The sequence below is a fragment of the Carex rostrata genome, chromosome 16 (assembly GCF_964058835.1).
Source record: "Carex rostrata chromosome 16, lpCarRost1.2, whole genome shotgun sequence".
NCBI classification, from domain to species: domain Eukaryota; kingdom Viridiplantae; phylum Streptophyta; class Magnoliopsida; order Poales; family Cyperaceae; genus Carex; species Carex rostrata.
This window is the reverse complement of record NC_135933.1, coordinates 8,708,269-8,841,202: the sequence shown is the minus strand read 5'-3', so window position 1 is coordinate 8,841,202 and position 132,934 is coordinate 8,708,269. Positions and strand designations below refer to the sequence as shown.

The window sequence follows — 132,934 nt, the reverse complement described above, 5'->3', positions numbered from 1 at the left end:
CACTTCGTGCAATTCCTTGACAGATCAAAATTAGCTTTAAGTTTCAGTGCAGTAACTTGTATCAAAACAATAATCAAATTTTGTGCATCAAAAGCTTTTTATTCAAGTAGCTAATCACCAACATTGCTTTTTGCCCAGTATAATTGCATTTGTAACTGTAATATACCTTGTCTTGATGACGCCTATAGAAGACATCCCAGTACTTCTTGGCATCTCTTTCGTATTTCTCTGTTACAAGTCAAAAATTATAATTTTTAGGTAGTCTGCTATCGACTAAAATTTTCAGCGAAAAATTTATCGAAATCAACTACAGAATTTTCCTTTCCTTTTTTATCTTTTAAACCAAGAATTGCAATTATACAAAAAAGTTCTCTTATACAATATCACAATAACCTTTCCAGAAGGCAGTAACGAGCCGACCAGAGGAGGAGGTGTTGGAAGAATAGATTTGAATCTTCTTCCCTTCCTTCTCCTCCAACGCCATTAGCATCCAAAATCAATTTTAAGGAAAGATAATACGATACAACAAAATAGAGATTGCGAACCAATTCAAAGTTCAGTTTAATAAAATTTGGAGGGGCTCGACCGCTCGAAGGAGCGGGTGGGAGGGGCGGCGGCGGGTATCTGGGAGCAATGTTGCATGTAACCGCGCTCGCGATCGAAGCAACACTACTCTTAACTAAGCCGGATCGAGTTTCTCAATCTTCACCCAAACCCGATCCGATCGGCCTGTAACGGACTCAATTGGGCTGTCATAAGCCCAAATTTAAAAGTAAATCCAATAAAGAAACGGATTGTTATGTTATGTTATGTTATTCTGACGTGGACGAAGGTTTAATAATTAGAGTAAAGATGTTGTTCCCCTTGAATCTGTCCCCTATCTGTCCCTCTAACAACTTTCTTTTTTTGTTCTCTCACGTGGTCAAAACCCACCCTCTTCAATCTTCAATCTTCTCACGTGACGAGGAGAGCGCGGTGCACCGTCGAGATCCGGCGAGGAGAGCGTGGTGCACCGTCGAGATCTGACGATGAGAGCATGGTGCACCGTCAAGATTCGGCGGAGAGAGCGTGGTGCACCATTGGAGGGGGTCCATGCTAGCCCAACGAAGGTTGTCACAATGCAACATATGAATACTTCATTAGTTAGATATGAATACTTCAGTTGTTAGATATGCGTACTTCATGTTACATATGAATACTTCTTGGAAGAGGTGGGATGAGAGAGATGAATCTGACTTTGAATTTTGAATTGTATAAATTATTTCGAACATGTATGAATACTTCGTAATCGTCAGTATGAATAATTCTTTAGTTAGACATGAATACTTCATTGTTTTAGATATGCATACTAGTCTGTTGAGAATATTTCTTGGTCCCAATCTGGGCAGGTGTGAATATTATTAGTGTCAGATGTGAATATTGTTAGTGTCATGTGTGAATACTTTATTAGTTAGATATGAATAGTTATATATATGAATATTTCATTTGTTATATATTGAGTACTTCATTAGTTAGATATGAATACTTCATTTGTTAGATATGCATACTTCATGTTAGATATGAATACTTCTTGGAAGAGGTGGGTGAGAGAGATGAATTTGACAATGAATTTTGAATTGTATAAATTATTTTGAACATGTATGAATACTTCGTAATCATCAGTATGAATACTTCTTGGAAGAGGTGGGGTGAGAGATGAATCTGACTTTGAATTTGAATTGTATAAATTATTTCAAACATGTATGAATACTTCATAATCGTCAGTATGAATACTTCATTTGTTTAGATATGAATACTTCTTTATTTAGATATGAATAATATATAGTTTCGCTGTAGTGGTCCCCAATCTTGGCAAATGTCGCTTTCAGACGATTGCGGTCCCCAATCCAGGTTGTCACAAGACGTCAGCGGCCCCCCTGGTTGTTACTGGTCCCCTCCAGCTTGTGTTTACATATGACAAATGTTTATGATAATAAGTATGAATACTATAAATTCGTAGGTATGAATACTATATGTTTTGACTATTAATAAAATAGCATTAATCTTGCTCTTTGGTGGTAGTTAGCACGTTTTAACTATTTTTTTTGTCTTTTAGTGCGGGGGACAGATAGGGGACTGAAATAGGGGGATTGTTAGTCGATCCCTAATAATTAATACCAAGTTGCATATGCTCCAGGTCCAGCCCTTTTATTCTTTCTTGATACAACACATAGGGCTTGTTAGTTTCCTTAACAAAGCCGTGACAGTGAAATGAGTTGCGAAATATCTGGCAAAATGCTTTCCGAAAACAAATCTCCAAGCAAATAGAGACGACTGACACCTTGTTTCGATGAAGAGTAGAGGAAGGGAGAGAATGGAAAGAAAATAAAATTTTTCATCGAATCGTGTTTGGTTGACAAAATTATATCAGAGATGAAAAGTACAGGAGATGAAAGGTTTAACCTTATATCATTGTAATTAATAGAATCGGTTTTCCTTCCAATTTAGAGTGTAATGGATGAAAATAAATTTTGTTACAAATATTTTTAGAAAAAATAACACAAATGTCCAACTCTATATCTTATCAATATAATTCTCATACAAGTTTTTTTATCACAAACCTACAACAGTAATCAAATTTCTCATTAATCTTCTAAATTTTAATCAATCAAACAAGAAAATAAAACAGAAAGGAAAGTTAAATTTATTTTCTCTCATTAATCATCAGATAAAAGTTGCAGCTATATATCTTATTCCTCATTAATCTTCATTAATCACTCTCGAATTATACCTGAATCATGAATTTTTATGTGTATATGTACTAATGGTTATATTTACTGAAAGAAATTTACAAACGAGGGCAAAGCTGTAATTAAGCTATTAGGTCTAACTTTACATAAGAACAGATGAAAGCACAGTGTAAATAACCAGTGAACAGAAGACAAAAATAACCTGTCAATATCACAATCCTTTAGTTAATGCTAAAATTAATTAAGGTTAATTCAGTAAATCTAATTAAGCAAGAAGCCAAAAGTTCTTATGAGTCTTGGTGTTGAGAACATAGCCAGCACTGTGTTTCTTCTGAACTGCGATGCAGAGGCACTTGCTTTGCTCGATCAAGAACTCTGCGAGGTCGGGACCTTTCATCGACATGCTTCCACTTAGCTTGGACCTACCAAGGATATGATATAATCATATATATCTCACATATATAATTGAAGATATTCATGTTTCAATTGTGTGCGCGCGCGCGGGTACGTATATATGTGCCATATGTTTTGGTACCTACTCATAGTTCTATGATTTCAATGGAAATCGATGGATATATATATATTCCAATACTTTCAAAAAGATTTAAAATTTTCATATAGAAAAAGAAGTAATTTTGACCCCCGTTGCTATCCGCTTATTTTTATTTGAAATGTACAATACTTTTGTGAAATTACAGTAAAAAGTTTCCAATATACTTTTGTAAATTTTCTAATTCGCTGATTTGTACATATGAGCGTGTGATGTTAATTTATATATATTTTCATTTTAAAGTTCAAATTGTCAATTTAAATTTTAGCATTTTTTTAGAATGTACTTAAAAATCAAATTTTATTTATCTTGAAATGTAATCGACGACCAAATTTTATATTTTTATTTTTTAGATAGATATAAAATTACTTAATCTAAATATTATCGATCATTTGAAATACGGATTTTATATCTATCTAAAAACTAGTTAACTTGTTTATGGAATATAAAAAAAGTTGATCAGCAGGTACATTTTATTTGAATATCGTGTTGAGAGATTCAGAATTTGTTTAGACTTTAAAAACAAAGATAAAAATTCATAACACAAAATAATATGTAATGTATATCAGCTAACCTCATCCTGTCATCCATGCTGCAACTTTTTGAAAAAATTAGATATTTAAGAGTGTATATAATTAGTATTAGAATATTAAAGTAGTTTGAAGAATTTTGTAAAAATAAAATAGTAAATTCAGAAATTAAAATCATTTGACTTGTTATAAATATATTTTTAATAATAAAATTATTAATAGGAATTTAAATCTACTAACTTTATAAAAAAAAAAACAAAATTTGAAACGGATGTTTTCAATTTTTGTAAAAAGGAGAATCGATCATACATACCCAATGAAAGAGCTTCTGCGTTGGCCAATAACAATCATATCGACATTGCGGCGATTCGCCTCGGTGAGTATCGTGGTGGCTTTGTCCCTCTCTTCCATGTCAATTGTCTCTATGTTCACCTGCACTGTCGGCTGCCTCGCCTGACACATGGCCTTCATTGTCGCAAGAAATTCATACTCTCCACCAATTCCTCTTCCCTCGACCTCGGTGGCCCCCGTCGATGGCCGTCGTAAGAATGATGAGAACGAAGAGGATGAGCTTCCCCGGCGAAATCCGACAGCAGTTGTTGCCTCGACATGGAGGAGAATAACCTCATCTTTTTCTAGAATTGCGTGGGATAAAGCCCATTCGAGTGCACTGGTTGTCTCACGCCCTGGATCGGCCACCACCATGACACACCGCTTTCCAGGTGGTGCATTGCTGGATCCAGGCCCAGCCGTGAACTTAAGAGTTGCAATGGTTGCCACAGAAATTATTGATTAAACAAAAAATAATTTAGGAGGAAAGGAAAACATGGATGGGAGAATGTGTGTCAAGGGGGGAAAAAGGAAAAACAGGCGAAGAACAATGACAACAAAAAGTGTCTGGTAGAGACTTGTTTTTGGTTTGTAGATAATTTTGGATAGTTCTTGTTCGTTTGTCGCAATGGCATGTGTTAAGCTACAAAGATATTACCAAATATTTGAATCCATTATTTGCCAAAAATAAATAATGGAATCCACCATTATCAACATCAGTATGCTAATTTTAGCGTGCTAGTTAGATTGTTTTGTCATTAAACACATAAAAGAATCATATTTCCAAGAAATATTGATCTATATGTATTTTCTGGTGAATCAAATGGCTTTGTGACTATTATTTTTATTTTTATTAGTATTATTTTATATTATTTTTACTACTATTTTATGTGAATTTGGTTGTGTTTTATTTCTAGTCTGCTCTAATATGTTTGAGAATAAAAACTTAATTATTGTTATTATGTAATTTAGTCGATATGCTTAATTAAAAAAATTATAGTGAAAAATCTAGCAATGAAATTAACAATTTTTTTGAAGAAAAATAGACAGTCATCGATTTTATATATATAAACCACAAGCTAAAAAGAGGTACCAGAAAATGATATCGACTTCTACAGTCACGGGCGGACCTAGTGTTGATTTCGGTTTTGCCTCCCCCTCTCCCCCCCCCCCCCCCCCCCCCGAAAATTAGGTTGCCCCTCTCTGCAAAAAAAAGAGGTCAAGTTCTTTATCTTAATTGCTGGTGAGAATAAATCACTCTTTCTCTTCGAATTTTGTAGTTCTAAAAATTCTTTTTTTTAGGCTAATTTTCAGATAACAAAGGAGGGAGAAGAATCTTATAAATGGGTCTCACATGTCATTGACCCAATAGAATTATTCTTGTTATATTTTAATTTTTGCATAGGCTTGGTTTATGGTAAGCCCATGGTTTTTTCATACTTTGGTTTATGTGGTGTGGGTGTATCCAAAATGAAGGGGTCACATTAAATGAGGAATTCAAATTAATTCAAATGGTGGCTCTATGACAGTGGGCCCCACTGGTCAGATTGTCATCTAACACATCCAAATTGCACCCAAATGTGCGTTAAATCTTGTAAAATCCATATAAAATCAACCGTTTGGAGGTTTTTCGCGTTTTTCTTATTGAAATTCTGCGTTTAACACGTAGAACATTATTATGAATTCTATTTTCAATAAATTAAAATCTCATTTTTGTAAATTTTAAAAAATTAGATTTTAAGGCATTGAATCGACTCGATAAGCTAATGGGTTTGATTCCCATAAGATATTTTAATCTGATTTTTGCCCCTTCCTAGCAAAAATCATGCGTCTGCCCCTGTCCACAGCTAAGTTTTACAGTAATTCTTACAACATACCACAACTACATCTACTTGTAAAATTCTAGAGAAATCAGAAATATCAGAATGCAAACCAAAACATGTTCAATAAGGGCATGTTCGGATTTTACTGTTCGCGTGGGAAAAAAAAAATTCACTCGGACTGAATTTTTTTTCCCACGTGAACAGTAAAATTTAGTTCAAAAATTTTGCAATCCCGTTCCTATTCCTATTCCCGTCCGTCTGCCGAACACGCCCTAAAATAACAAGCACTGAAGTATTGATACTACTAAAATCTAATAGCAGAAACTTGTCAGTCTGAGTCATCTTCAACTCTTGAGATCTATTTGCCATACATTAGACACGATCACTGAAGTATTGTTTTCAGCCTCCAAACTCATGATAATGTGATAATGTCCAACATGTCCTATGGTCCTCTGATTCTGCCATAGCGCTATGAAAATAATAATAGAATGATTCTAATGTACACTCTTAAGTTTTTGTGTGTATTTTATATTAGTGTAAATCTAGAATAATAGAATGTAAGTAATTTTCAATAATATATTAAATTGTGTATTTTTATATACAAAATTGTGTCGAAAATTCAATCTAAATATGTATACATTTAATACAAATTAAAATAAAGTGTGTATATCCAAGGTTTAAATAGTGTTTATGGCGTCATAGCGGAACGGTTGAAAAAACGATGTTATTTCCATATTACGCTGCTATAGCGCCATAGTTTTCAAGATTCAAAAACGCTATAGTGCTACTGTAGCACGTTATTTAGAACTCTAATATATGAGGAGGGTTCAAATGCCTCTATTTTTTGTGCCTCCACCATGTCTCTATTTTTTAAAACTTTAATAACTCAAAATTTAAAACTTAAAAGCCAAAATAAAACCGTTGGATATGATCTAGATCATTTTCTCTATGTGCTCATAAAATATTATGGCATTTTAATTTTATTTTAGTTGTCATCAAGAGCTTGTAAAAAACATACTAATGTGAATAATTTCTAGACGTTGATTTTTTAACTTATTGATTCACATAAAAAAAATTGAAATGTAATAACTTTTATGAGCGTATAGAGAAAATAACATAGATCACATCTAACGGTTTTATTTTGACTTTTAAGTTTTAAATTTTGAGTTATTAAAGTTTTAAAAAATAGAGACATAGTGGAGGCACAAAAAATTAAGGCATTTAAACCCTCCTCCTAATATATATAAATCGACTAAATACACTTTTATGAGTATAAAAATAATATTATATTTCTCGACTTTAAATTTTAGTGATAAAATATACGTTGGAGTTGCAGTAAATTTACCTTTTACAATACTATGGAGTGGTCAAATGAAAGTTGCTCTGTTCATTAGCACCATGTTATTCGGCAACAGAATATCGAATCTGTAGAAATCTGCGGCACAGCAATTTCTTAGGATGGGTAATGAATTATTATTTAGCTGTTGAGTATCTACATCCCAGCAACTCAAATGAGTTTTTAAATAACTATTAATCACTTTTTAAAAATTATAATATCTAAAGTTTCTAACTCTCACATCTCTGAAACTAAGTTTAGAGTTTCTATTAAATCACATCAGCAATAAATTAAGAAGGAGAAGAAATTTGAGCCAATCATTTGGCCATCAAAAGTATCTGCATCCTTTAAACTCTTGGAGTTTCTAATCTGACGTGACAATTTCTAACCCAATTTTAGAGATGTGAGAGAGTTTCTTATTTAAAAACTATGCAGTAAAGTTTATTATTAAGAAACTGTTTATAAACTCCATGATGATCAAATGATTTGCTCAAATTACTTCTCATTTTTAATTTATTGCTGACGTGGTTTAATAGAAACTCTAAACTTAGTTTCAGGGATGTGAGAGTTAGAAACTTTAGAGATCATAATTTCTAAAAACTGGTTAACAGTTATTTAGAAATTTATTTGAGTTGCTGAGATATAGATGCTCAGTAGGTAAATAATAATTTTCTTAATCAAACCACATCTTGGTTCTCTGTGATTATTCTTTTTAGAATTATGTCGCCGTTTTAACTTAATTTGGTCAATTAATATTTTCTTTTTTCTGTTTATCTATTGAAAATATTTGGTCAGTTGGTACCTATAAACCACTTAAAAGTAGTAGAAGTATGATGTTTTTTAACTCACCAAGAGACGAGTTTAACTTTAAAATCTATCAGATTGACATCAAATAATGAATAAAATCATTAAAACTGATCTACTTATGAGCAATATATCTACAATTACATTCTAAATTTATAAAATTTTAAATTAATTTAATATAAAGTTAGGTAGTTAAGAAATAATGAAATTATAGTAATAAAATTAATTTATAAATTTTCATTATACTAAATTAATTTGAAATTTTATAAATTTTGTATGTGAAAATATCACTTGTAAAGTATATCAGTTTCAACAATTTAAAATTATTGTTTGAAGTCATGAATTCGATAGATCTTGAAATTAAACTCACCAAGAGACTCGGTGAGCTTAAGAACGTCCAAATTCTACTCCAGTTAAAATGTCAAAATTGTATAATGTTTAATAAGAGTGTTTTATGGACCGGAATTTGAGGAAAATCATGGATTTTGTAGTCTAGTTAAGCGCCCAAATAATATATTCTTATAATTGCGTAACAATTAAATAAACATTAGTTTATAATAAAATCAGCGGATATTCACTATTTCTGATTTAAAAAAAAAAAGGTTGGTGACTGGTGAGCTCGTGTTTGATCTACATCCTTATCATATGGCCCATTGCAAAAAGTTAATTTGACCCCTAAAAGTTAAGGGCGTGTTCGGCCAGATCACTATTCACGTGGGAAAAAAAAAATTCAGTTCAACTGAATTTTTTTTTTTTCCCACGGGAACAGTGTTTTTCAGTTCAAATCCCGCGCCCGCGCCCATTCCCATTTGTCGGCCGAACACGCCCTTAAAAAAGAAATCGAAAAGAAAAATAAAAAAGATAGTAAAACTATATATTTTGCAATGGGAAACAAATTTCCTCTTTAAAATAATTGAGATTCACTTCTTCCGCTGTTAATTTTTTTTTTTAATAAACTGTACATTGCAAGGAATTCACATCAAAATGTTATTCCATATTTTATAACATACTGAATTACAGAAACTAGGCACAGCTCATCTAATTTAAAGCAAATGTAATAGATAGATCTGTTAACAGTATTGTTAGGTGGATTATTTATGACTTGGTAAGTGATCTGATGCGCATAATTCTCTCACTCTGATTTGGCTATAGATGTATCTCTATTTTCTCATAGACTGAATTTGAAAATTTAAATTAGAATGACGGAAACTTAAAAATACATAATGTGTGGAGATTTGAAATCAAGTTTCAGTAACAACAAAGTGAAATGTTAACCACTAACATATATAAGCACTCATTGAATATTTTAGGGTTTAGGGTTTTAGAACTTGGGATGAAGGAATATATAAAAACTTAAATATCAAGAAATGATTAGTAAAGTCAGCAGTGTTAAGCGAGCCGAAATATAAAGATAGGAAGAGTGTAAAAACTTAATAAAGTCATTTTCATCAAGTCAGCTAGCCAAAATATATGAAAACTTATAAAAAAAAAAAATTCAATTAAATTTTTCTGAACTCTCAAAATTACAATTGATGTGCTCAATATAGCACCCTCTAATATTTTTAATGTAATGAAAATGACTTAACTCGATGACTTGATTGTAAATCCACCTTGCTTCCTCTTCCTTACCAACCTCGAAATCAAATCGTCTGCTCCCTGAGGGGCAGAAAATTCTTGTCCCCAGAGTCTCTGCTGGGTGGGACCGGTTAGGTTATTGTTTAAGGATTTAACTATTGTTACTGTTTTTAAATGGGCCCCACCCGCAGAGACTCTGGGGACAGGAATTTCCTGCCCCCGGAGGACCGACGATTCGATCTCACCAACCTCTTGCTTGATGAGCGGTATCCATCTTTCTTGAAACATTCATTTGTCTTTTTTGACCCAGCGAGCGTAAAGAGCGAGCCGTTATTTAGAAGACATCAATTTCTAAAAATATATTATATAGTCTCAATTAATTATTATTCTAAAATCCCAGCAGTACTCTTTCTCTATGGTCCCCACTAATTATATAGTTCCCCTTTCAAAGTCCCGGCACTAATTCCGCATCAATCTTTCTCTAACAAAAATAGTTGATATCATAAAAATAAATACTTCAATGCATAGATATAAATACTTTATGTGTCTAAATATTAATACTTTCTGTGTCATATAAAAAAAATACTTATATATTTATACCTTCGTAGATGTAAATACTTAGAAGATAAGATATTAGCACTTAAAAAAGTAAGATGTTAATACTTTGATGTGTAACTTGTTATGATAATCTCTTTTCGAGTTCCCCAATCATTCCCGCATCAACTTTCCTTTAATAAACATAGTTGATCTCATAGGTATAAATACTTCAGTGTATAAGTATAAATACTTTCAATATTTAGATATTAATACTTTCAGTGTCATATGTAAAAAAATACTTGCAAAGGTATAAATACTTGTATGGCGAGGTATAAACACTTGCGTGACGACGAGCCTAAAAGTACGTCATCATGGATCTCATTTGGAAGAGAAAATTGCATAAATATTAATACTTTAAAAAAAATTCAAATTGTGGAGTTTTTGTAGTTCTCATAGGAAGTTATATTTATACATTTAATTTTTGGTGATCCCCGGGTACTGTAGCGCGGGTACTGTAGCGCGGGTATTGTTATCTTGGTGCTACATAATCCACACAATAAAAAATTGTTCACATCATAAATATAAATACTTCTGTATATAGGTATAAATACTTTCGTTCATAGGTATTAATACTTAGGAAAAAAAATTCGAAATGTGCAGTTAAATTTTAATATTTAATTTTCGGTGGTCCCCCTACGGGTACAGTGTGGGTACTGTAGCGCGGGTACTATTATCAGCTCCCAAATAAGAAATGGTGGGAAAAAAAAAATCATAGCCGGAGAAGGTAGGTGTGAGGGGTCCCCTCCCCCGGATTATAATTTCCAAGACAATTATTATGTATCTTCTTCAACAACACGGAATTATTGCGTTAGAGAGATAGTGTCAGCACATGAGTGCTATTTTACGCTTCAGAAAAGCCAAACAGTATTTGTTATGTTCGAATCATAATCATCAATTGATCATCTAATCTTAATTACAGGTAACAAATCAAATTGGAACAAAGAATAAGCAAAATCCGGTTCGTCTGCATTAAATCGAACGGACAGACGAACCAGCAGCAAAACCATGTTCGTCAATGCGCGAACAGCAGACGAAACGAAACACATCTGGCAGTGCCACTCCCACAAATGTATCCAATGTTAAATTGTTAATGCCTGAGTGAAAATAAGTAAATAACAGATCGTCCAAATCTTATTTCATATGTCATATATTAAATAATATATTATTGTGTCTCATACAACAATAACACTGAACTATATTAAATAAAATCTGAACAAATTACTATTATAATTTTTTTATATTATTTAATATTATGAATAAATAAAAATGGGGAAACCTACCCATTAGGGCATTAGGCCATTACCTATTTACCTGAGTCCCAGACTTTAAAACTAGAATACCTGACAAGCGCTGACACTCAAATTTTGACCGCTCCCTCTCCCGGTCTCTCGAGCTCTGAAGTCGGAATTAATGGATCCGTACAAGAAACTTGGTCTCACCGTCAACCAAGACGGCACCTTTTCTCGCAGCACCCTCGCACCGCTCTCCCCCGCCTCCCCAGACGGCGAATCCCTCCCCGATTCAACCACCACCGTGCTTTCAAAGGACGTCCCTCTCAACCCCACCCACAACACCACTGTGCGCCTCTTCCTCCCTTCCCTCCCTCCCTCCAAATCCCTTCCTCTCATCATCTATTTCCATGGCGGAGGTTTTGTGCTCTTTCACGCCGCCTCTGCCCCCTTTCACGCCTCTTGTGCCAACCTCGCTATCTCCCTCCCTGCCATTGTTGCCTCTGTCGACTACCGCCTTGCTCCTGAGCACCGGCTTCCTGCCGCATTTGATGATGCCAGAGATGCTCTCATCTGGGCCCAGTCGGCCGTCTCTTCTGACCCATGGGTTCGGGACTTTGCTGATCCAACTAAACTCTTCCTCATGGGCAGCAGTTCCGGTGCCAATATTTGCTACCATGCTGCTTTAGATCTCGTCCGTTCTAAGCTTGTTCTCAGCCCGCTTCGTCTCTCTGGGCTAATTCTGAACCAACCTTACCTTGGGGGAATTGACAGGACAGCATCTGAGTTAACATTGGTTGATGATAAGATCATACCTCTACCCGCGAACGATCTCCTATGGGAACTCGCGCTGCCTCTGGGAGCCGATCGGGACCATGAGTACTGCAATGTGGTTGCAAAGGAGGCAAAGGAGGTTAAGCTTCTCCATCCGTGTCTTGTCAGAGGACACCTTGGTGACCCACTCTTTGACAGGCAGAAGCTGTTTGTGGAAATGCTGAGGAGAGCAGGAGTGACTGTGACGGAGAAGATGGGGAGTCCGGGGCACCATGGTGTTGAGCTGTTCAAATCTGAGAAGGCTGCCGAGATGGCAGCTGATGTGAAGAACTTTGTGTATGGCATCGGTGCACCGGTCCACCGTCTTGAACAGAAATTGTAAGGATGCTGTGCTTTTGCTAGAATAAACCTAATTTAATTAGTATATGTATTGGTATGAAAGGACATAATTTGATTATCTTTTGAGATGTATTGGTATGAAGCGGTTCTCCCGAACTGTATACTATATTTTTTTCTTCAATGTTTCCACTGTGTTAAGTTTTACTAGCTTAAATTGACATGTCAAGTGGACTGACTTTTTTATGATTTACGACAAAGATCGTCTGAGCTGTAATTGAAAATTGATTAGTTTAGTATATTATTCTTCTGCTGCTACTTATGTCAGTATTTTTTTTATTCTTCGATCTTCTTAAAGTGGTGCGTTTGGATGCTCAGAGAATAGAGCTATTCTCAGAATAGCGGAGCTATTCTCAGAAGAGGGTCATCCAAACGTGAAACGAAGATTAAGAATAGCTCCGGATTAACTCTATTCCGCTATTCCGTGAAAACGTTGGGTTAGCGATTTAGCACCCGCAAGAATAGCGATTTAGCACCCGCTGGCCTTTGCTATTTCTAACATACAATCCAAACAACATTTCTACTAATCCGGAATAGCCAAAGTTAGTGCTATTCTTGAATCTCTTGGGTTAGCACTATTCTCAATCACTAACCCAAAAATCGCTATTCTTGCACTAATCCTTGCACGATCCAAACGCACCAAAAGAATTAGATCGACAATTCTGCCCCTTAAAGAAAATACTGCTGAAATTTTTATTAACATTAAAAAAAAATTCAAAATTTACACATCGTGCATAGAAATTTTGAAATATGTCCAAACCGGAGATTAAATTCCCAGTTTCATACAAATTTTCCAAAAAAAAAAAAACAATCGTCTCTAGATAGTCCGAAACTGAAGATAAATACCCGATTCTTAGAATTGAGAATTTAATCTCCGGTTCTAAGCTTTTTTATATATTAATTAAATAAGTGTCAAATTTTGTTGCTTTGCCGCCTTGCATTTGCTTTGCGTGTCAAATTTTTTGTAAATAAGAACTGGGAAGATCTTATGTGTCAAATTCACAAAAATAATTCTTCACCCAGCTTTATTCTCCTTTCACTTTCCAATGTTTATAATTTAAAAAAAAAAAAAAACTTAGAACCGGAAATCTCTGGTTTTGGACTGTCTGGAACCGGGAAATAAATTTCGATAATATGGCCTAAGACCAGAAATTTAATCTCTAGTTTGTACATATTTCGAAATTTCTATGCATGAGAATATAAATTTTGGAATTTAATATATATTTTTTTAATATTAATAAAAATTTCGGGAAATACTTTGTTGCCAACTGTTTGAGATGACAAACTTGTGTACATTTAGCCTAATCAAATTTGATGCTTCTGCTTCTCTCTCCATATTATTTATTTTCTTTTCTTCTTCCGTTCATTACCGGTAATAGCTGACAGAAAGGATTTTTTGTGCACCATTTTGAAGCAGTGTTGTAAAAAACATATGTTTAAATTGATTAATCGGTCAATTAATCGTTGGCATTTATCAAACTGTCACGGGTTTTCTCAATATATTGGACAATTATTTTCAATTAATTGCTTGACAGTACTATGTCCGTCTGATAACCGCATACCGTTATTTACCACACTGTTTTGAAGTTAGCTCTTGATAATGCGTTCCATTGATTTCACGGGAAATGCGAGAAGTTGTTATCAGTGTTTTTTTTTCTCTCTTTCCAATTCTTGCTCTAAAAATATCACTTATTTCGACACATTCATTCGCATCCTTCCCTCATTTTTTGATTTGGCCATAGATCTATCCCTATTCTCTCATAGACGGAATTTGGAAATCTGAATTATACGGACTGAAACGTAATTAAAGTACAAAATGTTCCGATTTTTTTATTTATATCCATAACAATAATTAAAATTTTAAAAATAACAAAAGTTGGGCATGATTTTGAAATCTACTCAAATCGGAAAAAAAATTTATGGTAATTCAGTTTAAAACCGGAAAAAAAAATTCCAGTTTTAAAATTCCAAAACCATCGCAAAAAAAAAAAAGAAACCGTAAATTTTTTTCCCAGTTTCACTATTTTTTTCTTTTTTCAGATTTTTTTTATTTAAATAGAAATATTTATAATTTATTTATATTTTGTATTGAAATATTATAAATATTTAATATATTTCTTTAAAAATAGATGGAATACTATATAATTTGATTTATTAGAAAGACTGCTACAAATAACCAGGATCAACATTTTTCATGCCAGATTTTTTGCGGTTGTAAGAAAAATTAATATATTTCTTTATGAGTTATTGGAAAAAAATAAAAATGCTTGGATTCTGAGTTATTGATCCCGGTTTAAAAGTCACTTCTAGGTAATACATAAAATATTGTGATCTTTCTAGTACATTTAATTTATAAAAAGTTGTAATGATAATTCTTTTTAATAACAATCATTAAATAACTTAATTTTTTACTTAATTTTTTTGTTTTTTTTCAAAAATAGATACCACTTTTTAGAAATTAAATGTACTGGAAAGATGACAATATTTTCTGTATTTACTTAGAAGTTAGAAGTGACTTTTGAACCGGTATCAATAACTGAGAATTCAAACATTTTTTTTTCCAATAACACATAAATAAATATATTAATTTTTCTTACAACCCCAAAAAATCCGGCATGAAAATGTTGATTTGAGTTATTTGTAGCAGTCTTTCTAATAAATTAAATTATATGGTATTCCATCTATTTTTAAAGAAATATATTAAATATTTCAATAAAAAATAAACAAATTATAAATATTTCTATTTAAATAAAATAAAAATCTGAAAAAAGAAAAAAATAGTGAAACCGGAAAAAAAAATTACAGTCTCTCTCTCTTTTTTTTTCTTTTTTTTGGCGATGGTTTTGGAATTCTAAAATCGGAATTTTTTTTTCCGGTTTTAGACTGAATTACCAGAAAAAAATTTCCCGGTTTGGATAGATTTCGAAATCATGCCCAACTTTGATTATTTTTTGAAATTTAATTATTGTTTTGAATATAAATAAAAAAAATCAGAAAATGTTTGAAGATTTGAGTTAAAACGTAAAGTACAAAATTTGTAAAGATTTGAAAAATCTTCACAGTAACATGATGAAATTGTCACCACTAAATTATAAACTCGTGTAATATTTTACTAGAAAACAAAATTATGTAAAAAAATAAAAATAAATTAATATTTCAATAATACATCGTTATTTTTTTTTTAAAATAATAGATATGGCTAAACACTTGCTGACTTGACCATAGATCCCGTGCTTCCTCTCCCCCGTCCCTCCTTAAATTGTCACTCCTTTCTTCAAATTATAGATTGCATGTAATATCTCAAGCTAACTCATCTCCTTTTTAACATTGTATTACTCATCTCAAGGTGGAGTAACTCATCTCAAGCTAAATTCATAAAAAGAGAGAAAATTATAACATTGTATCTGTGTTACTTTAATTGCGGGACTCACAGGTGGAGTAACTTACTTCATCTAAAGAGGTGAAGTAACTTAATCCGGATTAACTCAAATATTACTCCATCTTACTCCTTTAAATTTATTCCTCGTTTGATTCTTTAAAAGTGGAGTAGAGGGTTTACTCTACCACTTATTTCACAACCAACCAAGCATGACCTAAGAGCTTGCTTCAACTTCTGCTTCAGTTGGCGGTACGCGGAGAAATGTTCAATTCATTGTGTGAAGTGGAGATTTCACCAAACTGGATTTGATCGGGCAATACATGAGTTTACCTGCTCCAAAAGAGATGAAAATGGAGAGAAAGCGAAGGGGAGTGACACTGTGAGGAAGGGAACACTATGTTGAGTTTTGGTGAAATTCTTCACCCCAAATTAGAGTGGAGACCAGGTGAAATGACGTCGTTCACCTCCTTTCTCTTTCCATTAAGTAGATTTCGCCTTCATTTTGTGGAGCATAGCCTAAGATTAAGCTTGGAATTGTTCGACAACATATGAGAGATTAAATATTAATTTGTGCTAAGGAATGATTGTTTAGTAAGCTAAAGGAAGAGGCAAGGAATTAAGATAGCTAAAGAAAACTAAAGAAATGAAGGAAGATGCTTTAAAGAAAGGACAAGGGATTAAGATTCAGGCAATAGAAGACTAAAGGAGATAGTCTTAATTCACGCTAAGGAACCAATATTCGGTAGAATTAAGCAGCTAAAAAAAGCTAAAAGTGACTCCTTTAGTCTTAAAGAGATTTAAGGAGACTCTCGCCGAACAACACCGGTTTATTATACCATTCACATGATTTGTTTCTTTCTTATTATTTATAGTTGTTAGATGACTATGTATTATGCAATTTTTTAAATTATTATACACATCTTTAGATCGAAAACAAACTAATTTAATCCTAACTTTATGAATTATAAAAATTAATTTTCAAATTATTTTCTAATTTATTTTCTAATAGGTATTATTTTTGGCAAAGTCCGGAGAACCAACATTGACGATGGAGATGGAACTGTCGGCTGGATCACCAGTTTGATTAGAGCTAATTGCTTCACAAATCCCACATTCTGTGCTCCGACCGAATCTCGCAATTAACAAAGGTTCTCGACTTTAATTAAAAAAAAAAATTATTCCTTTTCGAGCTCCTCGTGCTCGTCTCGGAGCCACTATCCCAAGTCTAAAAAAGTTAACTTTCCATCCATACTCTGCCTCGCTGCCTCACTGTCAACCTCACTCGCTTCAATACTTCTCCCGTTCTTCTTTCTTAAACCCTCCCGCTAGGGTTTATCTCTAGCGCTAGATAGCCCCGTCCCTCGACAATGGGCTCGGTGCTTCTAGCGGTGGCGATTTTGTCGGCAGTTGCGTCGTGGCTTCCGGCGAAGGTGGTGGCGCCGGCGTCTCCTGGGCCCCACATAACGGATTTGAACATCCTCTTGCCCCCTCGCATGACAAACCCGGTAGAATATCGACTTCAAGGGAGCGATGGCTGCTTCAGATGGTATTTCTTCTTTATTTAGTTTCAAGATTGCTATGTTTTTCCCTCATTTTCTTTTCATTCTGTTTACCAGTACTTATTTTTTGAGTGAGAAGGCGAGGGGTTGGTTTGATCACTAATGAGCAAGGAGCCATTTTGCACGAATAGGAAATTTCCTTTTAAATAGTAACAGTACACTGCTAGTTCTGAGTTGAGAGTAAGATATGATCTCTCCACAAAGAGAAAAGAAAAGAAAACTAGTGCATAATCCCAAATGCTAAATACATGAGGGCTTGCTATTTTCTCTGTTACAGGTCATGGGACCATCATGATATTCTTTCAGTTGAACCGGAGTATAATGCTACCAGCCGGTGCTCAACTAGTGCTCGATTGGTGTCAAAATCCCCTTATGTGGGCAGGAAAGAGACCTCTGTTTATGCTACTGATCTCATCAGTGGCACAGCCATTCGATGTAAAGTTATCATTGACAACATTTCAAGGGTCCAGATATTTCACCATGCTGTCAAAATCGATCTGGATGAACTTGCTGTGTTGCAAATTCGTGGTTTTGACGATGAAGGTACTATCACATGCTTGTTAATATTTCTTTTTGCCAGGATTAGTTTTCTCATTTTATGTTTTTTTTTCTTATGTTGAGTATCACTGGCAGATTAAGTACAGTACTGATGAATGCTGGTACCTTCTTGTACATTTACTAGAGAGTGAGTGGTACATTGGTTTTTAGTTACAGGCATCACACCAATTACACAGGTACCAATCAGATATTGTGACACTATGTGCTGCTAGTTAGTGGAAACCATGTTTGTTTTCACTGTTACCAGTTTTGGTGCTTCTACCACTTTAATCTATTATTCAACTTTGAATAAGCTTTGGCACGTGAGAGTTTCAGATGGAAATGTGAGCATTCTAACAAGTTGTGTCTCTCTGCAGATAATATATTCTCATCTTTGGCCGGCCTCCGTTTTTTATGGCAACTTCTCCCAAAATCTGGCAAAGCTGATGACAAACATCACCTCATTCATGTTCCACTGAAGGAGACACCTTTGAGTGATTGTGGTGGCTTCTGTGGTGATCTAGAGATGCAAATAAAGATAGAAGATCAAGTATGCAAAATAAGACTGATTTTTCACATTCTGTTATTAGTGATTGTGGTGTCTAACAGTTGGTTGGTATTTTGTACTTCAGGGTTTGGGATCAGATTTGCATGTGGTGAAGGGAATTGAAATTGGTCAAGAGGTTGTTAGTGTGCAATTAATGGAGCCAAAGCTAGAGCATGTTGTGGACACAATTGTTTTAACAGTAGCAGAAGCTATGTCTTTGGATCCTCCATCACCAGTTTTTGTCACTGTAGGTTCTGTGATAAGTTACAGGCTTCGAATCATTCGCCTCAATGCTGCAAAAGGTAAATAATTTCTCCAATATTAGGGCAAAATTGTCAATACTTAATCTTGATTCCAATGCAGTAACCTAGTCTTTTTTTTTTTTTTTTTTTGCAAATTTGGTGCTTGTTCGAAATATGAAAAGCTTGAGGGGTTATTTGCTAACGAGGAGGGTTCAAATGCCTCCATTTTTTGTGCCTCCATCATGCCTCCATTTTTAAGAATTTAAATAACTCAAAGTTTAAAACTTAAATGTCAAAATAAAACCGTTAGATATGATCTATGTTATTTTCTCTATGTATCCATAAAAAATTATCACATTTTGATTTTGCTTTTATATGAATCAATAAGTTAAAAAATCAACGTCTAAAAATTACCCACATTAGTATACATTTTTTACAAGCTCAAGATGACAACCAATACAAAGTTGAAATGCCATAATTTTTTACACGTGCATAGATAAAATGATGTAGTTCATATCCAACGGTTTTATTTTTGAATTTTAAGATTTAATTTTTGAGTTATCAAAGTTTTAAAAAATGGAGGCACGATGGAGGCATTTGAACCCTCCTCTTTGCTAATAAGATAAACAAATTGGGTTTTAATTTGCAAGAGAACTGTAAATCCTATAGTTGTATCTAATTGACTTTGTTTTTTCTTTCCAGTGGTTGAATTACCATCGCCGCATCATAAGTGGTATGCGACTAACCACTCGGTAGCATTGGTTGATAGCATGCTTGGAACTGTTCAGGCCTTGGATCTCGGGTTTTCTGAAATTGTTGTAGAGGACGTTAGGATTTCTGGTCACATTCAGACTTCAGCTCTGCATGTTGTAGTTCCAGGAGAAATCATTCTCTATTTACAACCTATGATAAATGATTCAACTCCCTTTGAAGTTGTAGCACCAATTGATTCAGCTCTTTCCTGGTATGTTTTTCCCGGGCAAGAGTATGTAGTTCTTCTGAAAGCTTTTACGGCAAGATCAGAAGCAAATGAGATATATTTAACAGAGGTATTCTTTGGTTTTGTTATTGTACAATTTCAACTTCTAAAATTTTCCTTTTTGGACCCGTTTGGCAAATCAAGGAAGGGAGTTATAGTACTCTTTGAATAGCAAAAGTAGAATAGTGAGAGATTAGTGTTATTTGAATAGTGCTATTCTTCACTATTCAAAGAGTGAAAATATTGTTTGGTAAAATGCTAATTGGAAAGGTAAAATACTGTGTGATAATAATAATAATAATAATAATATGGTAGTAATAATGATATTGATAATGAAAATAATAATGTAAATGATATAATATAAGAATTATAATATTAGTAGTTACATACAATAATAATATAATAAATAAATATGAGTGTTATAAATAATTATAATAGTTATGATATAATATAATAAATATTAATAATAACAAAAAAATATAATATTCTATAAAATAATAAAAATCACAATACCGTGCACCGCTAGTCCTCTATTCGAGCTATTTGCTGAAATAGCAGAATAGCCTATTCTAGCGCTATTCAGAACCTTCTAATATGTGGTAATAATTTTTTAGTTGGAATAGTGCGCTCTGCTATCCCGCTATTCCGATGGTTGCTAAACAAGCCCAATTGGTGTTGAAACTAGTGTGTTCATTTCTTTCATAATTTCATTCAATTTTCTTTCCTAGCAGAAAAATGAACCCAAGCTGGAGAGCAGTACATTCAACTATTGGGAATTGTCTCTATTGCCTGATGATTATGTTGTTGCAACTGATTGGCATAATTATTCTAGGCTGTTATCGCCAATTTCAGAAGGAAAAGGCTCTTTAACTGCTTCAATTATGTACCAAAGGGACATCTCAGCACCAGCAGAGGTTATCTTATTTCATGTGTGCTTTGAAGTTTTTCAGTTTATATGTTTTTATTTTTTAGTATTAGCCAGCTTATATGTACATTGTTATGTTGCTAAATAGACCTAGTAGTAGGCTGTTTGTAAGACTCAGTGTATATTGCAGGAGTAGATGTTATTTACCACTCATATAAGCTAGTTGTTATCCTATAATTGAATCTGAATGATGTAGTTTGTCTTTTTTCTTATGTCTCCAACCTATTGAAGTTTATTAAACTTATTGTAGTTGTTGTTATGTTTTAGGTTATCAAGCTTGTCCATGAAGTGAATGTCTGCAATAAAGTTCAACTATTCTTTGACGAGCAAACAGAATATTCCAAAATTGTTCACCTCCCTTGGGTTCCTGGAACTTTTCAGGAACTTAAGTTGAAGCCTGTAGGAGGTTGATGATTTCGTTCCTATCTTTGTTTAAGAGAACGTTTTTGCAGTAGGCAATAGCTGCTAGGCCTGGTACATTTGTTTTTTATGGCATGATCTCAGCCAAAGTATAATTGAGCTTTACAATGAGGTCTATGAGAACCAATTAGAGGGCATAAATTTGTCAGTTGAATTAGAAAAGAAAAGAACCATAAACCGGAAAAAAAGGGAAAATAAGTCATTGGCCTACCATATAATTTAACTGTATTCTTATCCCTATGATAGGTTTCTGTGAAAAAAAAAATGGTTAGCTGTTAACTGGTTTTACTTTAAAGGTTGTGGCAGGTCATTGACTGACTTTAAGTGGTTCTCCTCTGACGAGGCCATTATATCAATTTCTTCTTCTGGTGTTGCATATGCGAGAGGGCCTGGTGAAACCACAGTCAAAGCTGTGTCAACTTATGATTCTCTCAATTATGATGAGGTTAGTTACCTCTTCGATTGTCTTTTCTGCAATTACGACTGCTTTCTTATATGTCATTAATGTTTTCTTAAAACCTTTTTTCTTTTGATTAGGTGGTAATCAGCGTTTCCATTCCTAAGTCCATGGTTTTTGTCCCGGGTCATCCTGTTGAGGTAGTTGTAGGCTCAAAACTGCATGTTGCTGTGACTTTAAGAGCTTCTAATGGTGCTTAACATGCTTTCTTAGTCTTCTGTACAAAATCTGTCAATCTCCTTTAGAATAGGTGCTTGTGTTCCTCTTAATTACTAATTGTTGAGATGTCTATGTTCTATTTCTTTCTTGAAGGGGACCATTTCATGAGATGTGATGCTTTCAGTTCTTTGATTCTTTGGAGAATAAGTTCTGAAACCGAATCCTTCAAGATCATTGAGAAATCAGTAGGGCCCCTGAACGTTGATGAACAGCATGGCTCTCCCTGTGGGTGGGTGTATCTACATGCCTCTGCTGCCGGCCGAGCCACAGTTGCTGCAGCATTGACATATGAGACACGTTCTTATTCTAAGTCATCAGACGGGCCCACAGTTCTTAAGGCAGCTACAGCGGTGTCCGCCTACTACCCGCTTGTAGTTTATCAGGCTGGAAGTGGAAGCCGATATGGTGGATACTATGTCAATTTGTCCGAAACTGAAATGGAGGGTTGGATTACAGAGAGGAAAGGTTTAGATGATTTGTACCTTGTTCCTGGGTCAACAATGGATATACTCTTATTTGGAGGACCTCAAAGGTGGAGCCCAAGGGTTGAATTTGTAGATACTCTGCATGTTCTCGAGCAACCTGACAGCTCGGCAACAGATGCTGTTGTGGTAAACCGACTATCTCACCAGATGTATCGGATTTCTTGTGAAAGAAGAGGGGACTATGTAAGTATAACTGTAAACATTGCTGCAATGTTATTCTTTAGTACAATTCTTAACTGGTACTTCTTTAACTATGCAGAAATTGCACTTTTCCCGTGGAAACCTTGCTGGAGGCGATCATCCTCTGCCAGCCATAGAGAGTACATACTTGCTTGTTGTGTGTGACATTCCATCATCAATCACATTGATCGCCAATGAACCTGGTAATTCAGTTTGACTCAATACAATTGAGATAACTGGCCCAGAAGTTAGTTGAATTTAATAATTTCTTGTGCATGCCGACAGAAAATGCAATTCATGTAATAAGGGCAGCAAGCAGGGCAGATCGTAATCCAGGGAGAATCCAAGCAAATCCAATTGTTGTGTCCAATGGACAAACAGTTCGTTTAGCTGCTGTTGCTATGCATGCCACCGACAAAATTTTTGCCAATGCATCATCACTTTCTTTAAAGTGGGAGGTGATGGGCTGTGATGGTCTGGCATATTTGGATGCTGTAAAAGATGTTGCGAGTCTTGAAATATACACTTGGGAACAGTTTTTGATTCTTCAGAATTCAACTGGACTGGTATGCTACTTATGTTTTGGTCAGCATAACCTGTTTTGCTTGATGATCATAGTACACTTTGTTTACTTAGGTATTATAGGGGTAGTAAAATCTGTCGGTTCGGTGCAAATGCAACCAAACTGATGAAAACCAAAATTATATTCAACCGAACCTTAACTGAACCAAACAAACTGGAATTCAATTTGGATTATTTAGTTTTTACAACTTTAACGATCACAACTTGATCATGAGGGCATTTAGTTACCATCTAAAACACCTGAAAGCAAAATTGCTACCACATCCCTCCCCCCACCTTCAATTGCGGTCAAAGTCATCACACTGAAAAAGAAAGAAATTAATAGGTGAGAGGAGGAGAACATAAATTGAAATAGAGCCTCACCTAATATGTTCAGACGTGTTACTGGTCTTAACTGGTGATTTCCAGAAAAAAATGTTATTTGAATCTTTTTTTGTGTGTTCTCTTTCACCTGCTTAAGTAAAACTTCAAATTGATTTGGATCAATCTGATTTTGGAGTTCATATTATTGTTTGTGCATGCAGTGCATTATCCGTGCTTCTGTGCTTGGCTTTTCTGAATTAACTATTCGTAATCTGCAAGCAAAAGTGAATTCTCTTCTTCTAGGCATCGGAAAGGATGACTTATCTGATACACTTGAGCTACAGGTGTATAAACCATCTGAAAATTCCTATTTTATTGGAGCATCTGAAAAGAGATGTTACTTACCAGAATTTTTTTTTTTGCTCTGTAACAGATAATGTCATCACTGAGAGTAACACCAGAATCAACAGTGCTAGTCTATCATCCAGAAGCGAAGGTATGTAGATGCTCTTGTTTTGCATTTTTCTGTTGTATGCATTAGATTTTCTTGGTTAAGCTCACTTATATTGCTTTTGCAGATTAATTTGTCTATTAGTGGAGGGACATGCTTTCTAGAAGCTGCCTCAAATGATACGCAGGTGGTACGAATTATTCAACATCCTGAAGGAGTTCATTGTACCGACCTGGTTGTTGGAGTTATAGGCTTGGGAACTGCACTAGTTGCAGTTCATGATATTGGGCTTTCTCCGAGCACAGTTGCTTCTGCTACAGTATGACATCATTTTTGCTTTTCGCTCGTAAGTTTACTCATGCAGTCATTAAAAAGTTAACTCAGAAACTGATAAAGAGGCGTTTCATGTTTTACAGCTAAAAGTGGCAAATGTTGAGTGGATAAAGATAATTTCTCCTGAGCAGATTAGTCTTATGGTAAGTCATGCAGGGCTCATATTCTGCACATTTTATTAGCAAGTAATATTACAGTTACCATAAGCTCACCAAGGAGGCTCACAAGCTTAACCTTGAAATCTATGGGATTGGCTTCAAATGATGAATCCAAACTGTTGAAACTGATCTACTTTTACGAGTGATGAATTACATATCAAATTTGTAAAAATTTTAGTTCATTTAAATCAAGTGGTTAAAAAACGTAGGTCTAAATTTTATATTAATGCGTTCAGTATTCATTTTTTGAACGTTTGACTTCAATTCATTTGGAAATTTGGCGATGTAGATCAGTTTGAATGGTTTGAATATGTCGTTTGAAGCCAGTCCAATGAATTTCTAGATTAAACTCACGAACCACCTTGGTGAGATTAAGCTCTCACAAGTTTTACTCTTTTATTAGTTGTTATAAATTGTTTGTTTATTTTCTCTGCTTATATGTTTGTTTATTATTATATTTTGTTTCAGGAAGGTACAGAAAGAAATTTTGAAATCCTAGCTGGGACTCAGGATGGAGACACTTTTGACTTTTCTCAGGTTCTCTTTAAATTCTTAGATTTATGCCCTCATGCTTAAGCAATTATATACCTTGTGTTATTATGTCACTTTTTGTTTGCTTGTATGTTTGTTTATACTGCTGTAGTACATGTTCATGGACATTATTGTGCACACTGATGGTGAAGTTCTTGAGCTTATCAAAATAACCAACTCTTCAGGAAGGGATGCACATAAATTTTCAGTCAAGGCTGTGCATCTTGGAATCACGTCTCTCTATGTAAGTTGGTAAAAATTTCATGCAGACATCAGTATTACTAACTTTAGCTTCTGACTTTTTCTTGCTTGAACATTGGTGTGTTGCTAACTATGAGGCGATATTTTCAGGTCAGTGCAAGGCAAGTGTCAGGAAAAAGAATATTAAGTGAACATATTGAGGTTGAAGTGTACAAGAGATTACAACTGCATCCTGAATATATCTATCTTGTGCCTGGTGCTTCTTATGCGGTAAATGTTCTTTTTGAATCTAAACATTAATAATGTTTTTATCCATTTAGCTTCCTTTGCTTCTTATATGAAGCTAAATTTTTTACACTTCTTGTCTGTTTTGTCTATTTTGTTTAATTTATTCTTTTTAAATGTTACGACTTCTTCTCTTTTTACTGTAGCTTTTGGTGGAAGGTGGTCCAAAGCTTGATGCAGCTGTAGAATATGCAAGCATGAATGAACAGGCTGTGAAACTAATCAGTACTTCTGGGAGGCTTTTGGCAAACTCTGTTGGCAATGCTGTAAGAACTAATTTACCATTCTTTCTGATGCATATCTTAAATCTTCCACCTTAGTGAAATATTGATTGTGCTTGCATGTGCTAATTGAAGAAAAATACAAAGTTCAAACAAAAACTGTATCAACAGACAAAAATTGGGTAAAGAACCTGTTATAGTTGTAATATATATATAGCGGAAGCAACTCTTCTCTTCTATTTTTCAGTCAACCTTTGATTGATGAGTAGATTTTACTTTGCTTTGTCATATTCAGTTTCATCTAAACTTGTTTCACCTGTTAGACTATTCGTGCTATGGTGTATACGAGAAGTGGTTCTTTCATTTGTGATGCCTTTGGTACTGTTGAAGTGGGGATCCCTTCAGCTCTGAGTTTGAATTCCCAGAGTGAACGAATGTGTGTTGGCTGTACTATGCCAGTTTTTCCTTCTTTCCCTAAGGTAACACTTTACATAATAATTCTATTGTTTGGGATTTTGTAAATATGGTGATTGATTTATGTTTATTTTGTCCAGGGTGACCTTTTTTCATTTTACGGTATTTGTCAAGCTTACAGTTGGATGGTAGAGAATGAAGAGGTGACTGTTCCTTTGCATGCATTTATACTTTCTCAAGTCCTATAGGCATGAATGCAGTTTTGACTAAATGTTAGTTTCAACCTTTTTTAGGTTCTAAACTTCAAAACGGATGAAGAAGCACTAACTGAAGAACTAGACTTCGGAGACAAAGACCATGCTTACAAAAATCTGCTAGTTGGAAGGTATTTAAAATTTGAATGACATCAATAACCGCATTTGCAGAATTTTAAGCTTTTCATAGAACATTTCATTTACACAACTAATCTTGGTTTTAGTGTATAGCATTAGATACCAGCTGGGTAAACATTAAATTCTTATTCGACGTTACACTTGGAATTGTCTAATTTTTGAAAATCCTCTTATAAACCAGATCTACAGGGAAATCAGATGTTTCTGTCTCGATATCTTGCGACTTTGTAAATTCTGGCAGAGTTCAACGGGTGCTATACAAGGGCTCCAAGTTAGTAACAGTGGTGCCAGATCCTCCTCTTGCACTAGGTCTACCTATCACATGGTTATTGCCACCATTTTATAGTATGTCACACCTTCTGCCTAGTCGAGGTGGTTTGACTTACACAATGCTAGGGCCTTCTAAAAGGAACAGTGCCCTTATTAAACAAGAAATTGAAGAAACTATAAGTATTGAAGGAAGTCGTGTCAGGACCGGAAGGAATGATGATCTTGGTTGTATACAAGTGAAAGATCAAGGGACTGGTAGGGAGGAAATAGCAGCATGCATAAGAGTTGCCAAGGTAAATATTCTGCACAGCTTCTTGTTAGCATTTATACATGGATGCCCCTGTAAAATGAGAAATATCATTGATACCCCTACAAAGAAAAAGTGTCATATTTTCTGCAAATAAGAAAAAAGTTTCTGTTGTAGCCTCCTTTTATGATAGGATAATAGCATTGGATTAGATATGTGTTCTTAATGATCAGGTACTTCAGAATGATATTAAGAAAGGACATCATCTCATGGTTTATTTTTATAAAAATGAGAAGAACGGGTTTATCTGGCATTTAAGAGAGAGGAGGGATGAATATTATAATTGTGATGTAAGATGGTCAATGAGTTATGACTTGCTCGTTATATTTTGTGATTTGGGCAATTGTAGTGTACATTCAACTTCCATGGTACATCCCTTTGATATCTTCAAAAATATTGTTCAAAATAAAAAATTAAAATCGTAGTGTTCTATATTGTCAAATTTGAGTTTAATTTGGAATAGAATTAGCCATCCATCATAAAGCCAATAAAGCTCCACCTTTAAAAAAATTAAATTTCTTGATGGAAGTCTAAATGTCTTTCAGTCGACCCAAAATTGACACATGCTATTTAAGCAATGAAGAACACATCTACGATTTTAGTTTTCTAATCTGATTATTATTTTTCAAGATATCAAATGGATGTACATTAGAACAACCCGATTTGTGGTATTCCTGAAATTAGCATTATAAGCTTATGATGTTGTCGATCAATTTAAATATTTTATGTCAACATTTAATTTCTAGAATTTATCTTTTCTCTTACCATACAGGTTTCACAAGTAAGGATAGCTGCCCGAAAATCCTCCGTTCAAGCAGCATTTCTTGCAATTGGTGACAAGTTTGAGCTGGATACGTTGTACTGTGATGAATTAGGTATTTTGTTTCCAGCTAACGTGTCATGTTTTGAATTTCTTTCTTTTTTAGTGTCAACTGATTATGACCTAGATCTTTTTGGTTTCTGCAAGGCTATGTATTTGCTGAAGCAAATGGAGTTGTGCCTGTGGATATTGAGACAAATTATCCTGATATTTTGTCTATCTTTGCGCTAAAGGATGTTAATTATACAGAGAAAGACCGTAGGCGTTTTATTCTACAGGTTTGGTTCAATTCAGTGTTTCTTTTCACATTTTTTTGGAGAAAATATATATTTTTTTATTAATTTCTCTCCTTGACTGTCCTGATGGAATTAGCTAATAGCTATCAAATGTAGGATAAAACTTGATTAATTTTTTCTCTAAACATTTCTGTTGCATCTGTCACATGGAAATTTCCTCAACTAATTGTCTTTTTTTTTTTTAATACCTATACTCTTAATCAAGGCAAGACGCCCTGGGACAGCTCTTATTAAGATAAGCATTGACAACAATCCAAGGAAGTCAGATTTCTTAGTGGTAACATGCTATTTCTTTCAACTCTATTTGTTAATACTGTCTAAGGAGCCTGTTCTTAAAGAAAATGCTCTGCTGTCAGTGTGCTCTCTGTTTTTTTGTTGAACTAAAACTTGTATTTTGATCATCACTTTCTCTGTATACAAATATTTTCTTTCTTTTTTTAGGTATCTGTTGGTGCTCAAATCTATCCCAGAGATCCAAACTTAAGCGTTGGCCAATATGCTAACTTCACTATTGTTGGAGATGGTAAATTAAAAGTTCCTAGAGCTTGTAAACCTTTTTCATGCCTTACTGTAGGTTAGTAGTTGTATTATATAAATTTTTTTACTTTAATCATATTATGCTTTGGTAATGGCACAGATAGTAAAGCTTGGTCCGGCAAATGGTCAAGTGGAAATGAAAGTGTTTTAACAATACATAAAATGACGGGGGAAGCACATGCACATGGTGTTGGTACAGTAAAAGGTATGCATTGCCGCTAAGCTAGTTTGCATTTTCAAGTTAAGTGATTTGCTGCTAATTGTTGTTCATAAAATGCAGTGATTTTTGAAAGTTCAGACCTAAAGCTTGAAACAGCAATCACAGTAAGGAATGTGAACCAGGTCATTCTTGGTGCACCAGCTGAGACCTTGACTAATGTTCAGTTCCCATCTGATGGTTACAAGTTTAGTGTAAGGTTCAGGTAATAACTTAGTTTCCCCTCACCTTAACTCCTTGTTCCCCCCTGCTAAACTATATTCCTGTTGGAGTGAGGCCATGATACTATGCATAGCGTGGATTGGTCCGTACTTTGGATCAATATCTTCATTTCCAAAGTCCAAAAAGTTGATCTGAACTGTTCAAAGTGATCTCCATGTGAAAATGTACTTGTAGATCAAATTTTACATTTTCTTACTATTTTTTAGATAAGTAGAAAATCACTACTTTTGAATGGTCTAGAATTTTTAGATTAAGTGATTTTCTTCCTATCTAAAAAAGTAGTAAAAAGATTGTAAAAAATGTAAAATTTGATGAAGTACATTTTCATATAGATATCATGTTAAATGGTTTAGATCGATTGTTTAGACTTGAAAATGAAGATATTGATCCATAGTACGGACCAATCTGCGCTATGCACAGTACCATAGCCTCACTGTTCCTGTTGCTATTGTTTATACTTTTTTCTTCTGATTATAACAGTGACCCTAAGGACCACAAGATAGCGGGAATAAGCAAGCTTGTTAATGTGCCATATGATTGCAAAGTGGAACCAGCTTTTGTTGGGTATTTTTTTTTTTGGTTTTGGTTATTTACATTATGTTTATTTTGAATCTGCCAAAAAAAACTACAATTTGTTCCTAGCTGACTATCTGCAAAAAAACACTTGCTACCATTAGTTTTGCGAAAAAAGGGAAAAAAAAGAGAAAAAAAGCATTGCATCTAAAATTTAAATTGAGAATTTAGATACGTGTTAGGAAAAAAATCATTATCATGCAGTTTCAAAATATTCAAGTTTTTTTAGCCTCTTAAATTGAGACCAATCGAATTATGATCTCTGTCCAAAAAAAGTCTTATCCTCTTTTGTGAGATAAGAGAATTGGTGTTTTTTTTTTTTTTTTTTTTTGCAAAAAGCCCTTTTTTATATTAATTATTCTGTATTACTATTATCTGATATATTGATTTGTATGTAGTTATTCTAAGCCATGGACTGACAGATTCACTGAGACATCTTATTGTGTATTCTTTCCACATCCCCCTGAGAATTTGTTGAGCTTCATGTTGGATTCAAAAGCTGATCCAGAAAGCATAGTTATTAAGAAAAGATTCATAGATATTTCCATTGCAGCATCTGTAAGAAATGATCCAAATGTCAGGGCAGTTGTAACAGCTCCAGTTGTCGGGGGATTTTCTATTCTAGGAGCTAGACAGGTACTATGAACAATCAATCGTACATTTTTTTGTAGAAACATTTTTGACTGGTGCTAATACATGATTGGATTAGTGCAGGTGAATTTATCACCCAGCTCTAATACTAGTATGATAATAATTGTCGGGAATACAGGTACTGATAATTTTTCTGCTTATTCAATTGATAACTTGTCATCTACAGTTTGCTTTTATTTGGGTTTCCGGTTATTTTACAGATCTTGAGTTGACCTGGAAATTTAAAGATCTCATGTCTGTCCGCCCCGTTAAGGTGGTTGACTTCGGCATTACCGGCCAAGCTGAGTACCAGGTAAAAGTCACACCTAGAAAATAAATTGCATAAGCTTTACAACACTGTTGAATTTTGCTGCCTTGTTTTCATTATAGGTTCAATTGCTAAAGAGAAAACCATTCAGCGATAAAATAGTATTTAATCTCCCAGCCACAGGTATCTATTCCTGCATTCTTCAAACTTAAATGTTTACTTTACTGTGCTAGCTACTACTTTCTCTGGTTGTATATTAAGATGATGATAACCCTACAGGTTTGAGAGAAGAAGTCCATGTCGTCTATGAGGCCGAAAATGCCACAGGCGCATTAAATGAGGCAACCATTATTAGAAAGCTTGGAATTTTCTTTACTTGTGCTGCATTGATTATCACGGTATTTTTGTTCTGGAAGTACTATGATAGGCCCCAGAGAACACCACCACCTGTCAACCGAGCAGGGCCAACTCCAAGTACCCCAGTTTTTGCCCCTTCTACCCCTGTTCGTCAGACTGGTACTACAGTACTTCCATCATCTCCTCAATCAGAGCCTTTCTTGGATTATGTTAGAAGGACAGTTGATGAGACACCTTACAAGCGTAGTGGGCGCACGAGATATGATGTTCAGAAAAGCTATTAGTGTTCAAGTAGTTTGGTGGAGTAGCTTAATCCAGTTTGTTCCAGTTTTAGTTGTTTTAGGTTTGCAGGTTTCTTATGTGTGTATAATCAAGGACTCGCCAAAATTCTTTTTGAAGAGTAGCTCATGTACATATCCGGCAACCATTTATCCCTGGTTATATTCTATTCTTGTTTTTAGCATGTTAAAGCTACCTGGTCGAATGGACATGTACATTTTGAATGGGGTAAGTTTTAATTTTATGCCCTATAGTTTAGCTGTTCTAGTTTTGTTGGAAGTTGAAAAGGTTTCTCCTGATGTCAATTGTTCAAATTAAGGGTCCAAATAATTCTAGTAATTAATATAGTAGGGCATTTGAGAATATGTCAAAAGCAGGGATACCTCTATATTTATTTTGATTAATGTATACAAGGTTACATGTTATAAAATTCATTTAAGTAATTAGAGCGGGGAGAGTTATTTTGCTAGTAGGTGCCAGGGTTTACTACTTTACTGTCAAGTCAGTTTGGGTTTGGTTTAGCTGGATGGTTCCAACTTCTAAGTTTATGGAATTTGGTGTCACGAGCCACTATTTTCAGAAAAAAAAAAGGGAGGGTCCTTGTTACATTCATGGTCTCCAGTTTCTCATACAGAAAATGGAGAACTTGGTTCGATGTTCAAGTTTCATTCCTTTCATATGAGATCGATCTCCTCAATACATTCAGTCGCACGGGTTGTTGTGAGCATTGAATAAACAGTCTAAAAGTGGCGTTGCATTATAGTTTGTATACTATGAGGCAATTAAATTGTGTGGTCTTTGAATACCCTTCATAATAGTTTGTATACATTGCAGAGTAAAAGCTTAGAAAAAAGAAGCGGAAAGAGAAGTAGAAATAAGCTTTATTAGACCTCTATTCCAAGCACAAGCAAACAAACATTAAACATCACATAGCTCTGGACTTGGCTTTTTTTTGTTCTCTACGCATCTAAATAATAGACGTACTTTCGGCTCTTCATTATTGTGCCACCATCTGAAGCGTTTATTAAGCTGCCTTCTAAATTAAATTATATAGAAAGAGCAGTTTTCTTCTATTAGCAGTGTTAATTATGTTGATCATGTTGACTGAGTGAGACTATGCCACTATGGTAATATGCATGTTATCTGTGCTATGAATTCATATCTCTATTTTTAAAGTACAAACAATCATTCTGAATTGTTAAACATAATCTCTATATGAAAATGTACATGGAGACAGAATTTTATATTTTTCTTAGAATTCTCTTACTATTTTTTTAGATAAGTAAAAAATATAAAATTTATGGATCATCCGAAATTAGTAATTTTCTACCAATTTAAAAGAGCAGTAAAACAATTATAAAATACATAAAATTTGGCCTTCAAGCACATTTTCATATGAAGATCATGTTTAATAGTTCGGATCGACTGCTTGAAATTAAAAAATAGAGATAAAAATCCATAACACGAGTTAATCCATAATATACATATTAACCTAAACTCACTCGTGTTGACTTACTACATGGTTTACGAATAGCAACACTTGGGAATTTTAGCAAAAGCAAGTTATACTATCCACAAACCCATTGCTTCAAAATGGCACAATATTGTCAATCTTTTAATAATTTCCCTCAACCACTAAATCAGAATTTGGTTTTGTGCTTGGGAGCTCTAAGAAAGAAAGAAAAGCCATAAAGGTTACTGCAATGTTTTATTGTTTTACACCATAGTATGTTCAATATATACCAAACCATGGGCCCATGGCTGTTCTAGGTGCCACTTTTGATTCAAAAATAATTCAATGTTGTTGAATTTAGATGTCTTTCTTATTAATATCAGCAAAATTTTGGTGCAACATAAAGGTGATGGTATTCATTTGAACACGAACCTCTTTTAACATACAGTACGTCTCTAGTTAATTTAGCTAATTATAGTTTAATGATTATCCACCATGTATCAATTGACTTTCTCTAGAGGGGAAAGCAACCAACTACCGTTGAAGAAGATCAGTAAAACCCACAAAGGTAAAGCCGATTCTCTAGCTACAACTAAACTTTACAATATTGATTCATCTGTTTTAGTAGGTCGCACTAGAAATATAATGTAAATATATCATCACCAACTAAGCCTTCTATATATAAAGCTCTCCCAAACCACTTCATTCTCATGAGAAGTGCATGTGTTTTGATAACTCTGAATTCTCTTACGTGAACATCAATCATAGTGCAATAAAATATGCAACCCTCTAAGTTGATACTGTTTCCCTTCCTTGGTCTCATTATTCTATCGGCGCTAGTTCTCCCTTTGGATGCCGGCCGTGCTTTCTTTATATTTGGTGATTCTCTAGTTGATAGTGGCAACAACAATTACTTGGTAACTGAGGCTCGAGCTGACACATTTCCTTATGGAATCGATTATCCGACTCACACGGCAACAGGCAGATTTTCTAATGGTCTCAACATCCCTGACCTAATCAGTAAGTCCATTTTTTTTTGTTCCTAATATTCTCTCTATATATTCATCATGAACATTTCATATAATTAACTGCAATTTGAGAACAGACGCCACCAAAAATTTGAACTGAAAAAGCGCATTTACTTCATACGGAAAAGCTTTTTAGGCCCAATTGACAAACTCTATACATCTCAGGTGAATACATTGGTTCCGAACCACCATTGCCTTGCTTAAGTCCCGAGCATCGTGGTGAGAAGCTATTAGTTGGTGCTAATTTTGCTTCTGCTGGGGTTGGAATTCTAAACGACACTGGCTTTCAATTTGTAAGATGTTCTTATATTATTTGTCTGCATCGATCATTCTAGTTTACATGATCTTTTCTGGTTTTTATCTTTAAAAGTGAAGAAATTTAATCAAGTATTATTTGACAACAAAATGAAAAGACATATTATAGTTTTACTATTGGTTGCAAAAGGAAAAAATTCTGGTACAATTGGAAAAATAAAATAAAGGAAGAAATGTCAATTTGTTACCATCTTTTATTAAAATCTATCATAATTTACAGGTGAACATAATTAGGATAGATGAGCAGCTCCAAAAGTTCGTGGAGTACCAGAGAAAACTAAGCTCCCATATAGGTACCGAGAAGGCGAAAGAGCTAGTCAACAAAGGACTTGTTCTCATCACCATTGGTGGCAACGACTTTGTTAACAATTATTACCTTCTGCCATACTCTGTCAGATCACGAGAGTTTTCACTTCCAGACTACGTCAACTATCTGATTTCCGAGTATAAGAAAATTCTTGCGGTACGTGCGTAGATATATTCTTAACTTTTTCTTGATTTGAAATTTTGTATATAGCATATGCAGGAGAACTATGAAGATTTTATCAATCCACCTTTTTTTTTTTCTCAATTGTAGAGGATGTATGATTTGGGTGCACGGCGCGTAATTGTCACAGGAACTGGTCCTCTCGGGTGTGCACCAGCTGAAATAGCCATGAGAAGCACCAACGGCCGCTGCGCGAGGGAGCTGATGCGAGCCGCCGACTTGTTCAATCCCCGAGTGGAGAAAGCTTTGAAGGAGCTAAACTCACAATTTGGGTCAGATGTGTTCATCTCGGCCAATTCTAACCGCATGCATTTCGACTTTGTTATGAATCCCAGAGCTTACGGTGATAAAACCATTAACCACATTATCAATTTTCCAATTTTACTAGCTTTCTTTGCTCTTATAGTTCGGTTGATTTTAGATAATATCTACAACAAATACTCTTATCGAACAAATCCTTGTTAAATTAAACATGATATGTAAGTTTTTCCTTTTTCCTTTTTTGATAGGTTTTAAAACTGGAAAGGTAGCATGTTGCGGGCAGGGGCGCTATAATGGCATTGGTATATGCAATATGCTATCCAACTTGTGCAAAAACCGGAACGAATATGTGTTCTGGGACGCATACCACCCGACAGAGAGAGCTAACCAGTTGATCGTTAACCAGATGATGACCGGTACAGTCGATTATATGAGCCCCATGAACTTGAGCACAATCTTGGCGTTGGATGAGATACACTGATGAATTTGTAGATTCAACTAAGCATGCTATTTGTTGTTGGTTGTTTTGTGTTATTTGTTTCTTTATGAACTGTTGGTCGTTAGTTATATGTTGCATCTTTATAAACAATTGGTTGTTAGCTTGATTTTCTTATGGTGTGATTTCCCTAGTAAGTTCTACAGAGAATTATCTGTGTTTTTGTAAGTTTGTTTCGTGAGCGTATTATAAGAATTATTCGCTGTTTAATTCAAAAGCTCAAATCGTCAAATGAACCTTTTAAGCAGCTCTAGGAATTTGACTATTGCTTATCTCAAGACGTGAGAATCTTCTTGCAACATGCATTGAATTCATGTCTAACTAAGGTAACGGAATATTTGAGTTTGTATCCTAACCGTCCCATCTATTTTGGCACGAATATTAAAGAGTTCCGTCCCTAATAGGACTGGTCCGAATTTTGATCGGACATTCCAGATCTAAACTCAAATATTCTGTTACGTCATAGGATATAAATTCACATGGATCATATATAAAGTTATTAAAAAGTGAACGGGACTGAATTCTCTGTGCACAGTGCACGAATATAGCCTCCAGAGTTGAAGCAAAAAAAAAAACATAGCTTCCAGTACCTCACAGAGGAAGTGATACTAAAAAGCTGATTATATACATGGAATTTCAGCCGTCTGATTATATTTTTTCTTGAAAAATAGTGGTATTTACCACCGATTTTATTGAAATAAAAAATCATTGCATATCTGATCTGATACCTAAAATTGGTACCATAATCAAATACGGCAAATCTGTACAGCTGTTCAAAACAAAAGCAGAAAAAAAAACCAAAAACAACATAACATGCCCACAACTAAGGCAACAACATAAGAAAACACAAAAACATCATAACATGCATAAAACTAAGTACTACAGATTTAATAAGTCTTCATCCTCGTCGTCGTCAGACATTGGATATGGTGGGTTGCCATTCTCAGAACCCTGCACCAAGAGGTCCAAAGCTTGGATCGGTTCTGAACTTCTTTCCTCTTCCAACAGAAGAAGATCTGGGAGATCCTTAACATCAAAAGACATTATAAGATTTAATTTAACGAAATAATCATCACCTCTAGATTGACATCATAATTGAGTTAAAGAAATAATCTTAGCACCTATAACACTAAAAGAATAAGAGAAACTATCATTAAAACATAATCTATTTCGTTCTAACCAAATAATCCATAGTACAACCCCTCGTAATAATTCAATTAATAGTTTATCCTTTAAAGGAATAGAAGCATCAATCAACTATAAATCTTCTAAAGTATGACAATTATAACTAAAATTATTATGCTCAGCTATCCAGTTCCATATTAAGCTAATGTAAGAACATTGAACAAAAAGATGTTCTTTACTCTCTATTTGATCACATAATACACATTTCGTATCTCCTTGCCAACCTTTATTTACTAAGTTAGTCTTAGTCTAAATCTTGTCCTTTCGAACAAGTCACAAAAATATTTTAATTTTAATGGAATATGGGATTTCCATATGGTGTTATATTTAGAATTAGGCATTTCCCCATATTCTAATCATTTATAAAAGGAATGAACGGTAAAGTTATCATCTGTGGACCATCGCTATATAATTTCATCTTCTAATTGGTCAGATAGAGTAAAATGAAAGAATCTATTTTGCAAAGCTAACCATTCCTCCATATATATACCAATTAATTGTCTTCCAAAACTAAGTTGCAAATAAGAATTAGTAAAAGCCTCAGCCACAGACACGAATCTATTGGTAACAATTGAAAATAAATTTGGATACTGATGCTGTAGAGCATGTTCAGTATAGCACCTATCTAGCCAAAAGCCGTAAACTTATCATTACCTATTTCCTTATTTAAACCTAAGTTAATCATCACATGGTCTTTTAAAATTGATCTCCAGAATGGAGAACACACTGAAGGGTTGGTTATACTTTCATACTTACTTAAAAGTATTGATTTCCATGTACCATGAATCGAATTATCAAAAATTATAATCCATCATTTAGCTAAACGAGACTAATTCATTAACTTTAAATCTAATACACCCAAACCACTTTAATCTTTACTTTTACAAACTTCCTTCCAAGCTACCAAGTGATATTTTTTTCCTTGTGGAATTTTTCCCATGCTAAAGAAATTTGCGTCTAATTTTATCTATTTTATTCCTAATTTTTGCAGATAATCTATACATAGACATCTAATATAATGTGATTGCAGATAACAAAGAATTTAGGAGGGTGACTCTACCTCCTAAAGAGTGTAAAGACCCTTTCTAACTTTGAAGTCTCTTTTCAATCTTATCTATTAAAAGTTGTCAATCTATATCAGTTAAGGCTTTGTTATTAATGGGTACCCCTAAATAGGTAAGTGATAAAGAAGCTACTTTGCATCCTAAAACAGTGGCCAATTCCTCACATTCTAAATTAGATAAATTGAGAGGGTACATTTCACTTTTGTCATAATTTATTTTAAGACCTGAAACATTTTCAAAGGCAAGAAGAAGCCATTTAATGTGCAATAGAATATCCTTATCAGCTTTAAGAAATAGTAAAGTATCATATGCAAAAATACAGATTCATAATATTGCATACATTAGGGAAATTTCCTAACCCATCAACATATCCTCTCAACTTAGCTCTTTGCAAATTTTTGTTAAGTACATCAGTAACTAAAATAAACAAAAAGAGGATAGAGGGTCCCCTTATCGCACCCCCCCCCCCTTTTACAGGAAAAGTATAGTCCTAATGAACCATTTAAATTTACATATGTTCTACTACCTTGTAAAGTTAATCTAATCCAAGTAATAAATCTAGAACCAAAGCCTCTAGCTTGAAGGACCTCTAGTAAAAATTAAGTTCCAATTTACATGATCAAAAGCCTTTTTGAACTTGATGCAGTATTTCGTATGCACAAACCACATTATCTAGAATTAACCTATCCTTAATATAAGCAGTCCGAGAAGGGTCTATTAATGAGCCCATAACTTTGGCTAATCTCTCAGCCAACAATTTAGTTATTAATTTATAACTACAATTAATGAGACTTATTGGCCTAAAATTCCTTACAGTAACTGCATCAGCTTTTTTAGGTACTAGGCAGATTAAAGCTAAATTAAATTTTGACACATCAAGCTCATGATTATAGAAAGCCTGAAACAACTTGAACAAATCTAACTTAATAATTTCCCAAAAAGATTGATAAAATTGAAAAGACAGACCATCTGGCCCTAAAGCTTTGGATGGATTACAAGCAAACACATCACTTTTAATTTCATCCAAAGAAAATGGAGTTTCTAAAAAGTCACATTGTGCAATAGTCAAATTTTCAAGAGGTAACCAAAGGTTTGATTGAAGAGTTATCATTCTAGTGGTAGAAGTCCCCATAAGATCCTTATAAAAATCAGTAATATGTTTTTGTAGTACAACCTGATCATAAACCATGACCCCATATATCTCTAAACCCCCAATGGTGGTTTTCTTTTTTCTAGCAGAGGTACAATATGAAAAAAAATTAGTGTTAAGATCCCCCTCAAGAAACCACTTTAGTTTATATTGTTGTTGCCAATATTGTTCTTCCTTATTATATAATTTATATAAATTTACTTGACATGTTCTCCATTCATCCACATCATCCTCCCTAAGACAATTATTATCTAATTGATGCTCAAAATTGCTAATCCTATTAAGCAAATCTAATTTCACCCGTTTTTTTTCACCCCCCACATTTGAGCTCCAGCTTCTGAATTTCCTATGTAAAGATTGTAATTTTAATTTTCAACTAAGACCTAAATCTATTGTCAAAGGACATTCATTCCACCACGAAACTACCAAATCATAAAATCCATCATATTCTAACCATGTTTTATCAAATTTAATTAATTTGAAAATAGGGAATACAACTGCCTGAGTATCAAGAAGTAAAGGATTATGATTAGAATACACCCTAGACAAGGAGGAAAGCTTAACTAAAGTAAAATGAGCATTCAAGCATTAGTACAGAAACATCTATCAAGTAAAGCTTGTGAAGAAGAATTAATGGATCTAGCCCATGTATATTTTCTATCAGATAAAACAAGTTCCATCAAGGAATTATTTATAATAAATGCATTAAAATGGCTACTAATGACATGACAAAATGTATTACTTGTCCTTTCAGATTGACGCCGAATCATATTAAAATATCTTATTATTAACCAAACATCTACACCTAAGTTACCTAAATCCGTCAATTCCTGAAGAAAAACTCTTTTGGAATTAGAGGTTAAAGGGTCATATACTGTAGTATAACACCATTCAAAATTATTTATTTTATTCCTAAGATGAATAGTAATGGAAAACTGTCTAATATAAGAAGCTACCAGAGAAAAAAATTGAATCATTAAAGCTCAGGAGCAAACCTCCTGAAGCCCCCCACAGAAGGCAGCTCAAACCATTGAGTTATAGAAAAACTGAGTGCACGTAAAGTTATATCCGAAAATTTTGTTTCTTAGTTTCCTGAATGCTAATAAGATCGATATTATAATCCTCTAGTATTCCATTTCAAAATTTAACCATTAGAATTAGCTAAATCCCCAAGATGATGTGAATCAGGAACATCACTTCCTACTGTTGGAATAGCACATAAAGCATTTATATTACCAAAACTAACATAGGCATCAAAATTTGAAACAAAACAAGGCTTAGATAAAGCTCTCAAAGAATGAACAATATGAAGACTCTCCTCCAGAGTCTCACCTAACTTAAAACGGCTAACATCATACAATTTAACTAATTCTAAATCTGATAAGAAAGAGTATGGAAACTGATCATTTAAAAATTGTGTACCTGTCTGAGCTTTGACCAAAGGCTTAGCTGAAGTCTTATCAATAATACCAGTCTGGGCCTCCCGAGACTCCACCATCTGATTCAGTTTGACCCTTAGACTATTTCTGGTTTCCTCCGTAGATGGCTTTGACTCCGAATGTTTACCCTTACGTTTTTTCTCCTTATCATTGCGCAAAGCAATCTCTCAATGATCTTTAGAATCAACAACTTGAGGAGGAGGAAGAGGCAAATCATCAAGAGAGGAGTTAGATCATGGGTCATGATCTAAAGCATAGCTGGAACCAGCATCCCCCATGTCAACCCCCATATCAGTCAAAGTCAAGAGGGGTAAAAACCTGTTTGTAGTTTCTCTTTCTGGGATAGTCGGCGGCTGTGCAACAGAAGGCATGGGAGATATAGGTAGAGGAGGCTGAGATGATGGTAGAGACTTTTGAGATTAAGAAGGAGGTGAATATATTTTCTTAATTAAACATTCAATTTAAAAATCAACGGCTAATATTTCATTGAACCCTTTGATACTCATCAAATTCTATCTGCTCCACAGCTCCAGCTTGACAATTGACTCCACATCTTACTTTTTTCCGGCCAGGTAAGCAAGTGAATTCGGCCTCAGATACCTGATGCGGTCATCTTAAATATTAATCGTTCGTTATATTTTCATGCCACTCTGAAAGTGATCTCCCATGAAATTTATGGGCATTATCTTATAATAAGAAGTGCAAAAGAAGAAATCCATTGTATATACATTCGAACCACTCTTGGTCATATTTCTTTTTATCGAGAAATAGAAGAAGCCATACAAGAGTTTAGTCGAATTGATACACTATTTCAATTCAAAAATTAGATTAGGTCATGCCCCTTCCCAGGTGGCAAAATCCCGAGTTTTTCCAATTTCATTAATTTCTTAATTTCTGCATGAATAAAGAGTAAGATAAAGGATATTCTATCTTCGAATCACTAACTCATGTTTATTGTCGAATCCTACTCAAATAGAGAAGTAATTATGACAAAAAAAAATACAAAACAAGCCTTTTAATGCAATAAAGCCATTAGGCCTGAATCTTAACCGACGATTAGGATTTAATATGATCGTGAGAATGCGGCAGAGGATGGTTACTCGGTATACGGTGTAAAGCGATCTGTGAGGCAGACCTGGCTCGACACTCGGTCCTCGGACTTTACCCAATACTGAACAAGGCGCAAAGGACCCGAACCCGATTTCAGCTATTATAGACTCGGACCCGGTCTATCCTCTTCTGAATCCAACCTTGGGCCGGGCCGCGAACCGGTGAAACCACTCCGCGCCGCTTTGAATATGCCCTCCTCCGCACGCACAGAGTAAAACCCTAAACCATTTTAAATTAAAAAATATAAAAAAAAATAAACAAAAAGCCCTAAACCCTTGATTGGAGAGGCTTCTAGAGGCTACCATTCCTCTCTCTATAATCCCCGCCCCCACTGCCTTCTTGCCCAAGCAGCAGAGTAAAAGCACCCGCAGCAAGCCTCCGCTCTTTCTCTCGCGATCTATCTTCACTAATTTCGAACTCCCCAGTGACACCCAGTTTTCCTCCCCTTTCTTTGCTCGAAAATGTATCGCGCCGCAGCTACTCTAGCCTCCAAGGCCAGGTGAGAGTTCAGTTCGAATATCCATTGAAATGCTTAATCTTGTATTTAGAAGCTATTAAGTTATTTTTCTCGAGCTCTAAAATCATTTTTTCCTCTATTTCTAGGAACGCTGCAAGCAGCTCTAGACAGGTGAGAGCACTTTTTTTTTTAGTTGAAGATCTGTTCATGAGTGATTGTATATCAAGTTCCACTTTTAATATTTGCGTCGCCTCTCATTTATGGCTATGCTAGATTTGGCCTTTAAAGATTTTGAATTACATATAGATGTGTGGCTGATATGAGCTAGCTTTGAGCGATCAGATCATTTTTAGATTTTCATTGGTTTCCATCTGGCTGTTTAAAAATTTAGTTATTTGCTGTTGGCCTTTTATAATAATGCTAGCATTGTCTTGCTTTCTTGGCTGGCAATTGGGGACTATTAGATCAAATGCTAACCTGGTTCTCTATATAAATTGAACCTATTTGATAATCCAAGATTTTGTATACTATAGGTCGGAAGCAGGCTAGTCTGGAACAGAAATTATGCAGCAAAAGATATCAAGTTTGGAGTTGAAGCTCGGGCATTGATGTTGAAAGGTGTTGAAGAACTTGCAGATGCTGTAAAAGTTACAATGGGCCCCAAGGTAAATACACACAAGTTATAATCTGTTGATATTAAATCAGTTTTTCTGTTCCCCTTATTTCAGTTACATATAAGCCTAATATATTGTACTTTTGGCCAGGGTCGTACAGTTGTAATTGAGCAAAGTTTTGGTGCACCTAAAGTCACAAAGGACGGTGTCACAGTTGCGAAGAGCATTGAATTTAAGGACAGGACAAAGAACATGGGTGCCAGCCTTGTCAAGCAGGTTGCTAATGCAACCAATGATGTTGCTGGTGATGGTACGTCTGATTTTTTTTGTTTTTTTTAAGCTGATCCAATTGTGATTTCACATTTTTTTTTATTAATTTAGAGCTTTCAATTCTTTAATCCAATACAATATCCATTCCATGATATATAGGCTACTTCGGGTACTTGTTATGTTATGACTTTTAGATTAATATACTTCTTGTATCTCAAGCGATATGCTTGATTTTAAATTCTGGATTAGGTATGTTGGTTTAAGCTTGTACTTCTGTAAGTGGAAGTTAATAAATTCATCTTATTAGGAGCTTAGGTTAAAAATATTGATATTATTTTGTTTGCTGTTGGTGCAGGTACAACATGTGCAACTGTTCTTACAAAGGCAATATTTGCTGAGGGTTGCAAATCGGTGGCTGCTGGAATGAATGCAATGGATCTGAGACGTGGCATTTCTATGGCTGTTGATTCTGTGGTGACCAACTTGAAAAGCAAGGCTAGAATGATCAGCACCTCTGAAGAGATTGCTCAGGTTTGTTCAATGCTTCAGTCACCAACTGTTAGGAATACCGTACTGAATTTGTTTTATAGTTGCTGATTTTGTATTGTCATGATAGGTTGGGACGATATCGGCCAATGGTGAGAGAGAAATTGGTGAGCTTATTGCAAAGGCCATGGAGAAAGTCGGTAAAGAGGGTGTGATCACCATTGCGGTAAGTGAGCGTATTGTAAATTGCAAGGACATGACAGCATTCATATCTCTATATGCTCTGTTTATAATCTTGAAATAATGGCTAATGATAGTGTTTAAATATCTGTAGGATGGTAACACTCTGTACAATGAGTTGGAAGTTGTTGAAGGGATGAAACTTGACAGAGGCTACATTTCTCCTTACTTCATCACAAACCAAAAGAACCAAAAATGTGTAAGTAAATTAAATAATTTGAAGATTCTTTTTTTATATAGTGTATTGTTGAAGAAGGATCTTGAATATCTGCTGCTAATGTTCTAGGAATTGGAAGATCCTTATATCTTGATTCATGAGAAGAAAATCTCAAACCTCAATGCAATTGTTAAAGTTCTAGAGCTTGCGTTGAAGGTAATTTTGATTAGTTTATCTTAACCTTCATTATTTCTCACCTTCCTGCATAAAGATGGTATCTAATTTTGTTCTTTCTTATATACAGAAACAAAGGCCTCTACTCATTATTGCTGAGGATGTTGAAAGTGATGCACTAGCGACTCTCATTCTCAACAAGCTTCGGGCTGGCATTAAGGTTTTGAATTAGTTTTTATCCATCTTAGTCTGCATTATTTTTGCTTTTTGTTAGATATGGAGTTGTAAGGTGGTTTTTTTTTTTTTGGCTCAGGTTTGTGCTGTTAAGGCTCCTGGATTTGGTGAGAACAGAAAGTCCAGTTTGCATGACCTTGCGATCCTTACTGGTGGCGAAGTAAGCTTTATTATCCATTCAGGCATGAACATAGCATCTTTCTGGTGCATGCCCTTGCTAATTTTGTAGTATAACTCCTAATGGTTTGTATATTCTTATGATACCACAGGTAATAACGGAAGATCTTGGCATGAACCTTGAAAAGGTTGAGCTTAGCATGTTTGGTTCCTGCAAGAAGGTAGCGCATTTACTCTGATTATTGTTAAAGCAAGTTCAGGTGTTCAACTTTTGATAATAATATATGCTAACTGGGTCTGTAAATGTTGCAGGTCACTGTGTCAAAAGATGATACTGTCATTCTTGATGGATTTGGCGACAAGAAAGCTATCGAGGAAAGATGTGAGCAGGTTGGTATTTCTTACTATTAAATGTTATCTTTCACCTGTTTTATGAGGTATGACATTGATGATAACACTCGTGTATGTTTTATTTCTTTTTTTGTCTTAACAGCTGAGGGGTGCCATTGAAGAGAGCACGTCTGATTATGACAAGGAGAAATTACAGGAGAGACTTGCAAAACTTTCTGGTGGTGTAGCTGTCCTGAAGGTAAAGTTTTTTTATCAAGAGTTTCTTTATTGAACACGTGTTTTGGTATGCATGTCTTTTTCTAGTGTGTTGTAGATGCGTATATTCCCATGAAATATCAAGATTACATCATTTTATGCATAGGTTCTTACAAAGTTGCCCCGAAGTTACTAATTCCACGATGAGTGTATGTCTCATTCAAGGCCTGTATTGAATTTCTCAAAGCAAACTCATCAGCAAAATGGCATATATCAGTACTCTTTCATCTCTGTAGAAATAATACAAACTTGATTGGTTGGGTGAGTAATAGAGCATGTAATAATAAATATTATTTACTAATTACACTTGCTCTGTACAAAAGAGTGATATTCCTGGATCAAATCTGGGTCATCAAATTTAATTGTGCCATGCTCATCTATCCTCTTCTTAATCACTCAACAAGTACCCACCTTTATCCTCTCTAATGAACAGAATACCCTCTCTGTCCAACACCAATTCTCACCTATTTATTGTTTTATAGTCTCTGTACTGTGCTTGGTTAATATATGATATCAGATGAGGGGTTTAAAAAATCACACAGGCGATGCTAGCATAGTAAAGAATACTTATCATGATGACATGAATTATAGTTTTGGTTATGAACAATGATAACAATTGGAAAATGTCAGTGATAAACCTCTATGACTTGATATGACAAGGAAGCCAGGTATCACTGTCAGGTTGCCATGCATTTTAATTGTTTTCTTAGAAATGCTTTTTTGTTTTTTTTCATGTGGAATATGTGTTAGCATCATATTTATAGGCAGCCTGGCATGTGTTATATTATTTTCTAATGTAATATGGAAAATGTGTAGATTGGAGGTGCTAGTGAGGCCGAAGTTGGTGAGAAGAAGGACAGAGTTAATGATGCCTTGAATGCTACAAAAGCTGCTGTAGAAGAGGGTATTGTACCCGGTAAGTATTCTGACAACTTTGTGTTTACGGAACTAGCGAGCTTCAAATCTTAATATTATGGTGACAAATGTATGCATTCCTTTATCAATGCAGGAGGTGGTGTTGCCCTTCTCTATGCAAGCAAAGAGCTGGACAAGCTACCTACGGCCAATTTTGACCAGAAGATTGGTGTTCAAATTATTCAAAATGCTTTGAAGGTCTGATACTATCAAAATCTCCAAATATGCAGAGGGCCATCATTTTTAATTGTTTGTTGAGTCACTCAAATATATTTTTGTATGAAATTGCAGACCCCAGTGCACACGATAGCAATGAATGCTGGCGTTGAAGGGGCAGTGGTTGTTGGCAAGCTTCTTGAGCAAGACGACACAGATCTTGGTTACGATGCAGCAAAGGGTAGGTTTATCTCTTGAATGCTTTTGTTATTGAAAGGATGTTTATCTTATTATTTGATTTTGTTTATATTTAAAATTTCTATCTTATTTCAGGTGAGTATGTCGACATGGTGAAGGCAGGTATTATTGACCCATTGAAGGTTATTAGAACTGCATTGGTTGATGCTGCAAGGTATATTTCCTTTTATGTATCCAGCTTGTTATTACTAAGCAAAATTTCAGATCACAATTATGTCATTGTAGAAAAACAAGAGCCTTTCTATTGGAAACAATGCAACTCCATTTCATGTCCTTAACAGCTACAAAAGTTACACCCCAAGTTTTTGGTACTATTAGTTTTACATTGATTATGTAATATTTCCAAATTGTGCAGTGTTTCATCCTTGATGACTACTACCGAGGCTGTTGTTGTTGAACTTCCAAAGGATGAGAAGGATGGTCCTCCAATGGGTGGTGGCATGGGAGGAATGGACTACTAGATCAGTTTGTAGCTTAGATTAAACAATTTTAAATCACGTAGGTTAGGATTTTGAGTGTGAGTTTGAATCAACCGCTCATTTCTCCCTAGTGGAAAATGTCCATAAAAAACATTTTTTGTTTCTGCTCCAAAACTTTGATTTAGCAAACAGAGCATTTTGTTATTTTTGCGGATGAATAATGAGAGACTACTGGAGCGAAGAATATTTTGCAAACCTTTCTCAATTTGTTGAAGGTTGAGTTCATGTTTCTATTATTGGAAGCTTTATTCAGTACTTAAGTTAACCATTGTCAAAATGAGAATGCTTCATATCCAGTGCAATCGATGATGTAAGGTGGCTTTTGCTGCTTGCTTGCACGCATAACGTGCCAGTTCGGATGTAATTACCAGAATTTGCAATTTTTTTTATTAATTAATTAGCAAGTTGAAAGAGGCGCGTTGGCAACCTAATAATTTATGAGGTGAGAGAGACCGAACAAATTACTGGGAGATAATTTTGGTTTCCTCTCTCCGGACAAAAATGTGGATTACAAAATGGCTGGGAGAACAAAAGATCAACGAAACATGTAACAGTTTAAATAGAATTAACGAGAAAGAAAGACATTTCGGGTGAAGATTTTTGGGATAAAAATTCAGATAATAAAGTCAAAACAATGTTATATACAGATAATAAAGTCGTGCTAATTTATGTGTTGCATGAATCAGGAACTAAACGCAAACACCAGAAACAGCACCAGGCGCTGCCTACAAAACTTGCGCAGGAATAAAAAACTGTCAATCATTGTTCGTCGGCTACACACCCACTCCACAACTCACTAATTTCCTGCAGTCGCAGGATTCGATCCTATACTCTTCTGAATGAAAGGGTTGTACCACTTCCACTGTGCTATCACGGTGGTACCACTTCCACTGTGCTAGCACAAATTTTAAAGAAATTTTTTATATTTAAATATTGAATATTTAAAGAAATTTTAAAGAAAATTTTACATTTAAATAAATATTGAATTGAATTCGGTTCGACTGAAAATAAATTTTAACCGTAAGATTATGGATCCTACTTTATGGTACTCTCAGTCTCAGATACTCGTTCTCTTACTACACGCTAAGAACCAAAAAACTACCGGTGGTCTTCCGTGGTTAATTTGATCACCTTGGATGCTGCCAAAAATTTGAACCGAAACTTGGTCCATTTATTTCCTTGTTCTCGTAGTGCGAGTACCGAATTTTCTATCTTAAAAAACATGCAAGTCAGATTCTAGAAGCATCTTTGAAGGGGGGGTCGTTTTTGTCCTTCAGATAATTCCAAGCAGTTCTGATTTTCCATGAAATATCTCTTCGCTGCTCTGATTTTCCATGATATTTAAGTTTGCACTGCCCCGGAGGCCCGGACCCGGGCAGAATTTTTTATAAATAGAAATAATATAAAAATAATACAGGTATTAGATAGATTGTTTGTTTTTTTCGATTCATCCTTTATCTTTAGCTTTGCATGTAGATTTGTTTTTGTTAGCAACACATAAAATCAAGAACTAAAGAACTAAATAAAAATAAATAAAATAAAAGTTTCCGAATTAGATTTATTTTTAATATTGTAGCGCGCAAGCATACAATTGTGTCCTAAAGAAACTGTATCAGGAATTTGGTTCATTTATAAATTATAAAGGAAACATGTTTCATTTAGGAGCCGTTTTTGTTGTTGTAAACTTTGATTTAGAGTGTAATCCGGTGTGATAATTAGAGAAATCAAATGCGGAGTTCGGTTTCTAAGGAACTGAATTAGAAGTTCAGTTCTATTACAAATTTTCAGAGTTCTAAATAGCATGCTATAGCATTTTTAGATTATAAAAGTTATGGCGTTATAGCAGTGCAACAGTGACGTTCTGCTATGACGTGATAAACACTATTTAAACCTTTGCATATTTTGAATGAAGTACGAGAAAGTAAAAGAAACATAGAGATGGACTGAACTAAGTTTGTGTTTCATGATAATTTAAAATTCAAGTATAATACACATGAGGAAGATCTATGTGCTTTTAAATTGTTAACGTGTTGAAAAAAATAAAAATATTTGACTCTGAGTTATTAATTCCAGTTTAAATTTTGGAATTGAGTCTAGAGTAGAACTAGGGCGTTCTTAAGCTCACTAAAGTGTTTAGTGAGCTTAACTCCAAAACTCATAAAATCGATTTCAAGTGACGAATCCGAACCGTTAGAACCCACATATCTTATGTGTGATGCGTTTGCATGTGAAATTTTTAAACATTCGAATTAGTTTAGTATAAAGTTAATATGTCAAAATTAGAATGCTAATAAATTAATTTTAGTGCATTCATTTTTTGAACGTTTTTTGACTGCTTGACTTTATACTAAATTAATTCGAATGTTTAAAATTTTAACATGTAGACTTATCACTTGTAAGGTAAATGGATTTCAACGATTTAGATTCATCATTTAAAATCAATTTGATAAATCTTAAAGTTAACCTCACCAAACACTTTGATAAGCTTAACTAGTTCTACTCCTATATTACCCGATACTTCATATAAGACTACCCATATCGAACACATATCAGCACGACGGTAAGATATTTTAGCGGTATTTAACAAGTTCTACCGATACCTTGGTAGAATTCAATCCTCTCCAATACCTGATAAGGGAATCTTTTACCATTACTAAATTTGCCGCTCCTTTTAACTTGGCACGAATCTCAAAACTCAAAAATACTGTTTTATGGTGATTCTCTGATATAGTGTTCTCCTCAGGAGAACCAGAGTTCGAGTCTTGCTTAGGAAGCAAGAATAGTGTGGGTGTGTTGTGTAGGGGTGAGTAAATCGCTCACAACTAGCCGCTCATAACTCGCTCATTAAAAGCTCGTCTAAACTCGCTCATTTATCCGCTCATTTAAACTCGCTCATTAACAACTCGCTCATTTACTTAATGAGCGAGCATGAGCATGACCCAACTCGCTCATTAAGCATTTGCCACATCTAATCCTTGCCACATTTAATTCTATGTAATTTTGTGTAACATCAACCTTACCTCATTAAGATTGATAGATAGTAAGCATAGTTTTATATTTGATCATGTGTAATATAGTGAGCACAATGTAACATTTAATCTTGTGTAATATACTAATATTCATAGTTTCATATTCATTTTTTTTTGTAAATCGGCAGAACCAAAACCTCTGCCTAAATCTCAAAACAAGTAATAGTCATAACAACTCTCTCATTTAAATGAATTATGACAATTTGTTGGATTTTGTTATGATGACTTTTAATAAATTTTGTTATATGTGGGCACACTATATAATTTTGTTATGAGTCATAAGTCATAACTCGTGAGCCGCTCATAACTCGCTCATTAAAAGTTTGCTCATTTACAACTCGCTCATTTATCCGCTCATTTAAACTCGCTCATTAACAACTCGCTCATTTACTTAATGAGCGAGCATGAGCATACCCTAACTCGCTCATGCTCGCTCATTAATCACCCCTAGTTGTGGGGTAGAGTACTAGAGTTGCCTACGGGCAGTGATGAAAAAAAAAAAAAAAAAAATCACCGCCATGCTGATGCGGTGATGCCACATTAAATACCAGTCGACGACAAGAAACTCTCCCCCCACAGGCATCGAGCATTTGAGCATTAACTGCTTCAAGGTTAATTAACTCTCGCTCTTGGTCTCTCTCTCCAATGGCGGATTCCCGTCGGGGAGAGGAAAAAGACAACGACAAAGCGGTTTGCGATTCCGACGATCTTGAAACGAAGCCAAAGCGGCAGAGGAAAGATAAAGACGGTGAGGTGGGGGACCCGCTCGTGGTAGCGGGGCCTGATATACTGGAGAAAATCCTGAATTTTTTGGACGCATGCAGCGTGGCCCGATGTCTCGTGGTTTCTCGTAGGTGGCATGATGTGGCCAACTCGGATCTCCTCTGGGCTCCTAGAGTGATTTTTTTTTTCTCAATCTAATATCTCTTTTATAGGATTGTACAAAATTGCTTTTAGTTACCTGACAAGTGTTAACTTACCTGTGTTTGGTACTGCTCTGTTTTTTTATCTTGGAATGGTGCTGAGTTGAGAGCAGACATGTTGGAGCCTTGGAGGTATGCTGCCTGTATGTATTGCTATTCCTTTAGATAGATGAATATTGACATTTATGGCTTAGTGGTATGATTAAACCAATTGGCTACTTGATTTTTCTAGCTGTTTGATGATCCGCTATTTCAACCCTGTAGTAACTTTACTTGAAGTATTGAAGTCTTGTGAATGCCTGAGTAGTGAAAACATGGCTAGTTAACCCACCAAAGAACTCATTTTTCTTTTGATGCACAAGTAGTTTTTTAGCTTTATCAAATTAGTCAACATTGTTGTTGTATTTCACGAAATTTACTTATTTGCCCCATGATTCACATGGAATGGAATGCAATGAATTAGAAGAAGCAATTCTGATATGTAGGTGTCTAGAGAGTAGCCATTACGCTTTACTCAGTGTGCTTCAGTTGTTCTAATGCTTTATTAGAGGAAATGAGAATTGATGTGCCAGGATGTACTGGTAAATTAAGTACTGATTAGACCAGTCCATTACTGATGGGTATGTCCAAAACTGTAATATATTCTTGAAGTAAACTGCATCTTTTCAGATTGGTTAGATTTTCTTAGTTTCCTCTATGCATGATTATGTAACTAATATAATGCATGTATTTAATGCTACTTTCATTCTAGGTTCGCATAACAAGGGAGGACCTGTGCGATCACATTTGGGAATATCGTTTTAAAGCGGTCAGTTCCACTGGTCATTTACTTCTTTTTCATGTGATTATTGAAAATTTCTTCAAGTTGCTTCATAATTATGTTCATAACTTGCCACAAAAAATTCTGGATAGTCATTTATTTTGAGGAAGTTCTTAAGTAGTTTCAAGTGATGACAAATGTTGCACAAGTCATAACCTGTTTTGGTCCTGCTCTTAGCTGCTATTGTTTAGCAAATATTTTTTCCTTAATTAAGTTATGTATAGTTAGGGTTGTATGATTTGAACGGGGATCAGATAATTGGGTCTAATATTTACTTCTTCTGAGATACGGAGACTGGCAATTATCTTAAAAGAGTTTCACGTTACTTTTATACTGGTAAAGAGGGGCATTGCTTATTATAGCATCTTTTCTCACATCCATTTGCAGACAGCCCCCGAGTACTGGTGAAACCTTGATCTGAGCTGGAAGAACACGGGCCAACCAATGTGGCGCTACTTCCACCCAGATGGAACCCACACGGCAGATCCAGGTGATAAGGCGTGGGGTGGTCATGAGAGCAATTACTCAATAATCACAAGCTATGTTGGTGATGGCAGGATCAGACACCACTATGTGAGAATAAACCGGTGGCCCCCGATGACAGTGTCGAGGCTGGACGATTGGAGTTGGGAGATGTCTAATGACATCTACTTCTACACCAGCCTCCCTGGTGCCGAGAAGCCGGGTGGTACTGGCCCACTTTTCCCTGTTTGGTAAAATAACTGGTGCTCAAGTTAAACCGGTCATATAGTTTATGGCAGTTTGTTTATGTTTTCTTTTAGTTGTCTTGAGATGTTTTATAGACGTCATAAAGTTTGTCCCAATTTTGGAACAAACGAGTGAAATGCTTGTTTTTGTTTTCCCCTCAAGGTTCAACATTTTTGTTTGGGGGAATTTCACGTATACCCCTCAATAAAATCAAAATTACGTATTTACCCCTCTAAACTTTAAAATTACGTATTTCTCCTCTAAACTTCAAAAACTCGCAAATTTACCCATTTTATTATCTTTTATATTAAAACTCATTCTAAATTATAAAATACCCATTTTGCCCGTTATTAAAAGCATAAAACGCCCCATCACATTAAGATCTACGTGCATCACTTCAACTTTTGTGCGTGTTCGCTTCAAGATTCGTGTTAATCTAGCGTGCATGGATCTTAGAGCAATTTTGATCTGCGCACATCACATTAAGATATGTGCACGTTGCTTCACTATTTGTGTGTGTTCACTTCAAGATTCATGCTAATCTGGCGTGCACAAATTTTAAAGAAGTTCGGACTGTAGAGTACTCTTCAGATTCAAATTTGAGTCAGATGAACATTTTATATTTTTAATAAGAGGGTATAGGTATTTTTTAAATTTAGAATGAGTTTTAATATAAAAGAATAAAATGGGTAAATTTGTGATTTTTTTTAAGTTTAGAGGGGAAATACGTAATTTCAAAATTTAGAGGGAAAATACGTAATTTTGAAGTTTTTGAGGGGTATACGAAATTCCCCCTTTCTCTCTCTCTCTCTCTTTTTGAAAAACTTGGCTGTGGCAGCCAAGGAAAACTAATTGAAATAAAAGTGATTGCATCTAGGGGCGGGCCCAGTGTATATCAGGGGAACGGCTGCTTTCCCTGAATTTTAAGTTTTAATAGTGATCTATCGGCACTAATCGACTTTGTCTCTCTGAAATTTTTTTTTGTTCCCCTCTGAATATTTGATTTGTAATTCATGTTAAATTTAGTATTAAAATTAAAATAAATTTTTTGAATTATAATTGGTAATTATAATTATAAGTTAAAATATCATAAATTACAAGTCAGAGCATTGAAAAATATAAGTCAAAGTATTATTTTTTATCGAGTACTCAATTAGTTAATAGATTTAAATCTGATTCGGTATTTTTACTCCACGACGAAAATTCTGAATCCGCTTCTGATTGCATCATGTTACAACCAACGTTTCCTCTGCAATGCTTGAACCATAATTTGCTCTCTTCAGCAATCCGATTTGTTAGGATAGAATCCAACATATGATTTTCCTCAAAGATGGTTGTGTTCCTCTGCTTCCATATGTGCCAGCAAGCACACAGAATCCTGGATGCCTTTGCCCACATCTTGATCGACATTCTTCTCGGGCTCTTCGCTTGCTCCCACGAGGCATCCCATATCCCTTGAATTGAATTATCTCTTACCATTATCTGACATCCAAATGATATGGGCAACAAGAAGAGGTGAAGTGCATTTTCTTTTTTTTTTCTTTTTTTTTGGTTTAAAACCCGTAGGCATTTTCATTAATTATGACTAACCAATTACACATAATTTCGTACCAGTACATACAACATTTGTACTAGTATATTAAATATTACAACTAAATTTCTTTATAAATCAGAAAATAAAAGCAGAACTAGGGGTTTCTGCGCTCAGATCGGTAGATATATAATGAGCCTGTAGGATTTTTTGTGCTTGTGCTCAGATTGGTAGACTATGAGCGTGCATAATATCTCGTCGTTAGCACAAAACAGTGCTGTTGAAATCAAAGCAAAACAGGAGAATCCAGGAGAGCCTTCATGCTCGGATGAGGTTTGTGCCTGATGATACGGCGAGGACAAAGAAAGGTCGAAGCAGAGGAGAACGAAGAGAACGAAGAGAAGAAAGAAGAGAGAAGAAAAGAAGGAAGAAAATCACATTACTACAAATACATCACTGCCATCAACTATAACACGTACCTTATTTATGTATATAGATAGTAGATACTATAGACGAGGTGGAACGAATTTATAACACCTCCATCCGAACCTGGTATGTCGAGATGAGAGACTAGCGAGGTGGAGCGGTAGCCAGATCCATTAATGGGAGCACTGCTCAAATTGAGTAAGATGAAGTGGACCGGACGGAATGGAAGAGATGAGGGCAGAGGGCAGAGGAGCTTCGCCGACTCTCAAAATATCGCCTTTTTATCGGGGATACTCTCAAGGGGACTGCAGAGGAAACGATGCTTTTATTGTACTTCTCTATTTCTAGGCGATGTAAATTAGCATGTGGTATTTCCTTGAAGTGCATTTTCCAGCAGACAATTAGAACACATTACACATCTCATGTCGCAGTTGATACCTATAGTAAGCATAACATCATGTGTCAAAAAAAAATTCACATAACAACAGTTATGCGAATACCTTTACCCGGGGGGGGGGGGGGGGGGGGGGGGGGGGGGGGGGGGATTCTGCAATTCCAAGCGTGCATGAAGTGCCATGCTATCTTTCCTCCTCCCATAATGGCATTGTAGAATGACTTGGCCTGAGTAACAACCCGAGCTGCTCCATCTCCAGAACAGTTCGTCTCTGCCTGGAGTGAATTGCACCATGGGCAGGTCAGGATGTGTAGCAATGATGTTAAAACCGGTTGTGCATCTTTGACAAAGGTATTTGCCCATACCGGCCGGTTTGAACCCACATGGTTTTGTAGCAAAAAAAAAAAAAAAAAAAAAAACACATGGTCTGCTAAAGGCGCGCCATCCACGGGTCATACCAAAAATATATACTCATGCCATCTCCTACTACCCATCCAATACTCCAATTGAAGAGAAAATTTCTTTTCTGTAACTGACGCCAGAAAAAAAAAAAATGTTGCAATCCATAGATTTGGTCCATGCACATGGTTATGATGCAGCAAAAGGTAGGTTTAGTTTCATGAAATTTATGCTTATTGTCATTGAAAGGATATTTAATTTATATTGGTTTTTGTTTATGTTTAAAATTTCAATCTTATTTCAGGTGAGTATGCTGACATGGTAAAGACGGGTATTATTGACCTATTGAAGGTTATTAGAACTGCTTGGTTGATGCCACAAGGTATTTTTCCTTTTATGTATCCAGCTCGTTACGACTAGACAAAATTTCAGATCACAGTTATGTCATTGCAGAAAAATAAGAACCTTTCTGGAAACAACGTGAGACTCCATTTCATGTCCTTAGCAGCTAAAAAAATTACTTCCCAGTTTTTGGTACCTCTATTAGTTTTACGTTGATAATGTAATGGTGAAGAATTTATTTCATATGCTTGAAAACTTCGCAAATTACTCCTAGCTTTGGTATTTCATTAATTTTGCATTGCTAATGTAATTATCCAAATTGTGCAGTGTTTTATCCTTAATGACTACTACGGAGGCTGTTGTTGTCGAACTTCCAAAGGATGAGAAGGATGCTCCTCCAATGGGCGGTGGCATGGGAGGAATGGGCTACTAGCTCAGTTTTTAGCTTAGATTAAATAATTTTAAACCACGTAGATTAGGATTTTGAGTGTGAGTTTGAATCAACCGCTCCTAGTGGAAAATGTCCATAAAATTTTTTTTTTTTTTTTTTGTTTCTGCTTCAAAACTTTGATTGAGCAAACAGAGCATTTTGTTATTTTTGCGGATGAATAATGAGACTATTGGAGCGAATATTTAGCAAATCTTTCTCAATTCTAAGGAGTGCTATTTTCAGCAAAGTTTTTACAATATTGAGCCGTGAGAGAAATTTTGCTCATGAAATATCTATTTTGTCCTTTACCCTCTCTCTTCATTATCTATCTCAATTAATACAATATAAAAAAGAAACAATAAATAAAGAAAATAATTTTCCATAAAAATAAAAAATGTTGGAATCTCACATTTATTTTCTTCCAGTCTCCATATCTTCCTTTTCCTCCATGTTCTCTTTCTCCCTTTATCATTCAACCAACACACATAATAAAAATGAAAATGAATCAAATGTGTTGGTACGCCACGGTAATGAATAGGTATTGAGCACCCAAATTTTTTATTTTATCATCCAAAGAAAAAACCAATAAATCCAGTTTTATCATAAAAAAAACCCAATAAATCCAGTAATTGCATTTTTATCAGAATCAGTTTAAAACTGCTGTCCTATAAGGTACCAACTTTATATTTCAGACTGAGTTTAGATTGCTATGGGAAGCTACGCTCCAAAAACAAGCTATTTAATTTCTAGTTTAGATTGAACATGAGGCCCACTATTTTGTTCGAATTTCAGAACCAAAAAAAAAAGTTGGCACTACCGATTTGGGTGCCGTTGAAAATGCGGTACAAGTCAATAGGGCCACAACTTGTGGTACTTATTTGGAGTCGTTGTTTGAAACTACGATACAAGCAATAGGTCTGCAGTTTCCTAAAAAAAATAAATTCTAAAACCGGAAAAAATTATTCCGATTTTACAAATAATGGAAAGAGAGGGTAAAGGACAAAATAGGTATTTGGCGAACAAAATTTCTCTCACTGCTCAATATTGTAGAAACATCCTGAAAATAGCACTCCCCTTTGTCAAAGAATGAGTTCATGTTTCTATTAACATCACGAGTCTCTTTAAAATTTGTGTATACAGTAGCTCCAACGGTCCGGATCAAAACTAAAAAATATGAGTTACTTTAGGGGATCCGAATTCGCTTTCCCCGCGTTCGGTTGGTATACCAGCCAAGGGTTGAATCCGCATCCTCTGAGATATCTTATATTTTGTATGATTTTTTTGGAAAATCTCACCCGTTCAAATACGTTATGCACAAATCTCAAAGCTCAAATAATATTGGCCATGTGCTATCCCCAAAAGTGCATCGGATACGTCGGTCACACAAAATATGAGATATCTACATAATATGTACCAAGAATTATGATTTGTAGGTAGAAATAAAGTCATACTTTAATCATATAAAATTTTTCTACGAAAAATAAGAATTAACTTTGAATTTTGAATTTTGAAAACAAATATATGATTTATAAATATATGGCTTTATATACTTATATAAATAGTGTAGCCGACTTCATCAACATTTATCATTAAATCCTCACAAGTATTAAATTGCAAAATTACTTGTAACGTCTAAAACCTCCATTAATATCCATCATTCCTACAACTACTATTGTAATTTTCATGATGTACAATTATACATCATAGAAAAAGGGGAGGTAGCACAATTGACTAAGAAAAAATTCTAGAGTTGTTGTACTCAAAGGTCGAAAGTTCGGTTCCCCCTCATGACTTTGCAGCTTCTGCGAAGATTTAAAAAAAAAAAAAACAATTATACATCATAAATTTTCAAAGAAATACGAAACCGTAACTTAGTACCCTAGACCCAAATAATTTATAATTCAAGTCCGATACAAAACTAAATTAGAGAGAACGAGTGGGAACAAAATGTTTGTATTTGGTTGTATCTTTTCCATGTTTAATTTTTTAGATGATAGAAAGGTTAAAATTCAAAATGTCAAAATAAAATTTTTACAACAATTTTTACATATAAAATTATCATTTTTTAAATGAATTAATAAATTAAAAAAATTATGTCTAAAAATTAAAATAAAATCTAAATATCATAATCATCATATGCAACAATTTTATTTCGATATTTATGGTTAAATTAAATTATTATAGTTTTAAAATTAAAAGTACAATAGAGGAGGTTCATGAAAAAACTTAATATAATTCTAAAACAATTTATTATTTTGCAATACATAATAAAATAAGAGTGAGTCTATGGTATCAAGCATAACACGATTTGTTCCATAATACTAATTAATATTTTCGTTTTTAAAATCCTAACAATTAATCCAAACCGTTCAACATAATTTTTATATTAATATGTGCTTGCAGACCAAATTTATATTTTGTTTGGAATTTTTTTACTATATTTTAAGATAGATAGAAAATTACGGTTTTTGAATGGTCCAGAATTTTCAGATAAGTAATTTTTTTATCTATTTTAAAAATAATAAAGATATTCTAGAAATATAAAATTTAGTTTACAAGTGTAAAAAGCATATTAAATGGTACACATTGATTATTAAAAATTTGAAAATAAAAATATTAATATATATTATGAACTAAACTACAAGATGCATAGTACCATAGACTTATAAAATAAAATATTTATATTTATCAAAGCTTTGGAAAGTAGCCACGTAGGCTTAGGTCTGTAATAATTTGAACATACTGTAAGGCGGTTATCATTTAAAAATCTTTTGTTACTAATTTACCAGAATTCACATTCCCTCATCCGATTTTTTTATTTATATCAAAAAAATATATAAATTTAAAAAACTAACCAAACCTCTTGTTTATTTTGAAATCTACCCAAATCGGAAAAAAAATTTCCGGTTTCAATACCAATTTTCGAAATTTTTTTTTCCGAAAATTGGATATTAAATCCGGAATAATTTTTTCCAGATTTAGGATTTTTTTTTTTGTAAAACCGGAATAATTTTTTCCGGTTTTAGGATTTTTTATATTAATTTCTGGATAATTTATGGGGAAAATATTCTGGATAATTTTTATTCATACTAAGTACAATTGAAACGGATAGTCCAGAATATTTTTTTTTGAATAAAGATTTCTTTCCCCCATCCATCCCCCACAATCATTAATTATATGAGGGGACCACAACTTTCAGCACAAAAAGACAAAATAAAACGTGTATTAGTCATTAATAATGTGGAGGGATTGCTAATTAACTGGGGGACCACTTATATTTGAAAAACTTTACAACTGATGCGCATAAATATGTATACTTATACACGCAAGTATTAACATCTAATATAGTAAGTATTCATATGTAAGATATTAAATATTTCTTTAAACAATCTTTCTTATTACATACTCATTTTTTACACATTTTATGGGGTTTTTTTTTCTTACTTCAATGTCACCCATATTTCTGACAATCTGTGAATTTTTTTGCGAATCTAAAGTCACAGACTTTTTTTACGTAATTTTCTCTTTCAAATGAGATCTATGATAAAGTACTTTTGAGTTGTCCACCGCGCAAGTATTCATACTTGATATATTATATATTAACACCTGCGCGCATATACATCCATATTTACATGTGACAGTTGTAAAATCTATCAAATATTAGGTGGTTACCTAAGTAGTTAGTGATCCCCCACTTAATTAGCGGTCCCCACAGGTAATGCATTACGAGGTATGAATACTTGCTCAATAAGATATGAATACTTACATGACAACGATTAATATTTGCATGACGAGGTATGAATACTTGCACGACGAACAACCCGAAAGTATGTCATCATGGATCTCATTTGGAAGAGAAAATTACGTAGAAGACGTCCATGGTTTTATATTTACAAATTTTCTCACAGATTGTCATAAATATTGATGAAATTGAACGGAGAAAAAAAGAAACCAACTCTAAAAACGTGTAAAAGATGTGTGTGTGATGTGTCCAGTTTTTTTTCGAAATATTTGGTATCTTAGGTATGAATACTTGATATATTATATATTAACACTTTTGCGCATAGGTATCCATATTTGCACGCGTTAATTATAAAATCTATTAAATATTAGGTGGTCACCAAATAATTAAGAAAGTTAAGTTAGTTAATGGTCCCCACAAGTAGTTATTGACTGGAGATGAATGGAGGAAATTGACTGGGAGATAGTTAGTCAATCCTTTTTTTTTTTTTTTAACTTGGCACGAGTCTAAAAGCAGAAGTAATACTGCCCCTGCGCTATCCCTATCCCGAATAGGCACCGGCTGAGAATAAATATGGACTATTCGTTTCAATCGACTCGAGAGTCAGGGAATCCGTATCCTCTGTAGTATTGTAGAGGATCACCCTCACTTTACGATTTGAGATTAAATCTCAACCGGTTTGAGATTCGGGAAGCAATAGGGGCAGTATTTTTGGGCTTTGAGATTCGTGCCAAATTAAAAGGAACGGTTCAGATCTAATAACTATACGGAACAGTATCTCTCTAGGATACGGATTCAGAGTCAGGTACCTGGGAGGATACGAATCCAATTTGCAATTTGCCATAGACAGAACCTATCCAGGTTGAATCACCGCTATGCCGCATAAATGACCAGTCGGCGACAAGAAGAAATTATTTCCCACAGGCATAGAGGATTGAGCGTTAACCGCTTCAAGGTTACCTCTCCCTCCCCAATGGCGGATTCCCGTCGGGGAGAGGGAAAAGGCAAGGAGAGAGCCGGTTGCGATTCCGACGACCTTGAAACGAAGCCAAAGCGGCAAAGGAAAGATCAAGACGGTGAAGTGGGGGACCCGCTCGTGGTGGTGGGGCCTGAGATACTGGAGAAAATCCTCAATTTTTTGGACGCACGCAGCGTGGCGCGATGTCTCGTGGTTTCTCGTAGGTGGCATAATGTGGCCACCTCGGATCGCCTCTGGGCTCATAGAGTGAATTTTTTCTCAATCTAATTTCTCTTTTATAGGATTGAATTTGAACGTAAACAATTTTTTGGGTACAAAATTGCTTTTAGTTTACCTGGAAGTGTTAACTTAATTACCAGTGTTTGGTACTGCTCTAGTTTTATTGTTTTCTATTTTTTTTGCAGAAATTAAAAAAAGTATTTTTTGTTTTCAAGTCTGTCATTTCCATTGGTCGAAATTAAAGCCGACACCATTAATGCCTGATAAGCAACAAATTTCTAAGTGAAAGCAAATGACACCAAACATTAATTTGAAGTTCCTTATATATGAAGTCGTAATAATTTGTTGGAATTTGTTTTTGATGGTTAATTTGTTGGAACTTGAAGAATAGATAAAAAAATTAAGTATAGCATTGCTGTTCTATAGTTGATCCAGCTAATCATGTTTGTGCCTAGAAAACAAAAGAGTGAGGCTATGGTTCTATGCATAGCACAGATTGGTCCATACTATGGATCAGTATCTTCGTTTTCAAAGTTAAAGTAGTCCATCTGAACTGTTCAACATCATCTCTATGTGAAAAAGTACATGCAAACTAAATTTAACATTTTTTAGAATTATATTACTGTTTTTTTAGATAGGTAGAAAATCACTACTTCTGATCTGCAAGTACATTTTTAGATCAAGTGGTTTTCTACCTATCTAAAAAAATAATAAAAGTTGTAAATAATGTAAAATTTGATCTGCAAGTACATTTTTATATGGAAATCATGTTGAACGGTTCCAATTGATTTTTGGACTTTGAAATGGAGATATTGATCTATAGTGCGGACCATTATGCGCTATGCATAGTACCATAGCCTCACTCTAAACAATATACATACTAAAGCATATCATATCCTTAAATTTTGAATGCTATGACACCAAATTCATATAACATCCAATATGATATTCATTTCCGTATTAGTGCAGCATAGCCGTGGCGTTCACAAAATTTCATTTCTCCTTTCCTGCTCAGACGAAAAGAAGGGAAACGACATCCTCTATACCAAATGTGTTTTGTTTATTTTTCCTTTAAAAGAACAGGAAACATGAAACGATAGCAATGCCAAATGCGCCCTTAATAGCTGGTACTTTTAATTCCCCCATGCAAAAGATACATATATACTCTTTACTTCTATTTGAACTCTGGATAAATGAAAACAGTAGGTTATTTGTCAATTATAATCTGGATAATAAAAAATATCTTTGAGACAGTACTCGTAATAGGTTTCGACTTTTTATCTTCATTGAATTGCATTTTTTTCTTTAGTTTTTGATTTCAAACTTAATTACCAGTTATCAGAATTATGGACAGGGAAGGCACACATTCCTCGGTGTGCACAAGTTAGGGGGCTTTCGCGGCTGAGGGCTTATTCTCTCTCTGTCATGGATAGCAAACGGGTGAGTATTATTGTTTCAGTAATTTATCTATTACAATTTTAACTAGTATATGTGGTCATCATGGTAAATTGTCTACTGCTAGGACCAATTGTTGCGTTAGAGTTACTGGTTATGGGGTTTGAATTTAGGGCGCAAATCGAGCTGTTGTCTTGGAATGGTGCTGAGTTGAGAGCAGACATGCGGAGGTATGCTGCCCATATGTATTGTTATTCCTTTAGATAGATGAATTCAGACATTTATGACTTAGTGGTATGATTAAATCAATCGGCTACTTGAGCTTTTATCTATGCTTGAAGTATTGAATTCCTATGAAATGCCAGAGTAATGAAAAACATGGCTAGTTAACCCACCTAAAAACTCATCTTTCTTTTGATGTAAAAGTAGTTTTTTTTTTATCTTTCAAGTTAGTCAACATTGTTGTTGTTGATGAAATTTACTTATTTGCCCCTTGATTTGCATGGAATGGAACGTAAGGATTTTAAGTAGTAATTGTGACATGTAGGTGTCTAGAGAATAGCCATTACATTTTGCTCAACATGCTTCAGTTATTCTAAAGCTTTATTAGAAGAAATGAGAATTGATGTGCCAGAATGTACTGGTACATTAGGTACTGACCAGACCTGTCCATTACTGAGAGGAATCTCGAAAACTGTAATATATCCTTGAAGCAAACTGCATCTTTTTGGATTGGTAAGATTTTCTTATTTGAAGAGAAAGCACACCAAACAAGAGCCAAAGTGATTTTTCTCCATGCATGACTATGTAACTGATATAATGTCTGTATTGAACGCTACTTCCATTGTAGGTTCGCATAACAAGGGAGGACCTGTGCGATCGTGTTTGGGAATATCGTTTTAAAGCGGTCAGTTTTACTGGTCATTTACTTCTTTTTCATGTGCTTATTGAAAATTTCTTCAAGTTGCTTCAATGTTGCCAAAAAAGTATCCTGATACTCATTTATTTTGAGGAAGTTCTTAAGCAGTTTCAAGAGATGACAAATATTGCATAACCTGTTTCTGTCTTGTACTTAGCTGCTATTGTTTAGCAAATATCCTTTTCTTTTCCTTAATTGATTTATGTATAGTTAGGGTTGTATGATTTGAACGGGGATTATTAGATAATTGGGTCTCATATTTACTTTTTCTGAGATATGGAGACTGGAAATTATCTTAAAATAATTTCTCGTTACTTCTTGACTGGTAAGGGGGGCATTGCTTTTTATAGTATCCTTTTTCACATCCATTTGCAGACAGCCCCAGAATACTGGCGAAACCTTGATCCTAGCTGGACGAACACGGGCCGACCAATGTGGCGCTACTTCCACCCAGATGGGACCCACACGGCAGACCCAGGTGATAAGGCATGGGGTGGTCATGAGAGCAATTACTCAATAATCACAAGCTATGTTGGTGATGGCAGGATCAGACAACACTATGTGAGAATAAACCGGTGGGCCCCGATGACAGTGTCAAGGCTGGAGGATTGGAGTTGGCAGATGTCTAACGACATCTACTTCTACACCAGCCTCCCTGATACTGAGAAGCCTGGTGGCACTGGCCCACTTTTCCCTGTTTGGTGAAATAACAGATGCTTAAGTTATTTGCATGTGCAGTTTGTTTATGTTTTCTTTTAGTTGTCTTGAGATGTATACGCGTAATAAGTTTGTCCGAATTTTGGGACAAATGAATGTGTTTACGGTATAAAATGCTTGTTTTTTTTACCCTAGGTTCAGCATTTTTTTTATCTTGTAATTTTAAAGCTTTATATGTCATTTTTGTTGTTTTCATGGGGCTTCTATTTTTTTCAGTGGGATCTGTATCAATCTTAAATCTTCTAGTTTAATTTGGGCTTTTGCAGTTAGATTCGTATTGATCCTTAATTCTTTAGCTCACTGCATTGGTATTTTATTAAAAATCTTATTGTAATTTTGCATTGTGCACATAGGTGGATTTTGATGGGACGCGGTTCGTGGCATTTTTTTTGGGAGGCAATTTCATGTTTATCCAGTCAAAAACTTCGAAATTTTGTATTTCTCCCTCTAAGATAGATAATATCATATTTATCATTCTAAATATTAAAAACTCACAAATTTAGCCAATTAATTATATTTTTTTATTAAAATTTATTTTAAATTTAAGTACTCATGTTGACCTCTATTTAAAAAACCAAAAAATATGTAGCATGTTTAATAAATTTTCTGTTTTTTAATTGGCTGATTGTAAAGATAAATGATTTTTTTTTATTTGTGACAATATATTTAAATATTGCTGTATATGCATCACAATTAGAAAAATTAACTATTTATCTTCAGAAATTGACTAATTAAAAACTTAATATATTTTTAATTTTTAATAAAAGAGTACAAAAGGAAGAATTTGTAAATTAAGATTAGTTTTATTGAAAAACAATAAATTGGGTAAATGTGTGAGTTTTAAAATTTTAGAAGGGTAAATATGATATTAACAATTTATGAGAGGAAAATTAGCAATTTTGAGATTTTTGAGGTGTATACATGAAATTCTCCTTTTTTTTATGACGTACATGTATGTGGTAATTTTGATATTACGCAAGTATTTATTTTTGCAATAATTATTCTATTGCAAATATGTAAGGATTATTTCATTATAACTTCTATAGTTGTAACTTACATTTTTGACGTGATCAAGCATTTAGGATATGTTCAGCTAGCACGGGAGAATACACAATGCGATCATATGAGCATGGGATTTTTGAATTTAATTTTTAAAATCCAGCGGGCAGAAATCATGTGAAAATATTCATAAATGCACAATGAGATTATATGAGCATGGGAATTTATAATTCAATTTTTAATAAAAACCAGCAGATAGAAATCATGTAAAAATATACAGGAATGAATCGTTGGGTTGCATTGTGAGAATTATTATAAAAAATTCTAGACTTTAAATTGAATGCTACATCTTCATTCTTGTTGTAGTGTTGCTATTGTCAATAATATTAAATATTACTTTAGATTAAAATTTACTTTTGTTCACTGAATCTCCCGAATTTTTTTAAAATACTATATTAAAAAAAAAACAAATCACTCTCATTTTGGAAAATTCAAAAAATACCTTTGCAGATTCAATTTGCGAACTCAATTGTTGAAGACCACACAATCAATCTGCGGCACCAGACAGGAATATCTGTGGCCCCAATTTTTTTCTACAGTAAATTTATTAATAAAAAAATAAAATAAAAGGTTCCAATCAATTTCTGTGCACTTTTGTTTTTATAAGTTAGCGAATTTATTGAAACAAAAATCGATATTTATTCATTAATTACTTGGGGACCACCTAATATTTGCTAAATTTTACAACTGATGCACGTAAATATGGATACCTATGCGCACAAGTGTTAATATATAATATATCAAGTATTCATACTTAAGATATCAAGTATTTCGAAAAAAAACTGGACACATCACACACTCATCTTTTGCACGTTTTTAGAGATGATTTTTTTTTCTCCGTTCAATCTCGTCAATATTTCTGACGATATGTGAGGAAATTTACAAATCTAAAACTATGAACGTCTTCTACCCAATTTCTCTTTCAAATGAGATCTATGATGACAAACTTTCGGGTTGTCCGTCGTGCAAGTATTCATACCTCGTCGTGCAAGTATTCATACATCGTTGTGAATACCTTGTTGTGTAAGCATTCATATCTTGCCGAGTAAGTATTCATACCTCGTAATGCAAGTATAAATAATTCATGTCTGAAGTGTTTGTACCTAACATATTTTATCAATTTTGTTTTTCATATGGTACTGGATTACGTCTGAAAATATTAATATCAAGTATTACAAGTATTCATACCTCGTCGTATAAGTATTAATAACTCGTAATCCAAGTGTAAATAGTTAATGTGTCAAGTGTTTGTATCTAACATATATTATCACAATTTAATTTGTTTTCCAAATGACACTGGATGACATCTGAAAGTATTAACATCAAGTATTGCAAGTATTTATACAGTGTAAATAGTTAATAGGTCAAGTGTTAGTAACTAATAGAATCTATGCAAATTTTATTTTTATTTTCTCATATGGCACAAGATGATGTATGAAAGTATTAATTTCAAGTATTGTAAGTATTCATACCTTGTCATGCAAGTGCGAATAGTTTATGTATCAAGAGTTTATATCTAAAATATTTTATCAATAGTTTTTTTTTTCTTATGGCATCAGATGACGTTTGGAAGTATTAGTATCAAGTATTGCAAGTATTCACACCCCGTCATGCAAATGTGAATAGTTCATGTATCACGTGTTTGAATCTAACAAATTATATCATTTTTTTTTTCATATGACACTGGATGATGTAAGTATTAATATCAAGTATTCATACATTGTCATGCAAGTGTGAATAGTTCACATACCAAGTGTTTGTACCTATAATTGATGTATGAATTGTTATGTTGTATTTAATATTTTTTTTTTTACAAATGACTATGGTTGGCTCTTGATTCGTATCCCATACTTATATTTGTACCAAGTGTTTGTATCTAATAAATTATATATAATTTTAATTGTTTTTTCATGTAACACAAGAGCTTGCACCATTGCTCGCAAACCTAGTTGCATTGCGGTTACCTTCATGTGAAAAGCCGAGCAGTCTGTATCGGCTGCTGACTTGTACTGGCCTGGTACTAGTCAACATTATACCACTATTTTTGTGAGTACAAACGCTGTCTAGCACGACGGAGCCGGTTCCATTACGGAACGGTACGACACGGCACACATCTCAGTTACATACCGTGATTATTCGCGTGTCGTGATCATCTTTTCCACTCTAAAGTCACAGCGTGTTAGTCACGGCACGACAGAATACAACACTTTTTTTTTACTCTAAGCGCTGATGCAAGTATGGTGGCAGGTTGAACTTGATCTAAAATTTATGCATAAGATAAACTAAATTTCCACTCTAAAATTTATTCATCCTCAGATCTAAAATTTTACTCTGTATTACCTGAGATATTAAATTACCTGCTAGTAGAACTCGTAACGTGCGATTAGTAAATCGTCGTAGTTTCCTCTTGTATGAAAGTTTTATTAGTTTCTCATCCCGTGTATTCAATGCTTCGATGGACTTTACAAGTTGTACATGGATCATTCCATGTGAATTAGCAGCTTGCATCTGAGACGCGGGGTCCAGCCTAACTCCAGTGTGAACATATCGCTTTTCCAGTTACTTTCTGTTGCTCCATGTCCATCCCATTTGTAATACTTTATTAGTGTCACTGGGACCCACTGATTCAAATGAGACCGCATGGAATAGAGTTCGGATCCAGTGAAGTAACCAAAAGTTGGGTTTTAGACATGGACCGTCCGATTCGAATCTGTGATAATTCATCCAAGTGGAGCGCACACATCTCGAACAATGAATTTGAATTCCGATGTGATCTTGACCGACAGATTCAAATCAAACGGTGTCGATTCAAAACCCAAAAGTTGGATTACTTTAGGGGATCCGGACCTGCTGTTCGCTGATTGGCAAAGTTATGTTCGTTGACCGTTAGAAGGACGGAGATGAATGGGAGATATGAGATGGGGAAAAAAAATATTTTCTCTATTATATTATGAAGTACCATTTGAGAACAATTAATAATTTTAATTCAGCTAATATAACTCTCTTACCAATCCATCTAGTTGTGTGCCTAGATAATGAAATAACCGTCGATCTGAAATTCTGAACTGATCAGTCATCCAAATCTCTACTGTGGGAATTTTTTTATGTAGAAATTAATAAAAAGAAAGAGAGCGAAACACAAAGAGTATATGAGGTTTTAGATTGATAGAAAAATTCGTAGGATTTTTATCGATTTAAAAAATAAAAAAAATTCCAGTTTTTTTCCTTTTAATTTTCTTCAGAAAAAATGAAAAGATTTTACATAAATAGATAAAGCATCTTAAAATTTAGATATGATAGAAATATTCCATCTATCTTTTGAAAAACTTTTTATATTTTATTAGAGATCAATAAGAGAATTCTTTTCACTAATTCAATTTTTTTAATTTTTAGGATCAGTATAAATCTTTCCGATCTTTTTATCAATAAAAAATCTAATGTACTCTTCTATGTATTTGATTTCTATGATTGAATACAAATTGGTGGTATCTTTGCACTCTTTACAAAGAAAAAATAACTAATGGATTCGATGAAGGACAAATATTATGGAGTAAATATGAAAAATAAGTTCTAAAATTATCCTTTTTTGCAACTTTTATTTATATAGTTGAGTTTAGTTGCGAAAGCAAATGATGCTACAAGCAGGATTAAAGATAAATTGGGTCGTAATCGGTGTGTTGCGATATTTTTTTGTTAATAAATATTTTTGTATGATTACGAATTTATGTTTAAGTTGATTTAGATCCTAAGATACGATTTCTAGAAAAAAAAAATGCGATCTTTATTTTTCTTGCATGATAAATATTTGAATGCACGCAATCTATTTTATATTTTTTTTCTATGTGAATTTTCTACACAACCTCGCTCCAGTATAGAATTTTTTGCTGAAATCGAAATCGTATCGCTGCAGTAACCAAAATTCGTTGATGTTCTTTTTGCGGTTGTTTCTTTGATGAAATTTTTTTTTTCCGGGTGATACTTTTTACCGACATATTTCGTTTAATACTTTGAGGAGAATTATTTTCCCATTATGAAAATATTAGAGATTATAGGAGTAATTCTTTATTTTGTTGTCTACAACGTTCAAAATTAAATAACCGTTAATTAACGGATAGAACTTACAAGTTACTCCGTTAATCTTCGTGCGGAAGCGGATCTTGCGAGTGGAGCAGTATCACTGGTTCTGCAAAGAATCACAAGCCGAAGCCGGAAGCCCTGTGTTTTCCACGACCTAAAACCTTCAATCCTTAACAGAGTGCTTCTTGGTGCTCTCTATCTTTTCTCTCTAATTTTGGCTGTTACTATTCACACGTTTTTCTTATTATTTTTTTTTGAGAGAGAGATATGAATGGTTTATATAAAACCAATGCACCTATTCATAAAAGGGTTGGCATCTATTCATAACGGGTCGGATATTGGATTTGGGTTTCCCATAACGGGTGTACCTTTTAATAAATCCAACATCTCCCACTCGCACAAAATGGGATACCCGCTATAAACTAAGAGAACGTAATATCTAATCTCTGTTAAAATTCATACAAGGAAATAGGCCGTGACCAGCATATCTTAATTTGAGAGTCTATGTTGTTATCCAACTGTTAAGTATGTATAACAACATCTAAGTAGAGTAAATATGCAGTACCCCAGATCATCAAGTTACATTTTTTAAGTATCACAAGATCTATTTTATTTATTGATACAACCATACTTATATATTCACAATTATGTTACATAAACATAATTGGTGCACCAGTGAATATAACCTAATGTAACACTCAAATGATCTTTTCTTTTATCTAGAATCTCTTCATTCCAAATCAATTGCTATCCAGATATGTTCTATTAGATCGCATCATACATGATCATCAGCAACATTCCAAAATAACTAATTGAAAATAAATTTCAAGGTATTTAGTAAAAAATCAAAGAGTACTCTGAGATCCTTTTGATCTCGCGGGTCTCACACAACAAAGAAGAAGAGATCATATCTTCTGTTACCCTGTTGGTCAATTGCACATATGGTATGAAACATATGTTACAGTATTACTCTCCATTTCTTATGGAGCGTATGTCTAATTTAAAATCCAATACCGTACAAGTGATAGTTCAGATATACATAATATCTAACTTGAGTCCACAACTCTACTGATCATATAAATTCAATAACAGGACTCCCACTTGGCATAAGACAGTTAAGGTGAATAGTGGGTATTTCACCTTCGGTCATAATAATATATTCATATGACCTCATCTTGATTTTCTATTAAGGCGATGTATATTTTAAGCACTTGCTCTCACATTTTGTATCATGTCTAGCTTAAAATCGATCTTATTTCTATGTCCTACCAAGACATAGAAGCGATTGCCTGTGTAAGAAGGCCAATCAACTGTCTGACATACCTTTCATTTTATATCTCATGTGTTATGCTAAATATAATGATATTAAATAATTTGTAACAATTATAACATAAATATATAAGTAAATAGCATTCATTGCATTTATCCCACAAATACAAATATACATAATATATACTGTTTAATCAAAATATATATATAACTACAATCTACGTAACCATAGAGATTTCACATGGCCAATAAACACATCTCTAGGTATTGCCTTTGTAAAAGGATCTGCCACCATTTTGTGTGTAGATATGTATTGCATGCAAACTTGCTTTCTCGCCACCATGTCTCTAACGAAGTTATACTTAGTATCAATGTGTTTGGTCTTTGAGTGATACTTGGGATCTTTTGTATAAGCGATTGCTGCTTGGCTATCGCTGTATACCAACACTGAGTTAGTTTCATTCTCACCGAAACCCAAGTGATTCAAAAATCTTTTAAGCCAAACTGCTTCTTGTATTGCTGCTGAAAATGCTACAAATTCAGCTTTCATTGTGGATAAGGATATGCAACTCTGTTTCTTACTACTGCAAGAGATAACTCCATTACTAAGTAAGAAAACATAGCCTGAGGTAGATTTTCTTTCATCTAAATCTCCTCCCCAATCAGCATCTGCGTAACTCATGAGTTGTAGATTTTCTCCTTGAAAACACAATGAATAATCTGCAGACCTTTCAGATATCTAAGTATTCTTTTTACTGCTTTCCAATGGGACTGTCCTGGATTGGCTTGATATCTACTCACCATCCCAACGGCGAAACTGATATCTGGCCTTGTACACATCATAGCATACATGAGGCTGCCAACAGCACTTGAGTAAGGAACTTTTTCCATTTGTGCTTTTTCATCTGGAGTCTTTGGACACATTCTTAAACTAAGACCTTCGCCTTTTGCTATAGGAGTATCAATGGGTTTACAGTCTTGCATATAAAACTTTTCAAGTACTTTATTAATGTAATGCTCTTGTGATAGAGCTAACATCTTCTTGGAACGATCTCTTTCAATCTTCACTCCAAGAATGTATGCTGCTTCACCCATATCCTTCATATCAAAATTGGAGGATAACCATTCCTTAATGATTTGTACATACTCTTTATTGTTACTAGCCAACAGTATGTCATCCACATAAAGCGATAGAATCACAAATTTGTTTTTGGATCTTTTGACATACACACAATGGTATTCATCAATCATTTCAAAATCAAATGATATGATTGCTTGATGAAACCGAATGTACCATTGTCTGGAAGATTGCTTGAGACCATAAATGGATCTCAACAATTTGCACACTTTGTGCTCTTGTCCTTCGGCAACAAAACCGACAGGTTGTTCCATATATATCTCTTCTTCCAGATTGCCATTTAGAAATGAAGTTTTAACATCCACCTGATGCAATTCCAAATCTAAACTGGCAACGATAGCTAGTATCAACCGTATGGAAGTAAATCTTACAACAGGAGAGAAAGTCTCTTCGTAGTCTATCCCTTCTTGTTGTGTATACCCCTTAGCAACAAGACGTGCCTTATACCTCTCAATTGAGCCGTCAGCTAGACGTTTAATCTTGAGAACCCATTTGTTCCCAATTGCCTTGCGTCCTTCAGGGAGATCAACTAATTCCCAAACATTATTTGATCTCATTGACTCCATTTCTTCTTCCATTGCTTTCATCCATTTCTCTTTAGTAGGACAAGTGAGAGCCTCTCGAATATTTCTTGGCTCTTCTTCATCTTGCATGACAATCATGTAAGATTCATTTTCGATTGGAAAATGACGTTTAGGAACTCTAGCACGATTGCTATGCCTAATTTGTGATTGTGCTGAACTTGGCTCAGCATCATCTACTGACTTGCTCCCACTTGGATGAGATACTGTTGGAGGTTCAAGAATATGCACCAAACGATTTGCAACAATCAAATCATCCTGCTCCTCTACTTCATATAGAGAAAATTCCTGACCTATCTCACCTTTTCTTGGAAATTCATTTTCTAAGAAAATGACATCTCGGGACTCAAATTATGTTACACTCCCACTCGATTGTTCACCAATGAACACATAACCTTTGGAATGTTCGGAGTATCGTATAAATATACTATTTTTACCTCGTGGACCCAATTTACCATGTTGATGAGACGAATCATGAACAAAGGCAGCGCATCCCCAAGGTGTCACATCCCAAATCCCCGGGGTCTGACAGCCTGCCGCGTGTATTTATCAAGTGTCACATATACACGCAAGGCAGTGGATTTTTTATATGCATTACCAATATCCTCATTTGCTGCGTCCGTGTAATAAACCTGAAAATAATCGGGAGAGGGGGTGAGAATAAATTCCCAGTGCGAAATTTGCCACAGTTTAGATTATTGGACTTGCAATCAAACTCTATATTCAAAAATGAAACCCAAACAATAAACAATGCAAACAGATACATATAATCATAAATAACAGAATGCCAATGCTCGACAACAGTTAATTCAACCTGCAACACAGTTTACGGAATTTCCAAGATGAATTTCAAACACAACATATATATTTTGGCTTAACTCGATTCATAACTCAGTTCATTAGGGCTTGTAGCAATTACAGATGTTCTTTCGAGCTGAACCATTATCAAACCCACATCTGTAGGGTTACTGACACCTACAGATGGCCAACCGCTGGACCCTTTATCTGACACCCATCTGTAATCACTTGGCTTAACCGTTTATTAAGGTCTGGTTCGAATCACATAAAGAAAATCCTTTTTTTAGAATCGTTTCCAATATTCGTCATATTCAATCGACCGTTCAAATGCATTAACACGTAGGAGAATGCCACAGAGCCATAGACGTTACACATGTCACCCACGATTTCAAATCACATCTCATAACATAATCACCCTCCCTCGTCCCAACCGGTACTGGGCATATCGAGGGCCGTTCACCTAAGGCCATTTAGGATCCTGTGAATCCAAGTCAGCATACAGCCCGACTTGGCAAATTCATTGGATCCAAGTGCTTAACTTCGTAAATCCATTCACATACATATCCAAATCAAATCGTGGTGACTTTCAATCAAAATCAGATCATAATCGATCGACACAACCTATAACCATACCAGCATGCAAATCATTCAATTCAGATCAATTCAAGTTTAATTTGATTGGGCTATGCAAATGCTTTACACAATTCAGTGATGCAATCAATGATATTCAACATGACAAACGAATACACAGTTTAATTCTTGAAAATAAAGTATCAAACAAGTCCAAGAATCCCGCACCTTATTATGACGAGCGTACCGCTTAATTTAAAGATCAGGCGTCTCGAATTGCCTCGCGAAATCTGGCTCGACTGAGCCTACACCTATATTATACGATTACTTGGTTTAGTTCGGTTACATTCTCAAAACTTAATTTCCAAAAGCCGTCTTTCAATTCGTCAATTCTTTTATACCTTTCGGCTCATTTATAATCATTTTAATTCAAGTCCAATTCCAAATTTATATATACACATCATGTCATATTCATTTCAATTCGATTCAAGTATATCCCAACCGCAAAGTCACGGCTATCATTCATATAAATTCACATCTTTTTCATATTGGTCCTCAATTAATCTAATTTAAAGACCCATAATTTAGTAAAGGTTTAAGCCTCCTATTTAAAATTTACAATTCATTTCAATATTTCAAGGCTTATGAAATTACAAGCCCAATTCAATTATGCATTTATTAAAGGCCCATAGCCCTTAATCCATTTATCTATATTTTTATACATGTCATTTCGGCCCAGCAAGGAAGAGGCCCAAAGTCTAATTAATATACATCAATTCAAAGCCGAAATAACCATATTTCATATCAGATTTTCATAGAGGCCCCTCTACTTAATTTATTTACACCAACAAGGGTAATTAGCATAACCACAACATAGCAATTCAAAGAGGAAATTTGCACCATGTCAGCACGGCATCAAGCACCAGAAAAATGAGAGAAATAACTCATTTCAAATTAGAACAAGGCAGCACCTATGTACTGACCCGCACAGAATAGCCTACGACATCAATGGTCAAAACAGGGAGGTAAGGTCACAACAAGGAAACAAGGAAACCTCATTGCTTCCGGGAAAATCAACAACCCGGCAAGTAAGCACAACACTTCATAAACTCGATACAACAACAAATCGAGCAGTCAAATAGAAAATTAGAATATTAACCCGATACAGGAATTCATAAGGCAGCAAGGTACGTGATAAAAACGGCCGGGTCTCGAGGTTGGGCCTCACTTCATGGCCGTCAAGATTGAATAAGCCAACACCCAATTAAGCGTCTCCAAACACCAATTTAGCACCGAGAGACAGCACCAATCAAGCCGAGGCAGCACACATCCTCAACCCTAGAAACTAGGGTTTCATGGGAGGGGAGGGGGGCAGAAACTGAGAGAGAGAGGGGGTGGCTGTGGCTCTCATGGGCAGAGAGGAAGAGAGGAGAGATCAGAGACGGGTCCGGTGGGGTTCGCCGGCGACGGGAGAGGGCGGAGGGAAGAGGGGGCGGAGCCCCTCTGTTTCTTTGGCGTAGAAAGAGGAAAATGGGGGCGCTGATTTGGGGGGTTCTGTCACGTAGAGGGAGAGGAGAGAAAGAGAGAAGGAGAGGTTTAATGGGCTGCATCAAGATTCGTGCTGCAGCAAAATCTAATGGCCTAAATAATTCATAATTTAAACATTGTTTCTTTTAATTGGTTTTAATTCCGTTTCTTTCATAAATTCAAATCGAAAGTTCATAATTTTTTGTAACTATATTTGTACATATAATTTGTGTATTTATCTCTCAATTTAAGATTCGAATAATTCGTTCTCAATTTATATAATTTTTATATATTCCATTAACTCTCTAAAATTCCTAAATGAACTAGTTTTATAAATTCTAAAATCCAATTGTACGAATAATTTCGTATAATTATGCTCTTATTTGGAATTCAATTTATTTATTTATTTACACGAATCTAATTAAATAAATTTCTTCTTTCCTAAAACTTAAAAAGAATTGTAACGAATTTTCTAAGTTTCTAATTTACCGAATAATTATAATTTTATTCCTAGTGCTATATTTTATTTTATGTTTAAACTCTAAATTTTAATATACATAATTTCATACTTCCTTTATATTTCGAAATTTTAGTTTCATTTTAGTCGGTCAGAAAATTCCCGAACGATCGTTAAGTTAATTAAACTTTTTATTTAAGCCAAATGATCAATTTAGAAATTTTAATCAAGTTTGAAAATTTCAGAATGTAACACAAGGTCTCAGATTACTAAGATCTGGTTTTCTATTAGTCCAAAGTTCATAAGGAGTTGAAGAAACAGATTTAGAATATAGGCAGCAGTCAATAATGCATCACCCCAAAAATTAATTGGCAGATTTGCTTGAGCCATCATTGACCTAACCATTTCCAAAAGAGTATGGTTTCTCCTTTCAGCCACTCCGTTTTGCTGTGGAGTATATGGCATGGTTAGTTGCCTTAGTATTCCTTTTTCTTCGCACATTTGTTTGAACTCATCAGACAAATATTCGCGACCGCGATCCGTTCTTAAGGCCTTAACCTTTCTGTCTAATTGATTTTCACATAAAGTTATAAATTTTGTGAAACAAGCAAGAGCATCAGATTTATGAGATATCAAATAGACGTGACCATATTGCGTATAATCATCAATGAAGGTGATAAATTATCTACCTCCATGTCGTGCCCTGGTTCCTGTTCCAAACGGTTTTCTTGCCATTTTTCCTTTTAAACAATTTTCACATGTTGGTAGACTAACCATTTCAATTTGGCCTAACATGCCTTCCTTGGCTAATCTATCCATTCGTTGCTGTCCAATATGGCCTAATCTCATATGCCATACATTCACATCAACATTTTCATCAGTATATGATGTAATTAAAGAAAAATGGGTATTAGAAGAAGTCATCACATTAATAACATCCAGAATAATAAAACCATTCGATACATATCCATAACCATAACACACATCATCCAGATACAACTTAATACTAGTACCACACATGTTCAAAGTAAATCCAAATCTAAGAAGAACTACTACAGATACAAGATTTCATCGAATGTCAGGTGCAAAGAGAACATCATGTAAGAGGAGGGTTTGACCATCACGCATATCCAACTTGCATGTGCCTATACCCTTGACTGGTACACGAGAGTTGTTTCCTACATAAAGCCATTTTGAACCTTGCGAAATTCGACGAAAATCCACAAACAAATCACGGTCTTTGGCTACATGGTTTGTTGCCCCTGAGTCTACTGTCCACAAAGGATGAGAATCAACAATGGTCTGTTGCCCCTGAGTCTACATGGCTACATGGCTACATGGTCTGTTGCCCCTGAGTCTACAGTCCACAAAGGATGAGAATCAGCAATAAAAATAGAACTGGAAACATATGAAAAATATGAAAGTTTTTCTATAATTTGTACCTTGCAGGGCTCTTTGCATTCACGAGCATAGTGACCCTTCTTGCCACAATTGAAACACTTGATCTTGGCCTTATTATGCTTCTTAAAATTCTGAGAAGCCTTTCCCTTGCCACGATCTTGCCCCTTATGCTTTTTCTCTTGTTTGCCCTTCTGACCATAATTTGACTTACGCTTCTGGCCTTGCCCTCCATGAGAGCTTGAACCAGCCAAATGCACAGCAGATTCAGTTTCTTGAGGCTTTGATGCCTCTATACGATCTTCCTCAAGTTCCAGATGCCTTGCTGCATCGTTGAGAGTTTTAATACTCTCATTGTGGGTCAGATTCACCTTCATGTGTTCCCAAGTATGAGGAAGTGAACGAATCACTGCTTGAAGTTGTTGCTCATCAGTCAAAACATGGCCAGCGTCCTTCAACTCACTAATCATATTTGACATCTCCCTGAGATGTTGCCGCATGCTATGATTATGACGCTTCTTGTAAGTGTCAAACTTGATGGTGAGTTGTCTCAGTTTTGTAACAGAAGTTCCACCAAACTTCTGCTTCAAAGCAAGCCACATCTCTTTTGCAATCTCATATTGCCTAAACTCACGCATCACATCATTATCCATACTGCTCAGCAATGTAATACGAGCAATGGAGTTCTTCTTTTTCCAGGACTCATATGCAGCCTTATCAGCAATGTGCTTTTCAGTTGTATCTTTTTCTGGTTCGGTTAAAATATGATCCAGGACCGAAAGAACCTCTTGTTCTTCCAGGACATACTAAATTTTCATGGGCCAAATTTCATAATTATCGCCATTCAGTTTTTCACCCTTATTGAGTTCTGCCACAATATTCCTAGATGCAGATGCCATTTCACTAAGAATTTACAATTAAACTAAGTTAGGACATATCACAATTCTGATGGCTTAATACAAATTATTTAATACCTAGCATAACACTTCTAGTTTTACAACAACTGTGAAATAATTTAATAATAATAATACTTATAGATTAAAATCGAAAGATCACTAAGTTTCACAATCATCATTTAATTCTATAAATTTTATTATCATTAATTATTCACTTTGCAAAACTCCCACTGAAAATTATACATTAATATATAATTTTAACAAACAAAAAAAATTATGTAAACAGATTTTTAAAAAAATCCGTACAACAAAAAAAAAATTCATGGCTAAAATATATATATATAGATATAATATAATATATAATATATATAAACAACAAATTCCCGTTGCATAGAAAAAGTTTATCAACTTCGGTTTAATAGTATATATAATATATAGAAAGAATAACATAACAAGAAATGGATTGTTGTATAGTGGTAAGATCATTGTCTCCCAAGGGACCCAACCGGGTTCAAGCCCCAGCGGCTTCAAAAAAATTTATTTTTCGCGGTTCATGAGTAAGGTATGGATCAAGTCTATTCAGGTTGAACCGGTGCATACACCTCTCCATTCCTACAGTAATGGACATATCTATTGCTGCCGTTTGAACTAGAAATGGATTATGTACAATCCAGAAGTATAAAAATTGTACACACTGATCATGAACTATCAAATCCAAAAAATGGTTCTTTGGACGGTTGTGATTCATTTGGACCAAAAAAATAGTTCTTTGGACGGTTGTGATTCATTTGGACCAAAAAATTGTCCAACCAGTTGTATTGGATCTATAATAAACTAAAAATGCATTGTTTTGCTTTGCATCTCCCATTTCCACTATACAACATCACTGTTTTGCAATGCATCTCCAAAAGATACATTTAAAAAATCTTCAAAAAACAGTGAATACAAATAAATATGTTTTAAAAATAAAATACGTATTTAGATTTTCAAATCTGTATCATATATTAAATTAAAATTTGCATCCAAATTAACGGATTAAAATAAAATTCGTATCTGATATAATAAAATAAAATCCGTATCCAAATTCGTTCCATATATTAAAATAAAATTTGTATTTAGTACTAAAACCAGAATACATGCTTTAACCTGGCTCTGATACCAATGTTAATTAACGGATAGAACTTACAAGTTACTCCGTTAATCTTCATGCGGAAGCGGATCTTGCGAGTGGAGCAGTATCACTGGTTTTGCAAGGAATCATAAGCCGAAGCCGGAAACCCTGCGTTTTCCACGACCTAAAACCTTCAATCCTTAACAGAGTGCTCTCTATCTTTTCTCTCTAATTTTGGCTGTTACTATTCACACGTTTTTCTTATTATTTTTTTTGAGGGAGAGAGAGATATGAATGGTTTATATAAAACTAATGCACCTATTCATAAAGGGTTGGCATCTATTCATAACGGGTCGGATATTGGATTTGGGTTTCCCATAACGGGCGTACCTTTTAATAAATCCAACAATAACATTAACTAAAATAAAATAAGAATGAATTTAAAATACACAAGATATATTAATCATTCTTTGTAAATATAGAAATAGTTTTATAATATTTTAAACCACTGATTGGTTCTTATAAAAGTTTATATATCGCTGTTTTTCTCAGTATTGCTATTAATATACTTTTTAGGCCAATATCAGAGAAAGTTTGCTTCTATCAAATCGCTCAATTCAATAACATTCTACCTTGCTCTATATAATTATAATACCATGTTTATGAGGATATATGATTCATGCATAAAAAAACATACAGTATTTGATACGAGCCAGGACTCATTTTATTATTGTCAGTAAAAATATTCTTTTAATCAAAGGATTCTCGTAACAAAATAAAAAATTTGAACAAAGACAACTTTTATATGCATGCTTAGCATCGTAACGTTCATCAAATTGTTGAAAACATGAACCATATATATATGCTTAGAAATGCAACTAGACACAGATACCATGTTAGCAAGCAAAATAACTCTAAAAGACCTAAAAAGACGAGTAACTTTTACCATAAGACTAGTTAACACTTAGATACTCTCTAGGATTACAATCATCTACTATAATTCTCTAGTAAAGAAAGGATGACGAAAATCAACGAGATCACCAGCAGATCGAGTGGTCTACATTCTCTCTCACCAGATCCTGTCAAAAAGAAATAACACCACGTACCGGTGTAAGATACCGCATCAGAAAACCAATATCAAACTCAAAAATTGAAATTGAAGTGCACAGAAGGTGAACCGCGCACCATACCTTAAAGCAAGGGACTTTCAAAACAGCTTTCATGCTTTCCAGTGACATGCAACCTTTGGGCCAGTTCAGCCTTCATCTTCTCACAAACTTCTCAGCATGTCGACTGCAACAACCAACAGGTAAAGTAGGCACATCAAACTGACTATCAGATAAGTACTTAGAATGAGCCTAAAAGAGAGGTAAAGGTTCTTAAAAAATTGCATTTCTCCATCATAGCCAAGTGTTCTAAATCTTCATGTGTTTGAAAATTGAAATAGCACGTTCCCCTGAAAAACAAAATTGCTATTTTTAGAAGATGCTATCAAGTCACTTGTCAAACAGATCAAATAAGACTTTCCATTAGGACAATACCGAGCAAAGTTCAACTATGATCGATGCAGCCCACACTCCAAATATCAATAATGAAGAAAACATAATGAAGCAACATAACAATAATGAAGAAAACAATAGCAAATAACAATAAGGGTTGCTTACCAAGAATGACCTCAGGTGCCCGATAATGCCTTGTGGATACAACACAAGTATTTTGTGGGCTGTCAACTGTAGTGCCACCAAAATCAATAACCTTGATAGAACTCGACTTTGGCAGATGAATGTAATAAGATCCTTCCTTTGGAGACTCCGATGTTACCTACAAGTGTACACTACAGGTTAAACACCTCATTTATGAAATACAGAGCAACTACATGCGGCAACAAATACAAATGTCGCAATACTTTGTAGTCGGGTACTTTAATGTACTCTGGCGAAACAAGTAGTCCGTTCTCTGGCTTTAAATCAGTGTGAATAAGACGCAAATCATGCAAGACTGCAAGGAAGCAAATAGCATTAACTAATGAATAAAAGATAAAACCTGATTGTCACTTCTAGCCTTTATATTCTTTTAATTATGTTGTACTCAATTTCTCCATAAATATTTAATATAATACTCTGCGACTACCAGGAAAAAAATTTCTCTGTTAACTACACATTATTAATAAAAAAATTTTGATAACAACAATTGTCTCGCCAACTCACGGACTAGATTAATGGGGAACCCACGGTAATTATTTTCTCGAAGAAAATCGAACAAACTGGGCCCCAACTTCTCAAACACCTGTTAAACCATCCATGTTGAATTTGATTTGTCATTTAAACCAGCCCAAGCTAATTTTTTTTTTTTTTTTTTGAAAAAAACATTAGTCATAATTTATTATGATCTTATAAATTACAATACAGATATGATTAGGATACTCGAACCAGTTCCTTACTTGCACACAGCTGCAAACCACAACATCTAATCCATGAAAAACAAACAGAAAATATAACCAAAGATGGATAGGAGTGCATGAACTGAGGGACATACCGGGATCTAGCTGGCTCATAATTGCCAAGCTGTTGAAGGATACCAATCTCCATATACTGTTTAATGCCGCGGATAATTTTGATAGCGACCATCTCTTTTCTTTCTCTGTCCCAACATTCTAGCACCTGACCAAAAGTACCTAACACACACCAAAAAAAATGCATCAAATAATTGATTGATTGCTTGATTATTTCTAAGTAAATTTGACTGATAATACAGTCAAACTTACCTTCACCCATTTTGCTATGGATTTTGTCTGAAAAATATAGAGGAAACATAAGTTAGAAAGGGAGCATACTGATGTTCACAGTAAGTAGGTAACATTAGACCCTCCAAATTTCAGATTTGAAACTATTAAAATTTTATATCTTACACATATATTAAATGAAATCTGCATTAAGCCATTATTAATTTTGCTACTCGCAAGAATCACTGACAAATAAATAAGAAACTGTGGGTAACAAATTTTTAGAAATGTAATTACAGTGTGAGGTCAGGTTATGGCCAACAGAAAAAACATAACGTCCATCTTTATCATCCTCTCTCAATGGAGGTGAGGAGAACCCAGCAATTTCCTTGCCAGGCTTAAATGCTGGCACAGAACCAGCTTCTTGGGCACAAATTAGACCTAATTGAACCTACACAGAACTATACAGTTTACTTCTTCTAGATCTTAAACAGTGGTTACTCTCACAAACAGAGTGACAACTTTTATCCTCATTATTATTATAAGGAGAGTGAGTCTATGGTACTATGCATATCACGGGTTGTTACTGTGCTACGGCTCTATATTCGAGTTTTCAAATTCTAATGGTCGATCCGAACCGTTCATCTTGTTCTCCATATTAATATGTGTTTGGAGACCAAATTTTACATTTTTTGAAATTCTTTTACTTTTTTTTTAGATATTTAGAAAATCACTTGATCTGAAAATTCTGGACCATCCAAAAACAGTGATTTTCAATAAATCTAAAAAAATAGTAAAAAAATTAAAAAAAATGTAAAATTTGGTCTCCAAATACATATTAATATAAAGAACAAGATGAACGGTTCAGAAATTATGTCAAAAAAATATTGTAACTTGTTGTAACTCAAAAATTGTTGTAACTTGATCCCTCCTCTAAAAAATTACTGTGTTTATTATATCTTTATAAGAAATTATGAATATTATTGTGCTAAATATATTAAGTTTTATTCAACTTTTTTGAAGAAATTTATAGATTGTTACATATTCTGAAAGTGAAATGTGGAATACTCTTAACTCTCCAGATTTCGTACTAAATAAAGGTATCACAGAAGATTCGCTTTAAATATATTAGTTTCAATCTCTTTCACTTGTTTTGACAGTAAGAAATTAAGAATAAAGTACAAAGAGTTAGGCTGGGGTGCTATGGATAGCATAGTGGCCTCCCGTGCTACGGCTCAATATTCAAGTTTTCAAAATCCAAATGGTCGATCCGAACCGTTCATTGTTTAATCCATATTGAAATGTGCTTGGAGACCAAATTTTACATTTTTTGGAATTTTTTTACTATTTATTAAGCATTTTTGAAACCGCTGTTTTTCAGTGGTGCAGAATTTTAATAAAAACAACGATTTTGAAACCATCTTAATAAATAGCAAAAAAATTCCAAAAAATGTAAAATTTGGTCTCCAAGCACATTTCAATATGGATTAAACAATGAACGGTTCGGATCGACCGTTTGGATTTTGAAAACTTGAATATTGAGCCGTAGCACGGGAGGCTACTATGCTATCCATAGCACCCCAGCCTAACTCAAGTACAAAATAAAACTCTCTTACCAATCCCTCTGATTGTGTGCCTAGATAAGGCAAGACCGTCCGATCTGAAATACTGAACTGATCAGTCATCCAAACCCCTGCCGTGTCCGAATTTTTATAATGAGTTTGCATCCGGTTCGTTCGTTTTATATTAGCACTAATCATAATGAAATCTCATACATTACAGTTTTGGTCCGGATTCTGATCGGACGGTGTGGATTCAAACTCATCAAACGGGGAGGTAGTGCATGGTATCCGGACTCGCCGTGTCTGCACTACCCAGCGGAATCTAATAAAAACCCTACTTGAACCCCCACTCCTTATCCGCTCTCCTATGGCGTTTCCCCTCCCCTCCACCACCCCGCGCTTCCCTCATTTCTCCCCTCCTTTCTCTTCAAGCCGCACCTTAAGGCTCACTGTAGTCTCCGCCATTGCCTCCGAGAAAAAATCCCGAAGGAAGAAGAAGCAGAAGTCAGACAATGACGATGAACAACCTTCTTCCTCCACCTCTTCCTCCCTGTCCAGGTTCGTTGCATCGGCAGCTGAGAAGACGCTGAGATTCTCCTTAATAGACGAGCTGATGGAGCGTGCAAGGAAACGCGACACGGCTGGCGTGGCCAATGCCATCCGTGACATGGTAGCGGCCGGGCTCAGCCCTGGGCCCCGCTCCTTCCATGGTCTTGTCGTTTCCCATTCGCTGAATGGAGATATTGAAGGCGCGGTATCACCCATTATCAATTGAATTCCTGCTTGATCTGTGTAAATTCAGACATTTTAATATACGTCCCATGCTCAATTTGGGTTCCATTATATTTGATGGATTCTTTGTTCAATTCAGATGGAATCTTTCAGAAGGGAGCTGAGTGCGGGTCTACGCCCTCTCCATGAGACCTTTGTTGCACTAATTCGTTTGTTTGCCTCTAAAGGCCTTGCGACTAGAGGCATGGAAGTCCTTACTGCCATGGCAAAGTCAAAGTATGATATTCGCATGGCCTGGCACATTCTTGTTGGTATGTAATATATAAATAAGCAGAAAAGAAAACCAGTACCAGCAGTAACATTTTCATTACATTTTTTGTTTTTCTTTTCATGTTTTTTTCAGAGGAGCTCTTAAGTAATAATTATCTCGAAGAAGCCAATATTGTGTTTATTAAAGGAGCAGAAGGGGGTATGAGGGCCTCCGATGAGCTATATGATCTCATGATTGTAGAGGATTGTAAAGCTGGGGACCACTCTAATGCTCTGACAATTGCATATGAAATGGAGGCTGCTGGTAGAATGGCGACCACCTTCCATTTCAATTGTCTTCTTAGTGTTCAGGTAAAACCCAGATTTTTTTATTCTTACATTCATTATTATTGTCAACCAAGCTTAAATATTTCCTAATTCGGCCAATAGCTATTAATTGGGTTATTTCATGCAGGCTACATGTCAAACGCCAGAAATAGCACTTGAAACATTTGATAATATGGAATATTCGGGTGAAGGTATGGCCATATTTTTGTTATCTGCAGATGAGTTCTTTCAATTTGTCTAGATGAGAGATTGCACGTACCGGACAATTGATTTCTTTACATATTTATTGCAAAATAGCTTTCTTTGTTTTTATACCACATATGCTGTGCTGTTATGCTTTGTAGAATGGGAACCTTACTAAGCTTCAATTAATTGTACTTCTTACAGACAGTATGAAACCTGATACAGAGAGCTATAATTGGGTAATACAAGCATTTACTAGAGCTGAGACCTATGACAGGTTCGCATCTAATCCATTCATTAGTCTTGGATTGCAGCAGCATGCTTTTAATTGGAGAAATTAATTCCTGTGTTATCCATAAAATACAAAATCTGTACCTTTTCATAATTGCCAAGAAGACACTACCTTCTTGGAAAACTTAAAATGTAGGCCCTGCCTTCCCATGAATTCATAAAGGAATGAAACTAATGCCGTGACAAAATAACCATAATTATATATCTCATTTACTTTCTGAAATAGAATCATATCTTTCCATTAGATTTAATTTATCATTCATTGGTCCTTGCAGTATCACATCAATGGATCTTCAAGTAAAAGTTTAGTTACCTCTATAAAAAATTATTCTGTCGTTAACACAGTTATTTAGTATATACCAAAGATGATAAAGGCTGACTATAGGTTCAGGTCTTTGCTGATTTTTCCATCATTCTAGGAGCTTTTTTCCTTCAGTGTTTGTGGTGTGCACCAAAATATGTCCAAATTGTTATTTCTTTTAAATTTGCCCAAGTTTCAAAACTTTTGTTCAAAGATCTATTTAATTACTCTTTTTGTATATAGGTTGCAAGATGTAGTTGAACTGCTTGGAATGATGTTGGAACAGTACAAGAGATTGCAACCAAATGCCAAGACTTATGCGTAAAACTACTTCTTTTTTATTTATTAGGCATTCAAATTTGATTTTGCATTTTGGTGTTCTAAGTTTTCTAATAATACTCATGAAACTAAGATTTGTTCTTAGGTTGTTAGTGGAGTGCTTCACGAAGTACGGCCTTGTAAATGAAGCAATGCGCCATTTTCGTGCACTGAAAAGGATACCTGGAGGAACAAAAGTTCTATATCATGAAGGGAAGTATGGTGATCCTCTTTCTCTTTACTTGCGGTCTTTATGCCTTGAAGGTATTTTATGATGCTATTACTTACAGCTTTTGTTCTTGAAATTAGCCATCATTTATGTATTTTAAAAATCCTATTGTTGCTGATATTTGGGAAGTAGCCTGTTTGATGCTATTTGATAATTTAACATAATTTAACATCACTTTTTTTTATCAGGAAGAATTCCTGAGCTGCTAGAAGCTCTAGAGACTATGAGTAATGATAATCAGCCTATTGCGCCAAGGGCAATGATAGTTAATAAAAAATACCGTACATTAGTGAGTTCATGGATAGAACCTCTGCAAGAAGAAGCTGATCTTGGCTTCGAAGTTGATTATATCGCTAGGTGTGATATTTTCTAAATGAAGTCATCGACATGTATGTTACCAATAATATGGTAAGATAAAAGACACAGTCTACTAACTTTTCCTTTCTCTAGATACATAGAAGAAGGTGGCCTGACAGGAGAAAGGAAGCGATGGGTCCCACGTAGAGGAAGAGAACCACTCAACCCTGATGCCCTTGGGTTTGAGTATTCAAACCCCAGGGAAGTATCTTTCAAGGAGCATTCTCTTGAACAACTAAGGATTTACTACCTTAAAATCTTTAAGACATTACGTAATGAAGGGCCTTCTATTTTAGGCAGCGTCTCCAACATTGACATCATCAGATTGGTAGACGTGCTTAAAAAGTTGATAAAGGGACCTGGCAAGAAGGTTGGCAGACAGCCAAAGGCAGCCAGTAAAATGCTGGTAGCTGAGCTAAGGGAAGAGCTTGAAGGGCAAGGTTTGCCAACTGATGGAAACAGGACGGTGCTTTACCAGAGAGTTCAAAAGGCAAGAAGGATAAATCGCTCACGTGGGCGTCCTCTATGGGTACCTCCATTTGAAGAGAAAGAAGTAGAGGTATCTTAAAATTTTGTAAATCCTTTTGGCTAAATGCTTATATGAACAAATGTGAGACTACCAGTTTTACCATAGGTTACATATTTGTTCCTTTTTATTCTTTCTTCCTGATTTTGTAGGTGGATGAGTACTTGGAAGAATTGATATCACGGATTAAACTGCAAGATGGGAACACCGAGTTCTGGAAGAGTCGTTTTATGGGTGAGAGCACAAATGGCGATACCGAAAAAGCAATAGAAACTGAAGATGAAGATGATGATGACATTAAGGCACTAGATGATGAGGATGATGATACAGAAGAGGAGGATGAGGGAAAAGGAAGAGAAGACGATTCAGACACTGAGGAAGAGGAGCCTGGGGTGGAGGTTGAGATTGTGGAGGAGACAGATGAAAGCCCACTGACTGGGAAGGGAAATGACGACATAGAAGGTGATTCACCTGAGTTGATCGGATCTCAGCTCTTAAGGGATTGGGAAGAATCATTTTCCCGTAAGAAATCTTCGAAGAAACTTCCGCGTGTGTACTACCCAGTATGTATGATTTCTATTTTAAATGTTTATTTTCTGGTCAGACTGTCTTGTTTTGGCAATTTGTTTGATCTACATTTGTTAATTTAGTACAAAGTCTGAAAAGTCTTCGGTAGAGCTAACAGGTCCGAATTTATTTCATGTTCTGTTTTCTTTTGTCCAATGAAGCCCTTCTTATCTCTGGTTATCACATGTTTTATTTTAAATATTGATAGGTTGAAGATGACGGAGACACGTTTCCTGAGGATCCAATTGCGGCATTTAAAGAATTGAGCAAGAGCGGGTTTTTTACACCATCAGACATGTACACAGTTGCAGATGCTTGGGGATGGACTTGGGAGAAGGATTTGAAGTGCAGGAAGCCCGAGAAGTGGTCACAAGAATGGGAAGTTGATTTGGCTATTAAAGTAATGCACAAGGCAAGTTTCATTCTTTTTTATTTTAGAGAAAAGGCAGGTTTCATTTAATCTAAGGTCATACTCTATTTATTTATTATCAACCTTTGTCTTTTCTGGGTTTATGTTGGATTAAAGCTTGAATCCACTAGGGATGGGTTACAGTAAACTTCATTTAAGTCTGCAGCTGACTTTGTAATCACTTTTGCCCTTTTTTCTTACATTTCTGTCTGAATTTTTTGCATCACTTGTTACTTAATTTGCTATCAGGTCATAAAACTTGGAGGGACTCCAACCATTGGCGACTGTGCTATAATCGTGCAGGCTGCAATAAGAGCTCCTCTTCCCTCAGCATTTCCAATTATCTTACAGACTACACACAGTCTTGGTTATGTCTTTGGCAGGTAATGCATGAACTTTTTGTTTCTTCAATAATGGGGTTGATTTGGATATGTGCTGAATTACAGTCTAGACACACAAAAGGAACAAAAAAAAAAAAGAAAAAAAAAAGAGAGAAGGGGAGCTTACCTTAGTTTATCTAAAGCTCTTGGGTTATCAGTTAAACTATTAGTAGCTTTAAATCAGAATAAGTATAGTACATAGTGTAGTGAAACTCCCTGGAGTGTTCATCTTATTCTAATTATCCTGTTACCTTTTTCTTGGTGGGTTACAGTCCTTTGTACGATGAAATCGTCACACTGTGCCTTGATTTGGGGGAGTTTGACGCAGCCATTGCAGTTGTGGCTGACATGGAGACTAATGGAATCAAGGTCACTGATGAAATCCTTGATAGAGTGCTTTCTACTAAACGAGACATCCAATCGACGGAAGGACCGGAAAAATGAGATATTACTTTTTAAGTATTTCAACCTGACTGATTTTAAATAGTCTGAAGAAGTTTCCTTTCACTGCTATTATAGGTTTGCAGTTTCAAGTTTCATGTGCATTAGTGTAAACATTAGCTGTATGCCTGTGTCGCTTCGATTTCCCCTGTGAGCAAAAGGTTTAGGTGCTAAGGTGGTATTGTTGGTTTATTCCTAAATTAAAAAAAATAAATAAAGAAGAACAGGTTCGTGTGTAATGTATTAGATAGCAAATGAATTAAGTGCCAATGTTTTGATAATTTGCGTGAATATTGAAATAGAATATGTGCTGGCAACTGTTCTTGCAATTACATTCCCCCTGCTTATATACTGTGAGGTTACCACATGTTTAGCATGGTTTAATATATAGATAATGAGTACTTAAAAGTAATTGAACAGCCAATTCCACGATATTACAACTAAAGTCAGTCGGCAGTATCAAGGTTGTTATTGCGCTATTGTCAGGGCAAGCCAGTCAACAGAAATTCATAATTTTATTATATTCCAATCTGGATTTGTATGAATTGACTTGTATGTGTTCATAAGAAGGATAACTTGTTTGTCTAATTACAATAATATTTGATCGATATTTGTTAGTAATCTTAATCAAATTAGTCAACGTTACTTGTATGTATTGCATGATTGTTATTATAAAGCATTTTAATGTTGCGAGAATTGCTATGTTATTATGTACTTATAATGCAAAATGATTTAATGTTTATTCATGTTATGCATGTTCTGATGTTTTTAATATTTTAACAAAGAATTTAAAATATGATTTGAATCGATTCAGAATTCGTTTTAAATAGATTTTACATTTGGGTCCCACGATGATCCGGATCCAAATTTGATCCAATAACAGCCCTATCGTCTTGTGGTCCCTACAGATGATTACTTCTTACTTGCCGGCTCGCCCCCATTTTGTCGTTGGACGAGAGAGATTTACTATTATTGGATCTGCTCTAGGATTCGTGCTCACACTTTTGCATATGTTTTAAAATTCGTGCGCACGAATCCTAAAACAGATCCGATGGTGATTGAACCCATTGGAACCACTTTGGTCCAATGGCCATCGGACCCAAGCTGAAGTCCTCAGAGCATACCGGGCTTTCATTTCGTGCAGAGATTTTAACAGAGCAGCTTTGGCGTCATGCAGCGCATGAAGCCAAAACTACTCCGTTAAAATATTTGCCCTCCATTCCTAGTTTTAAAATTCAATGTGGCAAAGTCTATTTTAATTTCTAGAATATGCTGTAGTTGACATGGCGACATGATTCATTAAGCCTGACAAGAATGTCCTCCTACTCATCGTCTCACTTCGCCCTTTTCACGCGAGAACACGACACAGAACTCGTGCAGATGGCCCATCATTCTCTTCTCCTTTCGATTCTTTGACTAATTCAAACCTATCACCAACGCTCACTCCCAAATCCATTGCAGCCACGGGTGACAGTTCAACACTTGTTTTTAGTTCTTTTAGAGGATAAAATAGGTCGCATGTATGTTTGAAATTTGGATGAAAATATTTTTGTAAATATTTAAAGTTGAACCTTCAACTTATTTGTTTAATAAATATTACAGAGAAATAAAGGTACGCGTGAATAACGGAGTTCTATACAAGGATTGCAAGAACAACTTTTGAAAAGTATCCATGTCTTCTATACATCGGTAGATTTGCACTTTACCTCGCATTCATGATGATAGATCTCATCTTCATAGAGAGATACATAATCGGTTTCCGCAAGCATTTCAAAATAATAAAAATAAAAAACAAGTAAAAATAAGAATCAACATCACAAAATTAACAACTGGAGGCTAATTTAAAGGGCATGCCTTTTCTTGTTTTAAAATCATCGATCAACTGGAAGGTTTCAAGTGAAATCTGTCCTTTAAACGCTTAAATATGCCTGGTGACTCTTCTTCATGATCTGGAGGTGGTGATGCTGAAGGAAGGTGCTTGAAGAATGCATTCACTGCACCTGTTACACCATCTTCGGACTCCATTGCCTTTGCCATCTCATTTGCTTTTTCTTTCACCTATATATTTTTGCAAGGAAAAAAGCCTCCTTTAGATGATGAAAACTTCTCAAATTACTAATACGATATCATGACAAGGTGATCTCAAATCAACCAAGGGAAAAATACTGAGAGTGAGGTTATGGTACTTGCGGTCTGTAATATCTTCACTTTTAAAGTTCAAATAGTCCATCTTATCTGTCAACATGATCCTCCATATGAAAATGTACTTGCAGACTAAATTTTACATTTATGAAACTTTTTTTATTATATTTTTAAATAGGTCGAAAATTACTACTTTTGAATGATCTAGAAAATTTTTAGATTAAGTGATTTTATACTTATCTAAAAAATAGTAAAAATATTCTAAAAAATGTAAAATTGGATATGCAGGTACATTTTCATATGAAGATCATGTTAAATGGTTCAGATCGACTGCTTGAATATTGAAAGCAAAGATATTGATCCATAGTACGGATCAATTCGCGCTATGCATAGTACCATAGCCTCACTCAAATATTTAACTTGAAAGATCTTTAAATATGAATTGAAAGAACATTATTGACAAACCATTGGATCCATCATGTAGTCTATTGCTTCAATCACAGCTTCTTTGTTGAATTGCTCAATGGGTAGTGGTGCAGGTCCTACTCCCCTTGCATGCACCATTTCACCCCAAAATGGTTGGTCGCCGAAAAATGGAACAACTGTTGTAGGGCACTGTACAATATTATGAACATCAGTTAGGAACTAATAACATAATTTAGTTATGTTTTAATCAGAGTAGGATTGCCAGTGTCTTCTAGAACAGTGCATCAAAGATTACTGCAACACAATTTGGTTATGGATTCTAATGAGACGAATACAGATGCACTTCAACAAAATTCAGCTGTGTTTGTCAGTGGGCATCCGCACGTGCACACATGTGTGAGAGAGAGAGAGAGTACCGCTGCCTTTAGACCAGCAGCTGTTGTCCCAGCACCACCATGATGCACCTTATAAGAAATAAACAGGTGAGGTCACATGAAATCCAATACAAGTATATAAAACGACTTGAAAATGAAAACACTACAACCGCAATGCTGCAGAAGACTCTCCCACTATGTAGACAGTATATGGAAATTAAAAAAAAAATTATTGACAACCACAGATATTTTACAACCGCAACATCTGACAAAAAGATTATGAAAAAAAATAAATCGCAGATATTTTTTCTGTAGTTTACATATGTCGTGTATCAAATTTTTGGGGGAATTTAGGAATAACTTGGTTACCAATCAAGTTCAAAATGCTTGAAGGAATGCCAATTGGTTTTTAAAATTGGTGTAAAACTGAACTGTTAATTTGTCAAACCACACAAAGGAAAGCAAACCAGTTTTTAAATTGTACAAAATTTGATACACAACCTATATGATTATAGAAAGATATCTAATTATGTTCTTTTATTTTAATATTGTTTGATCGACTGTAGTGGCTGTCAATACAACCAATCCCACAAAAAAAATAGTGAAGCTTACCACAGCCTTACACTGCAAGAAGAGCCAATCATGAGGAACATTATCCAGCAGGTACACAAAATCCCTCGGTCTTTCCACTAGAAATTTGCACCCACCCATATTTATTAGTATATGTCTTAACAAATGGACATGGATTCAAATTATTAATCAATTAAAGTACCAGAATAGTACATTTTCCAAGTCCGCCCCATCCTTTATTAATGATCCCTCTTTGCCCTCTGGCTTCTAATGCCTCGACAATTGTTTCGGTCAACTTCTCTGGTTCTTCAACTGGCTACAGTTTTAACAGAGATGGGATAATTTTATATAATTCAAGATAGTAACACTGATACTCAAATGGTACCAAATTGCTTGCTCTATGAGATAGAAACTCACCAGACTGCCAAAACCAAAGTAGATAGGCTTTTCACCAGCTTCAAGCCATTTCACAAGTTCTTCGGGAGGTGTGTAGTTTGAAGCAAGATCAAGGAAGCAGAATCCAACTACATCCACTTTAGGACCCCAATCTACATAATTAATAAAAAAAACAGGCATATTATATTGTTGCATCTGGCTTGTGCCACATGTAAATCTTTCACAGAGAAGGAAATATTTTGATATACCTTTTGGCTTTGGCACAAGAGAAGGGCTCCAGATGTATCCATGAGGAGTATTAAGAGCATTCTCCGAAACAGTATGAAAGCCTATGGACTCTAACTTCAAATCTGTTTTCCGGAAATCATTTATAATGTCTCGTATGCCGAGCCAAATCATGAGGTCAACTACATAGTATGAAAGCTGCATTACCTACAGGAAATTAAATATGTCATTGCAGTTTAAAATAGCACAATGAAGCCTTAAGAAACAACATGCTTAAACTACTCAAGTCAGGCTACATTTTCAGGTGATTTCCAGTTCAAGTTCAGTCTTCTCTTTCAATATGGAAATACCAGAAGTATGCCACAGAATCTTTTGCAATTGCATACAATACCATGCAATGCCACCTCGCAAATTAGTTTGTTTGGTCAAGTCAACCGCTCATGTCCAGGTCAACTATTTTCATGCCTTAGATCATATGTGCACTCACTTTGTATCCAGCAGCACCAGGAGGATGCTTGACACGGGAAAGAGGATGTGCAAATTCACCAGTAGGTCTGTAAAGAATAAATTTGACCTAATGCATGTTAAGCCAGCACAACAAATCAATAAATACCTAGGAACAGAGACAGAGAGAGAGAGAGAGAGTGCAGCCGCTGCCAGATTTTCAATAAGAGAGAGATTGGAAGGCACTAAAGAGTTTCAAAAAGAGAGGGAGGGAGAGAGGAAGGGAGGAAGAGAGGCTCACGTCCATGGCATTGTAAAAAATACGTGAAGTGGTACATTTAGTGCCTCTGCCACATGCTCATGTCCTGAGTAAATGTTGATGAGTCAGCTAGTAACAAACAACATGGACCTGTACCAAACTTGACTGGCACTGTACCAATTTCAGAATTGCAATCAGAGATTAAACTGACCGTATGCTGGAGGGTTGGCGATTATTGCATCAACTTTGAAAGGAGCACCTGTAACAGGATCCCGCTTTGTACAAGCAGAATGCATAGAAAATACGATATCCTTGATCTGGTTTCGTTGATTCTGAACTTCTGAAGGATGGGAAGGTAAGAAGCCCTTGTTCTTTACCATGTCTATTTAAAGAGGAACAACTATGAACCAAAGTTATGTGCAAAACAAAATTGGTAATTAAAACTGATTTTGAGTTGAATTGATTATCGAACTTGTTTTGATGTCAAAAAGAGTGAAGTTTTTATACATTCAGCGAGAACTTTTGGATCACCACCTAGAGGGTAGAATTCCACCCCAGCATCCAAAACAAACTGCTCGAAGTTTGCATGAGTTGCTAATCTAACACGATGCCCTAGTTCCTGTAAAAGTACAGACATGGCTAAACATTCACATTTACATTGAAAGATCTTTTCAAACTTTATCATTATACCAAATATTTCCATGAACAACCTTTAGACGCTTTGCAATAGCAAGAAACGGCTGCACGTCTCCCCTTGTGCCGACAATAAGAATAACAATCTGCATAGGAGGCCTATGTTGAAAATCTACTGTGCCTATCCTTCCTAAATAAGGAGCCTGTGTATAAGCATCCTCAAAATGAATAGTTGCATCTTCATTGTCTAGGAGATCAAGAAGAACAGTGCCATCATGTTTGATTGTTGCTATCCTAGACAGCACCTTGTGCTGCATTGTTTCAAATAGATTGTTTAATATCTTATAATTGTGAAAAGTTATGTAATTAATGTACAAGCAGAAAGCATTGAAACCTTTTCATCAGAAATGTTGTCATGACATTTGGGGCCAGGATGAGTAGTATTCTCATTAGTCTCACTGTTTGATGGATGCAGATTTAGAGCATTTCCCAGTGACCTGGATAGTTCGGTAGATACAATTTCACCTGGTAGTCTTTCTGAGCTGTCAAAATACCTGTCAATTTCCACTGATAAAAAAATGTTTCAGATTTCATAGCAGTACAATTGTTCAAAGGAACGTATTAGAGGATTTTATCAATAGCGCTTATTGCATATAATATTTACGCAAAATTGGTCTAAATGACTATACTACAGATAAAACCATTGGAAGAGCTGACCAAACAAAGTCAAATTGGCATCGTAAATGAGATAATTCATGTGCCGATGAACAAAAGTTAAGATGCTTTTTGCAAAGAACATCACATTGATTTCCAATAATCAACGATCAATTCCTACACTGCTTCCTTTTCTGTGATTACAAGTCCATGATTAAATGATCATCCCTAGGGAAGTGACAATGCTGAGATTGCACAAAGTGATTATAGCTCAGGTCAAGTGAAACTTATTCATGGATATACTCACCAGGAAATGGAGATGAAATGGAGCTAGCTCCGTTGGGTTCGTCCATTTCAGCGATAATGCTTCTGCTTCGTTTGATCCGATGGAGATAATATAGTCGCGTCTATGGTGTGTTGATTTGGTTGATGTCCGGAAGCTTGCGACCAATGCACGGAGGAAGAGGTGGCGACTACTTTTTTTTTTTTATTATTGGATATTGTTTTCGTCTTTTTTTTGGGTTTGTTGGGACTTGGGAGTGGGCGGGGACCTTTTCTTTTGCTTTTATAACCCGCTGAGGGGAGGGGCATCTGGTATTCTGCTGACAGAATCATTCCTCCACCACCGCCCCCCTCCCCTCCTTTTTGGGCGTGTGTGCCTATCCCGGGTTTTGTCAGAATAACAACAAGGCATATTTTGAAATAAGAACAACTGTGTTTTAAATCTGAACATTTAACGGGTACTGGGTACATCATCCACAAGTTTTTTTTTAAACAGATGCAGATATAAGGTTCGGATTTCGGAATTCACTCATTCAGACAATATTATTATAATATTAATCTTTCGAGAATGGGGAGGTAGCACAATTGGCTAGGAAAATGTCTTAGAGTTGTTGTACCCAAAGGTCGAGAGTTCAATTCCCCCTCACGAACCTTGGTAGCTACTATCAAGTTTTCAAAAAAAAAATATTAATCTTTCAAAAATAGTAATAAATAATTATCATATTATTATTTATAAAATCGTGGGTATACACGAAAATAAGAATATTTTTATAAACCATAATTAAAAAAATCATTTTTAGGGAACCAGCATGATTGTTTTTTTTTTTGTGAAAAACCACAAAGACGGAATGCTTTATTCGGTTTCCACTTTTTGCTTTTCTCCAGACCGAATGAAGCATTAGGTCTCACCAATTTTTTCAGTTTTTCACAGACTCGGCCACAGAAGATCCGAATAATCCTTTTTTATGTATATATAATATGTTTTTATGTATATGTATAGAGTTGGGCTACGGTCAGTTGCGAAGTAAAGCGACTATTTTACTTCACGCTCATATTTTGCGATTTTAAAGTTCAAAATGTCGATCCGAACCACTCAACATGATCTCCATATTGAAATGTGCTTGGAGACCAAATTTTACATTTTTTGAAAAAAAAATTTCTATTTATTAAGCCACTTTGAAAATCGCCGATCCAGCGGTTCAGAATTTTTTACTGTTTTTTACTATTCACCCGAATTTTCAGATTTTCAAAGTGGCTTAATAAATACTAAAAAAAATTCAAAAAATGTAAAATTTAGTTTCCAAGCATATTTTAATATAGTAAACATCTAACGGTTTGGATCAGCTATTTGAACTTTGAAAATGAAGATATTGCGTGAAGTAAAACACGTTTCTACTTCACGCAATATCTTCATTTTCAAAGTTCAAAATGTCGATCCGAACCGTTAGATGTGATCTCCATATTGAAATGTGCTTGGAGACCAAATTTTATATTTTTTGGAATTATTTCACTATTTATTAAGCCACTTTGAAAATTTGAAAATCTGAAAATCCGGGTGAACAGTAAAAAATTGTGGACCACCAGATCGATGATTTTCAAAGTGGCTTAATAAATAGTAAAAAAATTCCAAAAAAATGTAAAATTTGGTCTCCAAGCACATTTCAATATGGAGAACAAGATGGGCTATGGTGGGCTATATATATATAGAGAGATGGGTTATGGTGCTTTGCAATGCATGGAGACGTTTGTGCATTGGACCATAAATATAAAATTCAAAATCCAAATGGCCGATCCAAATCGTTCATCTTGTTCTCCATATTAATATGTGCTTGGAGACCAAATTTTACATTTTTCTGAATTTTTTTACTATTTATTAAGTATTTTACAAAATTATTGATCCAACGGTGGCTGCTGATTTTACTGTTTTGTTAAGCCACCGTTGGATCAACAATTTTGTAAAATACTTAATAAATAGTAAAAAAATTCAGAAAAATGTAAAATTTGGTCTCCAAGCACATTTCAATATGGAGAACAAGATGAACAGTTCAGATTGACGTTTTGAACTTTAAAATCGCAAAATATGAGTGTAAAGTAAAATAGTCGCTTTACTTTGCAACTCACCGTAGCTCATCTCATAATATAATATATGTATATATAATATTGCATATATAATATAATATATGTATATATATATACATATGTATATATATACATAGGCTGTGGCTAATTTGCTGCCGGCAGCATTTCTGCCGGCGGTGCTGCCACTGTTTTTTCTATTTTTTGATGTTCAAACGACAAATCTAAACCGTTAGATGTTTAATCTATATTATAATCTACTTGGAGACCAAATTTTACATTTTTTGAAATTTTTTTACTATATATTAAGCTGGTTTGAAAACCGCTGATTTCAATGCTGCAGAAATTTACTGAAATCAGCGGTTTTCAAACCAGCTTAATATATAGTAAACAAATTCCAAAAAATGTAAAATTTGGTCTCCAAGTAGATTATAATATAGATTAAACATCTAATGGTTTGGATTTGTTGTTTGGACATCACACAGCTAAATATAGCCCCGGCAGCACCTCTGCCGAAATGCTGCCAGCAGCAATTTAGACAGACCCTATATACATATATGTATATATACATATGTATATATATACATATATGTATATATACATATGTATATATATACATATATGTATATATATACATATGTATATATACATATATGTATATATATATATATATAGAGAGAGAGAGATGGGCTATCATGCATTGTAATGCATGAGGGGTTTGTGCATTGGACTATAAATCTAAAATTCAAAATTCAAATGACCGATCCAAACTGTTCATCTTGTTCTCCATATTAATATGTGCTTGGAGACCAAATTTTACATTTTTCTGAATTTTTTTTACTATTTATTAAGTATTTTACAAAATTGTTGATCCAACGGTGGCTTAACAAAACAGTAAAATCAGCAGCCACCGTTGGATCAACAATTTTGTAAAATACTTAATAAATAGTAAAAAAATTCAGAAAAATGTAAAATTTGGTCTCCAAGCACATATTAATATGGAGAACAAGATGAACGGTTTGGATTTTGAATTTTAGATTTATGGTCCAATGCACAAACCCCTCCATGCATTGCAATGCACCATAACCCATCTCTCTCTCTCTTTATATATATATATATATATATATATATATAATATGTATATGTATATATATGCATATAATACATATCTATATATAATATATGTATATGTATATCAAATTTGACATCTGCTGGTAAATCAGCAAGTTTGGACTGATACAGGGATCAAACTGCAAAAGTGATTACACCAGCATGTAGTGCATTCAAAAATACACATAATTGACACAAATTTCAATTTATTTGGATTTTTCTGCAGTTAGTTATGAATTTTCAAAGTTCAGTTTTCGAAACAAAATTAAACAGTCATAACTTTGGCTAGGAAAGTCGGATTTGCACATATTACCACTTTTCGAAAAGGAGGAGACGAGACGGATCTGAATATCGCCCTAGGGAAATCTTCGAGCATTCGAAGCATCAGAATTATAAAAAAATGTCATTTAGTGCTTCAAAAATTCAGTTTAAGTTTTAACGATCAGTATTTTGTTTATAAACGCTGTTTCGGTTTTTTTTATAAACTCATTTTTTTTATAATATATGTATATATAATATAATATAATATAATATAATATAATATATGTATATGTATATGTATATATAATATAATATAATATATGTATATGGGGTCTGTCTAAATTGCTGTTGGCAGCATTTCAGCAGAGGTGCTGCTGGGGCTATATTTAGCCGTGTGATGTCCAAACAACAAATCCAAACCGTTAGATGTTTAATCTATATTATAATCTACTTGGAGACCAAATTTTACATTTTTTGGAATTTTTTTACTATATATTAAGCTGGTTTGAAAACCGCTGATTTCAGTAAATTTCTGCAGCATTGAAATCAGCGGTTTTCAAACCAGCATAATATATAGTAAAAAAATTCCAAAAAATATAAAATTTGGTCTCCAAGTAGATTATAATATAGATTAAACATCTAACGGTTTGAATTTGTTATTTGGACATCACAAAACAGAAAAATGGGCGGCAGCACTGCCGGCAGAAATGCTGCCGGCAGCAAATTAGCCACAACCTATGTATATGTATATGTATATATAATATAATATAATATATGTATATGGGGTCTGTCTAAATTGCTGCTGGCAGCATTTCAGCAGAGGTGCTGCCGGGGCTATATTTAGCTGTGTGATGTCCAAACAACAAATCCAAACCGTTAGATGTTTAATCTATATTATACTCTACTTGGAGACCAAATTTTACATTTTTTGAAATTTTTTTACTATATATTAAGCTGGTTTGAAAACCGCTGATTTCAGTAAATTTCTGCAGCATTGAAATCAGCGTTTTTCAAACCAGCTTAATATATAGTAAAAAAATTCCAAAAAATGTAAAATTTGGTCTCCAAGTAGATTATAATATAGATTAAACATCTAACGGTTTGGATTTGTTGTTTGGACATCACAAAACAGAAAAATGGGCGGCAGCACCGCCGGCAGAAATGCTGCCGGCAGCAAATTAGCCACAGCCTATATGCCTATGTATATGTATATGTATATGTATATATAATATAATACATGTATATATATGTATATGTAAATATATATTATAAAAAAATATTTATATTAAAAAATAAAAATAAAAAACATCAAAACCGAATCCTCCATTCGGTCTGGAGAAAAGCATCACCACACCGTAGACCGCACGGAAAAAGTGTAAAAATAGGTGAGATCTAGAGAAAAGCAAAAAGTGGAGACCGAATGAAGCATTCGGTCTTTGTTGTTTTTCAAAAAAAAAAAAAAGGAATCATACTGGTTCCTTAAAAATGATTTTCTTAATTATGATTTATAAAAAAAAAATTCCGAAAATAATTCTCTAGCGACAGTATCTTCCGTACAGAGACTTGGTCCTTTTTTTAAATTTTCCGAGCACTTCTTTCTGTGACTTGACTCCCTGATTCTTGAAAAAATTAAAAAAAAAAAAAAAAAAACAATTCTGTTTCCAGAGAGGCACGCACAGGTTTCTGTGTTGGATCTGTTTGCTGACTTTCCATCTTGCCGACATAGAGAAGTTGTGACTTAAAATTGGCCCATGGACCATGGCCTCCTTTTTGAAACAAAGGTCTATTATGGGCCTAAAATTCTAAAGGGTAACAGTTCTTGATCCATTGAATTCAGCACAGGGTTTATCCCTCACAAGAAAGAATTTAGCACAGGATTTAGGCAATATAATGGAGAAGTTTTATTTACAAATTGAAAATATGTATAAGTAATTGTCTATGTTACATCAAGCCAAGCCAATTATGTTCCCCATTCAAAAGAGGGGGAAAGAAAATAAGAAGAATGTGCAACACTTCGCACCGACACGGTTACTTGCGGTGGTGGCGGATGGAGGTTGCCAACAAGAATAATAAATTATTACTATCAAACTAGGAGAATATCTATAAGACAACAATCTATATTCTTTTGCTTTTGTTCTTTAATTTAATGTTTCTTCATCTCTTTGATGATTTGGCAATTTAAGTTAGCAAAGGGAACCACTTTTGCACGAAAGTGCACCGGCGCTAGAAGTGATTTGAGCAACCATGGAGGCCGGTTTGGCCCCGAGGCTAGAAGCCCTTGCATAGCTTGAAGAAGACCCAGTGCCTGAAGGGGTGAAAAATGCACCATTTTGAAAGAGATCACCTTCAGACCTCCAGTTCCAATTCTTCCACACGCTTGAATCTGAGTCGACCCTTTTTGTTACCTGTTCAATTTGGAAACCAAATTAAAAAAAAAAAAAAAAAATCTTCTTCTTTACTCCTTTAGAAGTCAGCTACTCAGGTTACACAATAGGGATACAATCAGACAAACCACTATTTTTGTTTAACCTCTTCCATAATCATGTTTAATTTTTTTTCCTCTTGCTTAATTACTATGCTGTTAATCCTCTTTTCTGGGTTTTTTGTTTGATGAGTTCGACATCATTGATTAAAAAAACCCATCAAGTAACCATTTTTATTAGCTGGTAATGCATCGATCATTTCTACCAACACGTCCCATTCAAGCTTAATTTTTGATAACCACTTGTTTACCTCTTTCGCAAAAGTGTTGCTTGGAGCGAGATATCTGTTGCCTTGGCTGTTGATGGTGGGACTTGCACTGCCACCAATTGCATACATCTCCCAGTGTGTATAGTCATTATTTACCACATGAAAGTAGCCATGCCTGCACCTGTTTTGGAGAAAAAAGAAGTAAATATTTATTATGTAATTAAACTATAATGTTTTGAGTTATAACACCTTTTACTTCTTAAGAAACTTCATAATTACCTTGGCATTCTCTGAATAAGCCCTTCTCCAAAATGGTTGAAAGCAATTGTTACTTGCATTGCCTTGTCCTTCACGTACGAATCACTGTGACCCAGTAACATCACCTGCATTAATCAAAGTTTTTAGGGACCCATAAAAGATTTAGTATTATTCATGTGGCTCAAAACCCCAATAACAGAAAAGAATTAGACAAATGTTGTTAATTTATTAAAACAACGACATGAGCCCGATAGTACATACTGATTATTATTTATTAGTACTGCAGTATCAATACAATCCTTAGATGCAAACCTGGTTACACGCACCTCATTGTGACGGGTAAAGTAGTTATTTGAGATTGTAATAGCAGTTGAACCCATGACAGCATCAACGAGTCCATCAGCACAGTTGGAGAGGGAGCAATGATCAACCCAGATGTAGCTGGAGCCAAATATCGACACGCCATCGCCATCAGCCATGGTCCGCCACCCATAGTGGGATGGCGAACTGCGCACCATGGCATTCCCGGTCGGCACACAGTCGTGGATGTTTATGCCATGGATGATTATGTTAGTGACATATTGCACCGTTATGCATGCTCCCTTGGCAATGTGAACGTTCACGCCACGCCCATCCAGGGTTTTGAAGCTGTTCATGATAAGCTCCTGCTTGTATGACAATTGAGGGAAATAATATAAGAAAGAGAAAATGTACCACAAAAATGATTATTTTAACAAATTTTAGAAAAAAAAAAAATCAAAAATAGTTTTACTTGCCTGCTTGAGGGTGATGACCATGTCACGAGAAAAAGTGATCCAGAGTGGCTTGTCTTGAATCACGGCATAACGGAGTGTGCCGGGTTTCGGGTTGACTGGATTATCATCACCGGCATCCGTGACCACATAGTAATCGCCATCACGGCCACCAAGGGCATTGCGTCCAAACCCGATACCACAATCGGCCAAACGCTTTCGGTTGCTCTTCCAGTTCGGGTCACAGCGCCAGCAGTCGTCAATCGGGTTGCCCGTGCCGCAGGAGGATACAGAATTGAGCTGTCTTCTTGTTATGCTTTCATTGATGGATCTGCAGAAAGGCATTTTTCTGTGAGTCTTGTTGTTTATTTTTGCATGTTGTTACATGTATCCCTGCAGAATTTATTGGGGAATTATGTTGGACACGTTGTGCATGGAATTGTCAAGTGAATAATCACAGAGCATCGGACTTTGTACTTGTTAAATTGAAAATTTCAAGTTAAAATCAGTAAGAGTACTCTTTCTGCAAATAGAGGGACAAATTATGCTGATAACTGATGGAGCAGTGGCAAACCTTCAGGCACTCTGTTTTTCGGGTCGTGAACTTCTAAGTTTGTTTCTCTGAATTATCTGAGAAAACATTTGTTTATCGAAATTTTTTATTACTTCTTTAGAAATCTAATAGAGTGGAGATAAATCACTAGATTCCTTTTTTTATTTTTTGTGTGTGTTTGAAAAGAGTAGCAACAGCCAAATAATGCTGTCAAGCAGAGGCTTAATCAGGGATCTAAGTACATGGACTACGGGGCAATATGAACACAGTAAGGATGTAATTTAACTTTTCTTCAATGAAGATGGGCTTAGGCCTTTTAATAAAAAAAGGCTAGGGGGCAATATGAGGCAAGCACAGAAAATATGTGGCTACTTACTGGCTAGTGTTTTTAGTATGATAAAATACATGCCTAACTCCGCATTTTTGTTTACATGCTACCTAAATATGGCATTCTGTGAAAACTACATGCAAGAAAATATCTGCTATATTTTTATTGTTCATCATTTCTGAAGTAGGCAGGGAAACAGACGATTTAGCTTATACCCAATCTGACCTGTCTTATATTAAATTAACCCCAAAAAAGGTACTTAAAATTGACTACCTCCAAGAAGAACTTGAACTTGACTAACCTCAAAATTGACTACCTGTCTTATATTAAATTAGCTTATTAACCATGAGGACTTGACTTGAGGAGAGCTGGTACAAGTACTTTGTTAAAGAAGGTTAGAAGGTATGATCAGCATTCAAAGATACAATACGCATGAGCACGAGTATGTATGTAAATACTACTGCCTAGATTTTGGATTTTATTTTCTTTTGATTTGTTATCTTATCGCTTCATTAATTATCTTATCATCTCTCTTAACGTTCCCAAACTCAAGTTTCTATGCGCGAATGATGTTGTAACTCTCAAGTTATGCACCAGGAGATGTGACTTTTGAAATGTCAAAGGCCAAATACATGTTAATATACACAGAAAAAAAAAAAAAAGTTATGTAGTCCAACCCTTCAATGCCATCCAATTGTCTAGCATACCACCTCATTTAGTATTTACAATTATCTATGTGTTAAATACAATTTTCTGTTAATTAAAGTAAAATTAAAAAAAAGTGTCTAATTAAGCATAGGACTCCTGGTAATGAATTTATGAGCATAGTTTTAACTTTTAAGAGAGAACCGCATAAACCCCGCCTCTGTTTACTGAAGATAAAAGGGGTTAAACACTTACACTCCTATAAATTGATCATTTCATTTTATTAAATTTTATAATTATTGTATGCATTGTTACTTTTAATCTTTTATATAAAATTAAATTACACTATACTAAATTATTCAGCTTTTTCAAGTTTTTTTTTAGCTCGTCTCTGTAAAACCCTACTAAACTCAAGCAAAAGATTAAGAAAAGGACTGAACCTGTGAACCTCAGCCACCACCATTTCTGGATCATCCACTGCTCCAACAACACTCACTGATGATGCCTCTTTGTTTTTACCATGCAATTCCCCAAGCCTCCTTGCTCTGTCATTCCTATATATGTAAAAAAGAATCAATAAAAAACATGGTTAGGAAAACTTAATGACATGTATATATAAAGGAATTAAAATTAATTGCCATTATATATGCATACATTGGTCCAGACAGATCTCCACGACCAAAGAGAAAGAGGAGGCCAAGAAGAAGTAATGGCAACAACCACTTGATAGCCATTTTCCAAAATGATACTCTCTCCCCTTCCCTCTCTGTTGAGAGATTTTGCTTTCTTTTTCACACTTGGATGGATGATTTATGGGATAGGAGGAGAAGGTTGAAATTATGGAGCTTGTTGGGGGGTACCGGGGTAGAAGGGATTTATATAGGGACGTGATTTGCTATAGGCACACATCAATTCATTATTATAAAATTTAATTTAATTATATTTTGAATAAATTGAGAGTTGGATCCGAGCGGCCAATACTTGCGGTGGTGGCGACATTGTCAATACTCAATAGGCCGATTTTTTTATAAATATCTAAAATAATAATTAAACTTCAAAAAATAATCAAAGTTGGGCGGAATTTCAAAATCTACCCAAAACGGAATTTTTTTTTTCCGGTAATTCAATCTAAAACCGGAAAAATTTATTCCGGCTTTAGAATTCAAAAGGCAGCGTCTAAAAAAAATTCCGGTTTCAACATTTTTTTTCTTTTTTCAGATTTTTTATTATTTAAATAGAAATATTTATAATTTATTTATTTTTTCTATTGAAATATTAGAAATATTTAATATATTTATTTGAAAATAGATGGAATACTATATAATTTGATTTATTAGAAAGACTATTACAAATAACCTGGATCAACATTTTTCATGCTGATAGTATATGGACTAGAAGGATCACAAAAATTTTTGTATTACCTAGAAGTGACTTTTAAACCGGGATCAATAACTCAGAATCCGGGTTTAGACAGAGAGAGAGAAACCGGGATCAATAACTCAAAAATTTTTGTATTACCTCAGAATCCGGGATCAATAACCAGCATTTTTTTTTTTCAATAACTCATAAAGAAATATATTAATTTTTCTTACAGCAGCAAAAAATCCGGCATGAAAAATGCTGATCCGGGTTATTTGTAGCAATCTTTCTAATAAATCAAATTATATAATATTCCATCTATTTTCAAATAAATATATTAAATATTTCTAATATTTCAATAGAAAAAATAAATAAATTATAAATATTTCAATTTAAATAATAAAAAATCTGAAAAAAGAAAAAAATGTTGAAACCGGAAATTTTTTTTACGATTTCTCATTTTTTTTTAGACGCTGCCTTTTGAATTTTAAAGCCGGAATAAATTTTTCCGTTTTAGACTGAATTACCGGAAAAAAAATTTCCTGCTTGGGTAGATTTCAAAATCCCGCACAACTTTGGTTATTTTTTGAAATTTAATTATTTTTTTGGATATTTATAAAAAAATCGGCTCAATAGGAAGGACTAACTAAAAAAAATAAAAAAGTTTAACCAATAAATAAAAAATCAATGTTTTCGGATGTCTATAATTTTTAAATCAAGTGATTTCTTATCTATTTAAAAAAATAATAGAAAATTCTAAAATATGTTAACTTTTATCTTCAAGTACATTTATATATATATATAGAGAGAGAGAGTGTGTGTGTGACTAATATGCATTCGATAGTATATGGACCGATAGGCATACGGTCTAAATTTAAAATTTCAAAATTCAAAGAGTCGATCTGAACCATTTATCTTGTTTTCCATATTAATATGTGCTTAGAGACCAAATTTTATATTTTTCTGAATTTTTTTACTATTTATTAAGCCACTTTGAAAATTATTGATTCAACGGTGGCTTAACAAAACAGTAAAATCAGCAGACAAAAAAATTTGAATGCAAATATTTCGCATTATCTGATTAAGGCCAGACAAAAAATATCTGCATCATCTAATTGAAATCAGACGATGCAGTAAACATAGTAACAATATACATATATAATTTACGAATAATTTGTGTATTATTCTTTTTTTTGACGTCTCCGAATCAAATTCCAAATAAAACACAAAAAAATATAATATGTTTTATTCATAAATAAAAAGAGAATTACGAATAATTCACAAAAAAAAAATTTGAGACGTTTTTTTGGATTTTTTTTTTTTTTTTTGCTTTTTTATTGTACCGCATTTCTGAATTATATTTTTGTTATAAATATTTTATTCCGCCAAACTTAACCCAAACTATTTGTTTGTTGAGAAGAGTCAGCCACTTGGCAACACACATGAAACCACATGCCAAGGCACAGAAATTTGCTTTTTCCCGAATTAGACATTCTAGAGAAGATGGGTGGACCCCCACGTGTAGACCTCAATGTTTTTTGTGGCAAGTTCGGAATAACTACAGCGTATCATCCTTATTTTTGACCCGTTATAATTGTACAAAACACACAACGCACGGAAAACATAGAGTAAGCGAAATAGAAAGTTTCAGGAAGAATCCAAGAAAAGGAAGGAAAAACCAGAAAAACCGATTTTTTTTATAATTGAGCCTCGATCCAGTTCTCCAGTTCAAATTCATGGATCACCAATACTGCAATATCCTTGCATTTCTCCAGCCAATTACACATGGCGGCAATGGCGGATACACATGGAAATTGGGGTAGGCATTTGTCTATCTCGATTTGTCGATTCAGTATTATTTGTTCAATGTGTCTACTCTTGATCTAATATAGTGTCTATTCTTAGTTTGAGTTAGTCCGATTTTTAAACTGATTCCTTCTTAGTTGTGGTCGATTTTGCTTATTTTGTTTTGTTTTCGGATCTGTGATACTTTATTTTGTAAATATAATGAAAGGAAATAAGAGAACAAGAAATGTCTAACAGTGAGACCTATTATTACAATTCTAAAGAAATGAATCGGCTAAACTTTTTGCGACTTTTATTATTCAATACTTATATTATGGTTAAATTTGTATCTAAGTTTTGACTTCAATTTGTTAATTGGTTAAGAACAATCTCACTTCAAATTGTGTCATTTCATTAGTTTAGAAAAAATATTTTAATGTTGTGTCAATTGATTTTATGATTAATTATAACATATTTTATAATAAATATAGTTATAAGCATTGAGTTGAAATTGTGTACCCAATAGATTAATGGGTTTAAATCCAATTAGCTATTTGAACTCAAATAGTACCCTACCATGACAGAAATCCTGGATCCCTCTCCATGGTGGGTAAAGATTTTAACAGATCAGTTTTAGCTTATTCAGCGCACAAATTATATATACATTACTGTTTTAATTCATAGTTCCTGCGCTCCGTAAAGCAAAAACTACCCTGTTAGAATATTTGCACACAAATGGCGACGTCCATTTCGTGCAAAAGCGTATGATATGTTACATAGTTTCGACTGTTGAATTATACGAGGACAAAGGAAACACGTCTAAACCACTGGATTGAGATCGTGCACGCATTGACTATCAACGGACGCTGTAGATCAATTCAACGCAAATATATTTACGACTGTTGAATAACTATCGACCAGTATGAAGAGATCCCAGTTCCATTTTGAAACAGAGTTACGCAATCCATTTTGAAGAATATAAAACAAAAACAAAAACAAAACCAATTGAGTCTCATTTCGAAATTTGTGCATCGACTTGCCAATTTGTCGCAGGAGAGGATGATGAGCAGCAATTAATCCGAAAAGGACATATAATAGTTTGAAAGATTCACAAATCTGCAAATAAAAGGACAGCAGTTTATTTGGAATGGGGCTAATTCCAAACTAAAATTTCTCTAAAGAGATAAACATATGAATGCAAGGCCTGTTGAGTCTAGGCATTAATTAATTCCCATCACAGCACATGTGTTGTGTTGGTGGTTGGCGCTAACACTCCACCGGTTTGGCTAATTAACCCTTTCAATTAGGCAGCTGCTCTCTGCTCTGCCTTCCAGCAATTTGGTAGCAAACTGATTGATTAATTGGAAGGGAAAATGGAATTGGTTGGTATAAATTTACAAGGACGTTGAGATGCTGACATTGAACAGTGAATGTATATTGTAACTCTAAATGGAGCGGGAGGCGGTCTGATGTATAATCAGAGTTGTTTGATATGCTTCAAACTTCGTGTGCACTTGATATATAAGAATTTTAAAGTTATCAACATGAATCTTGATATGTATCAGGTGGTTCCAACCAAATATCGAACTAAATTTGATCTTATATTCATCCAACCACCCCTAATTCTATTATGAATAGAGGCGTTGGATTTAAAAAGAAATTACGCATTAAACAGTATCCTTTTATTCAATAACTTTTTTTTTAATCTTTAATGACTCTTTTTTATGGAGCTTTCCATCAAAGAGATTCATTTATTAAAATCAATTGGTTTACTCTTTTCTTTTAAATCTTCATAGAAGCTATATATGAAGTCATCAATTGATTATGAGTAGAACTAGGATGTTCTTAAGTTCACCAAGCCTCTGGTGAACTCAAATCTAGAACTCATCAAAACAACTTCAAATGATGAATCTAAACCGTTGTAACCTATCTACCTTACGAGTGATGGGCCTACATGTGAAAATTTTAAACATTCAAATTAATTTAGTATATACCCTAAAAAAACAAATTAATTTAGTATAAAGTCAAGCGGTTAAAATTAGAAAGTTAATAAATTAATTTTAATGCATTTATTTTTTTAATGTTTTTTGATCAGTTGACTCTATGGAAAATTAATTCCAATTTTTTTTTTATATGTAAATAACATTACTCGTAAAGTATGCGGGTTTCAACAGTTCGAATTTGTCATTTAAAACCGATTCGATTGATTTTAGACTCGAGTTCACCAAAGAATTTGGTGAACTTAAGAACACCCTAGTTCTACTCATTGAGTCCTAAATTTCCTTTTACACAAGAAATGGTATGTAGATTACATCAACAAGACTATAATAGCAAACCGATCAGAAAACAGACTCTCGTAGTGTTTTATGGGAAGCTGTGATTTGTTATGTTAGCAAATCGATTCGAAAATATTATCACCATTAAGTTTTTTTATAATTTTGTAAGTGTTTTTTATAAAATAAAATTATACTGCAGTAACTTATTAAGTCTAAATCTTTTTTTTCTTTCTTCTTTTGTTTTTTGTTTATGATACTAACCCTCCAATAACACAGTGACACAACATAGATGTCCAAAGTTTTATTTTCTGATTGGTGTAGAGAAATACAAATGATGAAGAGAATTGTGGTACTAATTAGGACGTGAGCGTACACGAATATTAAAGTGGAGCGTACATATTTTAAAGTGGTCTTATAACATAAAGTAGGTATGATGTCCATTAATTCTACTTTAGGTTTGATGGGCTCCAAAACCGTGCGATCCGCTTTAAGATATGTGCGCTCTGCTTTAATATCCACATGTACTTGCACTCACATCTTAAAGTAGATTAGACGGTCCTAAAACTCATCAAATTCAAAACAAGATTTGATGTCCATCAGACCTACTCTGTGATCGACAAAGAGATATATAAGTTAACATTTTTCTATTTACGCAGTATAAAAGTAGCCTTAACACTAGTTGAACCGTCGCAACGTAATTCACAACGATCGATATAAACTAAATCTCCAATCATCAATGATGCTCCAACAGTGTGATTCATTTTCGTTGTTTCAGTAATCTTGACAAATCTGGTATATATTTCTCATTGCTTGCAATGTCAGCCAATAATCATGAATCCGGAGATAATTGAGAGATGATTGGAGAAATCATCCAACATTTTGGACTTTGAATCTAAACAAACCATGTTGCACATGGTTATGCAACCATCAGCGCCGAAATGGGGTTGTGCGGCATTTCTACGTTATTAGTTGCACTATTTTTGATTGAAATCTGATCTAGACAGGTTGCTTCATTAGGCAGGTGGCGATGAACAAATTGACTATTTATAATTTTGACAGCCCACGTGCTGCTATAAATTCTTTTCTTAGTGCCCTTTAGCTGGTCCGCTGATGAATTGACAACAGTTTAATTTGACAATTTAAATGTTTTATTAAATTAAATAAAAGGAGTAAAACAAAATTATAAATGTGTTGTTAGTCTGATCAATTTGCTTAAAATATGAATGTCATTTGATTTTTTTTTTCAAATTACTGTACGGAGAGGTTGACCAGTTTTGGAGGGATTACGTGGCAATCGTTGGATAAGAATTCGTATCTCTGCATTAACTCAAAAGGGAATCTTTTGAGTCAATGCATCCGATCTGTTTTAAGATTCGTGCAGATTAAATCTGCACAAATATTAAAGAGTTCCTTATATCATAAGCAGAAACCGGATTGACTCCATTTAAGATCAGACGGTTGAGATTCATGAACTCAAAATATTCTTTTTTGAGTTAATGCAGAGGATATGCATTCGTTGGGTAAAGGCTTATTGTGAAAGCTTGGTAAACAAGGAACACCTACTGTTAAACCTAATAAAAAAAAGATAGAATAGTTAGCGAATTTCACAAGCAATTAATAAAAAATTCTTTCAAATTTTTTTATTTTGAAATTCCTGCGTGAGTAGAGGTGTCAATGATACCCTTTTAGCCTTTTATCCGATTCGTATCGTATTTGATAAGGGCGAGTATGCATGGGTGAGGGTTTTTGTTCATTGGCTTATTGAGTGTGGATATGGAAAATAATTTTTTTTCGTTAGCTAAACGGATAAGGGTACGGATAAACAGATAAAGGTTATTTCGTATCCATTATCCTATAGGGTAATTATATAATAATATGTTTGAGCAATAATTAGTGAGTACTTTTGTTATTCAGTGTTTTATTTTTGTATGTTTTTTAATTAAATAATTAAATTTATAGGAAGATATATTTTTATTTTTGAATTTTCTTGTTTTATAAAAACTACAGTTTAGTTAAAATTAATTGCATATATATTTTTATTTTTATTTTTTATTAGTAATATTATTGTATATGTGTGAAATAAATGAGTTTTGATGTTCTATTTGTAAAATATAATAGAACTAATTATTATAGTAGTATTACTCGTTATTCACCCGCTACCATTTCAATACCTGATAATTTTAATGGGTAAGGGTAGGGTAGGGTAAGGTCAAATCTTAGGCCCTGTTCGGCAGCGTTAAAAACAAAAATTCAGTTAAACTGAATTTTTTTTCCCACGGAAACAATACTTTTCAGTTCAATTCATGTGTCTATTCTCATTCCCAATTGGAGACCGAACAGGCCCTTAATGGGTAAGGGTAGGGTATGGGTATAAAAATACTTCCACCCTAACCCGTATCGTACCCATTAACACCCCTGTGCATAGGGGTGAAAATGGATCGAATACGGATCGGATAGTGATAAAACCATATTCGTATCCATTTTTATTTTCCGGATACGAATACAAATCGGATATTAATCGGATACGAATACGGATCAGATATTAATCGGATACGAATACGAATCGAATATTAGTCGAATACAAATATGAATACGGATATAAATTGAATTTCTAATTCGGATATATATATATATATATATATATATATATAGAGAGAGAGAGAGAGAGAGAGAGAGAGAGAGAGATAGGCTAATGTGCTTTCGGTAGCATATGGGCCGAAATACACACGGTCCAAATTTGAAATTTTGAAATTCAAAAAGTCGATCTGAACTGTTCATCTTGTTCTCCATATTGAAATGTGCTTGGAGACCAAATTTTACATTTTTCTGAATTTTTTTTACTATTTATTAAACCACTTTGAAAATCGCTAATCCAATGATTTTACTGTTTTGTTCACTGTTGGATCAGCAATTTTCAAAGTGGCTTAATAAATAGTAAATAAATTCAGAAAAATGTAAAATTTGGTCTCCAAGCACATATTAATATGGAGAACAAGATGAACGGTTCAGATCGACTTTTTGGATTTTGAAATTTTAAATTTTGACCGTGTGTATTTCGGCCCATATGCTACCGAAAGCACATTAGCCTATCTCTCTCTCTCTCTCTCTCTCTCTCTCTCTCTATATATATATATATATATGGACTTGGCTACGGTGCTATGGGTAGCTAAGAGGCCTCCCGTGCTACGGCTCAATATTCGACTTTTGAAAATTCTAATGGTCAATCCGAAGCGTTCATCTTGTTCTCCATATTAATATGTTCTTAGAGACCAAATTTTACATTTTTTGGAAATTTTTTACTATTTTTTTAGATTTATTGAAAATCGCTATTTTTCAGACAAATCTGGACCATAAAAAACAGCGATATTCAATAAATCTAAAAAAATAGTAAAAAATTTCCAAAAAATATAAAATTTGGTCTCCAAACACATATTAATATGGAGAACAAGATGAACGGTTCGGATCGAACATTAGGATTTTGAAAAGTCGAATATTGAGCCGTAGCACGGGAGGCCTCTTAGCTACCCATAGCATATCCAAATCCATATATATATATATATATAGAGTTAGGCTGGGGTGCTATGGATAGCATAGTGGCCTCCCGTGCTATGGCTCAATATTCAAGTTTTGAAAATCCAAACGGTCGATCCAAACCTTTCATCTTATTCTCCATATTAATATCTGCTTGGAGACCAAATTTTATAATTTTCTGAATTTTTTTACTATTTATTAAGCCACTTTGAAAATCGCTAATCCAACGGTTTTACTGTTTTGTGCAGCCACCGTTGGATCAACAATTTTGTAAAATACTTAATAAATAGTAAAAAAATTCCAAAAAATGTAAAATTTGGTCTCCAAGCAGATATTAATATGGAGAATAAGATGAACGGTTCGGATCGACCGTTTGAATTTTGAAAACTCGAATATTGAGCCGTAGCATAGAGGCCACTATGCTATCCATAGCACCCCAGCCTGACTCTATATATATATATATATATATATATATATATATATATTACAACAAGATTGTATAACATCAGTGGAGTGAATTAAAATTTTTGATTGTAAAACAACAAGTATCCACATTTGAAATCATAACAAAACTAATTAACTAATGTGTTATTTAATAAAAATAAAATGACCCATCATAAACAATAAATTACATCGAAACTCAATTAATTAAATGAGAAAATAATTAAAAAAACGATTATTAGTATTTTTGAAAATTTATTATGGATTTTTAAACTTAAGATTTAACTTAATGAGAGAAATAAAAATTCAAGATGTTGTTTGAATGACGATGGGGTCTCATGGCAGGACTTCTCATTCACGGATGGCCACACAGATCCCACCTCTTAATTCTCCTCTCTCGATTTCTATTACAGGCGGACCCCACCTGTATCCGAATATCCAAAAAATTATTCGAAAAATTCAAAAATCCGGATATCCGAAAAATTGTCCAAAAAATTATCCAATTATTCGAAAAATGAAAAATTCGGATATCCGAAAAATCAACGTATTCGGATTTGGATAATTATCCGAATCCGTATCCGTATTCGCTTCCGAAATTAAAACCGAATTTGTATCTGTATCCGGATAAATCATATCCGTATCCGTATTCGTATCCGACTATCCGAATTCGAAAAACTCGAACATGAATTCGAATTCGGTCGGATAATATCCAACCCGTTTTCACCCCTACCTATGCATGAGAGTGTGTGAATTTACTTGCATTTGCTTTAAACTTGCACGTTAATATCCGCAGGGAGAAAAAAAAAAGGGGGAGGGGGAGAGAGACACAATTTCCTAATTTTTGAGTTTTAATTTGAAAATATTTTATTTATTTTAATTTATTTTCTCACAAAGAATTAGTCTTTGGTCTAGTAGCAAAGACACACGGTCTCTATGTAAGAAGTCATGGATTCGAAACCCAGATGGGGGAAATCATTTGTTGTATTACAAGAATATTAAATAGTTGCGTGGCTTGACCTCCAACTTTTATTCAAAAAAAAAAAAAAACTTATTTTCACACAAATGAAGAGGTAGAAAAATTAATTCCTCCTGTTATTTTTGTTTTTTCTTTTCTTTTCTTTTTCCAACTCGAATGCAAATCTCAGAACATCTACATTGAACTTTAATTCTAATTCTAATTTAACATGACAATTTCTAATTAATTTTTAGAAATAAAGATGCTTTAAAAGAATTTTTTTTTTCTTATTTCTACGACAGTTGTATTTAATTTCATTCTAATTCCATAAATATATAAACTCTTAAATTGGAATTTTAATTTAAAAAGAGGAGAGAAGAAATTAAGGGTGACGGGAAACAGAGATGTAAATTTTCTGTAGAAAGATTATTACCGCTGTATTAATTATTGTTCGCTCGTAATCATAATTCAACTTTATTGAAACCACTTTTTAAGATCACCAATGAATTTACAACTAAACAAAATACAAATATTGATGCATATGCGACACAACTATTAATATATAATATATGAAGTCTTTCTAAAATAAGTTCGCGTATCAACTCTTTTTTAGAGCATCTACATCCCTGAAATTCTTTGAGTTTCTAATCTGATGTGGCAGTTTCTAAACCAGTTTCAGGGATGCAGATGGGTTTCTTATTTAGCAACTTTGCTCCAAAGTTTCTTAATAAGAAACCGTTTATAAACTCTGACGTGGCCAAATAATTCGCTGAAATTATTTTCTCTTGTAATTTATTTGCTGATGTGGCAATTAAGAAACTCTAATTTTGAGTTTCAGGGATGTGAGGGTTTAGAAACTTTCAGAGATAAAATTTTTAAAAATTAGTTAACAGTTATTTAGAAACTCCAAGAGTTTCAGGGATGTAGATGCTCTTATATTTATCTCATTACTCATTCATCTTTTACATGTTTTTATAAATGATTTTTTTCCCTCCGTTCAGTTTCGCTCATATTTATGATGATCAGTGATAATTTTTACAAATTTAAAACCACAAACGTCTTTACGCGAATTTCTCTATCAAATAAGATATATGATGAAGTATTGGATTATTCATCATGTGTGTATTTATATCTTGTCATGTAAGTATTTATACCTCGTTATGCAAGATTAAATAATTCATGTTAAAAAAATATATGATATAATATGTTAGATAAAATCATTTGACACATGAACTATTTATGCTTGCAAGACGATATATAAATACTTGCATGACTGGGTATACATATTTGTACGATGAGGTATAAATATTTGCGCGACGGAAAATCCGATAGTAGACGTTTGTAGTTTTAGATTTACAAAATTTCTCACATATCATCAATAATATTGACAATATTTAACAGAGTAAAAAAAAAACATCTCTAAGAATGTGTAAAACATGGATGGGTGATGAGAGAGAAAGAAAAAGAGTTATTATTCCAGTTATTTTAAAAGACTTGGTATGTTAGGTATAAATACCCGAAATTTTTATTAATACCCAAAAATTATACAAAATTACGGGATCTACCCATTTTTCAAATGAAATTCAAAAAATACCCATTCCGGTTACTAAGTAACCGGATATTCGGTTTCTCCGGTGACTTAATTTTCGGATTTTGAAAAAACTTTCGGTTACTTAGTAAGCGGAAAGAAAATAAATTTTTGGTTATTTAATAACCGGTTATTTAATACCTATGGTAAGGTAGATATAACTTGTATTATATAAAGTTGTCTGAGTGACATTAGTTTGTATGCTATCTTACCTTGGCATCTTGTGAATGTGTATTTGATATTGCATTTGGGTATACGCTGGGACTTGGCCTTTCCTCCAAGACAATCAGCAATCATTACTTGCAAAATAATCTCTATAGTTATATTATCTTTCTGAATCTTTATGTTATCATATAAATATTTATAGAGGAGGGTTCAAATGCCTCCATGTTTTTGTGCCTCCATTATGCCTCCATCTCTCTTCACCATTTTCAAAGTTCAAACAGTCGATCCGAACCGCTCAACCTAACCTCCATACTAAAATATGTTTGGAGACCAAATTTTATATTTTTAGGAATTTTTTTACTATTTTTTTAGATAGGTACAAAATCAGTAAATCTGAACCATCTAAAAACAGTATTTTTGTACCTATCTAAAAAAATAGTAAAAAAATTCCTAAAAATATAAAATTTGGTCTCCAAACATATTTTAGTATGGAGGTTAGGTTGAGCGGTTCGGATCGACTGTTTGAACTTTGAAAATGGTGAAGAGAGATGGAGGCATGATGGAGGCACAAAAACATGGAGGCATTTGAACCCTCCTCATATTTATAATGCCTTATATATATATATTGTTCTTCTAAATTAATCAGTGTTTTAAATAGCGCGCTATAGCGCCGCTATAGCATTTTCCGACCAAAAAAGCTATGGCGCTATGCCCAAATAGCGCGATTTTTTTAACCCGTACGCTATTTCGCGATAAACGCTATTTAAACCATTGAAATTAATAAAGTGCAACTTTTTAATATCTTTATATTCTAACATTTTGATTTCAGCACTAACTACAAGTCCACCTTCAATGGCAATCTATATTGCATGGATACGGATACGGATACGGGATCATATACAATACGGATACGGCTATACGGCAATTCTCAAAAATCAAGAATACGATACACTTATATTATATTATATTATATTATTAATTCAACACTTATATTATATAAATTAAATATAAAAAATTCTAGGTACACATTAAATATAATAGCTACAAGAATCTAACATTAAATGAGATCTAGTGTAGTGTTTTTCGCTAGATGGAAGTACCAAGGTTCGATTCTCCACCGTTGCAAGAAAAACTATATTTTTGGCGAGGTCCATACGCAGTGTATAGCTCATTTATGGTGGGCATGATGCATGGTCCGCGGTGCATGTATCTAGTCCCGGTGCACATATCCAAGCCTTAATCTATGCGAGTCACGTATTGCAATCTGAATTAAAACGAGACTAGATACGTGCACCAGGACTAGATACATATTGCACATATCCAAGCCTTAATCCACAGCTTTCTATTAGCCTCTTGTTGTGCACCGGGACTAGATACATGCACCGCGGACCATGCACCATGCCCACCATAAATGAGCTGTACACTGCGTATGGACCTCGCCAAAAATATAGTTTTTCTTGCAACGGTGGAGAATCGAACCTTGGTACTTCCATCTAGCGAAAAACACTACACTAGATCTCATTTGATGTTAGATTCTTGTAGCTATTATATTTAATGTGTACCTAGAATTTTTTATATTTAATTTATATAATATAAGTGTTGAATTAATAATATAATATAATATAATATAATAAGTGTATCGTATTTTTTATTTTTGAGAATTGCCGTATAGCCGTATCCGTATTGTATATGATCCCGTATCCGTATCCATGCAACATAGATTGCCATTGAAAGTGGACTTGTAGTTAGTGTTGAAATTAAAATGTTAAAATATAAAGATATTAAAAAGTTGCACTTTATTAATTTAGAAGAACAATATATATATAAGATATTATACATATTTATATGATCACATAAAGATTCAGAAAGATAAGGTAACTATAGATATTATTTTGCAAGTAATGATTGTTGACTGTCTTGGAGGAAAAGCTAAGCTGCAGCGTATACCCAAATGCAATACCAAATACACATTCACAAGATGCCAAGGTAAGATAGCATACAAACTAAGAGTGAGTCTATGGTGCTATGCATATCACGATTTGGCCTGTGCTACGGTTCAATATTCGAGTTTTTTAAATTCTAATGGTCGATCTGAACCGTTCATCTTGTTCTCCATATTAATATGTGTTTGGAGATCAAATTTTACATTTTTTGAAATTTTTTTACTATTTTTTTAGATATTTAGAAAATCACTTGATCTGAAAATTGTGGACCATCCAAAAACAATGATTTTCAACAAATCTAAAAAAATAGTACAAAAATTTTAAAAAATGTAAAATTTGGTCTCCAAACACATATTAATATGGAGAACAAGATGAACGGTTCAGATCGACCATTAGAATTTTAAAAACTCGAATATTGAACCGTAGCACAGGCCAAATCGTGATATGCATAGCACCATAGACTCACTCTACAAACTAATGTCAGTCAACTTTATATAATACAAGTTATACCCACCTTACCATAGGTATTAAATAACCAAAAATTTGTTTCCTTTCCGCTTACTAAGTAGCCGGAAGTTTTTTCAAAATCCGGGAATTAAGTCACCGGAAAGAAACCGAATATCTGGTTACTTAGTAACTGGAATAGGCATTTTTTTTAATTTCATTCAAAAAATGGGTAGATCCCGTAATTTTGTATAATTTTTGGATATTAATAAAAATTTCGGTATAAATACTTGATATGTTAAATATTAGTACTTACACGCATAGGGAATAGGCATTTTTTTAATTTCATTCAAAAAATGGGTAGATTCTGTAATTTTGTATAATTTTTGGATATTAATAAAAATTTCGGTATAAATACTTGATATGTTAAATATTAGTACTTACACGCATAGATATCAATACTTGTATTTTCTCTGTTATAAATTTGCTGGTGACCTTTTAGAAGGTGGTTCCAATAAAGTAGTTAGAGTGTGGTTCCAAGTAGTTATCAAATGTTGAATGTTTTACTTGATATTTCTCAAATAGAGATGCCAAAATAAAGTTTTATTCTAATTTGAGACTGCAATAGTTGCATAGATTTTTAAAATATGAATCTCGAGTTTAAATATTGATAAGTTTATAATTTAAGTTACTTTTCAATAATCATGCTTTAACTATTTTGAATTTTTTTTTCACAGTTAAAATGATCAAAGTACACTATATCCCATTCAGAAAAAAGAAAAAAAGAAATTTGATCTTTCTAATATCGAATCTCGAGTTTAAAAATATGAAAATGTGAAAATTAATATCATTTGCAAATTTGCCAATATTTTTCCAAAAAATTTCATTGTGCATTAGGCTTCAAAAAGCATAATTCATAATTTAAAATTTTCACAATTTCATACATCAAAATTAAAGTTTCAACTAAAATATGTAATTTCGAAAATTTATTTTTATTTTAATAATAGAAGATAGTATGGTGTCAGATGATTTTAAAATAAAACAAAATTAAAATACTATATTTCCAAATATGTGAGAAGAGTGATGCTTAGGTGACATGGAAGAAGTGGGTAATTAAAAAAAAAAAAAAAACTGAATCAAATATTCTATTAAAAAACAAATTTGTAGAACAAGTAAAGAGCGATTGTGTTGAGGAGTTTTAAACCTTCATCCCATGCCCAAAAAAAAAGTGTATTTCTCTAATGTCTAAGGAATTGTCATCCGTATCCTTATGAGATGTCATAGATTAAAAATTCAATACTCATGAGACGAGATGGGTTACGGTAAGTTGTGAAGTAAAGCGACTATTTTACTTTACGCTCATATTTTGCGATTTTAAAGTTCAAAACGTCAATCCGAACCGTTCATCTTGTTCTCCATATTGAAATGTGCTTGGAGACCAAATTTTACATTTTTTGGAATTATTTTACTATTTATTAAGCAATTTTGAAAGTCGCTGATCTGATGTTCCAGAAAATTTTACTGTTTTTCACTGTTCACAGCAAAACAGTAATTTTCAAAAATGCTTAATAAACAATAAAAAATTTCAAAAAATGTAAAATTTGGTCTCCATGCACATTTCAATATGGATTAAACATCTAACGGTTCAGATTAGTCATTTGGACTTTCAAAATAAAAATACGGCGTGAAGTAGAAACGCGTTTAACTTCGCAACTCACGTAGCCCATTTCCTCATGAGACGTCATATTCGAAACTCAAATAAAAAATTTATTATAGATACATTAAAACATTAGATAACTTAACCTCCAACTTTACTAAAAAAACAACCTGTTTCACATAGTTTTACAATCCCTTCACTGCAGTTTGTTTGACATGAAAAGCATCTTCATTAATTATTGCTATGCCTTAATTCAGAAGCAATTTAACTTGCAAATGCATTCAATTGACTTATGGTTGGGAGGATTAATTAAAGGATTAAGCACACATCAAAAGCATTAAGCAAGGATACTTTATTTAGGTCATTAATTGGAGACTTAAATTAATGCAAGAAACAATTTACTGTATAGGCACATGGTATGTGGATTCTCTAAAATCATATTTCCCTTTCATAGCATGGACTTTTAATTACTGAAGCTACTCAATTGGTTGCTTGGTGGAACAGGTGCATCAGTAGCAGACTCCTTTGGCACCAACCTATTATAAATAAATTAATAATTACAGTTCTTTTTTTTTTGAACTGATGAATTTGATAATTGATGGCAATGTATTAGTCCTTTTGATCGGTATCAATCTTTATCTGAAATTATTGGTTAAGTTTGATATTAGGCAGATCTAAGTTATCAATTTAAATTGCAATTTTGGACCTTAGCATTTATTTTGCTGGAAAATTTTAAAAGAATTCTATTGATATCATTTTTGTAATCTCCATATATTGGCCTATTGGGCATGGCAGTTTAAGGTGTCCGGATTCTCTAAGGTAACTCAAAGTTTGAATTTGGATTCTGACTGTTCGATCAGAATTCAGGCCAATTCAGTCCAAGTTAGAATTTACGGCATCTCTTTAATATTTATGTACATTCTGATCGGATGGTCCAGATGCAAACCCAAAGTTTGAGTTACTTCTGGAGATCCGAATTCGGCGGTTAAGTGGGTGTAAATCTTGTAGCTTTTGATGGGTACAAAACATGAAGTTTTGCGTTGATTTTTATCATCGTCAAGTCTTGATTACACAAGTATTCACATAGGACTATGTAAAGAAAAACAAATATGATTATTATTGCACTGTGTTAAGTAAAAGAAAATAAATAATATTTCAAATCTGTACTTATCCAAGCGTAATCCTTATTATTTACTTGTACTAGTTTCCCTGTAAATAAGTGACTAAAGTATCAGCCCAAAACTGATACCCAATAATTTGTACAAATGCTGGCCCAAAGTAAATGGCTAAATGCCCAAAACAAGCCTAAAAGCTTGAATAGGCTCAAAAGCTGGAGAATATGCTTTGGGCCAATAATATGACATCCGTTAAATGCCAATACCATCATCCTTGAAAAAAAAATATTGAATTAGCTTCGAGCTATTTTTTTTTCAACATTATTTTCCTATAATATGAATTGATAAAATTGCTACATGGCTTCGGGCCTATTAATAAAAGGGACGTGATATGAGTGCCCGCACTCTCATACCTCCATTATCCCCTCAATTTTATTTGTTCAATCTCATCCACATTTCTCATGATCTATAAGGAATTTTGCGAATCTAAAACCACGAACTTCTTCTACGCAATTTTATCTTTCAAATGAGATCCATGATGACATACTTTCGAGCTCGTTATCACACAAGTATTTATACATCGTCATTTAAGTATATATACCTAGTATTTTTCACATATGACACTGCTGACATTTAAAAGTATTAATATCAAGTATTACAAGTATTTATACCTATGTGGTCAACTATTTTTGTTAAAGAAAGGTTGACGCAAGGACGATTAGGGAAATGTGATGCGGAGAAGCGGGGTCCACGATTGGGGATAAATACTTACAAATATAGGTATAAATACTTGCACGGTGAGGTATAAATATTTGCACAATGAGGTATAAATACTTGTGTGACGATGAATCCGAAAGTATGTCATCATGGATCTCATTTGAAAGATAAAATTGCGTAGAATACATTCGTGATTTTAGATTCGCAAAATTCCTCATAGAACGTGAGAAATGTGGAAGATATTGAAAAAAAAGAAAAAAAAATTCACCTCTAAAAACGTGTATGATTTTTCTCTTATGTAGTTTGAGTGGTCCCACTCTATATAGTTATATCAAGTTAGACATGCAAGTATTAATATCTTAATTTGCAAGTATTAATTTATTATCTTCCAAGTATTTATACCCATGAATTTAATTAAACTTGGAAGATCACAGTGTTGTGAATAAATTTAATTAAACTAGTTAGTTAAGTTAGTTTATGGGAAGTTAAAATCTGTTTAAGAGATGGGGGTACAATGCGGGTACTGGAGTGTGGGGTTGAAATAATTATTCTTAATAAAATTGAGAATTATCATAAACATATGACTTCGGTATATTTTATAAAATTGAGAATTTTCTTAATATCTTCTTCCAAAAGATTAAATTATTGAAGAAAAAAAAATATGAACCACTATATAATATTTGCACACCATATAAATCTTCTTCAAGAATTTTTTTTTTATATCTTCTTCGGAAATATTAAATTGAAAAATATTGCACTTCATATAGAATTATATGAACCATACTAAACATCCTAAAATAAATGTAAATTAATTGATAACTTATTTCATTTGGCAATTACTAAAAAATATTATTTATATAAATGAAATTGAAATAAAAGATATTAAAATTACCTCGAATCTTCAACTAGTAGGGCTCTCATGCTAATAACGTGTTATAAAATAAATACAAAGAATAATAAATAAAATAGAGAGAACATAAAAGATGGTAATCTCTTTATTCATATAATTTTCATGTGTGTATAATACAAGCTTACAAAGCCTCTATTTATAAGCTAAGAAATGTAAATTATAAGCCATCAAAATTAATTCTATTGATAAATGTGGGAGATGAAACATACTTCTTTAAGAAGAAGTTTTGAAGTAATTAGTGGAGAGTTTCAACATAGACATCCATAAATGTATTCATAACATAATTATATTATTGTTTTGGATTCTTTCTTCCTTAGAGTGTGAAATATTTTCATAACCACCTATCAATATTATGTTACTCCTCTTTTCTATCGGTTATTTACTTATTTTATATTATCCACCAATAAAAGTGAACAAATAACATGTTAATATAGTTCTTTTGATTGTTATTTTGAATAGCTCCATTCTTATATTAAGCACGTAGATTTCATGATCTGCCAACAACTATAATTAAAAGATAAAATTTTAGATTGAATACAGCCTTCAAATTAAACAGTTCACTTTTTTTTACTTTTATGTTTTTTTTTTATATTTTTCTACGTGTAGAATTCTAAATTTATTTAGACATGTATTCGTCAAACTTGGTATTCGTCAAACTTGATTGTCAGATACTCAATTTTCAGATGGATCCTATTTTCTATCTATTTTTTCAAAGAGGGTGTTATTTTGAACTTTTTAATTACTCCATTCTGCGCTAAGAGAAAATTTGATTTAATTATGCTGGATATTACTCTATTTAGGGCATGTTCAGCCACATCAAAAATTTGTGGGAATGAAAATTTTTAATATGAGAATAGAAATATTAATTTGTGAATTCTCAAAGAATTTTAACTCGTAGAAAATTTAAAATATAGGTGTTCGGCAACATATATGGAATATTTGTTAGAAAGTTAATGAATATTAGCCTTGTGCAATATATAATGTTATATATATTAAAATTAATTGTGAGCAACCTATAAAGAAATTTATATGCAAATTCATGTCAGATCATAATCTATTCACAGGCACCTGTGAAATGTAAATTTTTTTTTCTCAAAGTGTAGCTATTTATAAAGGTCAGATTAGTGAGTAGCAGTTTATAGAACAACAAGTAGTTTTTTTTTTTTAATTAATTTTTGGTTTTTCATTTGATGAACTTCAGAAAATCATTAAAAGTTGTTTAAAAATCCAAAAAAATGAAAATTTTGATATAGCATGATCCTTAGGTTGTTGCCTATGTACTGTGCAAGTGACATGGTCTAATTCAAAATGTAAAGACATTTTACATTTTTATTTATTTATTTACTGTTTGGGGGTGGGGGACAGGTCAAATTGTATTTACAATCAAAAATTGATAGATTATCGTATGATTCAGCCTTAAGAGTGTAAACTGTAACACCACGTTATTTCTAGATATGACATTTGATACCATAAAAAAAAATATAACAAAATAAAGTAACAAACATTAAGCCTAAACGAAAAACAAATTAAATATATATACGCGTGTTGAGTTAAGATCATATGCGTAATTGTTCCTATATAAAATGTTGTAGAAACTCTCACAAAAAAATTCAAATAATATCCCACCTAATTTGTAAAATAAATGTCTTCTTTAGTTGATCTCAACAATTACGAAGTAAATACAAACCAAATCCTTATGTAAAACCTCAATTTGAGTTACTTTCAATAACCTTTCGAATTTAGTTTCGGTTGTAATTTTTGGATGAACAACTGTTAGTATTTTAATCACAAATCACTCTTCTTCTTTTTTGAAACTCTTAGCAGTGGCTGCCAAGTATAATTTCTATTAATTAAAACATAAAATTACATCCATCGTTCTACATTCAGAACATCGCACACATCAAACTACATCAGCATTTAAAAAAAATCAAGATCTAAACATCAACTTCTAAATCTTAACATATAATAACACAAACAACTAAAACAACAGAATAAACAAACCTTCTCTTTTAATGGTAGACACTATGACCTTCAAAATCGACTAGCCAAACGTGAAGGTTGGGACGTTAGGAGATGGTCGAGGGATGGCAACTAGGGCTATTGCCACCAATGCTCCGGTGATTCTCCTAACAGTAGTGGAGGAGGACAAAAAAATGCCGATAGATAAGAGAAATGACGACTAGGGTTATTATCGTCAAATATCTCTTCTGACGACAGATTGGAGTAGAGATGGGGATAAGGAGGGATAGGGCTTGATGGCGACTAGGGTTTCTTGATGAGAAGGGGTGGTGAACAAAGGTGGAAGAGAGTGGAGAATTGAGACGAAGAGGAGTTGAGAAGGCAGAGAGAAGGGGGAGAGACCTGGCGGTGGAGAAGGAGCAAAGGGTAGCAGATTGGAGGAAGACGATAGAGGATAGAAAGAGGTGGATGGCTAAGACGGCAAGGGTTTTAATCACATATCACTCATATTAATCCGGATTGGAATGAAATTTAATACCTGAAAATATAACTTCATGATCTACAACTTTCGTGTAGAAGACTGTCCCAAATTCCGAACGTATGATTCTCCATAAAATTGTAAAGTCATTAAACATTTTTGTTCGGAGACTGCAGACCTTCGTCGACCATTTTTATCTTTCCTCCTCGCTGAAAATTCCAATTACCAGTTGCGTTGGAACCGTAACAGAAAATCCTACAACTCTTATGTGAAAAATGATTTCATATTCCGAATCCATAATTCCAGTATTGTCAATCTTTAAAGATGAAAATTAAAACAGCAGAAACAGATTTCTATTCTTAGTCCAAAATAACATATTAAATTTGATCATGGCCCATAAAGACCCAGTCCAACCTAACCAGAAGTTGGAGGTAAACCCTAGCCTCACATCTATATTATAAACTCCTCCTCAACACCTAGCCGCCACAGCCCTATTTTCCACTCATTCGGATATGAACCCCCGCTGGACTCAAACCAGCTAGCCAGCTTCCGAAGAGAAACGCTGCCCGTACGCCCAAAATTTGAAGAAACGTTTAACACAAGAGTTGTAGTGCTCGCCGATATGGATCTGTGAGATCTAGATTCACCTCGATCTGAGTTTCCATCACCAAGATCTGACCAAAACCGTGACTGCTGTCCGTACTCAAAACACAAACCAAGCTGAACCAGTCAGCCGACTTCCACAGGGAACGGCAATCCGTACGTCTAGAATCTCAATGAGCATTTAAGACGGAAGTTGTAGTGCTCAAAGATATGGACGCGTGAGCGTTAGATTCACTTCGATCCAAATTTCCGTCGCGGAGATCTAATCAAAACAGTGACTACTGCGCGTACCTTTCTAAACCACAAACTCCACAAGCAGATCCAAAAACCCCACTCCCTAGATTTGAAAATTCAGATCCGAATATGTGAACTCCCAAACTCAATAAACCCAGATCCGAACCACCCCACACCAAATCCAAACCACCGAACCTCAATTTAAAAATCCTTTGTTTTCATTTTGCTTTATAGAGGATCCGTGAACTCCAGATAACTTAAAGATTTAAAAGTAATATTTTTACGTAGGATCCTTACACAAATTATTGATTAAAGATGCCTAGTACTAGTTACAATTAGTAAATGATCCTAAAGTACAACCGGACGCAATTGTATCCCTCTAACGGTTTAGGTTAGTCAAAGGTTATGAAATAGAAATACAGATACTAATACTATATTCGTATCTGTTTTTCAATGAGCGGATACAGATACGGATACGAATAGTAAATGGATATCAAACATTAAAACAAAATCCACCTTAGACAAATACAGAGCGAATAATCTACGAATATGAATGCGAATACGGATACGAAACAAATAATTGTCGGATAATTGAGTTATACACTTTAACTTTAAGATACAAAAGAGTGTTTTGTTGTTGTCTTGAAACAATTAAAATCAATTTAACAGAGACTAAAAGTATACTACATTCACTAGCTAAAGTCTTGAATGGAAAAGAATGGAGAGTGAAGAAATGGAGGTAAAAAAGAAAGAAAATAGCGCGCTATTGTAGCACCATCATCTGCGAAAAACAGATTAAATTCGAAAGCGATCGTATTATCATTTATCCCACAACCAAGACTGAAATAGATATGAAATAATTATATAACAACTTCTATCCGGAGCAGTAAAGTCGGAGCCAGTTGGAAACAATTTCAGATCCGAATAATTGAGGATACATATACATATATTCACTTTCATGAAATTATCCGTTTTTGTATCTGCCACTATTTCACCATATGCAAAAATTAACCGTATTCATATCCGCAATTATCTATATATATTTACTCCGAATGCGAATAATCTCTGAATATGTAACGAACACAAAGCAGATTATCCGTATCCGTTTACACCCCTAAGATTCAGCCTTCATTTCTTGGGGAAAAAAAAAAAACGGAGGTCCCAATATATAGTTTTTCTCCACAAAAACAACATGAAGAATGGAAATACAATTCTCTTGGGTATTTAAATGGACAATAAAAAGAGTCTGCCGAACGGTTTCATGAGAAAAATTATTAAAGATTGTAATTTCTTTAGAATACTCATGAGAAATGAGGTTGCCGAACATGTTCTTAATGCTTTCCTTTTAAAGTTTTAATAATAGATGATTGTGCATAATTAATGCTTTGTCGTCTAAGGAAGTAAAGATAATACAATGACATATTTTATTGATTTGTTTAATGGAGGTTTAAAAAATTGTGGCAACTTTTTTCTCAATATTTCTAAAAAAAAATCTAATTACCAAAGAAAATAGCAATACTGAGTTGCAAAAATTTGATCATATTTAATATTATTTAACTATCATATTTTGATCAAATGGAGAAATAATGTTTTCACCAATTTTAAGCAAATAAGAGTAGCACTCAATAAAGAAAGATATTTACATAAAATTTCAATAATTAATTAAGAAATTTTCTCGGCATGTATTGAACTACGTACGTAGCAAATGGATTACTTCGCCCTAACATATAATTTTTTTTCTTGTTCCTCTCAGGAATTCAACATTTAATGATTTATTTTGTTACATAAACTCTAACATATTTGGGTAAAATATATTCCAAATAGTTGCCCGGTGTACTCTCACACCGTGATTGGATGGAGAGTAGAGGAAGGGATGAAGAAAGAAAAGAAAATTTTTCTCAAATCGTGTTTGGTTGACAAAATTATATTAGAGGTGAAGAGTACATGAAAAAAAAATATTTAATCTTGCATGCTTGTGATCTATATGTCGATTTTCCTTCCAATTTAAGATGTAAAGGATGGGAAAAAAAATACATGTATCTTACATATATAATTCTTAACAAAATTTATTTATTACAAACCTACAACAGTCACCAAATTACTTATTAACCTTCTAAATTTTAATTAATCAAATAAAAAATTAAATTTATTTCCCTCATTAATTATTCAAATACAAAAATTAAATATATTAATCTTTCTCTCTATTCAATTTCATTCCCTTTTGTTCTGAATTTTTTTTAAAACCATAAATAAAAAATAATATTTTACCAAACCAACTTGATTGCTTTGGTTTTTGCAGAAACCATAAGAAATGAAATGTCATTTCGGTCCGAATTTTTTTTTTTTTGGAATCGAAATGTCATTTTGGTCCGAGTTGTTTTCACAAGTTTTACTATCATTTTTTTATCGAAATCTGTGAAAATGGTTCAGATCGAAATGATATTTCAGTCCCAAAAAAAAAAAAATTCGAACCTAAATGGTATGTCGATTCTTATATTGTTTGTAAAAACCAAAAACAATCAAGTTGGTTTGATAAAATATTATTTTTTATTTATGGTTTTTTTTTTAAATCTTCTGCTCTTCACCTACCCTCCATACCTCTGCTCTCCATGTTCAGAGTAGGTTCGATGCCAATCGGACCTACTTTGGTTTGATGTGTGTAATGACCATCTGATTGTATCAAGATTCGTGTTCCGTATTAAAATTTGTACGTACCTGTATCAATTTATGTATACACAGATCTTAATGCTAATCATATGGTAACTAACTTAACCTAAAAGTAGGTCCAATGCTGATGGGACCTACTCCTATCTCCTGCTCTCCACCCAAACAAGGTGGCAGTAGGGGTGTACAAAACTACTGTCGATCCGCCTAACCCGTATTTTACCGGGTTGAGATGTTCCTAGGTCGGGAACAGATTGGATTTTGACAAACCCGTTACTTTAGGTCAGATCATGGGTTTGCTCTTAATAACCCGTTTATACCCGAATACGACCTCAAATCTACATTTCTACATTCTTACATAACTTCTCTTTTTATTTACTCATCCCCTCACGTTTAAAGCACTCTTTATTTCTACCCAATGCTGGGGTTACAATTCAAGGCTAAAGGTTATTAATCCATATATGATCCAGATTCTAGAACTTTATATGATTTTATTATATTTGCTGACAAACTTAAATTTTATTTTTTATCACATCTTTATTATAATTTCAGGCATCAAAAAGCTAAAATGTTGGAGCTATGAAGATATTTAAGAGTTTTAAGTTTAATTTGAATTTGAATTGTTATGTTTTTTTTATTTCATGGATTTTATATGCGATTGTTATATGTCGCTGCCTTTTTTTTTAAGATGTTGCATTCTAGATATGTTTCTTTTGTTATGGATGTTATATGCTAAATTATTTCTATTTTATTTATGTTTGTCACTTTTATTTGTATTTAGTTTTAATAAAAATAGTAAAAAGATATATAATAGATTTTCGATCAATATTATAACCCGTTTAACCTGCATGACCCGTATATTAAAATATAAGTGGGTTGGATTGGGTTATGAATAAGTCAATTAAAGGATTTTTTTAATCCGATATAATTGGATTGAATTCAAATTTTAATAAGGCCCCGCTGGTGTCAGAGTCTCAGTTAGTTCCGGGTAAAAGAGATGGGCTACGGTGAGTTGCGAAGTAAAGTGATTATTTTACTTCACGCTCATATTTTGCGATTTTAAAGTTCAAAACGTCGATCCGAACTGTTCATCCTGTTCTCCATATTGAAATGTGCTTGGAGACCAAATTTTACATTTTTTGGAATTTTTTTACTATTTATTAAGTAATTTTGAAAGTCACTGATCTGATGGTTCAGAAAATTTTACTACAACAAAATAACAATTTTAAAAAATGTTTAATAAATAGTAAAACAATTTCAAAAAATGTAAAATTTGGTATTCAAGTACATTTCAATATGGATTAAACATCTAACGGTTCGAATCGGTTATTTGAACTTTCAAAATAAAAATACGGCGTGAACTAGAAACGCGTTTTACTTCGCAACTCACCGTAGCCCATCTCCGAGTAAAATATATTCGTGTATCTGATTAGATCGCAGCCGTGCGATCACCACTCATCTGCAGAAAGCCAGAAACCCTCTCGCAAACCCACGCGCTTCCCTCAACAGTGAAGATCGGAGGCGGAGATGTCGGGTTCGGGCGGAGCGATGCGGGTGCTACTGCGACCCGTGACTTTTGTGATGGGAAATGCTAAAAAGCTGGAGGAGGTCCGAGACATCCTCGGCCAATCCATCCCTTTCCAATCTCTCAAACTCGACCGTAAGATAAAATTGATTGCTTTCAATAATAAGATGATTTTTTTTGTAGAAATGCTATTGCATCGTGTGAATTATGTTTCGTGTTTATCTTCTACGTTCTAATTTGCAGTGCCAGAATTGCAAGGTGAGCCAGAGTAGATATCTAAATAGAAGGCTCGGCTTGCTGCTGTTCAGGTAATTTGATTCCAGTTACTTTAGTAATGCTTATCTTTTGTGTATTATAATGTGATCAAATATGCGGCTTTTCATGTCCGAAGACCTTTACTGAAGAAGGAATTAAACACTACAATGCCAATTGATAAAAGAGATAAATAGAACAACTTTTCATTCAACCATTTGATTGGTTTAATACCAAAATATGAGACATGACAGTGATCTTCCGGACTTGGGAAAATAAACAAAAACTGGTCCCACGAAAGAACTGAAGCCCAACAATCTTAAATTGGATCCGCGAACGGACAAGTGGGTCCCATAAATTCCTTGGATTTATTCATTTCAGCCCTTAATCTTTTTTTTATCCCCTATGGTGAAGGAAATGAGGAGATTATTTGGAGGAATCGTGATTCGACTTGACACGTTTTCTTCTTCCTCATCTGTTTTCAATTTTTTCTAGGTCAATGGTCCTGTTTTGGTGGACTACACCTGCTTATGCTTCAATGCTCTTAATTTCCTCCCAGGTTATTACTCTCCAAACTTATTTACATGATTGGTTCCTCAATTTATATAGAACTAGTTGTTGAAATTTTTTCTGTTCTCTTTTGCCAAAATTAGAAAAATTTAATGGCTCTTTTTTCCCAAAACCAACAGTACATGATGGTAAGAACTGGTACAATTTTAACTATTTAACTGTTCTGTACTGCATCCTAGCCCTTTGTCCTTTACTTTGTTAGAAACTGATGTGTTATTGTTGATAAATTGCTGCAGGACCTTACATGTAAGTTGCGCTCTCCTTCATCACCATTTCATTGATTAAGCAAAGAAATTAATCAATTTTATGTTTTCCATAACTGACGTGTCGTTGAAATAGTGGATAAGCAGAAAGTGGTTTCTTCAGAAGACTGGACATGAAGTAGAAGAATGAATTCTTCTTTCAAATTGGACCTTTTTTTTTCATTCGATATAATGCTGTTAACTCATTCTTATCTTGGTGTAACTTTGGTTTTATCTGTATTTGTTTTTCTACTTCAAGCTTGAATAATCTATTGAAGGCTTATGAAGACAAGTCAGCTTATGCTATGTGCATATTTTCTCTTGCTCCTGGACCAGAAGAACTAATACCTTTCGTGGGTAAAACACTGGTATGATAATTTTTCCTGCAGTAGTGCTCTGCATAGCATGTTTTGCCATGGTTTCGATACAAGTTTATACTCACTAAATTCTTACTGTAATCTTATGATGTCATACAATGTATTTGACTTCCATTTTTTTGGCAGTATATATAATGTGGAAAATATTCTACATGTCTTGAAGACTTAGAACACCTTAAACAGTATGTCTACTTTTAAAACACCTCATGCATTTTTTATTCTCATTTTCAAGTTCTATTATTGGTTTTCAGGGGAAAATAGTACCTGCAAGGGGACCTAATGATTTTGGATGGGACCCAGTTTTTCAGCCGGAAGGATATGAGGAAACGTTGGTCTCTCTCGCCCAATTTGTTTTGAATTGGTATAACATGGCTAATTTGTAGTGCAAATGACTTTCCATCATCCTATTTTTCTTTTAGTGGGTTGTGGACAATTTTAAAGTTTGTTGTGTTCATAAACAAATCACCAGCATAATTGGTTATGTGTTGTATTGCAGTAGATAGATGTTTTGGCTTACCACTGGTTCGTAGGTTGATATGTCGAATATATTATCATATATGCATATTTGTGGTTGAGCAGTACCAGAAAATGATAGATGCATTGTGGTTTTCATATTCTTAAGATATGTTGGGAATTGAGTTGTTAGCCTAATATGAAGGCCCCTTTAGCACTAAAATCCTTAATCAGTTCTTTAGTCAGTACATGTTTTATCTAATTTTCATTACGCAATGCCGGTATGCTGAGATGCCGAAAGAAGAGAAGAACAAAATATCACATCGCTCCAGAGCTCTTTTGTTGGTCAAGGCGCACATTGCATCTGCTGACTACATTTACCGATGGATCAGCATAGTTTTTTTTCTTACTTCCTCAAGTAAATATTGTTTTAGTTTAGAGGTGAGAAAACTTGTACAGTTAATTGTGTGCAATGACTTTTGGCTACTTGATACTTTTAATGCATCTGCTAGAGTAAATTTGTTTTGGTGCATAAGAGAACATTTAATGGCAGTAAAAGGGCATTAGATAAGCTTGTTTAGCCTCCTCAACTTGTCTGTTCTTTAAATAAAACAAGCCTTTTCTTTGCTTGTTAGACAATATAAGGAATGCCATTTGCTCTAAACATACTTTGATACCTACACTACGGGATGCATTTCCCTATAACAACTATCCTAACCTAGCCTGCTTTTCCTCTTCTTTTTTTTTCTTTTAAATATAATAATTTAAATGTTTCAATGTGGGTCTCACAATGGATGACTGCCCAATAGAATTAAAAGAAAAATTAAAGACATAAATTGAATAGAGCACAATTGCAACGATCGATCTACGCCACTTGCAAAAACCATCCCAAGCATTCCCATTCCCCCACTGTTACCACTGCCACCGCCGCTGCCAGTACCAAGACTACTACTTGTTCCACCATAGTTTGCGCCCGAATAACTGGTTCCATCTCCATTCCTGTTATGAAAAGTATTAGTTCCTGATATGATGTTATTACCTTAATAACTAATACTCTCAAATGTAACACTATCTTTATAGTGTGGTTTTTTGCTTGCATTATGCCAGGTGAACAAAAGAAATGCCCCTTTTATACTGTTGGAAATTGTATTGTTTGGACGATACTAGTTGAGGAATAAACAAATACTAATGGGGAATTGGAACCAAAAGGGAGAAATAAATTGATATAGGTATAGTAGAACAGACAAATCCAAAAGCAATTCATTGAGCAAATTGGTATAGCACGCTCAGATTGGAGATCTGCAAATGCTATCCTAAAGATGTCAACTATAAAAAAAGGCAAATAGAATTTAACTTGATTCTAAAGAAAAAGGTAACAGAGGCACAAAATAATTGTTTTGGTCCTCTAGAATTTTGTGTGCAACTTATATTTTGTCAAGTAGCAGAACGTGCGATTCTCTAATGTGATGCACTGAGGCTGCAGCATACAAAAAACAATGATGTAATTATTAGAATTGTGCAAGATCTAGCTAGACAAAAGAGAAAAGAAATCAAGAGAAATAGGAAGAGGTGGTGCGTCCTATAGTGCCATTGGTTTCATGGGGGTCTGAATTTGGGACCACATGGGAGGTGGGAGCTGCCTCCTCCCTCACCTTCAAGTTGGGTTAAACTGGACTCTCCATTTCGACGATAAATGGAGGTCTCGTCTCAGGAAAAGAGGTTTTCCACCGACAACCCTAGCTT

The 132,934-nt window shown here is 34.2% G+C and overlaps 11 protein-coding genes, 2 long non-coding RNA genes and 2 pseudogenes across 21 annotated transcripts in view; 8 read left to right on the top strand and 7 right to left on the bottom strand.

Annotated features, from left to right (window-relative positions):
* Positions 1 to 636, bottom strand: part of LOC144567347 (S-adenosyl-L-methionine-dependent methyltransferases superfamily protein) — a 4,635-nt gene extending 3,999 nt beyond the window's left edge. The window contains exons 1-2 of the mRNA XM_078317462.1: positions 394 to 636; positions 167 to 228 (exon numbers count right to left, since the gene is read on the bottom strand). Coding sequence (XP_078173588.1) covers positions 167 to 228; positions 394 to 490 — 159 coding nt within the window. The 5' untranslated portion in view covers positions 491 to 636. The remainder of the gene's footprint in view (positions 1 to 166; positions 229 to 393) is intronic.
* Positions 637 to 2,841: 2,205 nt separating this feature from the next.
* LOC144567726 (Adenine nucleotide alpha hydrolases-like superfamily protein) lies at positions 2,842 to 4,677 on the bottom strand. Its single transcript, XM_078317891.1, has 2 exons — positions 4,123 to 4,677; positions 2,842 to 3,151 (listed from the first exon to the last, which is right to left on the bottom strand). The coding sequence occupies exons 1-2, from the start codon at positions 4,512 to 4,514 to the stop codon at positions 2,995 to 2,997; spliced, it is 549 nt and encodes a 182-aa protein (XP_078174017.1). The 5' UTR covers positions 4,515 to 4,677; the 3' UTR covers positions 2,842 to 2,994.
* A 6,921-nt stretch (positions 4,678 to 11,598) lies between these two features.
* LOC144567294 (carboxylesterase 1 pseudogene) lies at positions 11,599 to 12,797 on the top strand (annotated as a pseudogene). Its single transcript, XR_013515386.1, has one exon. The product of XR_013515386.1 is annotated as a carboxylesterase 1 pseudogene (transcript).
* A 4,487-nt stretch (positions 12,798 to 17,284) lies between these two features.
* Positions 17,285 to 31,536, top strand: EMB3012 (embryo defective 3012). 2 transcript variants are annotated; one of them, XM_078317460.1, is made up of 36 exons: positions 17,285 to 17,598; positions 17,889 to 18,154; positions 18,526 to 18,698; positions 18,781 to 18,997; positions 19,640 to 19,986; positions 20,648 to 20,830; positions 21,109 to 21,247; positions 21,558 to 21,706; positions 21,799 to 21,910; positions 22,031 to 22,605; positions 22,682 to 22,805; positions 22,888 to 23,168; positions 23,709 to 23,831; positions 23,921 to 23,983; positions 24,066 to 24,257; positions 24,355 to 24,414; positions 24,898 to 24,966; positions 25,073 to 25,204; positions 25,312 to 25,431; positions 25,593 to 25,712; positions 25,991 to 26,146; positions 26,222 to 26,284; positions 26,375 to 26,466; positions 26,655 to 27,036; positions 27,823 to 27,925; positions 28,018 to 28,148; positions 28,372 to 28,443; positions 28,608 to 28,689; positions 28,804 to 28,908; positions 28,984 to 29,125; positions 29,623 to 29,706; positions 30,114 to 30,351; positions 30,430 to 30,484; positions 30,567 to 30,658; positions 30,736 to 30,796; positions 30,893 to 31,536. In XM_078317460.1, the coding sequence occupies exons 1-36, from the start codon at positions 17,420 to 17,422 to the stop codon at positions 31,252 to 31,254; spliced, it is 5,844 nt and encodes a 1,947-aa protein (XP_078173586.1). In that variant the 5' UTR covers positions 17,285 to 17,419; the 3' UTR covers positions 31,255 to 31,536. The 2 variants fall into 2 exon arrangements, with proteins under 2 accessions (XP_078173586.1, XP_078173585.1); XM_078317459.1 differs by having other exon boundaries at positions 28,608 to 28,713.
* Positions 31,537 to 33,481: 1,945 nt separating this feature from the next.
* On the top strand, positions 33,482 to 35,345 carry LOC144567112 (GDSL esterase/lipase At5g33370-like). The gene is made up of 5 exons (XM_078317166.1): positions 33,482 to 33,722; positions 33,896 to 34,023; positions 34,266 to 34,508; positions 34,623 to 34,875; positions 35,042 to 35,345. The coding sequence occupies exons 1-5, from the start codon at positions 33,482 to 33,484 to the stop codon at positions 35,272 to 35,274; spliced, it is 1,098 nt and encodes a 365-aa protein (XP_078173292.1). The 3' UTR covers positions 35,275 to 35,345.
* A 6,149-nt stretch (positions 35,346 to 41,494) lies between these two features.
* On the top strand, positions 41,495 to 46,693 carry HSP60 (heat shock protein 60). Of its 3 annotated transcripts, XM_078317455.1 has the most exons (18): positions 41,495 to 41,736; positions 41,841 to 41,865; positions 42,228 to 42,359; positions 42,459 to 42,618; positions 42,934 to 43,109; positions 43,195 to 43,290; positions 43,399 to 43,503; positions 43,591 to 43,677; positions 43,766 to 43,855; positions 43,949 to 44,029; positions 44,139 to 44,207; positions 44,299 to 44,376; positions 44,480 to 44,575; positions 45,409 to 45,508; positions 45,602 to 45,705; positions 45,799 to 45,904; positions 45,997 to 46,075; positions 46,277 to 46,693. In XM_078317455.1, exons 1-18 carry the CDS (start codon positions 41,699 to 41,701, stop codon positions 46,380 to 46,382), a joined length of 1,728 nt encoding a protein of 575 aa, XP_078173581.1. In that variant the 5' UTR covers positions 41,495 to 41,698; the 3' UTR covers positions 46,383 to 46,693. The 3 variants fall into 3 exon arrangements, with proteins under 3 accessions (XP_078173581.1, XP_078173582.1, XP_078173583.1); XM_078317456.1 differs by lacking the exon at positions 43,949 to 44,029; XM_078317457.1 differs by lacking the exons at positions 43,949 to 44,029; positions 44,139 to 44,207.
* LOC144567344 (uncharacterized) lies at positions 46,275 to 56,508 on the bottom strand. Its single transcript, XR_013515399.1, has 3 exons — positions 56,473 to 56,508; positions 55,539 to 55,618; positions 46,275 to 46,514 (listed from the first exon to the last, which is right to left on the bottom strand). It is a non-coding gene; the product is annotated as an uncharacterized LOC144567344 (long non-coding RNA).
* On the top strand, positions 49,954 to 51,899 carry LOC144567637 (uncharacterized; annotated as a pseudogene). Its single transcript, XR_013515470.1, has 4 exons — positions 49,954 to 50,326; positions 50,441 to 50,476; positions 51,104 to 51,160; positions 51,560 to 51,899. The product of XR_013515470.1 is annotated as an uncharacterized LOC144567637 (transcript).
* Positions 56,509 to 59,996: 3,488 nt separating the features above from the next.
* Positions 59,997 to 63,648, top strand: LOC144567343 (uncharacterized). The gene is made up of 4 exons (XM_078317458.1): positions 59,997 to 60,369; positions 61,678 to 61,782; positions 62,588 to 62,644; positions 63,032 to 63,648. Exons 1-4 carry the CDS (start codon positions 60,031 to 60,033, stop codon positions 63,359 to 63,361), a joined length of 831 nt encoding a protein of 276 aa, XP_078173584.1. The 5' UTR covers positions 59,997 to 60,030; the 3' UTR covers positions 63,362 to 63,648.
* A 15,624-nt stretch (positions 63,649 to 79,272) lies between these two features.
* On the bottom strand, positions 79,273 to 81,516 carry LOC144567337 (serine/threonine-protein kinase AFC1-like). Of its 2 annotated transcripts, XM_078317444.1 has the most exons (5): positions 80,790 to 81,516; positions 80,161 to 80,252; positions 79,919 to 80,075; positions 79,445 to 79,547; positions 79,273 to 79,333 (listed from the first exon to the last, which is right to left on the bottom strand). In XM_078317444.1, the coding sequence occupies exons 1-4, from the start codon at positions 80,806 to 80,808 to the stop codon at positions 79,525 to 79,527; spliced, it is 291 nt and encodes a 96-aa protein (XP_078173570.1). In that variant the 5' UTR covers positions 80,809 to 81,516; the 3' UTR covers positions 79,273 to 79,333; positions 79,445 to 79,524. The 2 variants fall into 2 exon arrangements, 1 of the variants encoding a protein (XP_078173570.1); XR_013515398.1 differs by lacking the exon at positions 80,161 to 80,252.
* A 1,342-nt stretch (positions 81,517 to 82,858) lies between these two features.
* Positions 82,859 to 88,186, top strand: PTAC3 (plastid transcriptionally active 3). Of its 2 annotated transcripts, none has more exons than XR_013515382.1 (13): positions 82,859 to 83,292; positions 83,410 to 83,581; positions 83,674 to 83,891; positions 83,995 to 84,058; positions 84,255 to 84,327; positions 84,886 to 84,963; positions 85,067 to 85,224; positions 85,378 to 85,546; positions 85,640 to 86,105; positions 86,225 to 86,639; positions 86,848 to 87,051; positions 87,298 to 87,431; positions 87,701 to 88,186. XR_013515382.1 is itself a non-coding variant. In XM_078317368.1 (13 exons), the coding sequence occupies exons 1-13, from the start codon at positions 82,906 to 82,908 to the stop codon at positions 87,870 to 87,872; spliced, it is 2,706 nt and encodes a 901-aa protein (XP_078173494.1). In that variant the 5' UTR covers positions 82,860 to 82,905; the 3' UTR covers positions 87,873 to 88,186. The 2 variants fall into 2 exon arrangements, 1 of the variants encoding a protein (XP_078173494.1); XM_078317368.1 differs by having other exon boundaries at positions 82,860 to 83,292; positions 86,225 to 86,635.
* A 1,296-nt stretch (positions 88,187 to 89,482) lies between these two features.
* LOC144567255 (sterol 3-beta-glucosyltransferase UGT80A2-like) lies at positions 89,483 to 94,583 on the bottom strand. The gene is made up of 14 exons (XM_078317349.1): positions 94,300 to 94,583; positions 93,733 to 93,905; positions 93,416 to 93,649; positions 93,213 to 93,324; positions 92,917 to 93,087; positions 92,748 to 92,811; positions 92,490 to 92,556; positions 92,026 to 92,209; positions 91,799 to 91,929; positions 91,595 to 91,697; positions 91,424 to 91,500; positions 90,854 to 90,901; positions 90,477 to 90,626; positions 89,483 to 89,927 (listed from the first exon to the last, which is right to left on the bottom strand). Exons 1-14 carry the CDS (start codon positions 94,343 to 94,345, stop codon positions 89,748 to 89,750), a joined length of 1,740 nt encoding a protein of 579 aa, XP_078173475.1. The 5' UTR covers positions 94,346 to 94,583; the 3' UTR covers positions 89,483 to 89,747.
* Positions 94,584 to 99,586: 5,003 nt separating this feature from the next.
* Positions 99,587 to 103,801, bottom strand: LOC144567771 (putative pectate lyase 5). Its single transcript, XM_078317943.1, has 7 exons — positions 103,603 to 103,801; positions 103,389 to 103,502; positions 101,447 to 101,753; positions 100,997 to 101,335; positions 100,692 to 100,795; positions 100,455 to 100,593; positions 99,587 to 100,126 (listed from the first exon to the last, which is right to left on the bottom strand). The coding sequence occupies exons 1-7, from the start codon at positions 103,680 to 103,682 to the stop codon at positions 99,905 to 99,907; spliced, it is 1,305 nt and encodes a 434-aa protein (XP_078174069.1). The 5' UTR covers positions 103,683 to 103,801; the 3' UTR covers positions 99,587 to 99,904.
* Positions 103,802 to 129,224: 25,423 nt separating this feature from the next.
* Positions 129,225 to 131,989, top strand: LOC144567753 (uncharacterized). Of its 2 annotated transcripts, none has more exons than XR_013515495.1 (5): positions 129,225 to 129,432; positions 129,541 to 129,605; positions 130,045 to 130,108; positions 130,356 to 130,729; positions 130,990 to 131,989. It is a non-coding gene; the product is annotated as an uncharacterized LOC144567753 (long non-coding RNA). The 2 variants fall into 2 exon arrangements; XR_013515496.1 differs by having other exon boundaries at positions 130,322 to 130,729.
* LOC144567752 (putative pectate lyase 5) overlaps positions 131,810 to 132,934 on the bottom strand; it is an 8,551-nt gene continuing 7,426 nt past the window's right edge. Inside the window, exon 5 of the mRNA XM_078317924.1 lies at positions 131,810 to 132,190. Coding sequence (XP_078174050.1) covers positions 131,977 to 132,190 — 214 coding nt within the window. The 3' untranslated portion in view covers positions 131,810 to 131,976. The remainder of the gene's footprint in view (positions 132,191 to 132,934) is intronic.

Bases quoted from the DNA above. Each gene is read 5' to 3' on its own strand.
- LOC144567726 (XM_078317891.1), bottom strand. From the start codon at position 4,514: ATGGTGGTGGCCGATCCAGGGCGTGAGACAACCAGTGCACTCGAATGG. The intron at 3,152-4,122 runs GTATGTATGATC...TATCCTTGGTAG, and splicing joins CGCAGAAGCTCTTTCATTGG to GTCCAAGCTAAGTGGAAGCA.
- EMB3012 (XM_078317459.1), top strand. From the start codon at position 17,420: ATGGGCTCGGTGCTTCTAGCGGTGGCGATTTTGTCGGCAGTTGCGTCG. The intron at 18,998-19,639 runs GTAAATAATTTC...TTTTCTTTCCAG, and splicing joins TCGCCTCAATGCTGCAAAAG to TGGTTGAATTACCATCGCCG. The intron at 24,415-24,897 runs GTAAGTCATGCA...ATTTTGTTTCAG, and splicing joins CTGAGCAGATTAGTCTTATG to GAAGGTACAGAAAGAAATTT.
- LOC144567112 (XM_078317166.1), top strand. From the start codon at position 33,482: ATGCAACCCTCTAAGTTGATACTGTTTCCCTTCCTTGGTCTCATTATT. The intron at 34,024-34,265 runs GTAAGATGTTCT...CATAATTTACAG, and splicing joins ACGACACTGGCTTTCAATTT to GTGAACATAATTAGGATAGA. The intron at 34,509-34,622 runs GTACGTGCGTAG...TCTCAATTGTAG, and splicing joins AGTATAAGAAAATTCTTGCG to AGGATGTATGATTTGGGTGC.
- HSP60 (XM_078317455.1), top strand. From the start codon at position 41,699: ATGTATCGCGCCGCAGCTACTCTAGCCTCCAAGGCCAG. The intron at 41,866-42,227 runs GTGAGAGCACTT...TGTATACTATAG, and splicing joins CTGCAAGCAGCTCTAGACAG to GTCGGAAGCAGGCTAGTCTG. The intron at 45,706-45,798 runs GTCTGATACTAT...ATGAAATTGCAG, and splicing joins TTATTCAAAATGCTTTGAAG to ACCCCAGTGCACACGATAGC.
- LOC144567343 (XM_078317458.1), top strand. From the start codon at position 60,031: ATGACCAGTCGGCGACAAGAAGAAATTATTTCCCACAGGCATAGAGGA. The intron at 60,370-61,677 runs GTGAATTTTTTC...CTTAATTACCAG, and splicing joins ATCGCCTCTGGGCTCATAGA to TTATCAGAATTATGGACAGG. The intron at 61,783-62,587 runs GTGAGTATTATT...CTTCCATTGTAG, and splicing joins CTGTCATGGATAGCAAACGG to GTTCGCATAACAAGGGAGGA.
- LOC144567337 (XM_078317444.1), bottom strand. The intron at 80,076-80,160 runs GTATTGCGACAT...GTACACTTGTAG, and splicing joins TTAAAGTACCCGACTACAAA to GTAACATCGGAGTCTCCAAA. The intron at 79,548-79,918 runs GTAAGCAACCCT...TGGTTGTTGCAG, and splicing joins GGCACCTGAGGTCATTCTTG to TCGACATGCTGAGAAGTTTG.
- PTAC3 (XM_078317368.1), top strand. From the start codon at position 82,906: ATGGCGTTTCCCCTCCCCTCCACCACCCCGCGCTTCCCTCATTTCTCC. The intron at 83,582-83,673 runs GTATGTAATATA...TGTTTTTTTCAG, and splicing joins GGCCTGGCACATTCTTGTTG to AGGAGCTCTTAAGTAATAAT. The intron at 86,636-86,847 runs GTATGTATGATT...AAATATTGATAG, and splicing joins TTCCGCGTGTGTACTACCCA to GTTGAAGATGACGGAGACAC.
- LOC144567255 (XM_078317349.1), bottom strand. From the start codon at position 94,345: ATGGACGAACCCAACGGAGCTAGCTCCATTTCATCTCCATTTCCTG. The intron at 92,557-92,747 runs GTGAGCCTCTCT...TATTCTTTACAG, and splicing joins TTTTTTACAATGCCATGGAC to ACCTACTGGTGAATTTGCAC. The intron at 91,501-91,594 runs GTACTATTCTGG...GCAAATTTCTAG, and splicing joins ATGGGGCGGACTTGGAAAAT to TGGAAAGACCGAGGGATTTT.
- LOC144567771 (XM_078317943.1), bottom strand. From the start codon at position 103,682: ATGGCTATCAAGTGGTTGTTGCCATTACTTCTTCTTGGCCTCCTCTTT. The intron at 103,503-103,602 runs GTATGCATATAT...TTACATATATAG, and splicing joins GGAGATCTGTCTGGACCAAT to GAATGACAGAGCAAGGAGGC. The intron at 100,594-100,691 runs GTAATTATGAAG...TCTCCAAAACAG, and splicing joins CTTATTCAGAGAATGCCAAG to GTGCAGGCATGGCTACTTTC.